General features: G+C 36.7%; 1 protein-coding gene across 3 annotated transcripts; it reads right to left on the bottom strand.

Moving 5' to 3' along the window:
- Window positions 1-26950: 26950 nt before the first annotated feature.
- PKIA (cAMP-dependent protein kinase inhibitor alpha) lies at window positions 26951-119530 on the bottom strand. Of its 3 annotated transcripts, XM_073892912.1 has the most exons (4): window positions 119374-119530; window positions 55113-55238; window positions 33587-33764; window positions 26951-30441 (listed from the first exon to the last, which is right to left on the bottom strand). In XM_073892912.1, the coding sequence occupies exons 3-4, from the start codon at window positions 33735-33737 to the stop codon at window positions 30362-30364; spliced, it is 231 nt and encodes a 76-aa protein (XP_073749013.1). In that variant the 5' UTR covers window positions 33738-33764; window positions 55113-55238; window positions 119374-119530; the 3' UTR covers window positions 26951-30361. The 3 variants fall into 3 exon arrangements, with proteins under 3 accessions (XP_073749013.1, XP_073749014.1, XP_025727254.2); XM_073892913.1 differs by lacking the exon at window positions 55113-55238; XM_025871469.2 differs by lacking the exons at window positions 55113-55238; window positions 119374-119530 and adding an exon at window positions 40820-40954.
- Window positions 119531-133125: the final 13595 nt, after the last annotated feature.

Below are 133125 nucleotides of genomic sequence, written 5' to 3'. Positions count from 1 at the left end.
GAAGGAAGGAAGGAAGGAAGGAAGGAAGGAAGGAAGGAAGGAAGGAAAGAGAAAGAAGGAGTGAGTATCCTAGATACTAGGATAGAGTAGTAGACATATAATCTTTGCCAATATATATAATAAAAGACAGAAGGTAGGGAAATTAAATGGTATAAAATTATTATTCTATTCATTACTCATTAGAGCAAGAAAACTGGAGCATGGAGTTAACAAGAATATAGATAGATCTTAGAAGAATATTTCTGTACTATATTTTTAGTATAGAAATCCACTGGTGGCACAAAAGGTATTTAAGAAATATGTGCCCAGTTCTCATGGTTATGTGATGAGTAATCATAATCCTAGTAACATAGCTATTGACAGAGCTCTAGGCATTCCCATTTCTGATGGCCTATAAAATGTTTTCTCTTGTGTTGGCTAACTGAACATCATAAAAAATAAAAAAATAAGATGTTTTCTCTTGAACATACTGTCATGATCCTAAATAAAATATATAGTATTTAAATCTATCAACATCCCCTAAAAGTCTTTCGTCCTTCAGAGCTTCCCCAGTTTCTGTCAGTGATTAGGGCCATTCTTCAGGGGTAGAGGCCATGATTAACTTCAATCTATTCTTTTTTTTTTCTTGTGGTAAAATTATTTCGAAAATAAAATTTCATATCTGTGAAGGGTTTTGACTATGTATTTTAAAAGCCCCACTTAACACAAACTTGCATCTATAACAAAAAGACCATTTGATTCAGAAAACATATATAGCAGACACTATATCAGATGGGTATTAGGGATAATTCAGGTTTCTAAGTAAATCAGTTTGAAGTACTAAGAAACACTGTAACTAGCACTAAAATTCATACCAGGAAAGGAAAGTTGGCTTCTATACACAGATAGTCAAAAATTGTGTGTTAAAATTTTAAAAAATAAAAATCTAATCATGTTTCCATAATCCCTTTCTCCTAATACATGGAAGAAAACTAGAAGGCAGAATCTTTTAGAATAATATGACAGACTTAGAGCTTTTCCTCCATACTGAAGTTTTCTCCCTTTTAATCATACGTACCATAAGCATAGCTTTGAGGATAGCTTCAGGAACTTTAATTAAAAAACATATCAGAAAAATTGAGTGGATCTGGGACAGTTCAATACTGAAAAGCCTGAGAAAGAGAAAGAAACAGAAAAAGCCAGGGCTGTGTTGCTAAGAGCTCTACAAAGGTAAAAGGGCACACAGCATACCTTATAGGAGATTATGATAAGGAGGATAATGCTAAATTGTATTCAGTTGTGTTTTTAAAAATATTTTGCTTTATCCATAATATTTCTAGATAAAAATGCTTTTTCTTTTCTTTTTTTTTTTTTGTCATTATGTCCAAGATGTGAAGGTATATCTGGTCCCTCTTGCTCTATCTTGGTCAAAAGTGAAGTCTATATTAACAATTTGATTTTTAAAATATGTAACAAATTTTATGAACCAATGTGATAGAGATTTATTTATCTAAATTTAGAATAATAGGTAGTGAAGAGGCCCTTATTATTTGTTTAATATACAGTCAGTGCACATGAATATTCTTTGAAGTATCCAGACCCGATCTCTTCCTGTTCATGTTACAGAACCATCTTGTCATGTTTTTATTTCACATTTATTGTGAAATGTGCCGTTCTTTGTTAATGTCATGTCTCCCATCGCAATAATTGTTATGACAATGCCTTGGCTGTTTGAAAATTGTATTGAAAATATAACAGATCTTCTTGCCTATATTTCCCAAATATAATTTTAAAACCATTACATCATTACTCATGATGCTGTATCACTCATCTTGCTACGTGTGAATGAATATTTGCTATTATATCTCTCAAAGTTTGTTGCTATGCTTCATTGATAATGCTACAAATTCAAGGCTTAATCAGAATATGCAGGAAAATGTAAGCCATATTCATTTTTTGTTCATGTTAAATTTAACATGTTTTTAATTTTATAATATATACTAAGCACCATGTCTTCCGACCTTGTCTTCTCTTAAACTCTTTGCACTGAAATCAGTGCATTCCTAAAATATGATCTCTTTCAACGTTGACTATACTTCTGCCTTCTACACATCATCACCAGTGGTGAATATGTTCAGATTTAGAAGAGCATTTTCATTTGCACAAAATAAAGGTTCATTCTTTCTCTGTCAGTATGATGTCACACATTAGTCAGAGACAAGAGAGGACTTCAAATTAGTAGACAGTTTTCAGGTCATATGTTATAGTCAACAAAGTATGTATAAAGCTGAATATCAAAACTTTTGAAGAAATAAAAATTGAAATACTAAACCCTACTAGCTTTTGAAGAGAGCTACTCCTATCGTCTTACTGAATAAAATTAGATCAGTAAATATTTGAAGTGTCATGTGTGCAGGGCACCTGGCTGATTCAGTCAGTAGAGCATGTGACTTTTGATCTAAGGGTTGTTAAGTTCGAGCCCCATGTTAGGTGTAGAGATTACTTAAAAGTAAATTTTTTTTTAAAGTGTCATGTGTGCTCTGTGTGTGTGTGTGTGTGTGTGTGTGTGTGTGTGCAGCCATAGCAAGCAATATGTTAAGACATTTTTTTCCAGGAGAAATTAGATATTACAGTTGCTCTCCTCAAAGAAGTTTACAAGTTAGAAGATACATATGTGTATACAAATACACAAAACATGTGTTTACATGCTAACAGTGGGAAGAGGAGGGTTTGAGTAGGCTGTCTTCCTAAGATGCTTTAGACTGTCAAAGCAAGATATACTTACTACAAAAATATGAATTGTTCATGAGTAAGTAATAGATCATAAACTAGATATCATGTTAGTTTCCTATTACCAAAATTACTGCTGTTCTATGGCATGTTTAAGTGTTCTCCCTGCATTTCTTGTTATAGGGCCTATAATGGAAACTCAGTGGGGGAACTGAGTTGAAGAAACAATTGGTAACAGTTGCTGCTAAATATAAACCTGATGCTCATGCAGCCATCATACTAAGGATAGGGGTAGCAGTTTAATTCCTTTCTGTGGAGTGTGTACAAAAATATTTCTAACAGAATGGGGCACCTGGATGTCTCAGTCAGTTAAGGTTAAGCTTCTAACTCTTGATTTCAGCTCAGGTCATGATCTCAGGATCCTGGGACCAAGCCCTGCATTGGGCTGCTTGCTCACTGCAAAGTCTGCTTGAGATTCTCTCTCCCTCTTCCCCTCCCCCATGCTTGCTCACTCTAAATAAATAAATAAATCTTAATATATATATATTTATATATATTTCTAACAGAATGACCTGAATATGAACATGCAATAGACCATTCATAATTGATAGCTTTGGAAAAAGAGATAATTCTATGCATCTTAATCCCCTCCTAGATGAAAGGGGTAAAGAGCCTTCAACATTCAAGGACCAGGTGCAGAGACCTTTAATCCATATCGGTCCCTCCCCGCTTCCTGACTCTAAATTATCCATTTGTAACACACTTATTCTCTTCAAGTTGTCCTTGATATTTCATTTTACTGTAATTCTATCTGTATAAACTTCAGGGGCTGGAGAGTATACCCCATAATTTGCCTAGTGACACTCACTGGATGGCTTTTTTTATTCTCAAATTTTGTAGTCCACAAAACTTGCAAAATATTTAATCTGTGACAATTCCAGAGCAATGTGACAGGGTATGTTAAACCACAATTGAAATCAAAATAATTGCCTCAAACTGTTAATATTATTTTATCCCATATCCTTAGGATAGTAAATCTTTTGAGGCAACTGTAGATAGGAGTTTATTTCCTGGGGAAAGTATTCTTTGTGGATTTGTAACAGAAGCTTTGTTACTAAACTCTGATGTTGTTCTCAATCATATTTTTTGTTATTTTTTTATAAAATAAATGTGTTCTCTCTCAACCAAGGTTAGGAAAGAATAATAATTCTGTTATTCTTTAAATTAAACTGCTTTCTAAACAAATAGCCTATCCTAAGGGGCAAACTGGGAAATAAAGAGGCCATTTGGTGGTTTGCTTAACAGACAAAGGCAACTGCAGGACACCCAGAAGACACATTTAAATTCTGTTAAGAATAGCAGCAAGTATTTTGGTTCTCAGCAGTATAGCACCACTTGTGGTTTCCTTAAGCACATGAAATAAGTCAGCGCAAGCTTGTGAATTTTTTGGGTGAATGGAAACAACTCCCCTCTGTCCTTGTTCCTTACTGGAATGTTGATATGTGCAGTGCTTGAAAATTCAGATCATTGATGGGAATGAGCCAGAGTTTACCCTGGCACTTGAAAAGGAGAAACGATTTCAATAGTACAGCAGTGTCAATTTTTTCGTTAGCAGAACATGTATATAATAATATTCAGAAAGGCAGGATTTGCTGGTTATGTTGCCTTTGGGGTAATACAAATACAGTACGGTAGGTGAAGAGATGAGTAATCTTGGTTAGCTGTTAACATTTCTTAGACTTGGTGGAAGTAGTAGACAAGAACAATCATTGAAATACCACCCCTTTTACTAAAATTCTAGAATGTAAAAAACTTACGAATCTTAGATTAAAATTTTTCATAAATTTTACTAGTACTCCGCAAATTTAAACCTTTCCAAGTCACTATGTATGTGGTTTGGTTTTTCAAGTGCTTATGGGTTCTATTTGTGTTGGCTGCCATGAGCACAAATGCTACCCAATAAAAAAATCAAGTGGAAAATGGAGGTATAACTGGCAGTTACAATAAGAATAAAAATTTATTGAGAACTGGGGAGTGGGTTTATGTTCAGTCAAGTTAGTGTTAGGGTTAGTGATGGTAATTAAGAATTGTATATCCTATAATCAGAGTCACTCCCAAAGACAGCCCAAAGAAAGAACCAACAAACTGCATGTCCCAGGCAATCAAAGAGCCAAACTCAGTTATGCGAATGAGAAAAGCAAGAAGACAATAGATACCTTTGGGCAAGAAAAGATCACTGGATTTGGAAAGGAAGGGACAACATGAAATTTTGTTTTCCTCTTTCAACTGGCCACTGCAGACAGATTTGGCAGAGCTGATTCTGCAGAGCTGATTCTGGGAAGAGTTTTCACCCTCTGCTGGTTTTGGTATCTACCCGAATTTTCCCTTGGCTCTATAAGGGAATAACAGCAGTTTACCAGAAAATCCCTCATTTTGATAACTTTGAAAGGGGCCCATATGGAGGCCCTCCTTTGAAGGTAGATATGGGGGTGTCTCTAAGGCCATTAACTTGACAGACTTTTGTTTATGGTTGTAGTCTTTTTAGAATGGAAAGAGATGAGTACTTAATGGAGGAAAAAGGGAAGAGGTAGGAGTTAAATCAATTTTACAGTCTTGTTTTAGGTACCTCTTACATTTCTAATTTCTCATTAACCTTTTGTAATGACTCTTTTAATGAGAACTATTTTGGAATTTTAAAAACCTTTTGGAGATTTTTGCTTGCCCATTAAAACAGGTATCACATTCTGTTTAGTTTGGCAACTCCTGGTGTTTTTTGTTTGTTCCTTTGTTTTGTTTTGTTTTTAGAGGGGGCAGGCAGAGGGAGAGGAAGAGAGAGAATCCCAGGCAGGCCCTTCTCCCAGTGTGGAGCCCGACATGGTGCTGAATCTCACAACCCCAAGATCATGACCTGAGCTGAAATCAAGAATTGGATACTCAACCGACTGAGCCACCCAGACGCCCCAGGGAATTCCTGTTTTTAAATGTACTTCTTAAATTTTATCAAATTGGAACATTTTCCATAATGGTCATTATATTTCTAGGCTGTAATTCCCCTGACGGCTGACAACAGTTTGGTAGGACCCTGGCTACAAATGGAGTTAACCCACATTTTTGTCCAGCCATATCTAGCCACAAATGGAGTACAACTCACATTTCTGTGTGGCCTTATTTTGGGACCCCTGACCTGATAGTTACCAAGCCAAGAACCTCAAAACACAAAACAAGCTTAAGATTTTGCTGTTTTTGATAGATATCTGCAGCTTCCTGGACATAAAATAAGCTGGTATGCTGAAGGTGGTATATGTGACTCTTTAGAATTTAAGGATCCCATTAGCTAAGGCTTTGGGTTTTTCAGAGCCAAAATAATAGCTAAAAGGGACATGCTGCTGGGTTGGGCATTGTGTGTGTTTTACAGTGTACCTCAACTTCATGGAAGTTGTCTTGAGTTTGGTGGGTAACCTAGTGTCAATCTAACCTGTTCCAAGACTAACATCCTATCATGGGAGTCCTCTGGAGGTGGTGAGTGCTCTAACAGCCTTTAAATGCTCTACCCATGCCTACCAATTTTTGAGGCTTTTTGGCCTCCAAGATCCCCCTGCCGCAGCAGTAGCCTTTATTTACATAAAACAAAACAAAGAAACATGCAACTCAGTGTATCAGCAGTAACCAAGAGATGTTACTGAGTCCTGGCCATGAGAAGGCCTTGTGTGCACCATCACCAATTCTGCGGAAACTTGCTGAGGTTTTCTACCCAGGAAATTGTGGTCTGAAAGGCTAGGAACTTGGCTCTGGGCATATCCTTCTGTCAGCTCAGTCGGACTCCAGGCAAAACTACCAGCTCAGTTTGCTCTGGGCAGAACCACCTGCCAACTCAAGCTGACCTGTGTGTAAAGGAAAGCCAATTAGATAGGGAACTCAAATGCACAAAGAGTGGAACTCAGAACCCAGAGGAGTTTACCCACAGCCCTCAGAAATGGCATGAAAGACCATGAAGTCAGGGTTCCAGGGTACCATGTCTGTGTTTCTCGTTGTCCCCAAATGCTACTGGACATTCACTTCAGATCCCATCACTGCCACCAAATCTGTTAAATAACAAAAAATCCAACTGAGTAAATTTTAAAGATCTAATTGGTTTTATTAATGAATTCATGAACCATCAGCACCTTCTCTAGCAAATAGGAGCTCCAAAGGACTACAGAAAAGGAAAGGTTTTTAAAGGTAGAGAAGGAAGAGAAAAGAAATTATTAGCAAAGACTCCATTGTTTTAGGCAAAGTTACCCTTCTAAGGGGAATGGAGAGGGTCTATCAGTAAATTTCTTGGTGCTGACCAGAAAATTCTCATGTTCACTGGTTAAAGTTCACATTTGTGGGGGATTGAAACTACCTTCAGTTTAGGTATTAAGTCTTGGTTTACTGACTTGGGGTCTTAACCTAAGAGATGCCATTTTGGACCTGTAGTTTTCTTTTTAACAAGCTAAAACTATCTTTGCAGGTTATACCATCATATCATTAAAAACCAAGAAGTATCATGGAAAAAGTACAGCAATTAATTCAATATATAATAATCAGTGGCCTTCATACATATAAACAAAATTTAATGAAGAAAAGATCCTATACACTATAGTAAAAACAAAAATCAACCAACCACTCCCCACCAAAAAAATCTCAAAACTTGGCATGAACCCAAAAAGAAATGCCCAAACCTATCTAGCAAAAGCTATAAACTACTCTTTGAAGACACAAAAGTAGGATTAAGTGAATGGAAAACAAATCATGTTCTTGAAGAGAAAAACTGAGTATCAAAATGATGTCAACAAGTTCATGTATTAATTTTACATGATTCCAATGAAAATACCATCAGAATTTTTTTCTGGAGTTTAAATTTTGATTGTAAAGTTAACTTAGAAAAACAAATAAGCAACAAGTAGTCACGAATAAAATTGGGTGAACAGGTGCAATGGTGTATATGATAGACTCCTGGCCTTAGCAGATGTTAAAGCATATTATAAGATCACTATAATTAAAAGGGTATAGGATGTGAATATAAGATGTGGTATATGTAGACACAATGGAATACTACTCAGCTATCCCAAAGAAAGAAAAATGAAATCTTGCCATTTGCTATGATGTAGATGGAACTAGAGGGTATTATGCTAAGTGAAATAAGTCAATCAGAGAAAGACAATTATCATATGTTCTCACTCATATGTGGAATTTAAGAAACAAAACAGAGGATTATAGGGGAAGAGAGGAAAAAATAAAACAAGATGAAATCAGAGAGGGAGACAAACCATAAGAGACTCTTAATCAAGGGAAACAAACTGAAAGTTGCTGGAGGGGAGGGGGTTGGGGGGAATGGGGTAACTGGGTGATGGGCATTAAGGAGGGCACATGATGTAATGAGCACTGTGTATAATATAAGACTGATGAATCACTGACCTCCACCTCTGAAAACAATAATACATTATGTGTTAATTAATTGAATTTAAATTAAAAAATAGGTAAAAAAATAAAAAATAAAGTTTGCATAAAACAAGTAAAAAAAATAAAAGGGTACAGGATTCTTCCTTGTATAGACATACTAAAAGTAGAAGACAATATAAATTCCAGAAATAGACTCAATTGTATATGAATATTTAATATATGGTAATGGTGGGCATTCCAAATGTATGAAGTATTATCTTCAAAAAGATAGACTTTTTAATAAGTAGTGTTGGATACCTGGGAAGCTACATGAAAGAAGATAAAATTTGATTTGTTCTATCATGATACATTCCAAATGTGCTAGATATTTAAATATTTAAAAAATGAAATCACAAAATAACCATAAAAAGCATTAATTCATCTACAAATTGGGAATGGGAAAAACTCTCCTGTGACTCAACATTCAGAAGTAATAGTGAAAAGGATTGATACATTTTACTACATAAAGTAGAGAATATTTTTGTGTGGTAAAAACACCAAAATAAAAATGTTTTAAATGACATTGGGAAAAATATTATACATTAAATATGTTTAACTTAGATCATAAACAAAATATTAACACGTCTAATATATAAAAAGATTCTCAAAGAATAAAGTAAAGTATTTATTCATGAGAAACAGAGAGAGAGATGCAGAGGGAGAAGCAGGCTTCCCGCTGAGCGGGGAGCCCGATGCAGGACTGATCCCAGGACCCTGAGATCATGACCTGAGCTGAAGGCAGACGCTTAACCAACTGAGCCACCCAGGTGCCCGGAATCTATATACTTATAAGAAGAGAAAGTGCAAGTGGCATATATCACTTAATGAAACACAAATTAAAGCTGTACTGGGATACCATTTCTCATCTAAAATACTCTGCAGTCTGAGGGAAAATAGGCACTCAAACATTGCTGGTGGAAATGCAAAATATTTCACTCCTATTGAGGTGAATTTGTCATTATCAGGCAACATTACATATGCATTTACATTCAGATCCAGAAATCCTGTTTATAGGAATCTATCTCTAAGATGCATTGGAAAAAAATATAAAAACATGTATCCACAGTGATATTTATTGCTGTACTATTTGTAAGAGCAAAATATAGGAAACAATGCAGATGTCCATCAGTGGAGGGCTGGTTCATAAATTGAATGATTTATCCAAAAAAAGGAACTCTGCAAATATGAAAAAGAAGGAAAAATATTTTTATATGCTGCTATGAAGTGATCTCCAACAAGTACTGTCAAGTGGAAAAAGCAAGGTGGAAAAAAAAGGTGTTTAAGTGTCCAAATAAAAATATGCATTAGGGGCGCCTGAGTGGCGCAGTTGGTTAGGCGTCTGCCTTCGGCTCAGGTCATGAACACAGGGCCCTGGGATCAAGTCCCACATCAGGCTTCTTGCCAGCGGAGAGCCTGCTTCTCCCTCTGCCTCTGCCACTCTGCCTATTTGTGCTCTCTATCTCTCTGTCAAATAAATAAAATCTTTAAAAAATATACGCATCAGGCTCCCTGCTCGGCGGGAAGCCTGCTTCTCCCTCTCCCACTCCCCCTGCTTGTGTTCCCTCTCTCGCTGTGTCTCTCTCTGTCAAATAAATAAATAAAATCTTTAAAAAAGTGCATTTATTTAGAGTAAAATTTTAAAAATACTAAAAAAAAATCTATCATCTATCATCTATCTATCTATTTATCTATCTATCTATCTATCTTATAGGTTACCTAAGGGAAAGAGAGAAAATTATATGAAGAGCACAAAGTTAGAGTCTTGATTTCTTTAAATGTACTTTGTTTTAGAAACATGTAAACAAAATGAAATCATTATTAAAAATAAAGCAACATAAATAAATGAACCTAATTGTGTATGTAGTTGATGACATAATTACACAGAGAAGAAATAATTTCAAGTTATTTTATAAGACATTAACAGTACATTCATAGTAAGCAATACGCAAAGGATAAAAAGACTTGTACAATCCTACGTTTTTGATAATCATATTGTGTCTGTATGATTTTGTGTGTATACATACACCTGTATATATTCTAAATATATGAAAAATTATTTGTTTTGATATGTTATATATAAAATATCATTAAGAAAGAAAAATTTGGGGGTGCCTGGGTGGCTCAGTAGGTTAGGCATCTGCCTTCAGCTCAGGTCATGATCCCAGGGTGCTCTCCACTCAGCATTAAGTCCGCTTCTCCCTCTCTCTGTGTGATCTCTCTCACTTTTGCTCTCTCTCAAATAAATAAATAAAATCTTTAAAGAAAGAAAAATTTAATATAAAAATACAAATATCAAAGAGATTAAGTAAACACTATAATTCTAAATTTGAAATGTGAATACCAATATGAATTTATGATATACTATCTTTGTTTAGTTATTTCTTGCCTCTTTTCACTGAGACCCCTATGAAATTATGCCTAACCCAGTAGCAGTGAGCATCCCTAGCCATTTAGCACTCAGATTGTGGTCTTTAAATAGAGAAATGGCTAATTCAAGATCTATAGCACAGAAGGGGAAGCCTGCAACATCTTGTCAATGGAAAACAAAAATTTAACAAAGATGTTGGAGTCTTGGTAAAAAGAACTCTGAAGCCACTAAGGAAGAATAAATGCACTGTCTGAAGACATATTCCAATACTTATATATTTATAATGTCATTTAAATATAAAATGATATAGAAAAGAAAAATTTCCTGGTCACTTGTACATGGGAGACCAGCCGACATAGTTTGTTTGAAATACTCTCAGTTCAATCTGATGTCCCATTGTAAAAATGAGGCAGAATTGTCCAGAATGTTGTCTATCTTGGTCAAAGATCATGTGATTTTGAGAAGAATATGTATTTTGTTGTTGGATGAAGTAGTCTATAGATGTCAATTACATCCAGTTGTTTGATGATGTTGTTGAGTTCCAATATGTCCTTACTGATTTTTTGACTACTGGATCTGTTCATTTCTGATAGAGGGGAGAAGTCTCAAACAATGATAGTGGATTCATCTATTTCTCCTTTCAGTTCTGTTAGTTTTTGCCTTTCATAGTTTGATGACCTGTTGTTAGGATCATACATATTAAGAATTTTAGGTCTTCTTGGAAAATTGATCTCATTATGATTATGTAATGCCCTTCTTTATCCCTGATAACTTTCTTTGATTTGAAATCTGCTCTGTCCAAAATTAATACAAATACAGTTGACCCTTGAACAACACAGGTTTGAACTGTGCAGGTCCACTTTTATACAGATTTTTTTACAATACAGTATTGTAAATGTATTTTCTCTTTATAGTTTTCTAATAACATTTTCTTTAGCTTACTTTATTGTAAGAATAAAATATATGTGTATCTGTAAATATATATTTTATATCTATTATATATTATATTATATTAATTATATGTTAATATATGTGATATGTTATATATAAGTATATGTGTGTATATAATACATATAATATATACATGTAATGTATATGTATATAATACACATAGCATACTGAATATGTTTTAATTGACTGTTTATGTTATTGGTAAGGCTTCCAATCAACACTAGGCTATTAGTTGTTAAGTTTTGGGGGAGTTAAAAGTTATGTGTGGATTTTTGACTGTGTGGGCAGTTGGTGCCCTTAACCTCCACATTGTTCAAGGGTCAACTGTATTTCTGCTTTCTTTTGATTAGTGTTAGTATGGTATATTTTTCTCCATTCATTTACTTTTAAGCTATATATGTCTTTATACGTAATGTGGGTTTCTTATAAACAACATATATTTGGGTCTTGATTCTTGATTTACTCTGAAAATCTCTATTATTTGGTCCATTTAGAGCATTAACATACAAAGTGATAATTGATTTAATTGAATTAATAACTATTATTACTGCTTTCTATTTCTTGCCCTTATTCTCTTTCTATTTTGTCTCCCACACTTTTTCTGCCTTTTGTGGTTTTTAATTGACCTATTCATCTGATTCCATTTACTCCTTTCTTGGCATATCAGTTTCTTCTTCATTTTTTTTTCTCTTTTTACCTTTTTTAGTGGTTGGCCTAGAGTTTGCAATATACATTTACAACTAATCCAAGTCCGCTTTAAAATAACACTATGTCACTTCCTGGGTAGTGTGAATATATTATAGAACAAATAATTCTAATTCCTCTTTCTTGTCCCTTGTATCATTGTTGCCAAATCAAATATATTGTTGCTATTTTTTTTATTTTAAACAAGATGTTAGATTGATTAAAAATAAGAAAAATAGGGGCCCTGAGGTGGTTCAGTCCCTGGGATGGAGCTCTGCCTCAGGCTCCACGCTTGGCAGGAATCTGCTTGAGGATTCTCTCTCTCCTTCTGCCCCTCCTCCCGCTTAGGTGCTCACTCTCTCTCTCTTTCCCTCTCTCTCTCAAATAAATAAGTTTAAAAAAAAAGAAGAAAATAAAGTTTTTATTTTACCTTCACTGATTCCTTCTTTGATGCTCTTTCTTTCTTTGTGTAGATCCCAGTTTCTGATCTTCATCATTTTCCTTCTCTCTAAAGAACTTTTAACATTTCTTGCAAGACATGTCTACTGGCAACAAATTACCCCATTTTTATTTATGTGAGAAAGTCTTTATTTCCCTTTCCTCTTTGAAGGATAATTTTAGTTATTTTTGTCAGGTTTCTCCTTGGTAAAGTTATTCTTTTGCTTTCTCCTTTCCATGGCATGAATAAATGAATGTTTGTCCTTGGTAGTCAAATATATTATTTCTTTTAATAAATTCATTATTTCTTAAATTATTTAAGAGGGCATTTTTCTATGATAATACAGCTCTTATATTCTCAACAATAGTAAAAATAGTTCAGTGATTTTGGTTCAGTTAACTTTATTATGTTTATTAGTTGCATTAAAATAATATATATTCAATCTTTTCCTTTCTGCAGAACAACACCAATCAAAGGAACATTGTGAGATATGTGGAATAACTCATAAATATTTTCTGTATCACTTTCCCACCTAAATCCTCATATTACAATCAAAAGTCTTCTAAGTACTTAGTCTTGAGTTAATTCATCAACAATCTCAAAATTACAGATTTTATCAAATTAATCTTAGTCACTAAGATTGTCTGTTGAAACATGGGACTTCTCTTCAAAAACTATTCTGTATCATAAGCTTGTAAGTGCTTAAGTATTTATTAGTGACATGACATATAACATATATTACTATTATTTCTACTAAGTTAACCTTATGGAAACTGACTCAGGTTTTGATAAATCATAGTTTTTTAAAATTGCCTTAATAAATTATTTTGACAAAACCTCCTGCATTTCTGATATATGGTTTTAGTAAGCAATTCTATGTTCCTGTCAAAGCATGTTTGATACTTCCCAAAAGGTTTTATTCTATTGCCAAGTAAAGGTACCTAAACAAAGAAGCATACATTTCTATGGCCATATCAGATTGACACAAGTGACCTTACATCAGGAGGTGTGTCAGGAGGTAATAAATATTATGAAGAATATTCTGTTTGGAATAGAGAGCCCAGAAATGCACCCTCAACTCTATGGTCAACTAATCTTCGACAAAGCAGGAAAGAATGTCCAATGGAAAAAAGACAGTCTCTTCAACAAATGGTGTTGGGAAAATTGAACAGCCACATGCAGAAGAATGAAACTGGACCATTTCCTTACACCACACACAAAAATAGACTCAAAATGGATGAAAGACCTAAATGTGGGACAGGAGTCCATCAAAATCCTAGAGGAGAAATTGGCAGCAAACTTTTCGACCTCAGCCACAGCAACTTCTTTCTAGAAACATCGCCAAAAACAAGGGAAGCAAGGGCAAAAATGAACTATTGGAACTTCATCAAGATAAAGAGCTTTTGCACAGCAGAGGAAACAGTCAACAAAATCAAAAGACAACCGACAGAATGGGAGAAGATATTTGCAAATGGCATATCAAATAAAGGGCTAGTATCCAAAATCTATAAAGAACTTACCAAACTCAACACCCAAAGAACAATGATCCACTCAAGAAATGGGCAGAAGACATGAACAGACATTTTTCCAAAGAAGACATTCAAATGGCCAGCAGACACATGACAAAGTGCTCATCCTCGCTCGGCATCAGGGAAATCCAAATCAAAACTTCAGTGAGATACCACCTCACACCAGTAAGAATGGCTAAAATGAACAAATCAGGAAATGACAGATGTTGGCGAGGATGCGGAGAAAGGGGAACCATCCTACACTGTTGGTGGGAATGCAAACTGGTGCAGCCACTCTGGAAGACAGTATGGAAGTTCCTCAAAAAGTTGAAAATAGAGCTACTATATGACCCAGCAATTGCACTACTGGGTATTTACCCCAAAGATATAAATATAGTGATAGAAAGGGGCATGTGCACCCCAATGTTTATAGCAGCAATGTCCACAATAGCCAAACTATGGAAAGAGCCAAGATGTCCATCAACAGATGAATGGATAAAGAAGACGTAATACACACACACACACACACACACACACACACACACACACACACACACTGGAATATTATGCAGCCATCAAAAAAACCAAAATCTTGCCATTTGCAATGAATGGGTTGGAATTAGAGGGTATTATGCTAAGTGAAATAAGTCAGTCAGAGAAAGACATGTATAATTATGATCTCACTGATGTGAGGAATTCTTAATCTCAGGAAACAAACTGAGGGTTGCTGGAGTGGTGGGGGGTGGGAGGGATGGGGTGGCTGGGTGACAGACATTGGGGAGGGTATGTGCTATGGTGAGCGCTGTGAATTGTGTAAGACTTATGAATCACAGACGTGTACCTCTGAAACAAATAATACATTATATGTTTAAAAAAAAGAAGAAGAAGAAGAAGATAGCAGGAAGGGAAAAATGAGGGGGGGGGAGTCGGGGGGGGAGAGATGAACCATGAGAGACTATGGACACTGAGAAACAAACTGAGGGTTCTAGAGGGGAGGGGGTTGGGGGGATGGGCTAGCCTGGTGATGGGTATTAAGGAGGGCATGTACTGCATGGAGCACTGGGTGTTATATGAAAACAGTGAATCGTGGATCACTACATCAAAAACTAATGATGTAATGTATGGTGATTAACATAACATAATAAAATAAAATAAAATAAAATAATATTCTGTTTGGCTAAAGGTAATAAAGGCATGTTGCACTGTAACCTTAGGACCTTGAGGCTAAGGGAAGATATTTGTAATAAACATATTACAATTACCAGCTAAACTTTTTAATTTTATCACAACTGGTTTTAATGAGGACTCTTTGGAGTTTATGTGCATATATTTATGGCTTCCAAGCCAATGGAGTCTAAAAGGGAACTGTTGGGTTCCACAGTGTCCTTGGAAAGCACTCATGTTGGCTGCTGTTTCTGCTTTTCCCCTTCTTGGTACCAAGCTGACCCACCATTGCTTTCCAGAGTGAACAGCTTTCTAAAAAAAAATTCCAAAATAAAATCGGTGTTTTAAGAGAGGGTATTTTTGCTTTTAGGACTGCATATGACCACAAGGAGGCAGATATCTATTACTTATTATTTATCAATATTTACAGAAATACAAAGTAGAAAATAGAAGTATAGAAAAATGTAGAAACATAAAAAAGTATAAAGGTATATTTTTATTTTTCACTTGAGATATGTACAAGAAAAGACTGGTTTAACTATTGCTAAATAACTTGGTTTTCCTATCTGATAGAGAAATGTGCCTTAACACAAAAATATTTATTCAAGGACCATTATAGTAAATATTTGATTAACCAGAATATATATTATATAGAATTTGCTTAGTATTAAGAGGAAAATCCTTTTTATTTTAAAATTATTATTTGTAGCAATAAAATTTTAAAAGTCTGCTTTTCTGATTAAGTAAATAGACTGATAAACTTCATAACCCCTATATATGCTGGTTGAGATTGTGAGGGCTTTGGGACCTTTTTTTCTTTATTGGTCAACAAGAAAATACTTTAGTATGTATGAATAATGTGTGAGTGTTAAATCAATCGTGTAATTATAACTATATGGTGGATATAGATACTTAAAAATAATTTTCATGACCTATCTAACTAGTAGAAGAGGAATCTCTTAGTATAGGAAGTGGGATAGGAGAAAGTGTCTATAGATGAAAAAGAAGAATTTTCTGGACAGTGTCTCATTACCCTTTAAAGGATCTCATGAATAATGGGAAGACCTTGAGATATCCTGGACTAAAGTTAACTAGATTAAAAATGAGAAACCTTCCTTCAGTAAGCCAATCAATCTATACTCTCTGTTTTTCCTCTCTTTGGTCTCTTTGGTGTTTACCAGACTGCCTAATCTCAATTTTATCAAGGGGAACCAAGAGAATGGGCTTTTGTCTGTCCTTGAATCAGAAGCCTAAAAAAAGAAAACAGCTCTCAGAGGTGCTAGAAAGAGATAACAGAGGAAATCAGTATCATCAAATGACTAAGCCTGTCCAGTGGTTTCCGCGCCGCCCCCCCCCCCGCCCCGTCCTGGTGCCAATCCCTCATGGCTTTGCATTTTATTTTGTTATGAGAACTTATGTCTCCTTCTACTATTTATTGACATTGTGAAACTGCAAAGGTAACAGTTGTAAGAAAAAATCAGAGATGAACTTGAATTGACCCCAAGACAGTCCTGAAATGGTTTCCCTGTCTCTTTCCTCTTGATGGGAATTTTGCTCTTCACAATTTGGCTTTCCTACAATAGACTAGAGGAAATGCTCTAAGTATTTCATTTGCTAGGATCCAACTAAGCTAGGCTTTACCAGTCTGTGAGCTTTACATGGCTGGAGATCATTCCTATGGTTAAATCATTGTTTAGTTATCATCCTGTAAGTACCTGCCACATAGAAGGAAATCATTCATATTTGTTCAATAAATGAATAAGTTAAACCTTTGTGCCATTAGGTGGCACTACTCATTTAGAGGTTAAAGGGGGTGCCTGGGTGGCTCAGTTGGTTAAGCATCCCACTCTTGATTTTGGCTCAGGTCATGATCTCAGGGTCGAGATGGAGTCCCGCATCAGGCTCCGTGCTCAGTGCAGTCTGCTTGTTCCTCTCCCACCCCAGCTTGAGTGTGCTCTCGCTCCCTCTTTCTCTATAAGTAAATAAGTAAAATCTTTAAAAAAAAAAATAGGTAAAAGCCATTTGACTATGCTCTCTAAGTAATCTAAGACTGTATATCTCATATAACAACACAACAACAATAACATTAATAGCTAACATCTATACTAAGTGCCCAGCACTGTTCTCAGTACTTTATACGTATTAACTAATCTCAACCTTTTTTTTTTTAAGATTTTATTTATTTATTTATTTGACAGAGAGAGAGACAGCAAGAAGGGGAACACAAGCAGGGGCAGTGGGAGAGGGAGAAGCAGGCTTCCCGCTGAGCAGGGAGCCCGATGCGGGGCTCAATACCAGGACCCTGGGATCATGACCTAAGCTGAAGGCAGATGCTTAACTGACTGAGCCACCCAGGCGCCCCTCACCTAAACCTGTTAACATTCTTCTTAATATTATTCACAGTTCCTAAGAGATGCTATTATTATTTCCTTTTACAGACAAGAAACTGATACCCAGAGTAGTTGAGTAAATTGGGAACAATGATACATTGAATTAGTAAGGAATCTTGATTTGGAGACAATTTTATTAAATTCAGTCTCTCCTAAATATATTTTCCATGTGTTTCCTAAAATTATCAATCATTTGGAGTTTCAGTGAATGGACAGATGAAAAATTAAGGTGTCTCTCTGATATTTGGCAAATTTGTGCAAAACTTGTAGTGGTGGCAGTTAGTGGCACTGGGTATCCTCTACCCCCTCTCCTAGAGTTGATAAATGGCTTAGTGGAAATCTATTGTAACAGAGGTGAAAATTGCCCTTGCCGCCAGTGTTATGCCTTTTTCCCCTTCATTTTTTCTTATGCTTCTCTTCCTCCCCAATACCTAGGGTTTATTTCCATATTTCCAGCACACTTCAGATTGATTTTAGAAGCCTCAATATGGAACTTCTTTCCTTTTTCTCTTTTTCCCACATAAGTTAGGTAGGGCTGAGTAGAGTGCAGAAAGTGTGAGGCAGAGGGCTTAAGGGAGAAAGCTGGATTTGGGAAGATGGAGACTGGAAAGCAATTGAGTATTCTTGAGGGCTGTAAGAATTATGAAGCAATAAAATGGAGGAAAGTAGTGGTATGTGAGCAGGAGGAGAGGAAGATGGAAACAGTGAAAGTGAAGAAGTTCAAATGGGAAACTCTTGGAATGAGGCAAGTGGGCCGAGAAGAATGGAGTCAAGGAGGAAGACAACTGTGTTAGGATGTTGTCAGATTGAACCATGAAGGGAGAGAACAGATGGTCATGTTTTGCTATTTTCAGCTGCAAATGCTGTCTTTGCAAGTCAGACTCATTCAAAATATTCTTGTATGGGCTGGAAGTACAGCAAGGCAGTGTTCTGAGAGCAGGGGAAAAAAAAAAAAACAATACTGTGAAGCAATTGTAATTCTGACAAATGGCAGGCTGAATATTGCTGGATATTTAATGCTTTAAGAAGTTCTTTACTTAGGACTTACTGTAGCATGGAACTCACAGATTCAATCCACTTTTATATTTGCTCAGGTTGGCTTGAGCTAGGAAATGTCTTAATTGTGTGCGTGTGTGTGTGTGTGTGTGTGTGTGTGTGTGTGTTTCTGATGAAGCCCATGAGGGAACACCTGTTGCAGACATAGTTTAACTCTTCTTAGAAATGCACTTTAAATCACTTAGATCTGGGGCAGGCAAAAGACCAGCGGAGAGAAAAAAATTCTGTTTCCAAAGAATTGAATTTATAAGACCAGAGGCTCTGTGTGGTAATGAGAAGGCCTGGAGCAGAAGGTTGGGCAATTAAGTACAAAGGAAAAGGGCATTAACTTGGGACTTAATATTAAAGCCTGTTCAGCAGGAAATTGAAATCTCTATTATTGGCTTCACAAAACTGTTGTCCATGTGATCTGTTGCTAATGAGGGAGGTAAAACTCGGGTGAGAAAATAGGTGGATTGTGCAGGAAGGAGGGAAGAAGTCCAAATCTTTGGGATCATGCAACTAAGAAGGGCTGAATGAAGACAGAGCCAGTGGTTCAAGACTGAGTGGAGATTGGACCTGCGTGGACCAGGGGATATAGTAGTTTGAAGGACCTGTGTTTCCTTGGGTAGAGATCCTCTAGAAGATAGATGAGTTGGCATAGAGTTTATTATTTCTGGAGCTACAAACTGACCTGAGAAACCTGAGCATAGGACCCTGCAGAAGAGCAACCTGCAGGAGCATTAATGTATTAGGTGACAGTTTTGGGCTGAACTCCAGGGCCTGCTCTGTGAGAACAGATGGAGATTCACCATTTTATCAGTCTCAGGGGATGTAGCCCTTTGCAGGGGTGGTGACTAGAAGAGAACCTGACGAGGACTTCTAGGGTATTGGAATACCTTGATCTTTGATCTGGATGATGGTTACCTGCGTGTGTTCATTTTATGGAAATACATAAAACCACACATTTATGAGCACTTTTTAATATTTATTATACTTCAACAAAGTTAAAAAATAGTTGATGCCTTACCCTGCAATAAAACCAAAATCCATAGAAATGAGGCCAAGTTCTTAATATGATTAAAATTTCCTGGTGATTCTGACAGGAAGCCAAAGTTGAGAATCATTGAGAAAGAAGTAAACCCAAACATGCACACTCTACACCCCCTTGCCCCAAAAGTGAATCCCTTCTCTGCTAAATTCTTGGAAAACAGAATAAGGCATATAGTTTGTGGCCTATGATATGTGCCCTTTGGTATGGATGTGCCAAATGGTAGCCAGACCATTTGAAATGTAGGTAGCCTGAATTAAGATATCAGTATAAAACAGACACTGGATTTTGAAGAATTGGTACCAAAAAAAGAGAATATGTATTAATTTTTATTGATTGTATATTAATGTCAATCTTTTCAATATATTGGGTTATTTACTGCTTTCTTATTTTGACGTGGCTACTAGAAAATGTAAAAATGCATGTTTGGCATGTAAAGTTGTTCTATTGGACAGCTCTGGTGTAGTTGATGGAGCATGGGAAATTGTCATCAGAGAAACTGAATATAGGTTTCCGTCCTGGCTTTGCAACACAAAAACTGCATGACCTTGGACAAGCCACTTAACTTCTCTGCACCTTAGGTTGGTCATTTATAAGGAGAGAAGTATATTCATATTTTAGAGTAATTGTGAGAAATAGAGGCAGTTTAATCAAGTGTCCAATGCATATTCAGAACCTGATAGCTATTATGTCCCTGAGAAAAGGTCACCTATTGGGGCGCCTGGGTGGCTCAGTTGTTAGGCGTCTGCCTTCGGCTCAAGTCATGGTCCCAGGGTCCTGGGATAGAGCCCCGCATCGGGCTCCCTGCTCGCCGGGAAGCCTGCTTCTCCCTCTTCCACTCGCCCTGCTTGTGTTCCTTCTCTCACTGTGTCTCTCTCTCTGTCAAATAAATAAATAAAATCTTAAAAAAAGAAAAAGAAAAGAGAAAGAAAAGGTCACCTACCTATGGTGCTATATAAAAAGACCTCTTCCTTTTGTACTTACACCACATGTCAGCAGAGAAGTATGGTGCCTTTAATAAAACTGAGGAGTGTATCAGGGCACGAGTGGAAAGCATGGACAAAGGACAGCAGCAGCTGCTCTGCCAGGCAGGATCCTGTCTGTGCCTCTTGTGTGCATCTCGGCAACTTCTCGCTTTTCCTCTGACATTTGGTTTTTTCAGCCACTGGATTCTTAACCTTGGAATACATCCTACTTTCATCTCCAAGCCCTTAGCCTATCTTCAAAAACTTAACTCCCACTTTCAGAATTCTTTCGATTCTATGTTGGGCTCCTTGACATGGATGCCCTCTGTATTTCAGATCTGTGTGCCGGAGACATGCTCTAATGCCCACACTCTTGCCTCTGCATGACCTCATGGAGCTGGTTTGTCAGCCACACCTCAGTGTCTCACCTCAGACTTAAACACATATACTGTGCTCTAGCAAACTGGGATTATTTAAAAAATATATGACCCCATGTTTTCCTACCTGTGTACCTCAGTTTGTATCATTTTTTCCTATGTAGAATGTCTAATCTCTTTTTCTTCAATGAAATAAATATTTCAGGGAATCATTCTATCACATCCTTCTCCGTGATCTTTCCTGTTGAGAGACATTTCTCCCCCAGCATATGCATGGGATATTCCATGTTCATCTGTTATTGCTCATCATATGCAGACATTTATTATAAATATATATGTACTTGTCTTGCCATTACTATTAAATGAGTATACTTTAATAAACCTTAGGGTCTCATGTGGCCCTGTCTTTGCATGGAGTCACATTAAAAAAAAGTCTCACCCAAAAACCAGAGATAATTGAAAAGTATTCTCAATCTTTACATATATCTCTTAGAAAGTCTAGTTCACAGCCTATAGAAATGCTTTTTATTCTAATTTTCTTTGACTGTTTCTTCATTGAAACCTCTTGTCAACCCTCCGGAACTTTCTTTTAGAAACCCCAGTTTCATTGCTTTTCTAATTGTCTCCCTAATTCTTAGCTTTTTATTATGCAAATTGACTTAAATGAGTTAGCTTAAATTTTTTTTGTCTACTTCAACAATTACTTGATTTATTTTCAGCAAAGAACAACCTTTGTATTAATTCTTCATGAAAAAAATCTTTTTCCTCTTACTGCTCTAAGCTGTGTCTAGAGCGCATTGGACTTCTAGATCTGTTCTTCCAATTCTGTGTTACAAAGTCCTGGGAATCAGCTGAGCAAAAAGGAAATTCTCATTACACGGTGGGATTGAACGAAAATTCCTTATAATGAAGGATTGGAGTGGCATTGGGAAAAGGCTGGGAATACTGACAGAAGAGCCTTAGGCTCACTATCACATATTCCAGTTTCTATTAGTCAAAGATTTTTGTGGTATTTTTTTTTTTTAATTTTACTCCTCACTGCACCTAACGCAGCAACTTAAAATCACTAAATGCCCAACAAATATTTCCTAAATAAAATTGATGATTTACTAGATTTTGCTTAAGACCATCCAGGAAGGCAGGTTCTGTTTGTTGTCACTCCCTAGCTATAGCTATTTTTACATAATTTTTGCCCTTAAAATTCACGGTTACATATTGTTTTATGGATTTTAAAGAACATGTGGGATAAAAGAAAACTTAAAAATTCAACAAGCGAGTCATAATAGTCACACCATCCTACTCAAGGGAAATGTGTAAAATTAATCATGGTAGCCAAAGTGCAAACATGTGTTCTGTTAGGAGTAACCTACATCATTTCCTTGGCCACTCTTATTTCTTAGTTTCAGAGTCAAAAAGTACACAATGCTTCTTTAGTAGTCCTGCCAGATTTCCAGTGTTAATTTGATTACTACTATTTTTCTGTGTTTTCGAAAAGATACAATATTCAGGAAAAAGACCTTAAGGTTTTGTACATCTGTATCAGTGTCCTTTCCTTCTTGAGTGTATAGACATGTCTCTTGGTCCCTTTGTATTATTTTCTCCTTTTTTTCTGTGAATTCCTGCCATTTTGAAGTTCATCATATTCTATCAAAACTCTCATTTCTTTAGCCTATTAGAGTACATTAGATTTTATTTCTGTGAAGCATATTCTTAGAAACTTCAGTGTCCCCTTGTTTAAGGACCAAGTCTGCTTAGAGATCTTGCTCTCTGAATAATGTGTTGTTTAGGCTAGGAGACTATGATATAATCTCTCTCTCTCTTTTTTTTCTTTTTGGTCTATTCTCAATTCTGGCAAATTGAAGGGGATTTGTACTACAGAATGCCAAATACCTTTACCAGGTTTAGCTGGATGGCTTACTCTAATTTGCTCATTTATTTATACGTTATCCTATTGGATATTTCATCTCTGTATGTCATATCAAATCTCTCTGTGTGTGTGTGTGTGTGTAAATGTGCAGCATACAGTTTGAGAATCAAATTTAAAAATAGTTACATTAATAGGGCACCTGGGTTGCTCAGTCGGTTAAACATCTGACTCTTGATTTTGGCTCAGGTCATGATCTCAGGGTCCTGAGATGGAGCCAGCTCAGGCTCCCTGCTGGGCGTGGAACCTGCTTAAGATTCTCTCTCTCCTTCTGCCCCTCCCCATTCCCTCTTTTAAAAAAATAAAATTAAATTAAAAAATAAATAAAAGTAGTTACACTATTTCATAAACTGGAAAAAAATTAAGCTTTTACCTTCTGTAAGGTGATATTATACAGGCTTTACTATTTTCAACTATCAACTTTATCTCTGTATTGCATTTTTCCCTAATCAATCTGTGTGTAAATTTTGTTTGTTAACTACCTTGTGAGCTTCAGCAGGTCAGACATTCATTTACAAATTTATTGAATTTTAATAGACAACGAGGAGACAGAGATGAACAAAACAGGGCTTTTTCCCTAAAAGAGCTCATATTCTAGTTGGAGAGATACACATGTAAACAAATAGCTATGATCTAACAAGATACATTTGCAAATCAAGTGTTAGGGGATCAAGGAGTATAGAATAGCTAATTACCTAGGGTGGGGCTTGGGAATGAGGATGCAAGTCAAAAAGGCTCTAAAGGGTTAAATGGGACACAATCTGAAAGGACCAATGAGAACTTGCTGTCAAGCATGAAGAAGAACATCTCAGGAACAGGAAAACAGCTAACACAGAACAAGGCGTTATATAAAAACAAAATGTGGCACTTATACCAAAAAGTTTTTTGTCTGGCTAAATTTAAGGATTTTTTTAAATTAGGGGAGTGAAGCAATCAGACTTATGTATTAGAAAGAGACATCTGGTTGAGAGAATGCCAGATAAGGCAGGTCCTGATGAGCAGATTATTGCATTATATTAGATAAGTGATGATTTAAAGTGTTGTAATTCAGACAAAAAGAAGTGGGAAGTTTCAAGAAATAAGTAATAATTAGAATTGATGGACTGAAAAACAAATTGGAGGAACAAGAGTTAAGAGAACTGTAAGAATTTTGATTTAAGTTTGCTGAGAAACCAGTGCTTCCATTATATGAGATCTGCAGCATATGAAGAAAAGCAGTTTTGGGAATGGATTTAGTGTTGGAACGTTGAATTTTAAGATGTTTTTGGGAAATCCATATGGAGCTGTCCAATAAGTCCGGTGGTCAGGAATGACCTCTGGGATTCATCAGAGTAAAAGTGATTGATGACGTTGGCCTAGAAGAGGTCGTGTGAACACTGGGATTGCAGAAGAGTGAAGACAGAATCCCAGGGAACCACAGTACTTAGTGGGGTGGTAGAGAAGGAGGGATTTGTCAAGAAAAGTGAGGAGTTGCCAGAAAAAAGGAACAAAGGATTGAATACATACATATATACACCTGGGGGTGAGGGATAGGGTAGGAAAGTAAAGGAAGCATCTCAAAAGATTCCATGGTGAACGGGATTAAATGCCATAAGATAGGCTTGTAAAACATACATAAACTATCCATTATATTTGACCACTGGAATTGATATACTCACTTAGGTCTAATTCAGAGAACTAGAATGGGACTGGGTACAAAGAAGTTGAGTGGTTTTGCTTGTACACGGCTGCTTTGAGAGAAACTAGTGATACTGCTGGTAGTCATCCTGGAGTGGAATGGAATACAGAACTCTACAACATCACAAGCTAATCTTGCCCATCTCTGGATGTCCAGGCTTCAGGTTAGTGCCTACATATGTGCAACCATCCCTATAAAGAAATGAGTACTGTAGGACCTGGGGATGTAGCAAACATTATGGGGAGAATGTGGTGGAAGATGTGAACCTGGAGAATCTATGGGATACAGAGATTCCATCCTTAATTATGTAGCTACACCCTGGCAAACTATCAATTAGAATTACAGAACCATTAAATTTTATTTTAAGAGAAGCTTGAGTCCTCTGGAATATCATCATTTTTTAATTTCCACATTGACTGGGATTTTAGTGACAATACTAGGAGTCCAGAAACTACTGAAGATGTTGTTGGTAATAAGAAAAATTTAATTGGAAGTCAAACTGCAAAAGGATAAGAAATGAGGAGAAACATGAAAACAAGAGCAAAGATTACTATTTTGAGAAACACAAGTAGTGAAGTTAAGAGTGGAACTGAGAACTTGAATACATTTGTAGGAAAGGGTAAAGTCAGTAAAGAAAAAAGGATAATTAACAGAGCTCCTGAAAGAAAATGGTTTAAAAATGTCAAAGATGACTTGGGAGACCTGGGTGGCTCAGTCGGTTAGGCGTCTGCCTTCAGTTCAGGTCATGATCCCAGGGTCCTGGGATGGAACCTTGTGTCGGGTGCCTGTTTCTACCTCTCCCTCTGCCCGTCTCCCCTGCTCATGCACTATCTCTCTCTCTCTCAAATAAATAAATAAAATCTTTTAAAAAATAAAAATAAAAAATGTCAGATAAAAACCTACATCTTAGACAGTATTTCCCACTACTGTCTTAACTTCTTCTATCCTTCAGGATATGATGCAAAAATCTGTACAGTACTCATGTCTAAAATGCAGTTGCAGACAATGAATAAGCATTGTTAGAAACTTTTTACAGTCATTGTGAAGAACTAGAGTGAAATCAGATGGTTTGATGGGTTTTCATTGGGCAGAGATGGCAGAAAGACAAGAAAGTGAGAAATCAGGAGCACTGAGGAGGTTAACAGTGGATTCAGACTGGGAGGAGAGTTGCTACAGAAACATCCATCTTGATATAAACAGAAAGTAGATGTGGTGCAAACTAGAAAGTTAAACCAGTTATAGTCAGAAAGTTTTGTTGATTTTGACTTTATAGTGAGAGATGGCCAGGATCCCAAATCCCCACATTCTGGCCTACATAGAGGCAACAAATATACAAAAAGAAGAAACACCAGAGACAATACAAACTTGTTTTGCACTGGCTAGCATTTTGTTCCAAATCCCTGTGTAGTGTTTCATCCATGTGACCAAAAAACATGAACTTAAAGATCTACATCCTCTTTTACCCTGTCTGCTTAAGACCTTGCCTGAACTCAGGGTGTTATTCGATGCTTACTTTCTCCTGGGTCCCACCTTGGATTCTGCTTGGTCTTTCCTGCCTTTATCTGATAAAAATAATATAATGAAAAGAGAGCAACACCAAAATAAAAGAAGTTAAACTCTCTGCTTTTTTCTATCCCAAGATGTTATTCCTTAATATAGTAAAACCATGGGTGTTTGTGAACACTCCACTTTGTTATTCACTCATTTTAAAGCTTTTTAGTGGCATAAACAGAGCTGGTGCACCTGGAAACTTTGCATTTTTTCTAAATCGGTTCTCAGGTTGTGAGTATGAAGGTGGGAGCAGGAAAGATGCCAAAGTTGCACAGGGAGTGTTTTCAAGGAGCAAGTGTGTTTGTGTATGTGTGTGTGAGAGCAAGAGAGAGAATGTATATGGGTGGAGGAAGGAGTGTTGTAAAATTTTCAGGGGATTCTGATAAACGTTGGTCTTTCTTCTGATTGAAAATCACTGCCCTGCAGATGAGCAAGTAAGAACCATAAGAGCATAGTGTTTGTGGGGCTTACAATTAATTTAAGAGTTGACTCTGGTAGATGATGAAGTCAAGGAAGTGGGCTATGGAATGGTGGTGAAAATTACTGGAGTAAAGGCCCCGAAAAAGTGAGGCCAGAATGCCGGTATGTCCACCACAGGATGGCTGAGGCTTTGAATTTCTCCTTTCTCACTTGAAGCACTTTCTCAAGCACCAAATACATAGTGTAATAAATACTCTTAATAGACTGTGCACATTTCAGAAAAAATGTATTACTTTTAATACCAATTATGTGAGCATGCAACATTACTAAATACAAAAGTCATACAAGCTCACAAATGACTTCAGAGACTGCCACTCTTTAATTAAAGAACAATCTGGGGCCTATTAAGACATCATAAGTCCTAGATGCTTTCCTCTGTTTACTTGATAACTATACATTGTCTTCCTATTGCTACAAGCTTTACTCAGAAGCTAGGTTACCTGGCAGTTACATTCTTTACCCGTTATTGCTTCTCTGAAGAGAAAGAGCAACATCATTCATCTTATAAAATGGTGCATCTTCACTGTGTCTGAGTAAAACTCAAGTGTAGGGCATTTACAATGGGCAGTTCTTGGGATGTTGCCTAAAAATTGAAGACTGCCTGTTATATATTGGAAAAACATTTCTATGAATTATGAGAACAATATATTGGCATAGGATGTTTACAATTGATAAAAGGTAAATTTGACAAGTTCATACTTATTGCAAATGAGTAAAACTGAAATTTTCATATTTCTAGTTAATTAAATAAAACGAGTAGCATGGAACATAAAAAAAAATCTGAACCATGCCAAATTTATAGACTTCATGACAGAAAAATATTTGGGGGAACATATAACACAAAAAAATAAATTCTAATTGAATTTCTTTTTTTTTTTTTCCAAAGTGTACTTTCTATGATCTAGTCACATCTGTGTCATTACTTATCTAGGTAACGTTGAGAAAGACAATTCCCTGTTCTGAGACTCAGTTTCCCTCTATAAAATATGGAGGTTGAACCAGTTCATGTCTAAATGTTCCCTTACAGATAAAGATGCTCTATAATTGGCTTTAATTTTATGGTCATGTGCAGTAGAAAGCTCCTTGGAAAAAGACAAAGATAGGTTCAAATCTTAATTTCAACATTTATTAGCTTTTTAAACTTGGAAAAGTTATACCTTATTGAGCCTTAATTTCTTAATCTGTGAAATGGGATAACACTACCTCTTTAATCAAATTCTCTGAGGAGGAACTATTAAATGGGAGAAAATGTGCTGGGAAGTGATTAGCATAAGTTATTGGTTAGTGGGCATTCAATGCACAGTCTCAAACCTAACGCCTTAGTTTTCTACCTTTTCCTTTTGTCCTTAAAAATTCAATTCCATGTACATTATTGACTTGCAAGTAAAAGATATGACAATACAATTTGGAAGACACTGTGAACTTTTGCTGAGCAACATTGTAGGATGTCGACATTTTGGAAAGTAGATTTTTATCTTCTAGCTTGGGAATGCCTCTGGGTTTGAATATAGCAGACAAAGTAGCAGTAAGAGGTCAAAATAATTCAAAAGCTCCATATGACTTTGCAATTTAGCACTATTATATATTCAAAGACAAGCATGACACCACATGCATTAATAATAATATATCACATAGGAATATAAACTCTCCACATACACTCAGCACTAGTCCTAAACTTTACAAAATCACGTAACCAGTTTGGAATTCCACAACTTTAAGGATGGAGAGAACTTTACCTAGATTCACAAGAAAGCTATGAGGATAGCAAATGAGGATACTGAAAAAGTGATTTTATGGGTTAGATATTTTAAATGGACTACCAGAGATTGTCTAAAAAAGCCTCAGGAACCTCTCTTCCCACTTGTGAGTCTATTAATAGGTGGGTTTCTTTGAATTTTAATAGGGCATTTGGGACCCTAACTGGTTAGAATGAAGTACTCTAATATTTACTATTTTCTGAGAGACTTACATTATTAACATTTTTTCTAGTAACGTATGATTGAGGACTGAATGATACCCTTGCCCTTATCCTACTCATTTGGAAAGTATTGTAAGGGGGGATGAGGGAAGATTGACCTTTCTTAGGGCTGAGTTCCCCATATATCCATGGAGATTATCTGTGGAAATGCTGCTTAACCTACCTCAAATGGGACTGTATCTAAGACCTTGAGGATAATTTAAGTGGGTCCTTTATTGTAAAGGGTCTTCCTGTTATCTGCTATTTGTCCAGTAACCCATGAGCCATTGGCATATTACCGGTTCCTTATTTATTACTACTGATAAATGATTTTATAATACTGACCAGTGGGATTACACAGCTCACAGAAACTTTCCATATAAGAATCATGAGATGTCAAAACACAGCAGAGGCTATCAACAGTATTAATGAGGATTTTGTTAGCTTCTAATGATAATTATTATTGTATCAGAATGCAATTCACACTAATTATTAGTAAAAGTTTACAAACATTAAAAAGTGCATAATAACATTTGTATCTGATAGGGCTGAAAAAAGACATGAAAAAACACAATGCAAGGGCTTTACTTTTGTGATTGGTGTCCACATGATTGCAAGATAATTTTTTCCATCTGTTACAGCTCCATCCAGATAAGCTGTCCTCTAAATTTAAATAGTAGCATACAGCACTGAGTAATTTGATTCCATAAGAACAAAATGTTTCCTGTTCTTAATGTTATCTTATCTTTCCCACCATCCTGATTCTCCAAAATCCTCATAATTAAAAATTTTAAAAAATATATTAATTGGGGAAAGTTCTCCAATTGAAAATAAAACAAAATTTGCATATTGAATTCTGGTCTGTGCAGACACCAAACAGACTGAATTTCAAGTAAAATTCACATTAGCGGATATTTTCAAGTGCCTCTATAATAAAGCAAAAAAGTCTTGATGAATTAGTTAGACTTAATTCATCAACAGTGAATCAAGGGGAAAGGTTAAGTTAAAAAAAAGTGTGATCTATCCTGTGTACACCACACCACACTGTGGAGAAGGAAAAAGGCAGCCCTTTTAAAAATGAGTGGTATAAAAATTCACAGTCACATACATTATTTTTGTTTCTCATAAGCGATCAAAGAAGGGGGCAGTGCTGAGCGTCTATTTTGTACAATACAAAACAGTGTAAATAACACAGCAGGAACACACAGATACATAATGCTAAAAACAGTGCTTTCTGGATGGTTCTTTTACTGGGTGAATACTTAGACCAGAGATATTTAAACTCTGGGGTTCAACCAACCCTTTGCAATTAGACACAATTAAATCCTCTGACATTGTGAGGGGCCAGATGCTACAGGAAGAATCATCTAGGTCAGTGCTACTCTCTACAAGCATTTTATCATATGGTCAAGTGAAAGGATCCATATAAAAATGACATCCAAACACAAGTCACATGATTTCAACCATTGCTAATGACAGAGGTAGAGAAAAGTCTGTCTGCAGCCACAGCCTCTGCCCCCATTTTTAACATGATAATGAGCAGATTCCTACAATGCAGGACAGCTATTTTTCCCACCCCCTTTTCACTCTTGGAAACAAATTCATTCCAGCCAGGCCTGGAGATTTGAGACATTGTCAGATGTTGCTGAAGTTATCAAAGTGGGGTGTTAGCTTTCAGATTTTGCTGCTTCCCCCTGGGCTTCCCCACTTTGTTCTGTAGAAGTTCGTTGTGCATCTTCTTCACCTTCTGTAAGAGACAATAAAAAAAGGATAAAGGCAAAATAAAAAACTATTGCCTATATTAACTGACTCTTAACATATCATATTGGAAATTTCAGAAATACTCAAAAAGTCTGAAATTCTCATAGAGACAAGTGTATTTTTTTAGTAATCAATTCCTCAATTAGTGTTTCAAGGGCTGGCTAATTCTGGTTCTATGAACTTGGGACAGCATGGCTCAAAAACAAAATAATAACAATTTTACAATGGTTAGTGATAATTTATGCTAGGAAATCTCAAGGCCAGGTCATGGCACTTATAGTTTCACAGGTTGCAGAAATCAGAAGTGATTTTAGGCAGAAATAAAAAATGGGAAGCAAGTTTACCGTTTTACTCCTGTCTTATTTTAAGAAATATTTAAAAACTGCATTTTATATTATTTATAGTACTTGTTGATAATCCACCTGATTTTTTAGAGGTTTAGTTAATTTAAATTAAAAGCAACAGTGGAAGATGAAAGGACATTATGTTAGCTCATTGGTCCCTTGCCAGATAGTTATGATGGCCTCTGGTCTGCCCTTAAAGAACATATGCACAATGCTAATAAAACCACTCTCATAATTGCGTACTCAGCAGCATTCTCAGCTTGTGACATAGCAAACACTGAAATTAAACAACGCCTTCTTCCCATATTAGGTCACTTTATCTACAGTTCAATACTTGCAAGCTGTAGGCCAATCCTTGATTCAAAGATTCATATATCTGCATGTATTAGTTCATTATTAAGCAACCGATATAGCTTAGTGGACAAAATATTTTTGGATGTTCAATAACGTAAACTATATCAATGTTTGCTGATTGTTTGTTACCAAAATTCAAATGGATAGAGGTGAGTGGGCTGTTCCATTCTTTAAATGAAAATGTTGAAAGGCAATTTCTCCTTTACTCTTAACAAGTATACACAAAACATTTCACCAGATACCATACTTTAGGGAAATTAAAAGCAGTTCTACATAAATATATATATATTCTGCTCCTAAAGGAGTTCTCAGGGTATGACTATATATATATATATGTATATATATATATATATATATATGACTATACATATATATATACACCCATACACACACACACACACACACACACACACATATAATGCTCATAAACTATTTTTGTTATTACTGCAATGAACAACCTCCCAAGATGTGTAGATGGCCTGAATCTGAGGTGTAGAGATTCGCATGCAACAAAAACGTGATAAATAAGAAAAGCTCTTGATAAAAGAATGAAGTCAAATTAGGGCAGATATAAGACAGCAGAATATTTAAGGATGAAACTGACTGCTTAAATATAAGATGAGGAATTTGACTCCCATGAGGCTTGGGACTTTCTAGGTGTCTGGTAACACTTCTCAGGGCTTAGCATAATGCTGCAATTGCAGACCCGTTGCTAGAGATGCTTGTTAACAAGTCAAGGTAAACATGGGACAGCAATATTGAGTATAAACTAAAAAGAAGTTGAAACACTCATGAGTTACAGAGGAAGTCCTTCACAATACTCAGCTATTGATATTTCATTTGTCATTATATGTTTGTCAGTATTGCAGTTACTATTTTTAGTTCTTTATACTTAGAATAATAAAAAAGTTACTATTATTTATATTTTGGCTGGCTCTGGACTTTAGGTTTTGAAGACAAAAATTTTCAGGGGCCTGGAGAATGGCAATTAAAATGTAGAAATGTTTAGAAAAGAAGGCATTTGGTGGCATAAAGGTATCTTAATTATTTTAAATTGTTTAATAATACCATTTGTATAAAATATAAAATTATTTTCTTATATTTATTAATATAAAATATCAATTTCAATTGTTATATAATAATTTAATATATTATCTTGTGTAAGATAGGTCTTGATCCTGATGAGTCTTAATTTCGGTGAAAACAAAAAAAGAAGAAATGGAACTGCTCTATTAATAATATTAGGGGTGTCTAAAATTAATGCAGATTATTTAAAATAGAATATTAACATATAAATAAAAATACAAATCTTATAAAAGAAATTAGCAAACTCTCAAAGACTACAGAAGAACTTTACTTACCTCATGCCACCAAATTGCAGTAATTCCCTAAGTCCCTTCTGAGAGCTGCTTTGATAAGTAACTTCTGGTAATTAATAATAGGGAAACAACAAAAGCTAAAATATATGTTAAGTCTGTATATTTCAAGGTGGTGATGTTAAAGTTTTATTTTCAATTTGAATTTGAAAAGACCAATCTATGACCTGCTGACCTTTAGCCACTGAATAAAGTACTATCCCTAGTACTTAGGGTAATATTGTTAAGCTGTTTCATTAACCTATACTCTGACTCAGTTTTCCAATAACTGGAAAGCTTTGTCATAAAAACTCTAATAGCAAAGAAGTACTGAGCAGTTACCATGAGCCAGAAACTGGTAAGTGCTTTTCATGTACACAACACTGTGGTTCCTTAATCATGAACTCCTTTTTTTCACTTTTAAAGGTTATTTTTATACAAGATTTGTTAGGGAAATACATCCAGTTTTAAATCTTGCAAAAGTATGGATGAAAGAACTATTGGGATTCATTTAAATACTCAGAAGTACTTTGATATTACAAACTTGTTTTACTTTTCCATTGGTACTTGGGTAAGAAGAGTACAAAGCCCAATAATAAGACAAATTTTCCAAAAACCCATTCTATCATGAAAAGAAAACTGAAAGACCTTTTACCTAAGACATTGATGTAACAAATTGTTTTACTTCCATTTTCAATAGTGACCTAGAGACCCTTTTCCTTCAAAATAGTTATTGAAATGTTATAGGTGGCCAATGTGTTACTGAAGGTAGGAGCTCCAACTTTGTTAAATATTCTCTGTAGAAATTTCAGAGCTTTTATGGAGATTAGAATTTTTTTAAAACCCATGTGCTTTATTGATTGCATTAGTAAAATAAAATTAAGAATTCTGCATTTGAGTGGGAAACCCTATAAAGAGAAGACACTGAAAATGGCGTAGTCCTTGGCTTTCATCTTGCCTTAGACTGTTCTAACTCTACCAAATTACTTTCAAAGGTGGTTTTCATGTTTTAATCCTCCTCAGTGAAATGCTACAAATAATCCCATGTTCACAGAGAGATGTGTGTCAAACAACTCACCTGTCTTGTTGATATCAAGACCTGCTAATTTCAAGGCTAATTCATTGCTGTTGCCACTTGCAGAGGAAACCAGGATATCATGTATTGCATTTCTTCTACCTGTTCTTCCTGAAGCAATGAAATCTGCATATGTAGTTTCCACATCAGTCATTGCTAACAAATATCCACATAGCAGGGACTACAAAACAAAGAAAAACTAATAGGTAAATATAATGTTGGTCAATGGTAACATTTAACAAAGACACTTGTTCAATTACTGGCCTAATATATGAATGTGAAATAATTGTCTTGCTGACGTGTTTGCAAAGCAAGTAATGCTTTAATCGTTGATCAAAGGTCAGCGAATTTTTTCTGTAAAGGCCTGGTAGTAAATAAATTAGGCTTTGAGGGCTATATGGTCTCTATTCCAATTACTCAATTTTGTGGTTGTAGTGCAAAAGTAGTCCAAGTAAAATATGTTAAATAAATGTAATAAACTGTATTTGGAAAAATAGTAATAGGACCAGATTTGACCTGAATACTATAATTTGTGGAAACCTGATTAGGTCATAAAATTCTCCTTTTCTAATATCATTTTAGTCAGTCTTCAACCGCAGAGATAAGAACTTGAGAGCAGTAGCATACCAAGGTTGGGGTTGGAATGGAAGTGGTCCATCCTAGAGATAAGCAGAATGCAAGTACATTGTCTGCAGAGTCTAAGAACAATAATGAAATTGGACCAAAATTCAGTTTGCTTTTTATTATCACCATGTACCAGCAATTCTTTTTTTAATTTAATTTAATTTATTTATTTGAGAGAGAGAGGGAGTGCACGAGCATGAGTTGGAGGCAGAGGCAGAGGGAGAGGGAGAAGCAGACTCCCTGCTGGCAGGGACCCTGATGCAGGGGCTGATCCCAGGACCCCGAGATCATGACCTGAGCCAAAGGCAGATACTTAACTGACTGAGTCACCCAGGTGCCCCCCAGCAATTCTAAGCAATGTCAGTGACCAAATAACTGCTCCCAGTCCAGGAGGATGGTTCCCTGTGGCCCCTTTGTTAAGTCATTGCTTGAGAGGAATAACAATCCTTCTTGACTGAATCTTTGAAATAAAATGTTCAGGTTTAAAAAGGAGTCAATTAGGAGTGCCTGGGTAGCTCAGTTGGTTAAGTCAGACTCTTGATTTCAGCTTAAGTCATGATCTCAGGGTTGTAAGATCAAGCCCTTTGTTGGGCTCCATGCTGGGCATGGAGCTTGCTTTAGGGTGTCTCTCTTCTCTCCCTCTGCCCACCCCCAAAAAGGAGCCAATGAAAGTGAGTTTTCTAAAAAAAATATTTTCAAGGTAAAATATGATATATGTATTAACAAAAGACCACCAAATACAAATCTTTGGTTTTTTCTATGTTTAAATTTATGTCCTTCCTGGGGCACCTGGGTGGTTCAGTTGTTAATGTCTGCCTTCGGCTCAGGTCATGATCCCAGTGTTCTGGGATTGAGCCCTGCATCGGGCTCCCTGCTCAGCAGGAAGCCTGCTTCTCCCTCTCCCACTCCCCCTGGCTTGTGTTCCTTCTCTCGCTTTGTCTCTCCCTGTCAAATAAATAAATAAAATCTTAAAAAAAAATAAAATCAATTTATGTCCTTCCCTAAAAGTCAAAAGAAGGATGGTAAGATAAGAAACAATAAATTTCTGTTGCATTAATTTGTTTAAACAGAACTTTAAAATAATTTCCCTCCTATTCCTAAATATTCCAATTACATTTTATTATAGTTTAAGATTAAAAACATATCAATAATCAAGAGAAAGGAATCTTTTCAAAGTATAAGAAATATGGGGGAAGCAAAAATGGTGGAACCTATACATCATCATGGGCATGCACACTTGCACAATGAAATAACTTGATGCCATCTACACTGCAATTTAGGATGGCAGTCAGTTGCACATCCTTTTAGGCTGAGTTGCCCCAATGCATATTGATGAGGGAGCTATTAATTCAATCTGGAGAAAACTTTTATATTTTCTCTTCTTTAAGAGGAAGCTGAAACAGGAATGAGGGAGGAATAGCATAATACACTTTTGAAATAGGAAATATATGTATGTACATGCTTACTGTGACTATATTATGAGTAACTTGGTTTCCATTCACTCAACTATATCTACCATTATTTTTTAAGGGAATATGATTTAATGGCTATTATTTTATTTAAAATTTTAAAATGCTCTTCAGAAGATCCTGGGTTTAGTCATGGAGTGACTTTTGGAAAATCACTTGACCTCCTGTTCTTCCATTTTCTAATACGTAAGGGGAAAGCTGAAAGGCATGATGATTAATCGCACTTCAAGTGAAGATGTAAAAACAATGATCACTTAAAACGATCTCATTTCTAAAATTCTGAATTTGGAGATTCCTTTCATGGCCATAACCACCTATTCTTTTTTTCCCCTCTTCCTCTTAATGAATCTGTTCTTCGCACTGGTTATATTTTTAATTCCTTTAACCCTTTCTTAGCTTCCTCCAGGTTCAGTCTGGATCAATCGCCAACCAATTTCATGTAACTTCTTTTTGGCATCAAGAAGGCCCTTTGACCTACTGTCACCTTGATCTTCCTAAGCCTCACCTAGGAAAACAGCATGGTGCACTTTCTCTGATCTCATTAACTGGGTAGCTTAGTGTTACCAGAAAAAGTCACAAAATTGTGCCAATTGGCTCAACTAGAAATTTTTTACTCTATTATTAGTATACACTCTGAGTTGTTCAGAAATTCTTTTGTTCACCTCTAGTTGACTCTTCCTTATGCTTTTCTCTGTGGGAAGGATTCCAAATGCTTTACAGGCCACACAACCAGATACCACCTGCCTTAAGATATGACTTTGCATCTTCCTTCTCTGAGAAGATATAGGACATCTGCTTCAAATTCTCTTAAATTTCTTCCTCTCTCAAACATATTTCTCTGTAAAACACTATTCTTTCTTTCCTAGATGAACTGGTTTCTTTCTTTCTAAGGCATGCTATTGATTCTATTTCCTGTCGCCTCCTATAGGACCTTGCTCCATTCATTATTTGTTTTCCTCAATAATTTGAGTCTTCTTTCTCCTCTGCATTTCTCCCATAAGTCTGTAAGCATGTTCAAGTCCTCTTACTAAAAAAAAAAAAAAACAAAAAAACAAAACCAGAAAACAACAACAAAAAACCCAATCATTTAACCAAATATTCTTCCTCAACCTTCATACATCTTTACACAACCATCTCTTTCCTTTTTTAAATTTCTCAGAAAGGGTCAGCTACTTTTATTTTCTCACTTTCCTTGAACAAATCTTTAAAATGTCTGTATTCCATTGGCTTTTATGTAGTATGTTTTATGGAGATTACATTCTTATGGATCACTAAAATGATTTGTATTAACATTAAGTTACTGCTTAATTATTACATTTCTTGTGAATGCCCATCCTGGTTTGATCTCTCTACAATACATGACATTGACAATTACATTCTCCTTGAAACTCTCCCCCAGCACATACTGCAAGCTACAGAGGCAAGATTATTACAGGTAGTATTATAGATATTATAGCTATCTGTATTTGAACCTAGACTTTCCATTAAGTTGTTATGCTATATCTAATATTTCTGTACTCATTGTTTCATCTATAAATTGTCATAAATATACTTAGTTCTCAAGGCAGCTATGAGAATTCATTTGGATTACATATCCAAAGAGCCTAATACAATGTTAAGCACATGGTAGGTGCTGATAAAAAAACAAAAACAAAACAAAACAAAACACCACAGCTAGGGCACGTTCTGCATGGAGCACTGGGTGTTATGAACAAACAATGAATCATGGAACACTGCACCAAAAACTAATGATGTAATATATGGTGATTAACATAACAATAAAAAATTAAAAAAAAAAACACCACAGCTATCACCTTACCATTCTGGTTCCATCCTATTTGACTTTTGTATTCTTCACAGATTTCTCTTCCTAGGGAACATTTTGTAGGAATTTAAGGTCAGTCCTTGACCTTTTTTTCTTCTTTCCTGTCTAACTTGAAAAACTCATCTAATCCATGGCTTCTAATTCCTCACAATGGATAATGCAAAAGTATGCATCTCCTGTTTAGACTGTTTTAACAGGCACCTCACACACAAGGGCAACTGCTTGCTACATAGATATTTTCACCTGGTTTTGCATAAGCATTTCAAATTCAGTAAAACAAAATAAGATGACAACAAAACATAGAATAAACTGGCCTTACTAATACACTATGTTGAAGCATACTTTTGCTTATTTCTTTCACTTGATAGCCATGTCTAATCACTTGCCAGGTCATGTTGATTTTTATTTGATGTCACTCATATTTGCTCCCTGTAAAACACAGGGCAAGCTCTGCCCAGGATTATTGCTGAGCTTTTCCACAATCTGGAAAGAATCCACTTTTGTTGCTTTAATTTCAATCCCTAACTCTCATACTTGGTACGTTGCAGAATAATGCAAAATATTTTTCCAGAGCTTCTCTGCTGCTCTATTGCTGAAGTCTGTGATTCTCCCTGGAATGCCTTCCTCTAACAAACTTGCTTGTTGAATTGCTTGTTGAAATGGATTTAGCCCTCAGAATTCAGCCAAATAAATGCCATCTTCTCTTTGTCTTCTTTTCCCTGTCTTTTCAGCTGGCACTCCCACTTGGGCCTTGATTTGTGCATTATAGGGCACTTAAATTCTAACTAGCATTTTAGTACCTCTCCTTCTAGACCGAACATAAGCTCTGACTTATGTTTGGTCAGGAAAATGTAGTTCCTGTCTTAGGAACTACATTTTAATGTTTTAGTTACATACAGTTTCTAGTAGAGTCCTTTGCATACCGTCAGTGCTAAATAAAAGTATGTTGAATAAAACTAAACAATGAAGAAAAAATATATTACATCCTTCATCAGTAGCCACAGAGAACTTCCCTCTTCCCTGTTTATACTAAATTACCAAATCCTAAAAATCCAGAAATTTTTACAGGTGAGGAATCTGAGGACTAGACAATTCTATGATCTGCTCATCTTCACACATTTAATTAAGTGTCTGGAATGAAGGTCTAAAAGTCTTACTTCATTTTTCTACTTTACCAGCTTGCCTGTCTGTGAGTAAGTTGTAAGTTTGAATAAAGGTTTGACCTTGGAGTAATTCAGTGTTATTAGTTATAAAGATATTTTCATTATCTATTCTACCACCATTAACCAACACAGTATCTAATTTCTATGTTACTTTGACGATTTAGAATTGGACATGCATATCAACCTAATAAATATTATCTCATAAAAGTTAAGGAAAGGTGGAGTTACAGGAATAAGTTTGTCTAACAATCACTGTTACTGTCTCTCACTCTCAGTCTCTTTATGGCTTTTTAAAACACAAGCTTTTTTTTTTTTTTTTAAAGCACAACCGCTATCATTTCTCATCTGATAGCAATGCTATGGAGTAGGCTAAAATATCCTTATTTTCAGATGAAGAAAATAAATCTCAGAGATACTAAGTGACTGCTAAATAACACACAGAACTCTGACTTACCCAGGTCTATGGGTTTTGCATAGAAAGCATTGTATTTTGCAATAGAAGTTTTCCCTTTTTTGCCATTATCATTTTTATACATAGACTCATAATAATACATGTGACTGTGGGGGTTTAATATCTAATTCACTTTGCTTTTAATAGTTTTAAGGAGATTTTAATAGTTTAAGGAGATTTGAAACAGATAAAAGTGGTGACATTTTCCATGACAAGATATGAATTAAAAGAATATGTGCTGTGTTATGATTTGTATATCTGGGAATGTTAAAAGATCCTGGCAGTAATTCTGCTTATAAAGAGGGGAGCCAACAACTTAATTTGAATTTTCGCTTAGTGTTCTCTTAAGTAACAAGAACATGGAATAAGAAAGAAGGTTTTGACAGATGTAAGTGTATATTGTGTTCACCTTTAAAATGTGTATATATGGTTTTCAATTGGCTTGAAAGACACTAATGGCATTTGTGAGAAGAGCTCATTCCTATAAACTTCTCTCCTTAAATACTTACAAAACATAGTTGCTAGATTGCTGTGCTGAGTACTGGGCATTCAATTATGGTCCATTATAATTATTATTATAATAATAGTTATCATAAAAGTAGTATTTCATTTTTATTACATTTTTTTCTCTGAACAATAGACTTATTTTTCACTAAAAAGAAAAATAGCTGACAAATAGCGCACATGTAAACACATGAATGAGGAAGAATACAATTACATTTTTAGACAAAATATATAGATGCTATGAACTCTTTTTTTTTTTTCCCTCTCTTTCCATGATTATAGTTCTTTTAGTGAATTCCCATTAGGTGCTGAAAAAAGAGTTATTTTTACATGCATGGCAGCTATGTTATTTTTTCTTTCAGTTAAACAGACACAGCTCTTCAGTTTAGTGATATGACTACCAGAGACCGGAAATATCTTTGACACCAAATACACCACTGTATAATGACTTTGTAATTTTGCTTAGATATTCTGGGACGCTATTGCCAAATGATTATGTCTAATAGATACTCACCAAAAAATGATAAAAGTTAAAAAAAAATCTAATGTCAGCATTAGATTATTAAACCTGGTAGAGGTTTAATAGAGTAGCAATTAGCACACATTCTGGCCTTATAAAAATAATTAGAATAAAACCTGCAAAATTTACCAAAAGTGGGCTCCACTAAAGTTTCCTGTTTATGTTGCTATAATTAGAATTTTGTAGATAAAGCAAAATGGTAGTACTAGATATAAACAAGATAAAATGGTTATTTTTTATTTTTTGTATCCAGTTAGAGAAAAAAAGCAAATTATACTAATAGTCTGATTAGAGAGAAAGAAACACATTTCATTATTTAAGTACTGTACCATTTAAAGTTAGGTTAAATTTTAAACCATAAATCTCCAAATATTGATATCTAAAAAGCCAATCAAAATTCAGGACTAAGGAACAAGCTTGCTCTTTCTTTTCCCCCTTTTTAAAAAAATCTCACTTTCTCACTCTAACAAAAGAAACAGTATATTGGTATTCTAAAAATTCTTCATTTGTATAATGGATTTCTAAACTGAGATTCATGTTGGTCTTTCCCTTGTTTATGTCATTATCTTTTTAAATATCATATATACAAATTATTTGAGAGACTAAACCAAAAGATTTTACCCTTGTAGATTTCACAGATTTGAATAGATTGCAAGAGGCTAGGAAAAGTATGTACTTACGTCTCCTATATTAAATAAGTTGAAGCATTCCACATAGATGTGTATCTTAAAAGAAGTTGGGCGTATGAAGCTGCTAAAATGATTTTTATAGTGACATTGAGTCATGAGCCAAATGGTGACTAGATAACATGCTAATTTTACTCCTGTAAATGGGGACACATGAAATGAGACTCACAGACTTGGAAGAAAGAATGAAGAGAATGCCACCAGCAGGCACTGAAGTCTTCTCTCTAGTATGAATGGTATGATTTCTTTTAAGTTTAAAAGAGAAGGAAAATTCTTCCTGTCCTATATTACAAATGCAATTATATAACTTCTCAAAAGTGTGTTAAAAGCTTCTGAGTAGTTTACTATGTGCTTAGGGCTTGGTCTACATTAGTGTTTCTGGAGCATTTTGGTCTCAGATATCCATTACATTCTCAAAAATTATTGAAAACACTAGTGAGCTTTTGTTTATGTAGTTATAGCTGCTAATATTTATCATATGAGAAATTAAAACCGAAATATTTTAAAATATTTATTAATCCACTTAAAAGTGTAAATAATAATCCTATTACATGTTTCCATAAATAATATATTTTTAATGAAATGAAATATATTTCCAAAGCAAAAAAAAAAAAAAGTGACAAGAATGACATTGTTTTACATTTTGCAATTCTCTGGCTTAATTTTGTAAATGTCTGGCTTTATAAAAGACATCTGGTTTCTCATATCTGCTTCTGCATTCAATCTGTCTCAATATGCTGTTTTAGTTGAAGTATATGAGGAAAATCTGGACTCACACAGATTTTTTAGTTGGAAATGTTAGGAGAGTTTAAATAGCCTTTTCAGATGATTGTGGATTTTTTTTTTTTTTTGCAATGTGGAATCTACAACCATATCAATATGCTTTCCATACTCTGTTTTATTAAAATCTATTGTCTGTCTTGTACTTTAAATGGACCTTTTGCTTATGCATATATATATACATATGCATACATATGTGTGTGTGTGTGTGTGTGTGCGCGCACGCATTTAGTATCAAGCATTGGTCATTTGGAAGATACTGCTCACTGGGTTATGCAAAAATTCCAAATGGTACTGTATTATACAATATCACATATGTTAGTTACACCACCTATCTCATCAGAAAAGTCTTTAAGGATTAGGAAACTGACAAGTTCACAGGGGCAGATAGTAAGTTTTCCAAAATTGTAACTTTTGTTTGAAAGCTCAGATTTAATCATTGCCAATAGATACAGTTGGGTTTTGCTTCCCTTGAAGTGACAAGCTCATTTTGTTCATTTTTAAGAAAATCTCTGCCAAATATCCAAGTTTGAAAAAAACCACAGTTTGCCTGTCAGTTGTTCTTTCAAGTAAAAATGGTGACTTATGAAAAAGTGGCTAGTTCAGCTCTCAACCCCAGTAGTCACCCAAGTAGTTTACTGGAGACAACTATTCACTTTGGTACCTGGCAGAAGTGCTTCATGTGACTTCCTAGTTCATCACAAAGAGGTTAAACAGATCTGTCCTCAGGGGACAAGATTTGATACAATATTTGTTACTGCTTCATCAAGTATATCTGTAGGCAAATCTAGCATTTTAAAAATATTAACTGTGAGTGTGTGATGGTGAAGAATACCAGGGTTACAGGAGAGTTTGGTGTTGCGACTTGATAAGTGCTGAGGTGCTAGCAGTTTTTCCCACCAGGCTTCTGCACCATTAGTGCAAATGACAGCCAAGTAAAAAAGGCAAGTATCATCAGTATTATTATGAAAATTATTTTGAACTTATGAACGCAGTGAAAGTATCTCAGAGACTGACTGAAAGAGTTTGGGGGACCTGAATTGTTGATATCATAGTAACAGGAAGCTGATAAATGCTACAGATTGTAGAAGGAAACTCTTTGGTAAATAATTTAAGCAAATTTTTGATTCCTAAAATATTCTGGAAATATCAGCTGCTCTATTTCCAGGCGAAGGACTATCCATCTTTTTCTCCTCTTTTCCTGTTATAATTTCTTCTTGTTTATGTAATTCAAGCTTAAGAATCTAGTAGCTTATTTTAAAAAAAGCCCTTAATCTCACAAATCAGAGGGCTTCACACTAAGTGTGAAGCTCAGAGCAAAGTTCTAGAACTCGAAGCTACCTCAATTCCCTTTTTCCTTGAATTGAGCTATATTCTAGTCGCACTTTGGAGTTAGTGACAGCAAAGAAGAAATAAAAACCACAACCCTATTAATAGCCACAACTTAAAAAATTCTACAAAAGTTTCTTCTGTTAAGGTATAATTATAATTCCTGCACCAGGTGATGACATTGCATGCTCTAGAGTATTATTTAGTATAAAAAGAACAGGTATTACACTTCTGAAGAGTTTGGATAGTGTCCCATCAAAAGCATTCTTTCAAAAAGCAATCTCATATACTGAGTTATACACACAGAGAGATGGCAATTTTTATTAACTAGGTGAAGTCAAATCTTTTTTTATTCTGAATCCAGGGCATTGACCTTTCTATCACAAAAACATTGCTAGAATCAATTCTGCCGAATATGAGAAAAAAAGTAGAATGTCTTTTTGATGGTTCTTTTTTTTTAAAGATTTTATTTATTTATTTGACAGACAGAGACACAATGAGAGAGGGAACACAAGCAGGGGGAGTGGGAGAGGGAGAAGCAGGCTTCCCGCCAAGCAGGGAGCCCAATGCGGGGCCTGATCCCAGGACCCTGGGATCATGACCTAAGCCGAAGGCAGATGCTTAATGACTGAGCCACCCAGGCGCCCCTGATGGTTTTTACAATAAGATTTTGACTAATACTATTAAACATGGTATCCCATCTGGCTTGGTTGAAGGAAGTACTTCACTTTCTCCCTGATTTTCAGTGTATATAAAAAATTCTCAGGTTCAAAAAAGTTTCAATGTTTGATACTAATGATTATTCTTCTCAATCTTTTCTCTTTTTCTCTATTCATCAATTCATCTCTGATCCCAGTGATGTGATAACTGTGACCCTTATGTCTTCATTCAAGGTTTTATATATAGATATCTACCTAGATATATATCTCTATCAATCTATCATCTATCTATCTATCTATCTATCTATCTATCATCTATCTATCTGCATATATATTTCCTTTTTTTGACACGGGCCCATTTTCACACTGGTTTTTATAAACTCATAATCTAGTCATTTGTATCATTACGTAAATTCTCTGAAACTTCCTTTAGCTCAGATTCAAATCTTTTTTTCCTTTCCACAATGCTTAACAAATCAAAACTTTGTAATGAGAAATTCAAGCCTAAAAATGTTATAAAGCCAGAAGTACAGGCTATATTCTGTTAGGAAATAATTTCACTGTTGATAATCTCTTCTACCCCATAGTTTTAACTGCCACCTGTATATAGAGGACTATCAAATTAATAATTTGGGGGCCTGATATTTTTCTGAAGTATAGGCTGAGAAGTTTTTTTTTAAGATTTTATTTATTTATTTTTTTGCACACACAGGAGTGAGCAGGGAGAGGGACGGGGGGAGAAAATCTGAAGCAGACTCCTTGTTGAGCCTGGAGCCCAATGTAGGGTTGGATCTCACCACCGGGAGATCATGACCTGAGTCAGACACTTAACCCACTGAGCCACCCAGGTGCCCCTAGCTCAGAATTTTTATTGCCTACTAAATATTCCACCATTGATTGTCCTCAAAAACTCAAATTTGGTAAGTTCAAAACGGAATCTCTTTGCTGTATCTCCACCTCCACCCACAAACTATTCATTATTCTCATTATTTTAATGTATATTACTACTATTTTCTCAGGTACCTATTATAGAAATCTTAGAATTGTCTTCAATTACTCCATTCCCATAATTATTCACATTTCATCTTTACATCTAATCATTTCCCAAACCTCATTGTTTTATTTCTATCTATTCAATGTCCATTTTATATTCTTCATTTCCATTTTTCCTCTGGTCACTGGTTTCATCATCTTTCTTGACTACTGCAATTATATGCTAACTACTTACTTAACTAAATGTATTGTTCTCCAACTTACCCTTTACACTATCACCAGAATTAACTTTATAAAACGTAAAGTACTTAAAAATCTTCAGTGGCTCCTGGAAACCCACCAAACATAGTTCAATTTTTTTTGCATGGCCTTCTAGAAATTGAAACCAACTTACTTTACTAGTATCTTTCCCTAAACTATCCCTCTCATGCATACTAAGGATCATTCATAGCTAACACTTGCAATATATGTTGTATTCAACTGGTTTTCTAATGCTGTTTTCTCAACCTAGAATGCCCTTCTCTCCCAATGACAACAAAATCCTACTCATCTCTCAAGCCGAATTTATAAACCACACCCTCTTCCCATCTCCAGATATAATGAATAACTTTAAGAGTGTTCATTTAATTTGGCACTGTGCAAGAACTATTTTCCTGTTGTTCTCTTACATTTTCCTTGAGATTTGGGTCTTTAATTTTTTAGTCCTTTACAGAGGTTGGCACAGGATTTTTATGTTGTTTGTACATCTATAAAAAGCATTTTATAGATTTGTTTTCAATTATCTTACTCAAACTCCTTATTGGTTAAGTAAATTTGTCAGGGTTATACCATTGTTAATAGTAAAGGTAGTCTGAGAAAGTGTGTTTCCTTATTTTTATTCAGTTCTTTTCCTTCCTTGAAGAATTTTCATCAATTTAGGGAGGTAACCTATAATCATTTCCTCTAATATACTTTTTGTTCTATATATTCGTAATTATAAGAGGATTTTTTAAAAAAATAACAGCAACAAAAAGCACTCTACAATTCCTAGTAATCTATCCTATTTTCACTGTACTGAGGGCTACCTCTTTCTAGGGTGTTTTTTGTTTTTTTTTTAATAAACTATATATGATTAAGTAGCAAATTAATTCATGGAATGATTTGTTCTGTCCTTCTCTTGTTAGAGCTTTTTACATCACTTATTTAATATTTCAAGGGGTTTATAAATCATTTATCAGCTAATCTTTGCAACATCCCTGCTGAGACAATTAGCTGAAGAAGTACTGCTAGTTGGCAAGTGGTAACTAATATTACTTGCACTTTACAGATGAAGAAACTAAAGCAGAGAGAGGTTAATTGACTTGACCATGTCTTAACACAGTCTGTGGTAGTACTGATGTTAGAATGGGAGCCTGGGGTTATTCACATCAAAATTACAAAAGCATTAAAAGCCTGGGGCTGGTGCTGTTCTTTGTTATATAATACTTTCTAAATCCTTTGTCTTATCTTCTTTTCTGGGTCTGTATGAGTCTAAGGAGGAGAGATACTTTTAAAATCTATACCTTCTCATTGAACTAAGATTATTTTTTTCTATATCAAGTAAATAATTTAGGTTTTGAAAGGATGTTAGAACACTGACACATTTCAAAATAATTCATTATTAACTTTTCCATCTTTAAAATAACAATGAGGGCGCCTGGGTGGCTCAGTTGGTTAAGCGACTGCCTTCGGCTCAGGTCATGATCCTGGAGTCCCGGGATCGAGTCCCACATCGGACTCCCTGCTCAGCAGGGTGTCTGCTTCTCCCTCTGACCCTCTTCCCTCTCGTGCTCTCTATCTCTCATTCTCTCTCTCTCTCTCTCTCAAATAAATAAATAAAATTAAAAAAAAATAATAAAATAAAATAACAATGAATGGTCAAATCAAGCTCAGTAGTATTGTCTGGTCTGCTCCAAGTTGTAACAATAACCATAAGAATAATGAAACAGTTATTGTTTACTAGTGCTTTATCAATAATAACAAAATATTGCCTATATGCCAGATTCCACACTAAACAGTTTATGAGAATTATGTAATTTAAATTTAACAATACTATCAAATAAGTATTCTCATTATCTCACTTTTAAAGATGAAATAATAAGGATTTGGAAACATTAAGTCATGAAACTAGTAGGTGATTTAACCACTTATAAAACCAGCTGCCATTTTCCAACATTTGTTTTGGAGCATACTAAACTTCATTTTCTTTTGATTGTTTGTCAGCAATATTTCTTTTTAAGTATGTACGAAGTTCACATACTGTTTTAAGACATTATTCGATGATATTTTATTGACATCCCTACAGTACCTAGCTTTTTAATATTATCATCTGATATACAACATAATTGACACCACCATCTCTTTCTTGATTTCTGTATTTGTTCTAGAAACATGTTGCATTCCAACTCTCACAGATCTGGTCTACTCATCCAGGTGATGGTCCCCATCTTTAGATGCCTCAGTCAGGGCTGTTCAGCCTCTGACAGTAAAAGCACACTCACCAGGGACTAGGAATTTGAGAAGGACTTACTAAATTGACATCTAAAAAAAAATGGTTTCAAATATGAAAAAAAAATCTGCAAAACTGAGATAAAAACTTGTTTAAGTAATTTTTTCAAACACTAATAGTTGTATAACTCATCAGCTGCTACGTTGCTCAATTCTCATAGAGTTATCTATAAATTACATTGACTGTGTGATATGGATACATTTTTAATACATCTGATAAGATGTCATGTAAAGCTTCCGAAAGTACAGTTGCCTAGGACTGAGGAAGGTTTAAAAATGATCCTGCTCACAGTGAACTAGAAGCAACTTCAGTAGGAGACTGAGGCAGAGATGTTGGGCCTACAGAGTGAAAGTGCAGGCATACATTGGAGAGAGCTGTCTGGTATAGGAGGGCCAGGAATTTGTGACCTATGGAGTGGGGAACATGAAGGTAGAAGGCCCTTCAGTGAGAATCCTGGGATTGCTTCTACATCTCTAACTTGGATGAATGATAAGATGGCATTTTTTGGTGAATGCTAAAGGAAAAGCAGCAGCAGAAAAAAGTCTAATAAAAGGCACTTTAACATTTCACAATGTCACATTTAAGGTAAATCTGGCATTCTTTTCTTAGTGAACGAAAATGCATTAATTGAAAACACACATTCACACACATGCTAATATCTGCTCTTCTGCAATCAAGTATTTTCTGCATAATGTCTAAATATCTATTCCAGTTGAAATAGTGCTTAAGCACTCCAATATGCCTCTTTTCAGCCAAAAAGAAAAACAGTTGCTATGATTATGTCTTCACATATTTTAATATATGTATTATCATTGCCAATTATCTGCTTTGCAGACACGAGTTTTCTATGTAATATTTAATATCCCCCTTTACTGAAAATGAGGGGCACCTCAGTGGTTCGGTTGGTTAAGTATCTGCCTCTGGCTCAGGTTCTGATCCTGGGGTCCTGGGATTGAGCCTCCTGTCAGGCTCCCTGACAGCAGGGAATCAGCTTCTCCCTTTCCCTCTGCCCCTGCCCCCCACTTGTGCTCTCTCTCTGTCTCAAATAAATAAAATATTTTTTAAAAAAATGAAAAAAAGAAAATGGCATTGTTCAGTATTATAATGTTTTTCATGTTTATTGTAGGTCTGAATGTTAGAATTACTGATTAGTCTCTTTATTCAATGTTTCTTCAGCACAATGCTTAATACTCTCTTTCTCCACCATCATTATATTTTAAGATTTTCCAACCATCACTTTATATGGGATTTTCAGATTTCTCAGGCTTTTTGAAGTCAGTAGGATAGGCTCCAGAGAGAAAAAAGAATGCTGAAGAATGGCAACATAAATTAAATAAATACTTTAAGAAATTAAGAATGTATTATTCTAGCCATTGAGAAATATATATGAATATTTACATAAAATATAGTAGCTATATAATAAGTTTTAAAATGAGATAATCACAAAGCAACTATATTAAAATATGAATTTTAAAATGTGGTAAAATCACTATGAATAAGAAGTTTTTTATAAGGTGAGAAGACAAATAAGTGCCTTTTTGTCTAGGAGATAAGTTGTTATTCTGAAAAACCTCAGGACATTTTATAGATTGTCAAAATCACTTTGCTATCAATATCGACCATCTCTATTATTAACTCTATTATCAGTATTGAAAATTATCATTATGACACAATTTCATTACTAGGAACATTTAAGAAACAGTTAAAGTGGTAAACAATGATTTTAATAAATAGAAAAACAACTTATATGATGAAGTTCCAGTAAACTGAGGAATTAAAAGATCTCAAAATAGAGATATTTCATTGACCAAAGTATAAACTACTTGAGGGTGGAGCGTTTGTATTTTTCTTGTTTGTCCTCCAAATTTCAGAAAAGAGTTATAAGTACAGTGCAGGGTACTAAATATATATTTAACAAATAACATTTTTTGAGTTCATAACCTTTGGTGGTACAAATCAGGATTTCTTTTGTACTGACATAACCAGAAGATTTTTATTTCAGCACTATGAGTTATTAATGTCTTTATTTAATTTCCATAATGTCTGTGTCAACCAAACTTATTTGAGTGATAATTAGAAGACCGCATGCTTATCCTATCTTCTAGGCTTTCATTTTTGCATATCACTTCATTAATTCACACCGACTTTTGGGAGTTTTATAGCATAACTAAAGAGTATAAAAACACATAGAAGCATTTGCCAAAGAACTCTAAATAAAACAGATCTCAGATATGAAATTAGAGCCATGCTTGCTTATACTCCCATCTAAGTGCTTCAGCTGAAGCAAGACTTGCAATCTCGCTGCACGTATAAATCACCTAGGATGGCTTTAAACTTACCAATGCCTGGCCCCACTATCATATCTAGATGACAATAATAATTTTTTGACTGAAAACTTTATTTCATTGTTTGCAAAGTCAGCAGAGCAGTTGATAGGAAATGTGTTTATATCTGTTTATGCACATACATACAATCCCTATTGCTTTTAAAATTATGGGACAGGGTTAATCATAAATATTCAGCTAAATTCCATTTATCAGCTTATTAAAGTGCAAGGAAGCAGGGAAATGATTCAAAGACAAGTCTTTTGGTTTTTATTTAAAAAAAAAGTCTTGTAGAAATCTTTAAGAAATTAATACAAAATGGTGGAACACAAAATATCTTGTTTTGTTTACTCCCTAGTCTACAGCAATGCAAACAAGAGAAGTTAATCTGGAATTTAAATTAAGTCAGGCTATATTGTATTAAGTATAGACAATAGCCAAACATGAACTTGCCATTAATTTTCTCCAAACAACTCACATTTTTGTTCTCTTCCTTCTCTCTCCATCTCCCTTTAAGTCATGTCAACTGTACTCTTCACCATGTTGCCCTAACACTTATCTCCTCTACTAGAATGTGTTTCTGTACTTATTACTATTCAATAATTCAACAGTAAAAAATCATAAATGCAGGCAGAGGCATTTCAAGAAGGAAAGAAAATGTCCTCACATATTTTTAACAGAAAAATAGCAGTTCAAAGTAAGTTATAAAACAGCAAAAATTTTAAAATTTAGTAATAGCTAAATTTTGCAGTTAGTTATCATCCCTCTTAAAGAAGCAAGAAGGGTAAGGCATAGAAGGAATGTGCTAGGGGCACCTGGGTGGCTCAGTTGGTTGGGCGACTGCCTTCGGCTCAGGTCATGATCCTGGAGTCCCTGGATCGAGTCCCGCATCGGGCTCCCTGCTCAGCGAGGAGCCTGCTTCTCCCTCTAACCCTCCCCCCTCTCATGTACTCTCTTTCTCTCTCTCTCATTCTCGCTCTCTCAAATAAATAAATAAATCTTAAAAAAAAAAAAAGAAGGAATGTGTTGTTGAGGGCAATGAAAATAAGCAGGTATTACAAGCTACTCCATGCCATCCATGTTCAATGGATTTAGAAGACAGAGGTTTGAGTGCCATCATTATTACTTGTTTTACCATTTGGTGCTGAGCAAAATATTGAGTTTCTTGGGCCTCAGTTTTCATGCCTTCAAAATGTGGGTTCCCAAACTAAGAAAATACTTCAGAGCTTTTTTAGGCCTAAAAGTCATTGATCTGAGTGTCCATGTGCCCTTTACAAAGGCCAAGTTTTCACAAAAGATAGCACATTTCTAAAAGCTTTTAGAGAAAGAAAAAGCTATATTTAGAGTCTGTTCAGTGTCCACAGGTGTTCTTAAGTCTTACTACTATTTTTAGCCAGGTGTAGAACAGTAGGACAACACATTTGCTTTAACTAATAACTGCCCAGATTTCTTGGAGTTAAAGATAAGTTTTTCATTATTCCCAATGTTGACTTAGGAAATTGTTGAAAATAAGAACTGTTTTAATTTATTTACTGAATTGCCTCACTGTTATATGGCCTGACCCGAAATGTGATTTTCAAGGTTGCATTTTGGTTTGGACATGCAGTCTTTATCCTTCTCTTTCATTATAGACCTCTTACAGGATAAACATGTGCAACCATTTTGAGTTCCTGAGTATGAGTGTTCCTTACAGTTTTTTGTTTTGTTGTTTTGTTTATGAATTTCAGGCTGATTTACTCCAATTTGAATGCAGGTAGGAGGTTATAAATTTCTCAAGAACCTAATTTCATTCTTATGAATCCTGTTGATTTTATTTTAATACAAATAAGACTTTACCAGATTCAAAGACATTTGATAGAGTTAAAAAAAAAAAAAGAACAGTAACAGCATTAGGAAAAAACCCAAAAACCTCAAATGGAAAATGATACAACTGGCAGAAGTTTATGATGTTAGTAAGAGATACCAGCACAAATAGACTGAGAAGCAGACTACCATTATAAACTTTTAACTATGCTAGTCTAGGAGGAGGATTAACTATGCTAATCCAGGAGGATTACCTGAATTCAGTAGTTCTGCTTTTTGTTATTTATGGTTAAAACACATCTTGCACATGTGTACCAGGAAACATTAAAATAAGTGTTCATGTAAGTGCTGTTCAAAATATGTCCACAACAACCCAAATATCAACAGAGTAATAAACACATTTTCTTATATTTACAGTGAAATATTATATAGTAGTAAAAATTAATGAACACTAACACAACATGGATGAACCTTAGAAACATAAATGCTGAGTGAAAAAAAGCAAGCACAGAAGACTACATAAAATATGAAATCAGGGGCGCCTAGGTGGCTCAGTCATTAAGCGCCTGCCTTCGGCTCAGGTCATGATCCCAAGGTCTTGGGATCGAGCCCTGCATCGGGCTCCCTGCTCGGCAGGAAGCCTGCTTCTCCCTCTCCCACTCCCCCTGCTTGTGTTCCCTCTCTCACTGTGTTTCTCTGTCAAATAAATAAGTAAAATCTTTAAAAAATATATGAAATCAATTTTATAAGTCAATAATAAGCAAAATCACATATATAGTTTAAAAAATACATAAAAATTAAGTGAATGTTGAACATAAAATCAAGGTTAGTTATTTCTTTGATGAAAGCAGGAAGGTATGATCAGAGTAGAGCAGAACGATTCAGCAGTTTAGATTCTAGTTCTTAGTTTTAGTGGTGTATTTATATTTATTTTATTATTATATCTCATAACCTAATGTATTTGAATATATTCTTTTGTGTGTATTAAGTATATATAATAGTATTTTTAAAGTTAAAATCCCCTACATACCAAAGATAACCCCTAGTCATTAATTATAGAGAAGGAAGTCGGCTTTGACACACATATATATTTACTCTTTAATCTTTTAAAGTTGAAATCATTCAACTATGAAAGTTTTCCCTCTTCATATGAAGACGTTATTTTCCATAAAGAGACCTCCTACTTTGGGACAATTTGCTGTCTTTATTTAAGTGACAACTAGTCCTGTGGCTGCTTAGGAAATTTAAAAACAACTGATAACTACAATCTCCTACCCCAAGAGAATTCAGAAAAAGGATGGAGTGGTGGAGGTAATTCCATACATTATTGATAAATACAAAGACAAAAATGTTACGAAGCTATTTCCCCATCTAGCAACTTAGTTTTTATTAATAAGTATATTAGAATATCAGACATTAATAAAAGAACAAAATAATCAAATATGGATGGATTTCCTCTTATTTTTTGCAGTGAGATCCAGGGTGCTATTTTAGATTGTTACTTCATCTTCATATCTGAGAGAGAAACAGAGAAACAGAGAGACACAGAGTTGTATGTGTGTGTGCTTGGTTTTATGGACGCTGCATTATGCAAAAACTTACATTTCTTTCTTTAATTAAACTGCTTTGGTTGTCCCTTGGGAAAGCAAAAGAAGGCAACAGCAGATTACAGAGAAATAGCTGATGCAGTACTATGGCTATACCTATGGAAAAGTATAAATAACTTTAGAATTTAATGATTCTGAAATTGCCCTTACCTTGTCATTATAAAAATGCTCCAAAAATCATGTTTTGCAAACAATATGGCACAGAAGTTTATCGGGATTTTCTATCCATATGTGAGTCACTTAATAGTATGGCTAATGTAGGTACTATGCCTAAATGTAAGGGGATGATATGTAAATGATTAAAACTAGATAGATTCTCTACAAAGCTGTAGTAATCAAAACAGTATGGTACTAGCACAAAAACAGACATATAGATCAGTGGAACAGAACAGAGAGCCCAGAAATAAACCCACACTTATTTGGTCAATTAATCTTTGACAAAGAAAGCAAGAATATGCAATGGGAAAAAGACTGTCTCTTCAATAAATGGTGCTGGGAATTGGACAGCTACACGTAAAAGAATGAAACTGGACCACTGTCTTATACCATATACAAATATAAACTCAAAATGGATTGTAGACCTAAATGTGAGACCTGAAACCCTAAGAATCCTAGAAGAGAACACAAGCAGTAATTTCTCTGACAGCTGCAGCAACAGTTTTCTAGATATGTCTCCTAAGGCAAGGGAACAAAAGCAAAAATAAACTATTGGAACTACATCAAAATAAAAAGCTTTTGCACAGCAAAGGAAACCATCACCAAAATAAACAGGCAACCTACTGAATGGGAGAAGATATTTGCAAATGATATATCCAACAAAGGGTTAATATCCAAATTGTATAAAGAACTTATACAACTCAATACCAAAAAAACAACAATCCAATCAAAAAATGGGCAGAGGACTAAATAGACATTTTTTCAAAGAAGACATACAGATAGCCAACTAACACATGAAAAGATGTTCAACAATCATAATCATCAGGGAAGTGTAAATCAAAACCACAATGAGCTATCCCCTTACACCTGTCAGAATAGCTAAAATCAAAGACAAGAAATCCCAAGTGTCTGTGAGGATGTGGAGAAAAATGAACGCTTGTGCACTGTTGGTGGAAATGTAAATTGGTACAGCTACTGTGGAAAACAGTATGGAGGTTCCTCAAAAAATTAAAAATACAAATACCATATGATCCAATAATTCCACTACTGGGTATTTACCTAAAGAAAACAAAAACACTAATTTGAAAAGATGTGCATCCTATGTTTACTGCATCGTTTTTTCCAAAACCAATTATGGAAGCAATCTAAGTCATTCCCCAGGGGTCTTACATTGAGTACTGAGTAGGGATCAAGTGGTGTGCTAAATACTGAGTATATAAGTGCAAATGAAATGGATAGGCCCTGATTTTGATGTCTCTACTGCCTTTTGTCTTACCATATAATGAGACATCTTTATTCTTTTTGCCTTAAGTTTTTATTGCAAATTTTGCTAGTGAAAAATAAAATTGTTAGTGGGATTTTGACATGCATAGGTAAATAAGGTCCCCTTTTCCATGCCCCATTTTCCTCCCTTTTAACTCTCTGTGTGTACTCACTTTTTGCCAAGACCAAAAATAGATGTGCCCCAACAAGAACCAACTGATTTCTTCACAACACTGACTGGAGCTACTCCTCACTTAAAAGACTACTTGAGGGCGCCTGGGTGGCTCAGTCATTAAGCATCTGCCTTGGGCTCAGGTCATGTCCCAGGGTCCTGGGATCAAGCCCTGCATCGGGCTCCCCGCTCAGCGGGAAGCCTGCTTCTCCATCTCCCACTCCCCCTGCTTGTGTTCCCTCTCTCACTGTGTCTCTCTCTGTCAAATAAATAAATAAAATCTTAAAAAAAAAAAGACTACTTGATGTCATCATGGCTATTAATTTTAATAAGCAACTAGAAGATCATGAAGATAACCTAGAAAATGATTTGTGTTAGGAGAAAGTAACAAAAAGATTAATCTGCTGCTCCACATGTCTAACCTCCTAGGATTAAGCCAGTCACCAAGATCACTACATGTACTAGGCAACAAAGAGCTAAAAATGGAAAAAAAAATCATACTGTTATTGTATTCATTTTCCTCCAAGGTACTCGCTGATAAACACCACAACCGCCAAGGGAATTGCAAACAGCATCCTTGTAGGTTATATATCTATCTTTTTCCAAGTAGTTATATCCAGCCATCAGCACACTTTATTTAAGGTGGTTGAATGTGTGAGATTAAGTGTTCCTACCTGATTGGAAACCTTCTTGTCCTTAATTCATTGGCTATACTTGATTTTTTTTTCGTGATCACACTTTCGGACTTCTACCAGAAACTGCTCTTTTGGGAAAACCAGGCCTTCCAGAAAGTCAAGAAACTGAAATGGAGACAGCAAGAGAGAGGGACATTATCTATATTTATAAATCTCAATTTTAAAATTTTAAGTAAATGTCCAAACCTAGATCTCCTAAACAGTATAATAACTTAAAGGAAATCCACAGTTTATAAATTTGAATACTCACAAGTGAACATATTATGACAAGAGTACAGGTTGCATTTTGGGCCTTGAAGCCAAGCCAAGCCAAGCCAAGCCAAAAAAAAAAAAGCCATTATCCTTTGTCCATTACAACACAAAGGGTAAAAAAAAATAAGTTTTCTATCTTTTTGTTTAAAATTTACTTCCTTTCTTCAGTCTTCATCTAGATCTTCAGTAAATTATTAATTTGACTAAACTAAATTTTTCATAAAATAAACATAGAAACTTAACAGAAATATATTTCACAGAGACCCTTAATATGTAATATCCATTGCACACATGCACCATGAGCTCGTCTTTTCAAGCACTGATGCATACAAAAGTGTCTGTGTCTCAGGGGAAGCACACACATGTGTCTCTTTGTGATGGGGTGGTAGGGAGAGAATAAATCTGTTGACTGCTGGTCAATGATTTAGAAAAACAGATATTAAGGTAAAAGGAAAGACTGCAAGTAAAGAAATAAAGTCCTGAAGCTGCGCTTCCAAAATAACAGCAGTTTTCTGAGTAGCTGAGGAAGCAGTCTCCTCAAATTATAGTCACACCTGTTATAGACCATCTGCCCATAAATTCCACAGCATCATTAATGGAAAACAAATGGCACTATATTACCTTCCCTTTATCCATTGGCCATTCTCATATGAATTATTTTTCTCTTCAAAGTCATGTTCTTTCCTATATGTTTACATTAGGATCTAGGAAGAGTGACACATAATGGGCCATGCCTTGGTACTTTTACAGTGATGGCTCTGCAAGGAGCACTGGATTATTAATAGGCTATATACATTGTTGAAATTGTTTCAAGTTGAGTTCCCTTAGAATCAGAACCTGAGAAGAGAATTTGAATGCAAACTGTTTCTCTGGGCGGTAGTCCCAGGAAACTCAAAAGTGGAGTGGAAACTGAGAATAGAGGCATGGAAGGAGGCCACTAGTGGTGCATTACTATACAGATTACTCTGGGGGGACTACTGTCAGTCCTTCAGGGGAGTTTCATGAGACTACAGAGTATGACTCAGAGTTATCCCAAAAATGGGTGAGAAACTTGAAGTACTTATCTTCCAAACCCCATCTGTCATAGTTGAAAGCCACACCCAGATACATTAACTCTTAGACACTCCTGGCCTGCCCTAAGGTAGATAATTACAGGTGACAGCATGATTCTATCAGTCTATACATAATGATGAGTGCTGAGGGAGATATGACAGGAGCACCGACAGCATCTGATACTGCAGACAGATGGAATAGAAATTCAGCTCTCCTCTTGCCTTGCTGATACCTGCCCCCAAAAGTGGGACCATTCATATCATCTTGTTGCCTATAAGTGGGACTGGAGGTTCAGCTCCCCAGCAGGTTCCCTGACGTTAGGGGAGGTGGAAGTGAAGTGTTAATTTTCCTTCTTCACACCATCTCATTCCATTTCGTTGATGCTGGTTGTGGGTAGAGGCTCAGCTCTCTGCTGACACCAGGGTGGGAAGAAGAGAACTGCGCACTAGCCCTGCTTTGTGCTACCTCATTCTATCTTATTGCTTCAGGATAGATACAGGTATTCAGCACCCTACTGGGTCTCACTGACACCAGGTATCAGGGAAAAGCAGAGTGCCTACTAGTTCCAATTTGCAATGTTCTGTTATTGATTTCAAGTAGAAGTGGAGGCTATGCTCCCAAACTGGACCCTAAGACTGTGTGAGGGCAGTTGAGTGTTTATTAGCCCCATCTTACGTCTCTTTGCTGATGGATAGCTGTGGAGCCTCAGCTCACTGATGGACTACACTGAAATAACCCTGGTAGGAGAATCAGAGTGCTGCCTGCTTTTGGAGGGCAGGAGTGGGATGGTGTGGAAGATCAGTTCTTCACTTGGTCCCACTGAAACCAGGGGGTATAAGTGGTAGGTGCAATTTTTCCATTGGATTTTGGCTTGGGCACAATATGTATTGCCAAAATGGTTTTCTGTTGTTAGCAACACTTTTCCTCATACTTTGGCTGGGGAGACCAGATTTTCCTTTAAGCTTTTTTTGTCTCTTGTTCTGTTAGTGGTTATGGATTGGAGGCTCCTGCAGTGCATTCTGCAGGATAAATGAGAAGCAGTAGGAAATAGGAAGTCATCACCATATCATTCAAGTCCCAAGGTTCTTAGTAAATCTGCCTTCTTATTTCCATCATTCAGTGTCTTCCTATTCTTGTTTGTTATGTTATGTTCAGGGTTTTAGTTTTAAGTGTGAGGACCTGGGAGAAATGAGCTACTCTATCTTGTTGGAAGCAGATGTCTGGAAGTCTATTGGTTTTGGAAGTGCAAATTTTCACACTTTTAGGGAGCCTGGGTGGCTCAATTGGTTAAGTGTCCAACTCTTGATTTTGACTCAGGTCTTGATCTCAGGATTGAGCTCTGCGTCAGGCTCCATGCTCAGCAGGGAGTCTCCTTAGGATTCTCTTTCCCTCTCCCTCTGCACCCCCACCCCACTCTATTTCTAAAAATAGATAAATCTTTTTTTTAGAAGTACTGATTTTTACACTTTTAAAAGTCAAGTGTTTTGTTGGATTTGAAATTTAAAAATAAGCAAGGAATGAGGCAAGAATGACTTATATGGTAATAGATCAGAGTTGGAAACTTCAGTATACATTCATAATTAGATTAATATTGACACACATGGTTATATACAGAAATGTTTACGGATATGTGTATATACATGGTTAGTACCACACATATGTCTCTTTGTTCAGTCAGCTAAAAAGATCTAAAAACAATGACATCCCAGCAGCAATGAGCATACCTTCCACCCAGATCTTAGTATCTAATACCATTCTCCAATAAAAGGATCTAGGAAAAATGACTGATGCTAGGGCTGGGACTGTAAATATACAAGATGAGCCTAGACTATCTTTCAGAAAAAAAAAGAAATATTAAAAAATACAGACCTATATGGATCAGGACATATCAAAGTAGAAGAACCAATTGAAAGAGTTCAGATTGGTCACAATTAGAACAATTTGAGCAACAAAGTAAATAAAGTAGTATTACATTATAACCCAAAGTATAAAATAAAAGTCTGTGAGTTCTTGCTGATAAAATAATTGAATACACAATTAAGTGGGGATGAACAGACAAATCTCCAATGCAGAATTCCAAATAGCTTATACAGATACTCTACCTTAAGCATAACTCCCCATTCCTTAGTTGTGGGCCAAGCATAATGACTTTCCCCCAAAGTGTACAGTATGGAATTGGGAAAAAGAGTAACTTTATAATAGTAACTGAAAAACCCTACCTCAGCCAGGTGACCAAGGTCACCCTCAGCAGTCATAAATCAAGTTGATAGCATGTACACTTGATGTGATCTGACAAAATGGCCCTTCTACTCTGCGGTCTTTCCCCACAAACACATAATCCCAATCTTATCATGAGAAATGCATCAAACAAATTCCACTAGTGGTATTGTACAAAAATCTGATTTATACCACTTAAAATTGTCAAGGTCATCAAAACCAGGAAAGTCTGAGAAACTATCAAAATCAAGAGGAGCCTAAGGAGATATGGCAACTAAATGTAGTGTATTATCCTGGATAGAATCCTGGAACAGAAAAAGGCCATTAGGTAAAAACTAAAGAAATCACGGGTGCCTGGGTGGCTCAGTCGTTAAGCATCTGCCTTCGGCTCAGGTCATGATCCCAGGGTCCTGGGATCAGGCCCCGCATTGGGCTCCCTGCTCAGCCAGAAGCCTGCTTCTCCCTCTCCCTCTCCCCCTGCTTGTGTCCCTCTCTCGCTGTGTCTCTCTCTGTCAAATAAATAAAAATAAAATCTTTAAAAAAAAAACTAAAGAAATCAGACTGAAGTACGGACTTTAGTAAATGATAATGTATTAATATTTGCTAATTAATTGTAACAAATGTAACATACTAATATAAGTTGTTAGTAGTAGAGGAGAATGGGTATAGTGTAGTGTATATGGAAACACTATACTATCTTCTCAAATTTTCTATAAAATTAAAACTGTTGTAAAAAATAAAGTCTATGAAAAAAGTTGTTTTCTTATTTTATAATTGTGTGCCTGTATTTCTTAATAAATATGTAAATTTGTTTTGCTTTCATTGATATTGGGATTAAAGAAAAAAACTATCTCTGAAAGGATCTAAATTCCAATTCAATAAGCAATGATTCTTGGTATCATTTTCTGGAAGAAGCACGGCATAAATCAAAGCAAATTCTCTTTAAATGCTGAATTCTTTTCAGTGCTTCACCTTTTATATGACTAATGTGTACCATGGGCATGATTCCACTTCAGAGGGCAGCGGAATTGCCTCTGAAGTTACAATCATAAACACTGATTGTAGGCAAAGTCTAAAGTACAGTGAAATATTAATGGAAGATATAACAACTTTGGTTAATGTATTTTATGTTTTCAAAATGATGTATTATTATTTCAGTGTATAAAGCCTTCGCTGTTATATATTTCCTACCCACCTTTTCCCAAAAAACATAAGAAAATGATACTATCATTTGATTGTATGTTCATCAATTTAAATTGAAGTTTGTTGGCACTTGTAGCTGCCAGTGGTACTGGCATGTGTGGTACTTTTGTAAATCCATTCTGTGGCAAAATATGACCTTCACAAGGGAAATCTTTGACACAGTAGGTACCTGAAAGTCATATGACATATAGCTTTGTAGCGAGATTACCAAACGTTTTACTTAGAGGCAAAATAGAATGTAGAAAAGGCCATCAGAAACGCTCCATAAATTTAGAGTACATAATGTCATTTAATGTGATTGTACCTCAGCATTCTATCTCTAATATGGCTAATCCCACATTATTTTTATTGGTGCCAAATACAAAAATCATCAGGGAATTTTATGCTTAACTTTTAAAAATAAATTATTTAACACGTTCTCTTTTGTGTGTGTGTGTATTTAAGATTTATTTATTTTAGAGAGAGAGAGTGAGCACAAGCAGGGGGGAGTGGCAGAGGGAGAGGGAGAGAGAATCCTCAAGCAGACTCCCTGCTGAGTATAGAGCCCAATGCAGGACTCGATCCCAGGACCCCGAGATCATTACCTGAGCTGAAATCAAGAGTTGGATACTCTGGGCGCCTGGGTGGCTCGGTTGGTTAAGCAACTGCCTTCAGCTCAGGTCATGATCCTGGAGTCCCGGGATCGAGTCCCACATCGGAATCCCTGCTCAGCGGGGAGTCTGCTTCTCCCTCAGACCCTCTTCTCTCTCGTGCTCTCTATCTCTCATTCTCTCTCTCAAATAAATAAATAAAATCTTTAAAAAAAAAAAAAAAGAGTTGGATACTCAACCAAGCCACCCAGGCACCCTTCTCTTTTGCATTTTTCAAAACAGAGTTCTTTTTAGTCTGACCCTGGACACAAAAGTGAGTTGGCCATGTTTTTTCCCATGGATCATTTTCTCACCTGTTCCACTGTGTCATGTGTTCTACCTTCTCAAGAAATAGCATTTAATCATTCATCCATGCACTCATCTAGTCATTCAATTATTTATTAAATGAATCTTTATTGAACACCTACATAAAGCAAAAAAAAAAAAAAAAGGAAGAAAACTAATCTGGGTTGCATTGAAAAGTAATGAACTCAGTTAAAATCTTTGCTGATAACAAGAGTTACTCAATTTACTGGAAACTGCATTTCATTATGGAGACTGAGAGACTCAGGGGAAAGCAAGACCTACATAATAAAAAAGGTAATAAAAATCAGCCATATATGGAGTGCCTGCTTTGTATCTGACTCTGTAAAAGAAACTCTAAAATGATTAGGGATGAAAAAAAAATGATTAGGGATGTTTTGAAGATTGTCTGTTATAACTGGAATCTCCATTTTACAGATGAAAATAAAAAGGCTCACAGAGTAGGTTATTCACCTAAAATGAAATGGCCCAATAACAGCAGAATTGGAATTATAACTTTAGACTTTATAATGCCAGAGCCTGTGCTCCTAAGTATAATACGTGTGTGTGTGTGTGAGAGAGAGAGGCAGAGAGACAGAGAGGAGACCGAGAAAGAGTTTAATAGGGAACTTCTGAGAAATGACAAGAGTACTGCCAGATATCCGTCAACCAATAATTTAGGAACTCCTAACTATGCAAATAATTGTTAATCATAAGGCTGAATTAAGGATCTCTCACTTTTGAACTAAGAAATTAAAAGACTTCCAGAAGTTGAGTCCAAATTTACATTACATAAGATACTTATTACAGAGAGTCAAAGTATAATTCAGTAACTGAAGAGCTCTGAAAATACTGGAAGCATTCATATCAGTGTGGTTTCATAATGTGGATAATAGAGGATTTAAGAAATTGGCAGATGTACCTGTAGACTCATCTGTTATTTCTGTGAATATAAGTGAATAAAAATGAGAAAAGTGGAAATGAGTGGCTAGCAATTTTAAGTAGTCTTCTTAATATTCACACTAGGAAAGACTAAGCACCAAAAAAAAAAAAAAAAAAGGATCTTGAAATATTTTTAAAGCACTTACAAGTGCATCAGGTCTTTTTATATCAAATAACTTGGAAATATGAACTATAAAATAAATCTAGTTTTTGATGATAGAATTGTTGACTTTTTTGAAGCTATGTAATATAACATGATGTGATAACTAGAAAGTCTTAAGAAAAAGGTAGAAAACCACTACTCCTCTTAAAAAGGAAAATTATAAAAAGAACCATGTTAAAAAATATTTTGAAACAAATAGAAAATTCCCATACTGTTACAGAGCTTATAAATTTTTATTTTGGTTTAATTTATAATAAATATTCATATGTTTACATAGTTGTCACAAGGTAGACACAATTTTGAAATCAGTTTTCTTCATTCTTTCATCATTAAACGTCCTAGTTTGCTGCACTGTCTTGTAATTATAATAACTATAATTTTATACAAAGGAGATATAATTAACTAAAACATTCCCCTATTGTTGATTATTAAAGATGTTTCAAATTTTGTTATTAGAAATGACATGACATGGGGCGCCTGGGTGGCTCAGTCATTGGGCGCCTGGGTGGATCAGTTGTTGGGCGTCTGCCTTCAGCTCAGGTCATGATCCTGGGGTCCTGGGATCGAGCCCCGCATCAGGCTCCCTGCTTAGGGGAAGCCTGCTTCTCCCTCTCCCACTCCCCCTGCTTGTGTTCCCTCTCTCGCTGCCTCTCTGTCAAATAAATAAAATCTTTAAAAAAAAAAAAGAAATGACATGACAATGAACACCTTTATTTATATAATAATTTTCTAAATACGAATTATTTTTTAGAGTATTTCCAGAATTAGAATTAATGTGTAAAACCTATAACATTTTACCTTGCTAGACATTACCAAATTACTTTTCACCTTTATTTATATAATAATTTTCTAAATACAAATTATTTTTAGAGTATTTCCAGAATTAGAATTAATGTGTAAAACCTGTAACATTTTTACCTTGCTAGACATTACCAAATTACTTTTCAAGATCAAATCAAATTATATTGCCAAGAACTTTGCCAACATAAGATATTATGTAAAATTTTTGATTTTGCTAAATTAATAAACCAAATCCTCATGTTCCATTTCTTTGACTTTTTTGATAACTACCAAGGTTGAACATCACATATGTATTTAAAATACTAATTGTGGGCACCTGAGTGGCTCAGTCGGTAAAGTGTCTGCCTTCAGCTCAGGTCATGATCCCAGGGCTCTGCTGAGCAGGGAGCCTGTTTCTCCCTCTCCTTCTTCCTGCCACACCCCTGCTTGTGCTCTATCTCTGTCAAACAAATAAATAAAATCTTTAAAAAAATACCAATTATATTTTTTCTTGACTGTCATCTCTAACATTGTTGTCTCTTCATAACTTATAAACAGGTAGCTAGAGAAAAAAAATCACATGGCAGGGTAAATTGGTATTACAATAAGCTAGATTACTAATTTCAGAAAAAAATTTTTTTTAAGATTTTATTTATTTATTTGACAGAGAGAGACAGCGAGAGAGGGAACACAAGCAGGGGGAGTGGGAGAGGGAGAAGCAGGCTTCCCACTGAGCAGGAAGCCCAATGTGGGGCTCGATCCCAGGACCCAGGGATCATGACCTGAGCCAAAGGCAGATGCTTAACTGACTGAGCCACCCAGGCGCCCCTCAAATGCATTTTTCAAGACTGGAAATATGACTCTGACTTAACAGTAAGTTTTTTCTAGTTCTTAAAGGTCTTTTTTTTTTTTTTTACAAATCTTCTCCAGTCTCCTCAAATGTCCCTCTATCCTCTCTACCTCCCTTGTTCTCAGCAGATGAGTTACCTCCTATCTCATTAAGCAAATAGAAGTCAGGAAATAACTTACTGTCAAATCCATTAATTCATTAGCCTTTGCACTGATCCTTGCACTCCTTTTTGTTTTAAGAGTTAAAGTTAAAAAGCCATTCACAGTACACATGGCGGGTATTCCATTTTCTCTCTTCTCAAGTACTTCACAGCACTGCATTTTCTACAACTCAAATACTCCTTATGAATTATTCCCATCAAAATTCAACTTATTCTAGACTAGAAACTCCTACTTAAAATGTTAAAAAGTATACATGCAACATCGTCCCTTGATCCCTGCCTACCTTCTTTATCCAATTCACGGCTCAGCTTTTCAAAATTATCTTCATTTATTGTTTCCATTTTCTCACATCCCATTTACTCTATAATTTAGCTCCATCTGGCTTCTCTCACCCCAACCTCTTTGCCCACTGCCTTGAAATTTTACTTATGAAGGTCACCAGCTGTCTCCAAGTCAGCATAGCCAATGGATAGTTTTTGTTCTCATATTTCTAGGTTCTTTCCTTCTTTAAAAAAGAAAACAAAAACAAAAAACTTTTTTTCTTTTACAGCCTCATAATCTTCTATTTCAGTATATTTTAGTGGCTCCCCTTCTTTAATCTGATTTCTAAATATTCTATTAGTCTTATTTATCTTCAGTGGAATATACAACTATATGAAGGATTATGCTCAACATTTAGTTCTCACAGTAATACTAATGGCAGCAATCAGTACTTCTATAATGCTTCCATGTGCCAGGAACTATTCCAAGACACTATAATATATATATATAATATATATTATATATAAATATATACACACACCTATGAGTTTATATATAACCTATGAGTTATATATATACCTTATATATATAAATGAGTTTATCCTCCCCATAAATCTGAGATAAACCTTGTTATTATTCCCATATTACAAATAAGGAAACAGGCCTGAGAGGTTAAGTATAATTTACCCAGTGTCACGATCAGTAATTGGTGATGTCCTGGGCTGAGTTAATGCTGGGTAAGTTAAAGAGTATAGAGTAGACAAGTTAAATGATGTCTCATGGATTGGCCTTAAAGTGTGCAAAATTTAATTAATAACTTGTAAAGAACCAGAAAGCAATGGAGTATTTTTTACTGAATGCAATCTTCTAAGTCATATATCGGTAACTAAGTATGATTGATTCTTACTGAATGAAATTATTTCTCATTTCTCTGTTCTTTTGAAAGAGAAATATTCTTTTTCCAGTGTTTCACATTTTTTTCATTCATTCACATATTTACTTATTTATTAAGCATACATTTCCTCAGCACTTTCCATGCCCCAGTCTGCTGAAAGCCTCAGAGGATTCAGTGGTTAAGGACAAAACACAAAGTCCTTGCTCTTAAGCAAATGCCCCAGAGATGGGGGAAGCAGAGTAAACATGTAAACCAATTTCATATAGGGACAGAAATCTAACTGGATAATGGGATAGAGAGGCACAGAGGAGGCATGTCTCTGGCCAAAACAATAGTGGCAACATTTGAATTGAGACATTAATGATCAGAGGGAAAATGGTCTAGGTAAAAGGATCAGCCAGTGCAGAGCTGTGAGGTAAATGTGCCTGGAACCAGGTGAAGGTTGGGGAAAGATGTAGCAAGTGGCCAGAGCATATGGTGACCATAAGCCTCACTCAATCTTTTATATTTTAGTCTCTTCACAGTAGATAGTCTTTAGAGGTGAGACACAGGCCAACGATATCATCTGGTTTGTGTTTTTTAAAAGATTACCTTGACTTTGAGTCTCCTACAAAAAGCCAAATTACTGTGCCTCTATGAAGTGTGGATAATAAATTTTAAAAAGGCCCAATGACCTCATAAATGGTTCATTAATTATCATCATTAGTCTCAACTAGATTGCATTAATATAAGCTTGGTGACCCAACAGTCCTGGGGCATGTTAGATTAGGGAAACCCAACTATTTTCAAATGGTGTGATTTGAAAAATTCTCAAACTTGCTGGGGTTCAGGAATATTATTTTATTGATGGGGGCTGGATGAGAGGTTTAGAATAAGAAAAGAGCACACGATAGTTGGCTTCTTCTGTCTATTCTACCTTTCTGTGGGAGAAGTGATGGGGGGGCTACTACTCTGCATTGATGCATCACTTAAATTTCAGAACTAGTTCAATCTCATAAGTATTTGCTAAAATCTATTCTGTTAGGCACCTAGCTGAGACTGGGAATACAAAGTGAATAATAATAAGAGTAGCTATTACTAATAAGAGCTAGGCACTGTGCTAATCAATGCCTAACATGTACCATCTCATTTTATATTAATTTATGCATTAACTCTATGCAGTAGGTACATTTATTATCCCATCTTCCAGATGAGAAATCTGATGCTTTTAAGGTGCTTCAAGATTAAACAGCTATTCATGGGTGTAGGCACTACTTGGACTCAAAGATCACCAATTCTCTTAACCATGATGCTCTATTGTCTGCAAGGACCTACTAGAAAAGTGCAAAATTAGACATATATGGGTAAAACTAACCCCAACACCTTCTGGCACAAACTAGCTGCTTGACAAGATTTGTGTTTATGTAAGATGCTCTTGGAGAGAAGACTGTGAGAGAGGATCACAAAAACATGCTCTCTCTACCAAGGGGCAATAAAAGTGAGAAAGAATTAGCCTAGGGCACTGGGGTAGGCTAACAGTATGATGTTGAGGACCAAGAGGCAGTGTTTCTCTCTTTTTTTAATGCATAATCATTAAATTATATCTGCTTCACAATATCAGAAAGAAGTCACAGTGTAGTAGACAGTTTGTAGACACATCTTACCTTGAATCCTGACAGATATAGGGTATATAGTACAATACGGGCACCTAAGTATAATTTTTAAAAAAAACTTTCATTTTTCTTTTTTTTCAAAGATTTATTTTATTTAATTTAGAGAGAGAGTGTGAGCACAAGTGGGAGGAGGCAGAGGGAGACAGAGAATTCTCAAGCAGACTCCTGGCTGAGCAGGGAGCTGGAAGCAGTGCTTGATCCCAGGACCCAGGATCGAGGCCTGAGCAGAAATCAAGAGTTGGCTGCTTAACTGACTGAGCCACCCAGACACTCCAAAAAAAAAAAAAACCTTTCATTTTTTTCTTTAGCCTTAAAGCCCAAAATAGTTTTCTGATATGTATAATTTAGGAAAGTCTTCAGAGAAAATATTTAAAGCATACTATCTGAGAGGAAAGTGATTTTCAAAAGATCTATCAGTAGAAGCAACTCCAAACCCACTGATCATTTAGTGGTATATCATCCCTCATGTTGTTTCTTTTTCTTTTTTTTTTTTAGAAACATATCTTTACTTAGTGTCTGTTTCTTCCGTTAGGACTTCATCTTTATTTTTTTTTTAAGATTTTATTTATTTATTTGAGAGAGAGAGAGAGAAAGAGAGCAAGAGAGCACAAGCAGGGGGAGCAGAGAGAGAAGCAGGCCCCCTGCTGAGCAGAGAGCCCATGTGGGAGCTGGATCCCAGGGCCCTGGGAGCATTACCCAAGCTGAAGGCAGAAGGCAGACACTTAACCGACGGAGCCACCCAGGTGCCCCCCTCATGTTGTTTCTTTATGCATTTTTCTGGAAGAAGGCTCATAAGAGTTCATTAATTCTCAGCGATAAAGATCCACACTGACGGCAGAAAAGAGCTTTGCTTTGGAATTAGATCAGTTTAGGTTTTCCTACTTACTAGAATTAGGTAACATTCTTAATCTTTCTGAGCCTGTTTCCGATCTGCAAACAGGGATAACACTATTACAGAGGGATGCGTTTAAATTAAATGATGCACATAACCTTCCAGATTATAAGAACATGCCTAATAAATGTTAAGTGATGTGCAAATATTCTGCTTCCTTGAAATGTATGAAACCTGTTTTCATGCTCTTCACACTATTTCTTAGCTAATGGTCTAAATATCAAGGTAATGTTTAGTTACAAATGATTTTTGTTCTGCCACTGTCCATTTCTATTTCCAACATATTCTCCTTGATGAATTAAATCTCCATATCACATAAGCTATTACTGTTCATATTTTAAGATATTTCAATGTGAGATAAGTTATTACAGAAAGAGATGGCTAAGCTGGCTTTGCCAAGATTTCAATGAGATATTAATGCATCTTATTCAGAACTAACTTTCAAAGAAGAGGAGAGCAATGATTCAAGATGTGAAGTGAAAAAACATTTCTTTCTTTTTTTTTTTTTACAAAATGTTATTTTCTTTTGCTTTGGTGGAGAAAAAAGTTTATAGGTAATTTATAATATAGTTATATTTATAATATAGTTAAATATAATATAGTCAATTTATAGCTTATAGTCTAGCATTTTGTGGTTGGCTTAAAAGAAAGTGTCAAATTTACAATAATAAATCAGTCTTCTTTAATCAGTAATGCAGATTTACAAATATTCTTTTCTGAGAATAACAAAAGGAAGCACTGTTTTTCCTTCAAGTCCACAGACTCTGTTAGTTGTAAACACTAGTAACTCTCAAATGCAAACACAATCAGTATTCCACATGTGGCAATCAGGAAACAACTTGTGTACCAGCTATCTTAACAAAAGGCATACAAACACACTAAATGAGTAGTGAAAGTCAAAATGATGCCAAACGTGTGTGAAAACAGAGCATACAGAATTGTAAATTATTTGGGGAGATTATAATATTCCTTCAGAATGATTTGTGTGAGCAATTATTTAAACACAGAACATAGGGGCGGGCGCGCCTGGGTGGCTCACTCAGTTAAGCAATGGGCTCTTGATTTCGGCTCAGGACATGATCTCAGGATCGTGGGACCGAGCCCCACGTCAGGCTCAGCACTAGACATGGAGCCTGCTTAAGATTCTCTCTCTCTCCCTCTGGCTCTCCCTATTCCCTCTCTAGTAAACAAACAAACAAACAAATAAATAAATGGAGATCACAGATGATCTAGGTTATCAAGCTGATACTATAATACCACCAAAAATTTACATGTGATAATATGTTATAGGAATAAATAAAATTTTATAGGAAGAACTAATTAAATGAATTAGAAATTTCATTTTATACTCTGGCATAAATATATATATATCAAGTTGGGTTTTCTTGACTAGATGAACAATAACTACAGATAAAAGGAAATTGTGTTTGTTGTTGCTGTTCTTTTTCCAGAGTGTAAAACACTTTCTTTCCTTCCTTTCCTTCTTTCCTTCCTTTCTTTCTTTAAATTCAATTAACATATAATGTATTATTAGTTTCAGAGGTAAAGTTCAGTGATTCATCAGTCTTATATAATATCCAGTGCTCATTACATCCCGTGCCTCCTTAATGTCCATCATCCAGTTACCCTATTCCCCGACCCCCTCCCCTTCAGCAACCCTCTGTTTGTTTCTGATGGTTAAGAGTCTCTTATTGTTTGTCTCCCTCTCTGAGTTAGTCTTGTTTTATTTTTCCCTCTCTCCCCCTATAACCCTCTGTTTTGTTTCTTAAATTCCACATATGAGTGAGATTATATGTTAATTCTTCCTCTGATTGACTTATTTTGTTTAGCATAATACCCTCTAGTTCCATCCACATTGTTCAAATGGCAAGATTTCATTTTTTTTTTTTGGATGGCTGAGTAGTATACCATTGTACATATACACCACATCTTCTTCTTTTTTTTAAGATATTATTTATTTATTTGACAGAGAGAGAGAGCACTCACAAGCAGGAGGAGTGGGAGAGGGTAAAGCAGGGTCTCTGCTGAGCAGAGAGCCCAATGCAGGGCTCGATCTCAGGACCCTAGGATCATGATCTGAGATCATGCTTAAACGACTGAGCTACCCAGGCACCCCTATATACCACATCTTCTTTATCCATTCACCTGTCAATGGACATCTGGGCTCTTTCCATAGTTTGGCTATTGTGGACATTGCTGCTATAAACATTGGGGTGCAGGTGTCCCTTCAGATCACTACATTTGCATCTTTGGGGTAAATACCTAGTAGTGCAATTGCTGGGTCGTAGGGTGGCTCTATTTTCACGGAGTGTAAAACACTTTAAAAAGGAGGGTGGGGATATGGAGATGTATTTATGGACTTGGGAAGATAGCTCCATGGACTCTACCTCTGTAATATAAACATTTATTCTAGAACTGAAAGAGAATTTGGATCAGTTATTTCAACACATCCACAAAACAGTCATGTTCAAACACAAAGACATCAAGAGATACCAGTTTACATTTTTTTCAAATTGCAAGAAGAAACCTCCTTTCAGTTTTCACCAGAACCCCAGTTTTCCCATTACTAGGGTCCACAGTTCTTAAGCAAAAACAGTACAGCACTTACGTTAGTGCTTTCTCCTGCTATGAACAGCTTTCCAGTCTTCTCACCAGTGCTCATCCCTTCTCTTAATACGTTGGTCAAAATTCAAGCATCAACCCAGGAAATTTGTTCCCAGTTTCACTGCTGGTACCTGATCATGTTATTTCAATCACTTTAGCATGTTTATACTACCTACTTCAGAGGGTAGGTAATATATATGATATGTGAGATTTAAATAAAAGAATGCCCATAAAGTACTTAATGCTCAGCTTCAAGCACAATATGAATATTCAGTAGCTACTGGCTAGCATTATTATTATACATTTACATTAAAACTAATCTGTACTAGTTGCTTTTTGATCCCCCAAATGGGGTAAAGGAAATAAATGGACATGTATTGATTATCTACAGTGAGAGGCAGTGCAGGGTATATAGAATTAGTGGTTCTCAAGTTGAAATTGACCTGCATTTCAATTCCATCTCTGTCACTTATTTAGACTTCTCTATGCCTCAGTTAAATGGAGATAATAGATATTTCAGGGACATTGTAAGAATTAAAAATAATTGTAGGGCTCAGTCAGTAGAGCATGTGACTCTTGATCTCAGGGTTCTGAGTTCAAGCCCCACGCTGGGTGTAGAGATTACTTAAAAATAAAATCTTAAAATAATAATAATTATTATAATAGTGTTTGGATCCAGAAGTATTCATTACCTCATTTAATGTAAATTATTAGATAATATTTGACTGAGTTTTGAGAATCTGATAACAGCTCTGTATCCCTTCCCTTAAATATAAACAAATAAATAATTCTTCACATAATTTTGCATGTAATTCCAAGGCTTTGTTAATATAAAAACCAATCAAAACTTTTAGTTGGCACACACAACTCAGAAAAATTGTTACGGGGAAAGAACTATAGTTGTTCTTAAAACAGAGACTATCATCCTGGAGAAAGACAAGCAACATTTAAATCTCAAAATTTGGGTCAAAACTCTGAGCTTGCAGAATGGTATCTCCACCAGGTCATGATTTGACCAGGATTGAAATTCCTGCCCTGACTGTCCTCAACCCAGGCTTAAAAACCTGGTAGATAATCAAGTGCAACCTGTAACTGAACAGCCTCAGTCGCTTGTCTATAAAATGGATACATTAATACTATTCTGACAATAGCATTATGAAGATTAAGTAAGAAAGCACAAGTAAGCTCTCCTAGCACCTGTGGGCCAAGAAATAAACGTTTCAGCTTTCATTTTTCTTTTTCCTTCTTGCTTTACTCATTTCCTTCCTTGACCTGAGTTCTCATTTTGTTTCATGTTCCACAATGGTGAAGTCATTATAACGCTTTTACTCCAATAATGTCATATAATTTCTAGCATAATAAACAGAGAAAGTATAAGAAACGTGATTGAGGTAAATAGTACCATTATTACTTCATTTTATTAACCTCATTTGTCTAGGAATACTAGTTTTTCATCATCCATGGACACAAACTGGATGTGTATCAAAAATAATAAAGCTCTGGAAAATCATCTCTGGTGCCATTTGGGGTTCCATTTATATACTATATAGCTTTCCTAAAACTAAACTATCATTTCTAATCCTCTTGTTTTTATACCCTAAAACATGGCTTCTAATTAATGGTTATATTGGCATTACATTCATTCCTCTTAGCTTTTTCTCTGATTATAACAGGTACTACTGGACAAGTTAATGACATGGGGTTTCTGAATACAAGGAAGGTCAAAGAGGAGAACAGAATGAGTAAAGTAAGATATTCACATATAGAACTAGTGGAGCTTTAGCAAAAACAAAACCAGTGAAATTATAGATAATTAATCAGGAGTCAGGAAAATTTTGTGATGTGTTGCCATTAATTGGACAACCAGAGTAAACAGTCTCAAACAATAAAGAGTAAAGAGTGGAAAATCTATCTTTCCTGTCAGCTTCTTTTGCTTGTTATCAGAGCAATTATCTCCTAGTTTGTGAAACAATAACAATTTATGTTCGAGGGGCGCCTGGGTAGCTCAGTCGTTAAGCGTCTTGCCTTCAGCTCAGGTCACGATCCCAGGGTCCTGGGATTGAGCCCTGCATCTGGCTCCCTGCTCCGCGGGAAGCCTGCTTCTCCCTCTCCCACTCCTCCTGCTTGTGTTCCCTCTCTCGCTGTGTCTCTCTCTGTCAAATAAATATAAAAAAAATTAAAAAATAACAACAAAAAAACAATTTATCGTTCGATTTAAATGTTATCAGTGTAAGATATGGAGATAGATGAAACCTCTAATACTTTATTCATAAATTTAGTATTACAGCATCATATATTCCACAGTAAAAATGATTTAGAAGAAATGTGGAATTCATGCAAAGTACAATAATTTTTAAACTTAAGAAAAATTTTAAAAAGATTGCTATGTCTTGGCATACTTTCCTTTGCAAAATATGTTAGAGCCAGCACTTTTTTTTTTATTAAGAGCTACTGTACTATAGAGAAAACCTCTATTCATATTCATAATCATCAGGCAAATCAAGGAGCTGACTTGCTTAGAGTTAGTAACTCCTTTTTTCTTCACTTCGTTTACTTTTTTTAAAAGATTTTATTTATTTATTTGTTTGACAGAGAGGGAGAGAGAGACAGTGAGAGAAGGAACACAAGCAGGGGGAGTGGGAGAGGGATTTGCAGGCTTCCTTCCTGCTGAGCAGGGAGACCAATGTGGGGCTCGATCCCAGGACCCTGGGATCACGACCAAAGGTGAAGGCAGATGCTTAACAACTGAGCCACCCAGGCTCTTAACGAAGAAAGGAACATCTGACAAGAAAAAAGAAAATCCTTCTTTTGTTAAAAAAATAGTAAATGATAAATGTTAGAAAATTAATTTAATTTTCACAAAAAATGACCACTACTAAATATTGACCCATGTATATTAAACAGTCTTTTCTTTTGCTATCTGATTCTAAATATGAAATGCATCCATGTTCAGGAATCATTTCAAAGCAAATGTGTTTTGGGGCTTTTTTTTTTTTTTTTTTTTGGTGACTGAATAACCATAACGAGTCCTAAGATCAATCTGTTTTAATTTACATAACTGCTAAATATAAAATAAAATTTAGAGGTCTTTTCACTTTTTCATTTTAACATTGTAAGGAGACAAAGAAAACTGTGCTTTCTATCATATTATAGTTTTTGCTCAACTCCTGATGCCAAAATCCTTGACAGGTAGTATTATTTATCTGTGTCCTTTCAGAACAACCTCCTTACATACCAGTCCCATTTAAAAAAAAAAAAAATCAATAGCCTTAGGAGACCTTTTAAGGAAGTCATTGCTATTGATTCATTTCTCAAATATGACCCAATTTAGCAATAAAATGTGTTGAACTTTATAGCTTCTTCTCAGTGCATTAACTTGGGATGTCTTTTCCTAGATGACAGAGATAGCTTCTATACAAACACATATGGATAGGGGCCCCTGGGTGGCTCAGTCATTAAGCATCTGCCTTCGGCTCAGGTCATGATCCCAGGGTCCTGGGATTGAGCCCCACATCAGGCTCCCTGCTCAGCAGGAAGCCTGCTTCTCCCTCTCCCCCTCTGCTTGTGTTCCCTCTCTCTCTGTGTCTCTCTCTGTCAAATAAATAAATAAAATCTTTAAAAAAAACACACACACATGGATACACATACACATATCATTTGACCTACTTTCCATCTGTATTTCCACACTGAATTTTCCTTGCCATTCACCAACACCAAGGCCAGTTTATCAAATTCCTTTTCCCTGCTAGCTAGTTTGTGTTCAGGAAACAGGGAGCAATTTTTGTGTACTCTTTAATAATCTATATCTTATTTATGAACTACGAAGAAATTATTTTTATTTACTGGCATTTTGATCCTTTCATACAATTACTTCTCTCTAATTACATATGGCTTGCAGGACTAGCTTTTTGATTGGAGATATACAAGAAAGATCTAAGCCTAAAAATGCTTAACAGATGCTTGACAGTCAATGTGCACCCCTTTACCTCCACACTTCATCCCTTTAGCTTAAATCTTCCTTCCCCATTGAAATTCAAATACCCATTGTACCTTAAGATCTTAGTCATTTTTTCCTTAGCCAGAATGATCCCAAAGCAAATTCTGATGATGTGTAGGAGGGAAGAGAACTCGAGGGCATAAGGTTTCTGCAGAGGGTATTAGGTAACAGAGGGGATAGAATGGTAGACTCACAGGGGAAAGACGCAGAAAGTGGAGCTTGATGAAACAAGCAAACATTGTAGTTTTGCCTCAGGTCTATTCTCATTAGTTAGACAAGGAAGTTTTGAAGGTGACTACTATTCCTGCATAAGAGTTTGCCTGAAAAGCATTACTTATAAAATACTGTGTGCCCCTGTATATTACAGAATGTATAATATAATTCAAACTGCAAGAAACAGGCACATTCCCAAATGGCCTTGGCCATGCACCATCTTGTAGCCTGCCCACTTTGAGCATCAGAAAGTGCCTTGTAGAAATCTGGTTGATCTTAAACTTCTCACTTCCCAAATTGAAACAATTTTTATTTAAAAATGAGGTTCTTTAAAAGAGCACAAAAAGACTGTAAAATTATTCATTGACAAGAACCAAATGTTTACTACTATAATATATTGTGTACAATTTATTGACTGTTTCTCCTACATATATATTTAGGTAGTTCATAATCTAAAATTTTCAATAGGTATAACTACAATATGATTCTGGTGTCAACCATAACATCCTCTCTTACAAAGCTGGTGAAATCCTTTGCTACAAAAAATATGTCTCTATCTTATATTATTGTTTCTGTATTGGTGGTATCCATATTTCCCAGCAGGTTACTTTTCAACCTAGTAAACTTCTTCCAAGTCACTTCCTTGAATCATGGATGGAATACAAATTGCAGAGAATTCTCCATTTTTGTTTATAATTTTACAAATTTCAACTGAAGGTGCAAAGTCTTCATTGATGATTTCTGTAGCTTTCTCTCCTCCTAAACTTGTCAATATTAAGTTTCCGGATTTAAATATGTGATGCTTTTCTAATGTGTTCTCTGTTATAAGCTCTCTATTCCTTTACAACTAATAGTAGAAGTGGTATTTTCATGGGAAGAAAAGAGTAGCATCTCTACTACTTTGCTTTCAATACTCTGGGACTACATCCTTAGTTGCATAATAGAAAACCTGGCCTCACATCAACTGGTGGGATTAAAAACCACTGTTTCACTTCCTTGCAATTAAAATATTTACATCAACTTCTCTTTGTTTTGAAAATGGCACATAGGACCCAGTGTGGGTGTGGCCCATGAATCTTCTCCTGTGACTCATATCTTAGACTTGTTGCTTCCAACTTCTTTATAAATAAATTTACCAATTACTGGGGGCCAGGTTTGGTTACTGCTGTTGGTTCTCAACAGTTTAATATTATGAGGCATCTCTTGAAATTATTTCTTTGCTATGTCTGTAAAGGAATTCTCCCATATCCACCACCCCCCCAAATCTTGTATTCTGCTGCCTATTTAAACTTAGTATCTGTATGTAGTCTACCGCGTTTGTTTTGTTGATGCACTGGCTATTTTCCAAGGTTTTGTTGTTGACCTTGTCTGACTGTTTAAGGATGACCTTTTGGTGATGTTATAAAACTTCTTAAGAAAAGTAAACACTGGGATCGAGTCCCGCATTGGGCTCCCGGCTCCTTGGGAGCCTGCTTCTCCCTCTGCTTCTCTCTCTCTCTCTCCCTCTCTCTCTCCTTCTGTCTCTCATGAAGAAATAAATAAAATCTTAAAAAAAAAAAGAAAAGTAAACATATATGCTCATCTAGCCCTCTTCTAAAAACTGAAAAAAAGCCAGTTGTTTTAAAACAGAATGGCTTGGCATAGAAGGCTGTGGCATATTTCATCTGCACCTGCATGTTTTAAGCTTCCAGAACTAAAAATTAGCTCTGCAACATATAATCACACACAAAGGAAAAGCAAAAAGGAAATCAGTAATGATATTTTTCTGCTAGATACGTGAACAGTATTGATGGATAGGCTTGCTACTTTTAATATTCTCAGAAAGACCAATTAACCAAATTGGTTATTTGGTAGCCAAATAACCAATTCAATAAAACAACCACTTCTTCTATGAGAAGAATTAATGGACATGGACATCAGGCGCATTAGACCTGGCAAGAATTTTGGAGGTCTCCTTTTATAGAGGAGGAAGATGAGGTCTAGAATGGTTAAGTGACTTGTTGAAAGCAGGGAGAGGACGAGGATCAGAGTTGGGATTTTCTGCCTCCCCATTCAGGAGACCTGAGCTTATTCTTTGACTGAATTTGCTGAGTGTTTATGCACTTACATCAAGAGAGCCCACGTATACCAGATTTGTTTTCATTGTTATTAGCAGAAGCAAGTCAGTAATTTTACAGGTATTATAGTATAAAATTAGCCCAGTCAAACTAGTCAAAAATTAGTCAATTTAATATTCCCAAAGAGACAGTGCTTTGTAGGTTCTTTTTTAAAAAACTGGAAATGAGAATTAGATAATGTATGTTTGCATATGTGTGTATGTTCAAATTTAAAAGATAAGAATGTAATTTTTGAGTTTTTTATTGTCTAGTTATATATGATGACAAAAAATAGAACACTTGTAGTTTAATCAAATATACTTGGGAGTGTTTACTTATTTTTGAAGCACCTTTATATATCTCTATAGTTTTAATGATAATTAATGGGACAGCATTAAAATATTATGTATTTTCAAGCTAACCCTGATAAAAAAATATTTTTTAAGTATCCTAAATTATGTGAAGACTGGAAGTACTATTGCTGTATCTACTCTACAGAAAGTAGTTGATGGTTAGCCTTGAAATAATGTTGCACCAGTATCAGGAAACAATTCTTAGATTAAAAAACTCATTCTCCTCATGACGTATTATCTTTTCACAAAAATTTAGTTCAAAGAATTTGCCTTTTTAAGGTTTCAATCACTTTTCAGCATTGTTTCCATGCATTTTCTTGTTAAGGTTGCCTGATCCTGTTGCTAAGCAACCTCGTATTCTTATTGGGGCATGATGATGTAATAACAATTATTTTAAATATACCCATTTGTATATAGTTTATTTAAGAATATCCTGATACTTTTGTCTAAGAGGCTTTTGTGTAAGAGGCTGTGTAAGAGGATTCTTCATTGCAATTCAAAGTTCTATAGGAATATAAGTGATAGAATAGCGTTTTCCAGAAGACTTGGAAGAATGACAACAGTACACTGGAAAAACACTAGATCTTACTTCCTACCAGTATGCTTTTTTCTAGAAAAGGGTAAAATCAGTGAGATGACAAGTTAAGGGATTCACCAAAGGATTTCAAAGAAACATAAAGAAGATGTTCCTTTTACTGACTAGCTTATTGTTTTCCTTCTTACCCCAAATTCTGAATAAAAATTGTAAATCCATATTATTTTGAAAAATAAGTTCCATATAAGCCTGACATGGGTAACTGAATTTGATCAGACTTTCAGATCAAACTGAATGGTTCATTAAATTCCCTTCGCCCGTTTGCTTTTGTCCCAGACCTCCCTCTTCAGTTCGGTAATATCCAGATGGGCCTGGCATCAGTAGCCTTACTATTTCCTGCCTGATATGTAGGGAGATATAAGGGAACTACCAGCACATCTCTGGCATATGGTGAGAGTTAATATATAGCATTCCCAATGTGTATCTGAAAAAAACAAAAAAGGTTGTTCCTTTAAACAATCTTTTTCAGTGATAATAGAATCAAAGAAACAAAGGTATTTTGTTACTGAAGAATCATGGAGAATGTCCTCAGTACAAGAGAAGAACTCCACTAATGCCAACCCAATAATGCAGAGCTGACGGTGCTGCCAAGAGACAGTCTCCTGTGGTGAAACCACCTTTGGAAGTTCGGAAGGTACCCCAAACATCATCTGTTTTCTTTATTACCTTCCTGTCTCTAGCATTTAATGATACATCTAATATGTATTAATTCTATTTCTATTTTGGGGGTGATCCCTTCTTAGGGGTATGATCTAATATACAAAGTTTAGAGTGTTGATTATTTGCCCCTTCTTCTAAAACTTTAAACTATTACAATTTAAGTTTATAATTATATGGCCACTCTAGATGTCAGTCTCCTTACTTATAAAGTGGGGCTTGCAATGCTTTCCTTTCCTTTCAGAGGATTAAATCTGATATGCTAGGGGCGCCTGGGTGGATCAGTCGTTAAGCGTCTGCCTTCTGCTCGGTCATAATCCCGGAGTCCTGGGATCGAGCCCCGCATCGGGCTCCCTGCTCGGCGGGAAGCCTGCTCTCCTTCTCCCACTCCCCCTGCTTGTGTTCCCTCTCGCTGTCTCTGTCAGGTGAATGTATAACATCTTTAAAAAAAAAAAATCTGATATGCTAGCATGGTATCTACCATATAGAGAACATTCAACGTGAGCTCCCTTTCCTATTATTAGCTTCGCTGTGTGTGGCCCACTTCTAGGTTTCTAAGATTTATTGGAAGAGTTCATACCTTCTAGGAATACATGGTCTCTGATCATATTCCCTTACCAAACTAAAGGCTCTTAATTCTTTTGTAATTCCCACATTCTTATTTCCCAGCTCAGCTACCTTTTTCTGAAATTTTCAGAATTCAGTTTATTTTAGCAGGCGTCAATTGAAGTACTGTAAGGTGGGGGGCATTACAGTAGGTCCTGAGATTACAAATGTAAACAGGATCCCTGTCCTCATGAAGTTTGTAGTCTAGTGTCAACAGTACTAAAGAGATAAAAAATTGCAATTAGACCTGATAAATTCCAATATTGGCCAGACTGTGCCCCTGTGAGAACACATAAGTGAAACATCTAAATCAGATTAGGGAGAATGGGGGATTAGGAGAGCTTCCTCTTCTTACAGGCTTTTCTCTAGAGCTGGCAAATAGATCTGTATCTGCGTTCCAGGTTTAGGATGACCAACCAACCAGCCTTATGTTCCTCTCAGCGTGACTAACTTTAGACAGTTTTCTTCCCGACTACAGGCCCCTACTTCTCCTTACTTCAAGCATTTGCATTAGAAAACTTGCAACTGGAAATTCTTTCTCTGTCCCTTTGAGATGTAAATCTCTTCCAATCTCTTGGTAGTTTTACAACCAAGGAATATCTTTCTCAGTGACCTGGGAGCCAAGTGTTTGAAACATAAACAAGAAAGATAGCACCCCCATCCTCTGTGGGATGGTAAGAGTTTACTTCAATAAATGCCAGTTAGAAAACACAGATGGCGTATTTGCCACTGACCAACCTCCCCGCTTGGTGTCCTCCAGTACTAGTCCGCTAGTTCGCCCCAGCACTGAAAAAAACTCTCTTGCCTTTTGTTTCAGCAGCGTTGAGTCCAATCTCTCCCCTACTGCAGCAGTCTTGAATAAATTTTCCCTTGCGTGTTTAATTCTGCCCTTTGATACAAGGATGCATCTAGGTTTCGTACAAGGAGGAAAAGCTGATTTTTACCCAGTAATCTACTTACTGATGTCTAGCACTTAGTCAGTCTTTTTAATTGCTGGTTAAAATAAGCCCATCATGTCAATCAATGTCTAGAGGGCTCTAAACTCTGACCAGCAATAAATGCAGCCCCAGAGGTCACTACCTTCTAACTGTAACTAGAATTATTTTCCCAAAAATATATTTCTTTACACCCACGCACAAGATATGCCTTTGCTTCAAAGAGACTGTGAGTAAGCTAAAATATTCACTCTTCCTAGTAGCTGTATACTCATTCTTTTGGTATTTCAATGATTCAAAGGATTGGAATCATGAGCAAACTTGGGAGCAATTCATCCTTCACCATCAATAAATTACGCAGCAAGGACTCTACCTGCTGTACTCTCCATGAAACTCCCTATAGGATCAACTGAGGCACTGACCTCTCATACACTGAGAGAGTTTCAGATAATTGATGGTTTTAGCCAAAGTTTTGAATTTTAAAATGGACGGAAATTTCTAAATCAATCATAATAAATTATAAATCATCTTCAACAAAGATTGCATAATTAAATTTTCTAACAACTGCTAGAGAAATTAAGCTTAAATTTAAATTTAATTTTAAAGTAAATAAAAATATTTACTGTATTTTGATACTTTATCATTATAAAATTTATAAAAACCAAAATTTTATTCCTAATGTGCACATTTGCTATACCAGCTTTTTCTCTTTCCAAAAAAAGTGTTACAAATTTAGTTTAAGGGCATACCATACAACATATGGTACCTTAGAATTAAAGAAATACGGGAGAATGATTCTGATTACCTCCCATGCTATGTGAAAATTCATTACTCCAAACTTTCTTGGACAGTTTTTTTTTTTTAAGATTTATTTATTTATTTGAGACGGAGAGAGTGTGTGTGTGAGCAGGGAGAGGGGCAGAGGAAGAGGGAGAGATAGTCCCAAGTGGACTCTGCACTAAGCACAGAGCCTGACACGGGGCTCAGTCTCATGACTCTGAGATCACAACCTGAGCTGAAACCAAGAGTCAGTCACTTAACTGAGTGAACCAGCCAGGGGCCCCTCTTGGACAGTTTTTTTTTTTTTTTAAGATTTTATTTATTTATTTGACAGAGAGAGAGATAGCAAGAGCTCACACACAAGTAGGAGTGGGAGTGGGAGAAGCAGGCTTCCCGCGGAGCAGGGAGCCCGTTGCAGGGCTCGATCCCAGGACCCTGGGATCAAGCCACAAATTGGGCTCTCTGCCCCACAGGAAGCCTGCTTCTACTTCTCCCTCTCCTCCTGCTTGTGTTCCCTCTCTCGTTGTGTCTCTCTCTGTCAAATAAACAAATAAAATCTTAAAAAAAAAAGATGCCAGTCATCTAACTTACACAAACACCCCTAAACATGTATCTTACTTGTTGGGGAAAAGGCTTGGTGTAAATAAGTGGTAATTAAAGTTAGTGTGTTAATTTATGTAGTTATAATTTACAATACAGTAGAAATGTAGTTTTAATATAAAGATGTATATCTTTTTCAAATATATGGGACTTTTACTACTTTAATGAGTTGAGTGTATCTTATAATCACACCTTTGCTTTTATAATATGTTGTGATGCAGAGTCTTCGGTGGGAAACATATCCCATGAATTATAATAATACCATTAGTGGAAAATGCAATATTATTTTAATATATAACAGCATGAAACTAGGACAGATTTTCAGCAAAAGAAGGGAGTTGCATATATTTGGCCTTTATTGTCAGGCCTATTTCTCCTTGGTAATTGCCCAGTCTTTATGTACACGTTACAGTGCAGTTCTCTTATGGAAACCCAGCATTCTTTGCTCTGTAATCTTTTCTTCCTACAAAATACTTGGCAAACATAGCTATTAGCTCAATGTGAAGGGCTTGTATATATCAAAATTTCTTCACAAGCTCACTTAACCAAGGTACCAAATAATTTATCCAGAATCCAAAACAAATCAGTTGAAGAGCTAAGTGTACAAAAAAAATCCTGTAACACCCTAGATTCCAATGAGGTGCACTTTTTATTAATTTTATATCACTTAGCAAGCTCAGGTTGTGTCTTTATTTTTTTTTAATTTTTAATTTATTTATTTGAGATAGAGAGAAAGAGATAGCATGAGCTAGAGGGAGAGAGGGAGGGAGGGAGAATCTCAAGCAGACTCCACGCTGAGGGCAGAGCTCAACATGGGGCTCAATCCCACAACTGGGAGATCATCACTTGAGCCGAAACCGAGAGTTGGCCATTTAACCACTGAGCCACCCAGGTGCCTCCAGATTGGGTCTTTATGTTGAGTTTCTTTAACTAACAAATGCTTAAGAACATACTTTAAATGCCATTACACCATGAGACCAGGATAGGAAATGCATTAGGAATATAGCCAAAGGGGAAAAAAAAAACTCACATATGCCCTGTTTTCTGCTGAATGGAGAATCTCAGCTCCATAACAAGGTTATTAACATGTTACATATTTCTGTTAGAAAGTTCTTATCTTTTGAGAAAGAGCATTAAACATATTTATACAGTTCAATTTTTATAATTTTTGTTATAATCTTTGTTATAATTGTTTGAGAAACTTCAGCTATTTCATAGCTATTGCTCTCAGTATTCAGGTAAGATACTTATGAAAACATTTTATTAATAATTTTATGAAGATATTTAACAACAATTTAGTATTAGAATTTTAGAAAAGAAAATAGGCCAATAAAGGTGGTTTTACTGTAGAAATGAAAATTCTGAAGTTAAGTAAATTGGACAAAGTATGTTGCTCTTTAGTAAGTTAAAGAAACTAAATTAAGATGTCCCCTGTTCTTTTATCACATTTTATAAATCCATTCAGATTAATCTGGAAAACTTCCTCAGGAGGTTTACTAATATTTGAAGGTGGAACATTTTTTTTATTGTCTGGCTGATTTTTAAAAGAGTGACTAGGGCAAGATTATATAAATCAAATTGGTGCAAACAACATCCTGGCTAGTCCACATCAGTCACTTTCCTCAATCTCAAGGTTACTAATTACTCAACTTTTCTTATGACTTTAATTTTAGAAAGCCTCAAATTAGCAGCAAGTTTTTATCTGAGTCAAAGCAGTAGGGGTTCTACAGAATGATTTATTAGGTTAATTTCTCCTCAATCGAAATGTAGATGATTAAGATACATATTAATTTACTACAGAGAAGTCACATATTTTTCAGTGAATAAAGTCTTCCCTTCTCTGCTCCCGATGGCCATTTGTGTGCAAAACTTAACAATATTGGTTCAGCTCCCTTTTTTTTTTTTTTCTGACTATAAACATCAGTATGAGTGGTGATTAGCTGCATGACTAACTGGACAGGAAGCTCCTCAAACATTTTTTAACTCACTAGCAATCTTTTATATCAAGCAGTAGCTCACTAAGTAAGTGTTGAATGAATGAGTGGACAGATCCCATTCATACACTATTATAATAACTAGCCACTTCTTTAAAAATCTGAGGTTTAATTTTGTGGTCAAGTACTGAAAAATGGAAATAGAAGTCAGTACTTCCATTTATTTATAACATGACCTCTCTCCTCAGTAGATGGTTAAAAAGGTTAGTTTTACTGGTGGCTTCAGAAAACATACTAAATGGGTTAGAAGAACCAAGATATTTATGATATATGTTTTATTGGTTTGGGAACTGAGTGAACAGGTATTAGTTCTAAAGACAATCTGGTGCCGGTTTCAGTGATGCAGCCTAAACTGCACAGGTTTCAAACTCAGCCCCACACCTTGTTAATTTTGGCTCACTTAATAATGCTTCCTGATGCTGCCACACAGGCCCTTATTTTTAAATAATAGGTGATTTAACTATGTATATGTGGGGGTTTTTTTAATGTTACATAGAAAGCTATACTCAACATTTTATATGTGGTATGAGAAATATGATACTTGGGGTATACTGTTATTTATGACAAACCCAGATTTACATAAGTTTACATCAACTGAAAAAATGCTAATTAATATTATACTCTTTAATGTAATTACTGACAATCTCTTCCTCCTTAACTATATGGCCCTATATCCAGGGTACTTATTTGTGCAAGATGCCAAAGTTATCACCACTGGAGTATGCCATGAGAAAGACAGATGTTCCAAGTGAAGTCAAGTAACCTCATGGTTTTAGCATGATCAAAAAATTAGCAGTTTTAGTACATTAGTTGCTATACAAAGCCATGGATTTCATTAGCTATTCAGGAATCCTTCAAAACACCACATGGCCAGTAGGCTGGGCCAAGCTTTTGCAAACTACAGCAAACCAGTCTTCATAAAATAATCTAAGGGGCATTCTTGATCTAAACTCAAACAGAATGGGATTAAATATATAAATCCTTTTGGGAAGCTTGGACGTGGAAAAGATCTGTCACTTAGGATGGCCAATTCAGCTGAACAAGTGAGGCAATGAGACTGATAGAATACACCCTTTCCAAGGAAAAAGTTATAACAATTTCTATTGATGGTGACAGTATTTCCATAGGCCTCTGTTTCCAGGAGGTTATATACAGTATCACAGAAGAACACTGAAAACACATAATTGAGTCTTTATAAAGAACCAGAAAAATACATCAAATCTCTCTTGACAAGAAGAACGAAGCTTTTTAGTTAAGAATAACCATTATTATCATTACAGAATTATATTAGTATTAATATTTTATCATAAAATAAATTATATTCAGGGAAGACAGATTGGCATCACATCAGCATTACATCACTAAAACGTAATCAGTACACAAAATGTGCTAAGCCTAAACTAAGGATTCTCACTTTGGATCTTAAGATTATGGCAGTTTGGGGCACTGGGGTGGCTCAGTCATTAAGCGTCTGCCTTCAGCTCAGGTCATGATCCCAGGGTCCTGGGATTGAGCCCCGCAGCGGGATACCTGCTCCTCGGGAAGCCTGCTTCTCCCTCTCCCACTCTCCCTGCTTGTGTTCCCGCTCTCGCTGTCTCTCTCTCTCTCTGTCAAATAAATAAATAAAATTTAAAAAAAAAAGGTTATGGCAGTTTATCACAATTTTTCAGTAAAACTGATTCTCATATTTATTGTATCTCACTCTATCAGAACTATTTCAAAAGGGATCTTGTTAGTCATCTCCATAAAGAAAAAAATCCAGTCATGCCTTTTCTATGAGATCTCTGGAAGTTGCTATGACAATGGTATTTTAGCTTACCTCACAATTCATGTTCTTTAGTTCTTACCCAAAGTAAGCTGGTTCTGCTTGCTAGGTATCATCTTCTAAAATTCCAAAAGATAGTCCCAAAAGTTTGCTTCAGAGATTGGGATTGGGAAACAATAGAATTATTAAATGCTGAACTTTAGGGGCACCTGGGTGGCTCAGTTGGTTAAGCATCTGCCTTCGGCTCAGGTCATGATCCCAGGGTCCTGGGATCAAGTCCCACATTGGGCTCCCTGCTCAGCAGGATGCTTGCTTCTCCCTCTCTGTCTGCCCCCTGCTTGTGCTCGCTCTCTCTCTCATTGTGAAATAAATAAATTAAAATCTTTAAAAAAAAATAAAAAATTAAAAAAAAATGCTGAACTTCAAAAAAATCATTTCTACATATAAACTACCAAAACTGAAACAGGAAGAAATAGAAGACCTGAAGAGACTGATAACCAGCAAAGAAACTGAATCAGTAATCAAAAATCTCCCAAGAAACAAGAACCCAGGGCTAGATGGCTTCTCAAGGGAATTCTACCAAACATCTAAAGAAGAATTAATACCTATTCTTCTGAAACTGTTCCAAAAGATAGAAATGGGAGGAAAACTTCCAAACTCATTCTATGAGGCCAGCATTACCTTGTCCCAAAACCAGACAAAGACCCCACTAAAAAGAATTACAGACCAATATCCCTGGTGAACATGCATGCAAAAATTCTCACCAAAATATTAGCTAATAGGATCCAACTATACATTAAAAGGATTATTCACCATGACCAAGTGGGATTTATTCCTGGGTTGCAGGGGTGGTTCAACATCTGCAAATCAATCAACGTCATGCACCACATTAATAAAGAAAGGATAAGAACCATGATTCTCTCAACAGATGGAGAAAAAGCATCTGGACAAAATACAGCATCCTTTACTGATTAAAAAAAACAAACAAAAAACCCCCAAAACCTTGGGGTGCCTGGGTGTCTCAGTCCGTTGGGCAGCTGCCTTTGGCTCAGGTCGTGTTCCTGGGGTCCTGGGATCGAGCCCTGCGTCCAGCTCCCTGCTCGGCAGAGAGCCTGCTTCTCCCTCTCCCTCTGCCTGCCACTCTGCCTACTTGTGCTCTCTCTCTGTGTCAAATAAATAAATAAATAAATAAATAAATAAATAAATAAATAAATATCTTAAAAAAAAAAACCCTCCACAATATAGGGATAGAGGGAATGTTGAGGTATCTCAACGTCAGAAAAGCCATATATGAAAGACCCACAACAAATATCTTCAAAGGGGAAAAGCTCTCAGCTTTCTCAGCTCTTAGCTGAGACCTTTTCCCCTATGGTCAGGAACACGACAGTCCATTCTCATCACTGTTGTTCAACATAGTACTGGAAGTCCTAGCCTTAGCAATCAGACAACAAAAAGAATTAAAAGGCATCCAAATCAGCAAAGAAGCCAAACTTTCACTCTTCGCAGACGACATGATACTCTATGTAAAAACCCATAAGACTCCACCAAAAAATTGCTAGAACTGATAAAGTAACTCAGCAAAGTTGAAGGATATAAAAACCAATGTACAGAAACTTGTTGCATTTCTATACAGTAACAACGAAGCTGCATAAAGAGAAATCAAAGAATTGATCCCATTTACAGTTGCCCCCAAAACCATAAGATACCTATGAATAAATCTAACCGAAAAGGCAAAGAATCTGTACTCAGAAAACTACAGAATACTCAGGAAAGAAACTGAGTAAGACATAAAGAAATGGAAAAACATTCCATGCTCATAGACTGGAAGAACAAATACTGTTAAAATGTGTATGCTACCCAAAGCAATCGACACATTCAATGCAATCTCTATCAAAATACCAACAGCATTTTTCAAAGCTAGAACAAACAATTCTAAAGTTTGTATGGAACCAGAAAAGCCCCTGAAGAGCCAAAGTAATGTTGAAAGAGAAAACAAAGGGGCGCCTTGGTGGCTTAGTCAGTTAAGCGCCTGCCTTTGGCTCAGGTCCTGATCTCAGGGTCCTGGGTTCAAGCCCCGCTTGGGGCTCCCTGCTCAGCTGGGAGTCTGCTTCTCCCTCTCCCTCTGCCCCTCCCCACCCCCGCTCATGTGCTGGTGTCCCCCCCCCCAAATAAAGAAATAAAATCTTAAAAAATAAAAAAAGTAAAAAGAAAACCAAAGCTGGAAGCATCAAAATTTCAGATTTCAAGCTATATTACAAGGCTGTAATCATCAAGAAAGTATGGTACTGGCACAAAAACAGACACATAGGGCACCTGGGTGGCTCAGTTGGTTGGGTGACTGCCTTCGGCTCAGGTCATGATCCTGGAGTCCCAGGTTCGAGTTCTATGTCGGGCTCCATGCATGGAGTCTGCTTCTCCTTCTAACCCTACCCCCTCTTGTGCTCTCTCTCTCAAATAAATAAATAAAATCTAAAAAAAAAAATACAGATGAATGGAACAGAATAGAGAACACAGAAATGGACCCTCAACTCTATGGTCAACTTATCTCCAACAAAACAGGAAAGAATATTCAATGGAAAAAAGACAGTCTCTTCAACAAATGGTGTTGGGAAAACTGGACAGCCACATGCAGAAGAATGAAACTGGACCACTTTCTTACACCATACACAAAGATAAACTCAAAATGGATGAAAGACCTAAATGTGAGGCAGGTATCCATCAAAATCCTAGAGGAGAACATAGGCAGCAACCTCTTTGACCTTGGCCTCAGCATTTCTTGCTTAGTCATATCTTCAGAGGCAAGGGAAACAAAAACAAAAATGAACTATTGGGACTTCATCAGGATAAAAAGCTTTTGCACAGCAACGGAAATAATCAACAAAACTAAAAGGCAACCTATGGAATGGGAGAAGATACTCACAAATGATATATCAGATAAAAGGCTAGTATCCAAAATCTATAAAGAACTTATCAAACTCAACACCCAAAAAACAAAGAATCCAGTCAAGAAATGGGCAGAAGATATGAACAGACATTTCTCCAGACATCCAAATGGCTATCAGACACCTGAAAAAATGCTCAATATCACTCAGCATCGGGGAAATACAAATCAAAACCACAAAGAGATACCACCTCACCCCAGGAAGAATGACCAAAATTAACAACTAATGAAACAACAGATGTTGGCGAGGATGTGGAGAAAGGAGAACCATCTTACACTGTTGGTGGGGAACGCAAACTGGTGCAACCACTCTGGAAAACAGTATGGAGGTTCCTTAAAAAGTTAAAAATAGAACTACCCTACAACCCAGCAATTGCACTACTAGGGATTTATTCAAAGGATACAAACATAGTGATTCGAACAGGCACATGCACCCCAATATTTATAGCAGCAATGTCCACAAGAGCCAAACTATGGAAAAAGCCCAGATGTCCATTGACAGATTAAGGGATAGAGAAGATGTGGTTTACACACACACACACACACACACACACACACACACACACACACACACAAAATGGACTATTACTCAGGCATCAAAAAGAATGAAATCTTGCCATTTGCAATGACGTAGATGGAACTAGAGTGTATTATGCTAGGTGAAATAAGTCAGTAAGAGAAAGACAAATACCATATGACTTCATTCATATGTGGAATTTAAGAAACAAAACAGATAAACATATGGGGAAGGGAAGGAAAAATAAAATAAGATAAAAACAGAGAGGGGAGGCAAACCATGAGTTTGTTCTTAACTAAGAGAAGTTCTTAACTACAGAAAACAAACTGAGGGTTGCTGGTGCGGAGGAGGGTGGGGGGATGAGGTAACTGAGTGATGGGCACTAAAAGAAGGCATTTGATGTAAGAGCAGTGGGTGTTATATACAACTAATGAATCAATAAATTCTACCCCTGAAACTAATAAGATATGCTAACTAAATTAAATTTAAATGAAAAATTTTAAAAAATCATTTCTATTTTGGGCACCCTAGTTTAGCTATCTTTGTTTTGCATAGTCCTTTTTTTTTAAACAGGGATACACATTTTTACATGGTCACAATTATAGCAAACATACAGTCTTTCTTTATCCCTTCCACTATTTTCAATAGTGAAAGCATTTTCCATATATATGGCTTGGGGATTATTTTAATTTTAAAGAATATATGACATTTAGTGGCTATAATCCACATTTAATTTAATAAGTTCCCTATTAGTAGCTATTTAATTTGTGATCACCCACCCTTTTCACAGATAAATTCCCAAGTAATATTATTATGAATATGCATTTTTCTCCTAAGGAATTATTTCTTTAGTATAATTTAATAAGAGTGAGACAAGGGTTATGATTTGTTTGGCTTGCATTTACAGTATTTATAAAAATGTAAAACTGAATGTGTTTAGGTGAGGCATTTACAGTATTTATAAAAATGTAAAACTGAATGTGTTTAGGTGAGGCATATATGGTATCCTGTTTCCACTGCCTTCCCTCAGGCCACACTGCACATATACAGTACTTGTGTGACCCTTGAAAGCATTCAAATTTTTGACTCCTGGAGTAGGGGGTCAAAGATATAAGTATTTTTATAACTTTCAATAACTATGATCATTTCACTCCCCAAAGCCAATTATACCTATATTTTTGTTTTATTTTTTTAAGTAAACTGTATGCTGAATGTGGGGCTTGAACTCAACCCTGAGATCAAGAGTTGCATGCTCTACCAACTGAGCCAGACAAGTACCCCCAATTATACCTATATTTCAATATCGCCAACTTTCATCCATTTGAATGCTTTCTACATGCTAGATGCTGTGTAGGCACTGGGTACACAATGATGAAATAAGACAATGAACAGGGAGTTACAATAAGGTGTGATATAATAGATGTTGGAATAGGGTGCTAGAGGAACTCATGAGAAGGGTAGAAACCAGCCTTCCCCAAATAGTCATTGTTGGGAAAGGGATAGCAGGCAGATGAAATATAGAGGAAGGAGAATTCCATGCAAAGAGAGTACTACATACAATGGCCTAGCAAATATAAAGCAAAGCATATCTTAAGTATGATGAGAATGTAGAAAGTGAGGTTAGTGTTGAAAGACATGAATATATATATACTATATATTGAATGAATATATAAATATAGATACACACATATATATATTTACCAGTTTTATATTAACATTGCCATCTTTAGGTGTCATTTAATATTTTTTGTCTAATGTATTAACACATTATAATGATGTTTTTAATATGCACTGCATCTGAGAACATCAAATTCCTGGCATAATGAAAAGTGGCACAAAGATTAGGAAACTCACCAGCACTTGAAAGAAGACAGGCTTGTGTGGTTTGACAGCAGCATGGGCCTAGTGTAGAAGAGGTGTTGATGGAACTGTAGCAATAGGTGGGAACAGTTGAAGTATCTGAAGTGCCAGGCTAAGCAGTGTATTTTGGATTTTTCAACGGTCAATGAAATGACAGAGAATGTCAGAGGAAACAAAATCATAATGAAAGTTAACACTGGCTCTCTTATTTAAAGCTAAATTCAGAATATTCTGGTTTTAGCACTTGAAAACAATGTCCAGTTAATTGAAGGAGGAAAACTACATCCATTAAGAGATTCTCTCATTCTGATTATCCCTGGCATCCCCCATGCCAGCCTCTAGGCCTAAACTGTAACACTTCTGTGAAGGTATAGACAAAATAAAAACATCTTGTTTTGTTTCACTTTAGTGCAAACGATATAGAAGAAACACCAAAAGAATTTATGAAATGATAAGAGAAAATAACTGGGAAACAGGGAGTGTGAGAAATATATAAAGAGTCTGGTTTACAAAGAACTAGTTTATTCTTTATAAATAATTGATAGCCTAGAGTCCATGGAACTTTACACTGGACTCCAAGCATCTGTTAACCTATGAAATAATATGTAAGACATTGTGTGCATTTGTATAGTCTATGTATAAAGGATGGAAAAGGACCTTTACAAACAGAAAAGAAATTCTTGCTGTTGTGTATTATGCAAGCCAAAAGCAGATGGGGCAGTTTGGCAGAAAATAATACTATAAGGGATATAAACAATTTGGTCCAAGTACACAGCTCTCAGGTTTGTGTTGAAAGAGTTGTGCTACATTATTTAAAAGTAAATTTTAGAATGTCTGGAACAAGAGTTCTTTCCCCAGTGTTCAAGACACAGAGGGTTTCTGACAATCTCTTTGAAATCACACTGAAAATTCTGTGCACATGTATATGTGTATATATATTTTCTGAAAAGTCATTAAAAGGTTCAAAAGCCCTACGATGGCACTTTCTCATTCCATTTCTGTGCTGGGTCTCCCATTTCTTTCTTTTTTTTTTTTTAAATGTTTTATTTATTTATTCATGAGAGTCAGAGAGAGAGAGAGAGAGAGAGAGCGAGAGAGAGGCAGAGGCAGAGGGAGAAGCAGGCTCCCCACCTAGCAGGGAGCCTGATGCGGGACTCGATCCCAGAACCCTAGGATCATGACCTGAGCCAAAGGCAGATGCTTAACCATCTCAGCCACCCAGGCGCCCCTAGGTCTCCCATTTCTGAAGGTAGAAATTCCAGCTTCTGAGACCTAAATCAGCAGGTGGTGGGAGACCCCTCTCCAACATTCTGCATCTTTGAAGTGTCCTTAAGCGTAGCAAGCAGCCATCTAATTATGCACATCATTACTGTATTTTAGAAGATTAACAGATGGGGAAGAAATGGTAAGTAGACAAGTGACTATTATAAGGGCCAAGGTGAAATGTAACAGAATTTAAATGATGATGGTATGAATGGGGATACAAAAGTAAGGATGGGAAGGGGAGACAACTTGGTATTTGCTCCTGTTAAAAAAGAACATACCCAAAATTGAGTCACTTGGGCTAAGCCCTATGTCAGTAAACCAAGACTTAATATCTACCTAACCTGGGGCGCCTGGGTGGCTCAGTTGGTTAAGCGACTGCCTTCGGCTCAGGTCATGATCCTGGAGTCCCGGGATCGAGTCCCACATCAGGCTCCCTGCTCAGCAGGGAGTCTGCTTCTCCCTCTGACCCTCTTCCCTCTCATGTGCTCTCTCTCATTCTCTCTCTCTCAAATAAATAAATAAAATCTTTAAAAAAAAAAAAAAATATCTACCTAACCTAACTGCAGTTTCAACCTCTCCTAGGAATATAATCTTAACCAGACAGCCTGAAATTTCCTGGTCAACACTAGTGAGGTAATCCACCCTGCCTTCCCCCAAAGGAATGTGACCTTGCCTGAAATAATCCTTTCTTTTATGATTTCCCTGTTCTACCCCTTTCTGCCTTTAAAAATCTTTCCTTTCCAGCAACTCTTGGAGTTCCCTTCTATTTGCTACTTGGGATGCTTCCTGATTCATGGCTTGCTGAATAAAGCCAATTAGATCTTCAAATTTCCTCAACTGTATTTTTTTTTAACAGCACATACCACAACATTTTTTATTTATTATTTATTTTTTTAAAAGGTTTATTTATTTATTTTGAGAGACTGAGAATGAGAGAGAGAGAAAGAGTACATGAGAGGGGGGAGGGTTAGAGGGAGAAGCAGGCTCCTTGCCGAGCAGGGAGCCCAATGCGGGACTCGATCCCAGGACTCCAGGATCATGACCTGAGCTGAAGGCAGTCGCTTAACCAACTGAGCCACCCAGGCGCCCCGACATACCACAACATTTTTTAAACCTAGGTTGTCATTCAGTGTTTGGAAAACAAATTGTTGTTTTAAAATTGTCACTAACTGGGAAAAGAATGAAACAAGAGACTCAGTACGTCGTGTATAATAGGAAGATAATATATTTTGGAAAAAGGCATAGCTACAAATTTTAGTATTAGCCATATATTAATTGCAGAACAGACAGGAGTTGGACTTTTATATTACTAATGTTTACAATATTTGAACTTCCAGTTATCTCAAGTTCATTAGACCCCTGATTATTGTTGCACTGGAGTCCTAGAAGTTTGAATTTTGAGATACAGATGAAAAATGAGGTCATGGCATAGATAAAGAGAGATGATGAAACTATAAAAATGATAAGGAGCTTGGTGAACCATAGTTGACCTCATTCAGGAAGGTGTAAGTGGGCACTGTTTCTGGAGGATACAACAGTGACTTGAAGAGAGAGGGCCAACATTACTTCCTAATATTAAATTCAAATTAGGGGAGGACAGAGAAGGTAAAATAATAATCAGAAAGTGAAATAAATGTAAGGAGCAGATTGGCTTTCTTGTGCTAGAGAAAGAGAAAGCTAAATTTCTGTTGGAAATGGTAGGGGAATCATTTGAAAAACCCAAATTTTGGGATGCCTGGGTGGCTCAGTTGTTAAGTATCTGCCTTCGACTCAGGTCATGATCCCAGGGTCCTGGGATGGAGCCCCGCATCGGGCTCCCTGCTCCGTGGGAAGCCTGCTTCTTCCCTCTCCCACTCCCCCTGCTGTGTTCCCTCTCTTGCTGTGTCTCTCTCTATCAAATAAATAAATAAAGTCTTAAAAAAAAGGGAAAAAAAAGAAAAATCCAAATTTCAATTGAACTGAGGAGGTCAGAAAATATTAAGAATAAAGAAAACTTAGTCTATTCGTGAGGAACATGGAAGTTAGAGTTAGTAAAAACCAGTGTTAAAACATGTCTTTGCCACTCATCATTTGAATAATTCTGGACTAACCAGGAAAAAATATGAACTATATTTCACATTAAGTTAATGTTGAGGAAAGTAATATATATTTATGTAAAGTATAATACAGATGGTAATTTGCAGTACCAACTTTTGTTCAATAATGGGAACAAAAAGTTCACATTAAAATATATAGAGAAAATTACAAAATCATCTACCCATTTAAAGGAAAGCAGCATTAGCCTTTTCTTAAAAAGTCCTGAAAGTTAAAGACAAAAAGCATGAAATGTAAATTATTCACTGAGGTTTCTGAAGTAGTTAGAAAGTCTGAAACAAAAGATTACGTTTGGGGTGCCTGGCTGGCTCAGTAGGTAGAGCATGTGGCTCTTGATCTTGAGGTCATGGGTTCAAGCCCCACGTTGGGCACAGGGCTTACTTAAAAAAAAAAAGAGCGATTATGTTTAACAAGGATGTGTTACTGTTCAATGCAATGGTTAAAGAAATAGAAAAGTTCAGTGGAAATACTCTTCCATTGAACTTTCCCAGGCAGGCAGCTGTAGTACCAAGGAAGCCAGTATCTGCCCCTCATTTCCCTTGAATAGGGGTTAACTTCTTCTAGGAGGCTTACACTTCATGGTTAAGAGCCTGGGGTTGAACCCTTTGTGCCTGGAATCCTAGACCTGCCCACTTGCTAACTATACTTTTGACAAAGTACTTACCTTCTCTAGGTCTCTTTATTTTTATTTGTAAAATGTGGGCAATACTTATGAATTGAATACTGAAAAAATTAATTAGTACGTATTTAAGTTCTCAATAAATGGTGACTAAAAGGGGCGCCTGGGTGGCTCAGTGGCTAAGAGTCTGCCTTCAGCTCAGATCATGATCTTGGCCCGGGATCGAGCTGTGCATCAGGCTCCCTGCTCAGTGGGAAGCCTGCTTCTCCCTCTCCCTCTGCTGCTCCCCCTGCTTGTGTTGTTACCTCTGCCGCTGTCTCTCTCTGTCAAATAAATAAATAAATAAATAAATAAATAAATAAATAAATAAATCTTTTTAAAAAATGGTGACTATTTGTCATCGTAGGAATTTGGAAAGCTAGATGGAGATAGTAGATGGATTCATCAGGGAAATGCAAGAATGTTAAGGTTAGGCTGAATTGGGTTAGAACGAACCCTTTCAATAGGGCGCCTGGGTGGCTCAGTCATTAAGCGTCTGCCTTCGGCTCAGGTCATGATCCCAGAGTCCTGGGATCGAGCCCCACATTGGGGCTCCCTGCTCCGCGGGAAGCCTGCTTCTCCCTCTCCCACTCCCCCTGCTTGTGTTCCCTCTCTCACTGTGTCTCTCTCTGTCAAATAAATAAATAAAATCTTAAAAAAAAAAAAAAAAGGAATGAACGCTTTCAAGAAAGGTAACAACTGAAAGGTGTCCTCCTTCCCCTTCAGTTGCCAGAAAAAAGAGGTGAGGTTAATAGGAGAGAACAGGTTGAAAACTTCTATTTCTTTTCTTTAAATTGAATGTAATTTTAATTCTTTTTTAAAAAATTTTATTTATTTATTCATGAGAGACAGAGAGAGGGAGGGAGAGAGAGAGAGACAGAGGCAGAGGGAGAAGCAGGCTCCCAAAGAGCAGGGAGCCCGATGCGGGACTTGATCCCAGGACTCCGGGATCATGCATGACCTGAGCTGAAGGCAGACGCTTAACCATCTGAGCCACCCAGGCACCCTGTAATTTTAATTCTTTTAGGAAGGGCACAGCTTCTCCAACTTGCCACAGGCCTCTTCTCTCTTACCTGTGCCCTGGCCTAATTTGCTTGGCCCTATGGGCATCTGAGTAAAGGAAGCATGTTTGAAATGTTTCACACACAAAAACAGAAGAAGCTATTAAATACTACCATCCAAAAGAGATGCAGATATATATTTATGTGTGTCTGTGGGTCTATTTGTTCAATACCTCTCTTAACAAGAGCTTTGAAGAGAGACTTCTCATCCTCTCTGACACTTGTTTGAGCCAGGGACAGCAGCAGGGGTAGCAGAGAAATCTCAGACTGAAAGACAACCCACCAATACTCACAGGGACCTACATTCCTATTTCTTACTTTTTCCTACCATTAGAGCTCTCAAAGAAGTGATTTATACCCTTTCATTGCCTTTTTCATTCATTCCTTCCATGTATCTCCCACAATCAGGTTTACATATTTTACTTCATTTTCTTCTGTGGTGTCATAATTGCAAAAATGAAGTGAACTTGGTTCATTCTTCCCTCTTCTTGACCCCAGTGAACTATGAAACCAGTAAATATTTTTCCTCTTTCTCTCTCTTTTTTTTAAAGATTTTATTTATTTATTTGACAGAGAGAGACACAGCGAGAGGGAACAGAAGCAGCGGGAGTGGGAGAGGGAGAAGCAGGCTTCCCGCGGAGCAGGGAGCCCGATGCGGGCCTCCATCCCAGGACCCTGGGATCATGACCTGAGCTGAAGGCAGGCGCTTAATGACTGAGCCACCCAGACACCCCTTTTCCTCTTTCTCTTATCCAGCAATCCACCCTGTAGGATATGAAATCCTACAATGTGTAAGACAAAATTTTTCTCTTACAATATATTGAATTGTGTATATACAAATCTTCACATTCATTATAGATATATAATATTTATTATTCATTATCTATTTATTATATTCATTTACATATATAAAGTGAATGTGGATATTAATTTTATCCCTAAAAACTTAAACCTTCCAGGTAATAAATATTTTTGTCTTTGTGAGCTATCTAGGTCTCTATCGAATACTCTGCTTTTTTTTTTTTCTTTTTTTTTTCTAACGACGGTCTAAAAAAGTAATAACCATTCTTAGCTCAAGCATGGAATTGGCCTGGAGGCCATAGTTTATTTACTGCTGCTTTAAAATAACTAGTTCAAGGAATACACAACAAAACTAAGTAGTCAGTTACTCATGTTCTATATTGCACATTTTTAATGCAGGTGAGAGACAAGTACTACAGTGAGAATATACTTATACCAGTTCCCAAGAAATACAAGAACCTAGGTAAATTGAGTCTAATTATTTATGAATAAACCAGGCAAGTTCTTATCTCCTGGTTCATGTCTCTGAGTCTCCCTTTTCTTGCTTTATACAAACTGTCATTCCCGACAGTGATTCCTTGCTTACACTGAGGTAGAATTCTCATTTTTACGTTAGCTCTAGCCTTCTGAGAAAGGGATTGTTGTACTTTATTTTCTCAATCTCTTATCATATACAGCCTTTCTTCTTTGATATAACAAAAATGTTACTGTTGAGAAAGCTATTTGCTTTGCCTGGTAGTTGATCTCACCAACCTTTTCCTGTGCATTTTCTATACTATGTTTAATCAACTTAAATTACTCACAGTTGATTTCCAGGCCTAACCAATAGACCACTTCTGCCTTTCAATACTCACTCACCTTATTTCCCTGCACTTTTTCTTTTGGTCTATCATACAGATTTCCTGTATTTAAGTGTCTTGTTAATATTATGCATAAGACACTCATAGATACAGGAGAAACAGATGTAATGCCTTTTTGCCAAAGCAAACACTCTCATTCACAAAGCACAGTTGTTTCTTCTCAATTGTGTGCATGATCTGTCTGCTGGGATGGGTGATTACTATCTTCAAACATGTAAGACTAAGTTACATACCAGCTGAACATCTCCAAATTCTGCCTATCTCCCAGGCTATAAACTTTAGAACAAGCTTTGATCTTTAAGCATCTATTACGGTCTGAATGTCTGTGTATCCACCAAATTTGTATGTTGAAATCCTAAAGTCCAATGTGATAGCATTAGTAGATGGGGCCTTTGGAAGTTGCCGAAGTCATGAGGGTGGAACCATCATGAATGGGATTAGTGCCTTATAAGAGAGGCTCCAAAGAGATCATTTGCCCCTTCTACCATAGGAGGACATAGGGAGAAGGTGCCAGCTTACGAACTCCAAAGAAGACCCTTAACAGAAGGTGACCATGCTGGCACCTTGATCCTGGACTTCCCAACCTCCAGAACTGAGAGCAATAAATTTCTGGTGTTTAGACCCAGTTGGTGGTATTTTGTTGAAGCAGCAAAATCGGACTGAGACAGAATCTTTCTCTCCCCTAGGGGAATAGTTTCTAATAGTAAAATTAATGTATTACCTCAGCACATACCAAGTGATGCCCTGATGAGGTAACATCCAGAAACAGGTTTTCTAAAGAGTTTTATCATGATCTACTACCACATACCTGAGAGATACACTTTCATTAGTATTAGAAGCTTCATATGGCTGTGGTTTTCTTCATGGCAGTGTGGACACCAGCACCTTACTACCTCAATCTAAGTGAGCTTAGATGCCTCTCTCCTTGTCCTTGTTTGGGAATTACTCTAGTTTTGAGACTTGGACTTAGTTGATCTTCAGACTGGTTATGGTCATAAGTATCTATTCTCTTGACTTTCAGGAACATTACTTATCACTCTCATATCCCAGGGCAATTTTACAAGGTGTAAGGCAAGAAAGAGTATCTTAACATGATGAGAGGGAAAAAAAAAAGGAGGATTGTTGTTCATTTATTCAACATTTATGAGTAGTTGACATGTGCCAGGCATTCAGGCATTATGCTAGAAATAGTGAACAGACCCTGTTTTCAAGTGGTTCATAGTAAAGTTGGCATGACTTTCAACTAGACAGACAATATAATGAGTAGGTTAAGTGCCAGGATAAGGGTTAGGGTCAGAAGGGGGACACAGAGAAAGAACAAGTTTATCATGAAATACTTTTGGAGAACAGGACATCTGACTCGTTTTTTAAAGAAAACATAGGAGTGTGAAAAACAACAAAAATGTTCAGAAATGAACGTTCAAGGCAGAGGCAATAGCATGCATAATGAGCAACCATGCTTCTAAAGAACAGCCAATGGTTAAGTAAAACTGAAGTATAAGAGCCATTTGAGTAAGTAGCACAAGAGATGCCAAAATCTGCAGTGAAAAATCTACTATAAGAATATATTACCCTTCAGGGCACCCGGCTGGCTTAGTCAGTAGAGCATTTGACTCTTGATCTCAGGATTGTGAGTTTGAGCCCTACACTGGGTGTAGAGATTACTCAAATAAATAAAACTTAAAAAAAAAAAAAGGATATATCACCTTTTTTTCTTTCATTCTAGAAATATTTACCGAGTGGCTCTTATATGCAAGTGATTGTTATAGGTTCTGCAATAAAAAACCAAGACCTTATCATCATGGAATTTGCATTCTAACTGTGAAAGAGACAATTTAAATAAACCAGTACTAAAATATATTGTCTGTCAGATGGAAACAATGTAAGGAGAAAAATATGTCAGGGATGGGATAAGATCATGTGTGTGTTAATGTGTGCAAGGGTAAATGTTGCACTTGCATGTTCATGTGCAAAAGTTATTTTTTATAGGATGATCAAGCCCTCACTAATGAGGTGGCATTTGAGCAGACTTGAGGGTATTTTTATCCTATTGTTATACCCTCTATTATAAAATTCTAGTTGTACGCATATGAATTTTCTAGAACATTCCCAGCAGATAAAATTGTAAATGCAGGGGATGGGCGAATGCTGTGTTTTGAAAGCACAGCAAGGAGGTTAGTGTTCCTGGTGTGGAAACCTTAAAAAGAATAGTGGATAAAGTGGAGAGCCCGTGGCAGTAGAGGGGGTACAGATTAGATGGGGCTTTTTAGAGAGTCTCTTTAAGTACTTGTACCCTTGTAGCTCTCCCCTCTTAGGGAGAGAAAAGGAAATGTCTAGCTCCAGGCAGTAAAGAACAGGTATTTGGTATTTTTAACTAAATACTCAAAGCTTAAAAGCCTAAAATCTTCATGGAGAGAGAGATTTTGCTAAATTTTTATAGCTTTTTTTTAAACTACATCAGAGTAATAGATGAATAAATCCAAAGAATTGTCAATGTAGGTAAAGTACCATCAGGATTTGTGTGTTTTGTTTTGCTTTGTTTCTTTTTTTTAATAACAGAGAAGAGAAATAACCATCATTACTTTGAATCTGAAAAAAACTGGAGCAAAGAGAGGCTAAATGGCTTATAAAACTGTAAACCTTGGCCTAAGACTGGAAGAGTAGGAGTGCTGTACAGGCTGCCCTAGGCCAATCACCCACTCAGAGGAGGGCCATTTACTTTCAATTGGCTCCCCAGGGCAGGAGCAATTATCTTCCCAACAACTTGGACAGCTCTGTCAAGACAGAGGCTGGTTTCAGAGGTCTCATTCCTCTTCCCGAATCTCCAAACCCTTTTATTTATTTATTTTTTAAAGATTTATTTATTTATTTTGAGAGAGTGAGAATGAGAGAGAGAGAGTACATGAGAGCGGGGAGGGTCAGAGGGAGAAGCAGACTCCCTGCCGAGCAGGGAGCCCGATGTAGGACCCGATCCCGGGACTCCAGGATCATGACCTGAGCCGAAGGCAGTCGCTTAACCAACTGAGCCACCCAGGCGCCCTCCAAACCCTTTTAACTTGAGCAGTGGTTCATCAAATGTATACCAGTGAAAAGTTATTTCCTGGGAACTTGTTAGAAATGCAAATTACCAGGTGGAGGCCCCCAAATCATTGTTTTGACAAGCCTGAGAGAGACAGAGAGCCAGAAAGAAAAGGTGGGGGAGGGAGGGCAAGGAGGAGGAGGTGGGAATGCCCAGGAAATTGTGCTGGAAAGTGAATCCAAATAGCTTTTTATTTTGGGTTTTTACCATGGTAATTTACAAATGATTGTAAACAACCACAAATTGAAACATGTAGTTACTTTAAGGTCTCTTTAGCAGAAATCAATCTTATATTGTGGCAGTTCTCCTATACTCTGGTCTATTACTTGATAGGTCATTTCCTCACAGGGATGACTAACAGCAATTCAACAGAAAATGCTCTTTATATTTAAACAGCACTTTCTATTCCAAGATGTCAAAATGATTGACGAGTAGTGAAATGTAGCTCACTAATTTTCTCAACCCCATGGCAGTAAATAGTCAACATCTACCACCACCACTGTTTACTGGTGATTTCTTGGCAAGGAAGGTTAAAATACCTTGGCTGTCTGTTGGAAGTCAGTGGCTGGAGAAAATATCGTTCATTTTGGATACCATAGGGCAATAGTTGATGGAATACTCACTGAGTTCTATTATTACATCCCAAGGATAGATAACTACTCATCAAGGAGAAAGCCCAAAGAACATTCTTATACTTTAATTAAAACTGTTTTTTGAAAAATCACATAATGATGGTAAGAATGCTACTCAAATCCCTGTTACTTTTGGTTGCCTAGAATTAATGCCACTTGAAGAATAAGAAGCAAAGGCTCATTACATTGGGGAATTCTTGAGAACCACAACTGCTTTAGTCATCCTTGAGTCCCCAGTTCCCAGTACAGTATTTGGAATAGTATATGTGATCAGTAACTATTTTTTTTGAATGTACGGTGCATAAATAAGTCAAGATACTTTGAGAGTCGGAAACCACCTGTCAGGAGAAAAAGTAGTTTAAAAACTACTAAATTCTCAAAACCTAGTGTGGGATGAACGCTGATAAAAACTTGACCATGCCCTGTCACTGCATATGATTCTGTGACACCAACAGCTACTAACTGATGTGGGAAACAAAGGCAGAAGAAAAATTTATAAATTTCCTTACTACCTACAGCCCATTGATAAGTCCTTGAAACAGGCAGAATGACATTCCTCTAGGAACTCAGCAGTCTCGATGTTGACACTTTGCTAAGGGCTAAAGGCAATCCCAGCCGGATGCCTCCCCCCAAGATCCTGTAAGCCTACTTCAACATATAAAAATTCTTTTGGAAACTTCCCTTATCTCTATGCCCCAAGATGCATGTTGGCAATCGTCCCCCAAGCATATGACCCACCGATATACATCTAAAGAGTCATGTGACTGAGTTTTTACTAAACAGTCATAAATGACCTTTCCTATCAATAGCTATTCCCCTCAGGACCCTGGAAACCTTGTTTCCAATATAGCCAAGAGACTTAACACTATCCCTAACCCCTCCCAACGTGAAAATATATAATGGGGCCACTCCTCATGACCCCAGAGCAGCTCTTTCTATCCACGGGTCCTGTCCCCATGCTTTAATAAAACCACCTTTTGCACCACAGACTTCTCAAGAATTCTTTCTTGGCCATTGGCTTAGAACCCTAATGTCTTTTCCTACATCACCAACCAATCAAAAAAAGCTTCAGAATTCAAATTTGGGTATGTTTTCAAGATGAAGATTCCCCTTACCTACCATTTCTTATGATAAAACTTGGAAGCCTAGAATCAACAGACAATACACTGGTTTGTGACTTAAAATTGGAAAGTTTTATCCCATTTTGGAGGTGTGAAATAAAACTGATGCACAAATATTAGAACTTTCATTAATGAAAAAACCTAATTTCCAAAGTACTGAAGGTTGGTTTCTCAAAATATTAAAATGACCACAGGTCATAAGCCAAGGCACCCTATATTTTTTAAAAAATAAGGGACCAGAGGGACACCTGGCTGGCTCCATTGGTGGAGCATGTGACTCTTGATCTCCAGATCGTGGTTCAGGCCCCACGTTGGGTGTAGAGATTGCTTAAAAATAAAATGAAAAAAAAAAAAAAGAGAGAGACTGGAAAGTTGCACAATTACTGTTAATGATTTGTTGACTTTGAAAAAAATTGTTTGTTTTAAATAACACAAAGTTCAACTAGACTGACTATATATCACTAATCTTAAACTTCCTGTGTTAGATTTGTTCTATCCCCAAAATGCCAACCATGCATATTAAAGCTGAGATTTGTTTTTTTGTGTATGATTTCTGTATCCCTTTCCTGTTTGAATTTTATCTTTTTTTTTTTTTTTAAGATTTCATTTATTTATTTGACAGAGAGAGAGAGACAGCGAGCGAGGGAACACCAGCAGGGAGAGTGGGAGAGAGAGAAGCAAGCTTCCCCTAAGCAGGGAGCCCGATGCCGGGCTCGATCCCAGGACCCCGGGATCATAACCTAAGCCCAAGGCAGATGCTTAAGGACTGAGCCACCCAGGTGCCCCTGAATTTTACCCTTTCTTAACAATCTTGCTGAAAATCAGTGTGATTTATAACCAACCACTCTGTTTAGCACTCTATCACCAGTACCTAGGATAGTGGCTAGTACATAACAAATAATGCAGTTTCTAAATCACTTTGATGAAAATATACTTACCTGGCTTTAAGTACTTGAAGACAGAAATAGTTTCTAACTGCAAAACAACATATGAATAATCCAGAGTAAATGTTAACTATAAATACAAATTATCTATTAAGATACAGAACACACCTGGGGCGCCGGGGTGGCTTAGTCCCTAGGCGTCTGCCTTCGGCTCAGGTCACGGTCCCAGGGCCCTGGGATCGAGCCCCGCATCGGGCTCCCTGCTCCGCAGGAAGCCTGCTTCTCCCTCTCCCACTCCCCCTGCCTGTGTTCCCTCTTGCTAAGTCTCTCTCTGTCAAATAAATAAAATCTTAAAAAAAAAAAAAAAGATACAGAACACATTTGGAATTACTTCCTGATAATCCTGAATTCAGAGCTATGGTAAAGACTTCCTTGAGGCATGTTACCATTTTCTGAGTACATACTGAAGGAAGAAGCTGACAAGAGAATATCTAAGATTTTCCAGGCTCCAACAGAGCTTGACTCAATTGCATGGATAGAGCCTATAAAAGACAGAAGGGTCATTGTCTGCTGGATTAAGAACCCGTGGCTGCAAAGCATGCAAGAGGGAGGAGATTGAGATCTAGGTTTCAAGGACCCTTACCCTACTTATCTGGTCATAGGATCAAATTATAGGCAAGTAAGAATGTGAGAACCACTGCTGTGTGCCTTTAAACATAGAGTAACAGTAACATGTGGCTCAATGAACAGCCCATTCAATCTGACCAATCAGAATAATTCCTCCTTTCTGGATAGAATAATTCTGGTGGAAATGAACAGAGGTAGGCACGGGATGGGAAGGGGGTGCTTTCCTTCTGTCACAGATTCTAAACTTTCTTTAATTTTCCTATGGTTTAAGCTCAACTTAAAATCTTACTAAAATTTATGGGCTTTTTTAAAATTAAAATGAAATAAGCTGAGTGCTGAGGGTGAAAAAACCCGGATAATAATTTTAAGATAGATTTATTGCTGTGGAAATTACCAGAATTGTTTTTGTTCCAAATATGAGACTGCCATAACATTTCAATTATGATTATTAGTAAATAGAAATTCACCGGCTGTGTCCATCTGATAATATCAGAGACTTCACCTGAGAAAATTTAAAGTTATTTATTGTATTGAAAATGCTACAAGATCCTAACTGAACTTCATTATGTAGCACACAGTTAACAAACCGGCAGAATTTTGACATCTCTCCTGCCTTCAGCTCTTCCTCCTTTACCTCCTCCCCTCCCTTTCTTTCCACAAGTAAGTAAATGGGCATATAACAAACAGTAGGGATCAAAACCCTTATATTCATTACAGGGGTTGGGAATGTGGACTCTCTCAATAACAGGTTTTAGATACTTTAAACTGGTTTTAAATACTTTATCTGTACCTTACTAGTTCTGTGACCATGGATAACTTAATCACTTTGTGTTTCTGTTTGCCTGTCTGTAAAATAGGTAGCAATAGTGTCTACCTCTTAGGATTATTGTGAGGGAGAAGAGTTAGCACAGAGTAAGCAAAATAAGTATCATTTTTTACTTCTCTGAATATGTAAAACATTTAGTATTTGGATCCATAGTCTCAAAATCTATTATTCATTGATGTGAATGGCTGATTAGTTAAATGGAGGGGGAAAAATGCTATAGTAACTATTCCTTTAGTTTCTCAATTTTATTTTTTTTAACTGAAAACCAGAATCACTATTTCCTGGTATCATCTGTTATTGATAAACAGTTCAAAACCATAATGTTGTTTCTGAGAAGACAATGAATATTTGAAATGAAGGGAACTAAGAAATAGTAGAAAATAAACTTTTTGATTTTACTAACCCCCCAAATGAAATTAATGGTGATATACATGAAAACTACAGAAAAGTCATACAAAAAGAACCTCAGAATAGTTGGAATTCAAATGACAGCAAATGACTAATTCTTAAATCAAGAACCCTTCACTAAAATTGAAAACATAAATGCTTTCTTTTTCTTGCTTTCTTGTAGGAGGTGAAAGAGTACTCGGTAGGTGTCAGACTATTTTAAAAAGCAGATTATAGTGGTGATATTTCAGAAGCACAAAAGTCCTGAGGCAGATCTTATAAATGACTTGTTTAAAATACTTTTATACTTAATAGAAACCTAGTAGAAATAAAATAAAAGTGTCCAATGTAGTTACAGAAGAGAATTTTCTGTGAATTTTAGTTATTAACTTTTAAAATGATAGATTATATGGCCAAGTGCTCCAATTAGGTTGCAAATTATACAAATAATGTTCTAGTTTGAAGCAAAATTACTACTTAACTTTCACCTAGTGTGTGTGTAAATAAAATGATACAATCTCATGAATGTTAGCATTGTGTCAATGAAACTAGATTTGTGTATTATTTAACCCAAATAAGCCATCAGCATCATCCATGTTTATTAAGCAATGCAAACCTTTAAGTAGAAGGCATGGTTCTCTAGAAAAGAAGTTGATAATGGCAAAACATAAACTGGAATCTGGTGAAAATAGACAATAGAGTTTGTTGGTTTGTTTGTTTTTAAATTAAACCTAGGAGCTTATTTAACCTGACCACCTCTTTGAGTTGATGAAAGTAATCCATGTAGATTTTCCTGGTTCAGGCTCCAGTGAAGTCTACAGGCAAATTTATAAGTAGGAACAGATCTAAGCCTATTTCCATTTTCCTGCTTACCCTTATACATGTCTAGTTCTTGTGGCATCTAGGAAAGCACTAGATTGACCATGGCATGAAGCAAATCTGAATTCTGGCCCTGCTACTTAATAACTCTGTGTACTGCTTAAGTGGGCAAACTGCTAAACTTCATGAACTTCTGTTTTTCCCCTTTGCAAAAGGAAGATAATCGTTGCTCTACCAACTTTGGAGAGTTAGGATAATCCAATGAGAGAATGGATATAAAAATGCATTGAAAGTATACAGTACTTTTAAAAAAATTTATCACTGTTATTTCAGGATGAGGGAAAACTTCCCTTCTAATGTGAACTTTCAGAAATCTATATAAAAATTGAACATTTCAGCAACACTCGGCAATGTTTAGATGTTACAAAACACATCCAAACCAGCATATTTCTTCTTAAACAGTTAAGTAATACATACACATTGTAATGAGTTTGGAAATACCAAATGAGATTGGTATTGAGAGGAAGTAAAGGTCACCCTTTCTATTAAGTTAATTATTGATAATTGATTTTTTTAACTTTCTTTGGGTCTTTTTCCTCTATGTATGTGATATTCAAAACCAATATGCTTTATTATCTAACATTCTTCTCACTTAACATTTATCAAAAAGGAAATTTTAATTAGTTTCTATACTGTTTCCTACTTTAAGGATCTTAAAATAATTAACAGTGAAGGTTATGTGTGAGCTGTTATGTGGATGAATGAAATAAAGTTCAGCATAGATAACCTAAATAAATACATTAGAAATTCATGTTTGCAAGTATATCCCTGTTTTTGTGTTTGAATATTTCAAATGTTTCATATTTTCTAATATTTATACTTAATTAGACCATGTAAATTTTTATTTAGTATTTTTAAATGATAAATGTTAAACAGACTGCTCCACTTGAAGCTGACAAAAAAGCACTAGAAAGCTTCCTTCACCTTAAGTGAGGTGGTAGATATAAAAGCACTATAAAAATAGAGATTACAGGGCGCCTGGGTGGCTCAGTTGGTTAAGTGCCTGCCTGTAGCTCCTGTTATGATACCAGGGTCCTGGGGTCTAGTCCCGATTCAGGCTCCCTGCTCAGCAGGAACCTGCTTCTCTGCCCCTTCCCCAGCTCATGCTTGCTCTCTCTCTTTCTCTCTGTCGCTCACTCTCTCTCTAATAAATAGATAAAATCTTAGTTTAAAAAAAAAAGGAAATACAGATTACACTTGAGTTTAAATAAAAATCTGAATAAATACTATAGAACTGTTGCTTACTCAATATTCTCTTAATGACTTGTAAAAGGTATATGGAGAATCATTAACCATTAATAGTCACCTGCCATTTATTAAGATCACATTTGTGTGATATAAGGAATCTGCAAACTTGGAATATCAGTTATATTTTATTATTGAAGGTTGCCTGCCAAGTGGCAAGTCATTTCATAGGCTATGCTCTAAAATATATCATTTTACTGATATCCAAGAGACATCCCAGTATGTGATTAATAAGGCAGAAACTTTAAGCCAGGGATATTTTTGTCTTGGTAATGCATTTATTTGAGACAGCAGTTGTTAGAAACCAGAAAAATAACACCAACAACCTTCAAACTAATTTTGACTCTAAAGTTACAGAAATTTCAACGGAAGTTAGCATATTTATATACTGAATTAAAATTCCTGAACTTGTGGGGTGCCTGGGTGACTCAGTTGGTTAAGCATCAGACTCTTGCTTTCAGCTCAGGTCATGATCTTGGTCGGGGCATGAGATCAAGCCCTGTGTCAGGCTCCATGCTTAGCGGGGAGTCGGCTTGAGGATTCTCTCTTACTCCCTCTATCCCTAACCAACCCCCTCGCCCCCACATGCATGCACTCTCTGTCTCTCAAATAAATAAATTTTTTAAAATGTAAAATTATGTGCTTTTTAAGCCCCCAAATTCATCATACTAAAGCATGTGTGTGTATTAACAACGCAGTTTTTACAGGTGGTGTTTTCACTCAAGTTTTCACATTAATTGAGGCTTGATGTTTTTATTTCAGTTTAAAGGTGTTGGTATTGATCAAATCTAATCAGTAGCACCTAGTAATGAACAAGACCCTGAATATTAAAATGCTTATATGTTCTCTCTAAATTCTTTGGGCTTCAGTAAAATAGAAAGATATCATATACCAAGAAGAGTCCTTGGCAAATGACATACAGTGGAGTTACAAGTTAATTTTCCTTTTGGACAATTTAATAATATGAACAATGAGAAACTTCTTCAGTTGTTATACATAAAAATATATATTTGTATTTGGGTGGAAGGCAGATAATTAGCTGGCTCTTCAAAGCCTTTTGTTAGTGGAAGTGAATGTTAACAATTCTTTATAAATTGAAGTTGTTCTCACCCAGGAACTTCCACACTGTATTACCAAAAAAAAAAAAAAAAAAAGTCAACTCTTGCTTTTAAGTAAGGGAGCCTCTCCATCTTATCTGTCACTTGCTTCTGACATCAACACCCTATTCACAACCTTAGTATCATTTCTGATAATGGGTAAGTGACAAGAGTGATTAGACATATGATAAAATTCAGAAAAAAATAAGATGCAGAATTAATAGCCAACTGAGTTTTCCTAGGCCATCCAATCAACTACTTGCAGAGTTAAAAATAGAAGCTAAGTCTAATTCCCACAGCTACTGCCAGATCAGAGCCCGACAACTCTGTGTTGGCTTCAACCTCTCCCACCAGTGGTGTTACCTGCACAGAGACATCTTCCCATGAGGCTCAGGGTCATTTCAAGGCTTAGTTTAACTAACATGGGGGGGGTAGGAAAAGAGTTCATAAACATTTGGGAAAAGTTGTGGTGATGAGGTCTGGTTGTAAACTGTGCATGAGAATAAAAAGGACAAAAATTGGAAACATTTATTAACCTTTACAATGTTTCACATACTGCACTAGGTTCTCTTTTATGTTCTCTTCTTTAATCTTCATAACAACTCTATTTTCCTGTTTTAAATACCAAGAAACTACTCACAGAGCTTAAGTAACTGACCCTAAGTCACATAGCTAGTAAATCGTACAGGTGGGATTCAAACTAGTTGGGATTCAAAGCTCAAATTCACTTCTTAAAATATATGATTAAAAATATTAATAAAATATATGATTTAGACAGAAGTGGTAACCCAAACACCCCAAATAAGCAAACAAACAAAGGGAGGGAAAGTTCTAGTGATCAGCATACTTGGAAGATGATGTTTAGAGCTTTCTTTTTTTTTTTTTTTTTAAGATTTCTATTTATTAATCTGAGAGAGAGCATGAGCATGAGCAGGGGTAGGGGCAGAGGCAGAGGGAGAAGCAGGCTCCCCGCTGAGCAGCGAGCCCAACACGGTACTCCATCCCAGGACCCTGCGACCATGACCCGAGCCGAAGGCAGACGCTTAACCAAATGAGCCACCCAGGTGCCTCATGTTTAGAGCTTTTTGATTCGTTCTGAAAGTGATCAAAAGCTGCCTGAGAGCTCTGAGTAAAATTAACAAATTGTACAAAAAACTAATTTTATATTCAAACATTTTGAGATCAACTCAATTCCTTTGCTTTCATAACACTGTACTGCCATGTTATTTCATTTTCCTTTTTCTTTATTAAGGGGAAATTCAAACATTTAAGTTTTTGGCCTGAACAAGTTAGTGTTTTTTTAAAAAAATGATAACCGAGATGCCAACCTTCCACCACTTATTCAATGAACTGTTTAGTGTCAGATTTAATGATTGTGGTGAAATAGCGTCTTCACAAAGCCCCAGTGAAGATGTTACAGGACCACTATCTCAAACCTGCATACAGGTGGAGAATGCTTCCAATCAACTGAAATTTTGCTTTCTCCATGACAGTGTTCTTTACGATAAATGAGATTGAAGAAGGCATGGAGATAAGAGAACCACTGACTAACAGTTTATTATTAAAATCTGTATCTTACACTATGAAGTTTCTGAAAGTCCAAATCCACTGTAGTTGAAGAAAGAAGGGTAATATCACATTCTTCTGTCCTGGGTAAATGGTCTGTGCTTGGCTGAGTATCTTAAACTGCTTACTAGATATATCTCAAGCTTTAATATGCATCATTTCTGGAGCACCTGGGTGGCTCAGTCCTTAAGCGTCTGCCTTTCAGCTCAGGTCATGATCCCAGGGTGCTGGGATCGAGCCCCGCATCGGGCTCCCTGCTCAGCGGGAAGCCTGCTTCTCCCTCTCCCACTCCCCCCGCTTGTGTTCCCTCTCTCACTGTCTCTCTCTGTCAAATGGATCTTAAAAAAAAAAAAAATGCATCATTTCTAATTCCCACCTTACCCAAACCTCAGAGGGAAGAGAGTATGGTTTAGCAAAAAGCAGGGGAGGGTAATTCCATCCATAACTCATCCCCACCACACCTACAAAAATAATCACAATGAACATGTGTAGAATGCCAATTATTTTGTGTTGGGGGGCAGCTTTCAAAACTAAATGGTATCGATTTATTTTGTTGTTCAGCAAATATTTTATAAATGCCTATAAAGCCAAATATGAAACTAATCATTTGACTTGCAGAAATTTTTATGCTCTTGATATTTAGTTTTAAAGTAACTGTGTACATTTACTAAGTGTTTACCATAGTATGTGAAACTAATAAGCTCTCTAGAAACCTGAACACTTACAAAATATACCAAATACTACTGTTTCATGCTTTGCTTTGCAATCCTAGGCTGTTCTCTAAGATGGAGAAGATGTAACAAATGAAATTTAGATTTGTCTTCTACAAGAGCACCACCCATGTCTTGACTAACTTTTATCAGTGAAGATTCTCAGGTTATTAAAAGACTCTAACCAGTAGACAATCCTAATAAATACGGATGTGTCACAATAGTTAAGAATGTCAGCCCTGTTGCATTTTGGCTTGATCCACTGCAGGAAAGCACAAATTACTTGAAGGCAGTTTCCCCGAAAATAAGTCACTTCCTTAAGATGAGAGATTAATTTGGATGAACAATGATTCGTCACACTTTATTTTGGAGGGTAGTAGTTAAAAAAATACGAATGCAGTCTTTTCAGAATGAAGCCTAAAAGTGCATTGTTCTCCAGTTTTTTTCTTTAAATTTTTTATTGTTATGTTAATCACCATACATTACATCATTAGTTTTTGATGTAGTGTTCCATGAGTCATTGTTTCTGCATAACACCCAGTGCTCCACACAGAACGTGCCCTCTTTAATACCCATCACCAGGCTAACCCATCCCCCCAGGCCACTACCCTCTAGAACCCTCAGTTTGTTTTTCAAAGTCCATCGTCTCTCATGGTTCGTCTCCCCCTCCGATTTACTCCCCTCATTCTTCCCCTCCTGCTATCTTCTTCTTCCTTTTCTTTTTCTTAACACTGGGTATTTACCACAAAGATACAAATGTAGGGATCCGAAGGGGTATGTGCACCCCGATGTTTATAGCAGCAATGTCCACAATAGCCAAACTGTGGAAAGAGCCAAGATGTCCATTGACAGATGAATGGATAAAGAAGATGTGGTATATATACAAATGGAATATTATGCATCCATCAAAAGGAATGAGATCTTGCCATTTGCAACGACGTGGATGGAACTGGAGGGTGTTATGCTGAGTGAAATAAGTCAATCAGAGAAAGACATGTATCACATGACCTCACTGATATGAGGAATTCTTAATCTCAGGAAACAAACTGAGGGTTGCTGGAGTGGTGGGGGTGGGAGGGATGGGGTGGCTGGGTGATAGACATTGGGGAGGGTATGTGCTATGGTGAGCGCTGTGAATTGTGCAAGACTGTTGAATCACAGATCTGTACCTCTGAAACAAATAATGTCCAGTGAGCTCATCTTATAAATAAACCCCATATGTGTAATTATGCTTTTCTAAAATTTTCATGTTACTGTACAGAACAAATTTTAAAATCTTTAAAATCTTTTAAAGTTTTTACAATATTTAAAATATGACAGTCTTTGGGGTGCCTGGGTGGCTCAGTTGGTTAAGTATCTGCCTTTGGCTCAGGTCATGATCCCAGGGTCCTAGACGAGCCCCACATCGGACTCCCTGCTCAACAGGGAGTCTGTTGCTCTCTCTCTCTCTCTCTCTCTCTGCCTCTCCTGCTGCCTCTCCCCCGGCTCATGCTTTCCTCCGCCTTTGTCAAATAAATTAATAAAGTTTTAAAAAAATTTTGACCATCTTTAAATTTGTACTCGGACTTGGTGAGTCTGACAGATTATTCTCAGTGATTCCATTGGGTATCCACAAATTCATATTCAACATTATTTTTTGCAAGTCCTAGCAGGATTAAGTTTTGTGAATGGATAGAAGTGTCTTAACACCCTGGTTGTTTTTCACTACATTTCAATTATCAGAGAACCTGAGTGTGAAAAAGCACGGAGAGGAGTGTTAGAAATGGCATTAAAGATTACTGACTTCTCGGTTTATGCAGTCAGATTCTGCAGTATACAACAGAAGGAACAAAGTAGGTTGTACTGCTGCTATGATTGCAATGACCAAAAATTCCAGTATTTCTACCCTCAGTCTCATCAACATGGCAGTGCATTGATTAAGATGTGGGTCTCTTGTTGCTTATTTGGGCAAAGGTCAGAATGCTTATTGTTTCATGCCTGCTTTTAAAAGAAGATTTGATCAGACAGCAATAAAGACAAAAGTAAATAATAGAGAAATGCTTATTAAAAGGTTCTCCATCCCATCAACCAAAGAAAAGGCATACCTTAAAATACTATTGTGAAACATCTAGGGTATGTCTATCTATGTTCTTGCAGTTTTAAGTAGCTTTTCAAAAATATGTTATAAACATGTTGTTTCATCCTTGACATTGTAGCATGTTAATGTCTAATTCGGGTAAAACATGACGCAATCCCCAGCAAGCTCTTTGTTTCCCCCTCTTGGACAATGGAAATCAAGACAATCTTCTGAGAAGGGTAGTGAAAAGTTCTGCCAATTCTGTTTTACTTCATGTGTACCAATATTTTGTAGTTTAGCTTAAATACAACACTCCTATCAGGATAAATTAAAAAGGATACACTAAAGAGAAACTAAAGAAAAAACCCCTCGAGATAAAAGATTTACTATAATACAGGTACATAAATTTGAACTAAAAAAGAGACCAAATTTTAGATTAGGTTGGATTCAAATGACCCATTGCTGGAGCTTAAAACACACACACACACACACACACACACACACACACACTGTAGCTGTAAATGTTTCTAGTTTTCTACACTGTTGTTATAAGACTTGAATGACATCTGTGATGTACTCTGTAATATCTTTGAAATGATAGAATGTGTTGAGAGACTTGAAATCTGTCAAGACTTGTGTATAATATTTTTCCTCCATGAACTAGAAATGAAAAAAGTGAGAATATTTCCTTGCTCAAATCATGATAAATGGATTCCCTTATATTACTTGCATTCATTTTTTTTTACTTGCATTCATTTTTAAGATAGCTTGAAATGGCTACAGAAAATACATAAATACTCTCTGTTGAAGTTTATGATTTTTATAGTCAACGTACTTTTTCAAACTATAAACATTCATGCGTTGTCTCTGACCCAACAATGCCACTCCAAGAATTTTTCCATCGAAAGTTAAAGCACCAGTCCTGGGTCTCGGCACCATCAACAACAACAAAACAAACAAGAGTAAAAGCACCAACATATGAAGATGTGTAACTTTGTGTCCATTACCATATACCTCCAAATCATAAAACAATTTGGAACTTAATATTTATCAATGGGTTTTCATTTAATAAAATTATGGCACATTCTTTGTACATACTAGGCATCTACTAAAGGTGATATGGTAGTGTTTTGTGCTAGATATCATTAATATAATAGGCAATGCACTGAAAATGGTCTGCAACTAAAAAACACCGTAGGGGTGTGTGTGGGTGTGTGTGTGTGTGTGTGTGTGTGTGTGTGTACACACACATATATATTATTCAGCCTTAAAAAGTAATGCAATTTTGACACATGCTGCAACATGGATAAACTTTGAAAACATTATGCTAAGCAACAGAAACCAGACATGAAAGGATAAATACTGTATGATTCCACTATATGAGGTGGCTAGAATAGGCAAATCCACAGACACAGAAGTAAATAGAGTTTACCAGAGGCTGAGAGGAGGGGAGATGAGGGGTAACTGTTTAATGGGTAAAAAGTTTCTGTTTGGGAGGATGAGAAAGTTCTGAAAATGGAGAGTGGTGATAGCTGCTCGACACTGTGAATGTACAATCAATGAATTGCATACTTAAAAAATGCTTAAAACAGTTAATTTTGTTATTGCTATTTACCACAATAAAAAACAAAAATCCACTATAAAATAAAGTATAAATTTGCCTTGCATTAGGAACATTATAAAGTTTCCATAAAATTGCCCTTCTCTAGGGCACCTGGGTGGCTCAGTTGGTTAAGCATCTGCCTTCAATGCAGGTCATGATCCCAGGGTCCTGGGATCCAGCTCCCACATCGGGCTCACTGCTGAGTGAGAAGCCTGCTTCTCCCTCTTCCTCTGCTGCTTCCCCCAACTTGTGCTCTCTCTCTCTATGAAATAAATAAAATTTTAAAAATTGCCCTTATTTTAGGAGCTTATACAGGTATTATCATATTTTGGGAAGTATAAGGAAAGCAAAAGCTTAAGTTGGCCTCTTGAGTTTTCTTTCTCTCCGTCTGTTTTTTTCTAGATCAATGTAGTCACACTTCTTTTTGAATACTAGCATCACCAACCCATGCTAGCTAGTACTGGTCTCTTCAGGTATCAGTTAAGAAATTTTAATGCACTTTTATGCTGGCAATTGTTTTATAACCTAGGAGGGATGAACGTAACTTGTCGCTCCTCCCTTAACTTGGCAAAAGCAAATACATTACTGCAGACAGCATTCCCAGAAACAGTAACTTTGAGGCCGACATCCATCCATCCTAAGAAAACTGAGTATGTTTCAAAGTAGCCTACACTGCTCAACGGCTGGCAATGTTCTTCTACATATCTCGCACTACAGTACTCTAAGTCTAGAACTGTTTCTTTTTTTGTAAAAAGTGGTTTTGATTGGAAAACCCTAAATAAGTCATTTGGAATGTGTAACATTCAGAACTCCCCCTGGGATTCCTTTACCATGAATCAGGGTTCTTTGAATCACTTTTCTCACTGGCACCTGTTTCTGAATCATCTCAGCTGTCTTTGTGCCAGTGATAATGAAGAGCTCTCATTTTACGTTCTAAAGCAGGGAGAACAATAGAAGGAGAATGTCATTTCAAGTACCAAAAATGTCTGGGCTAATAAAGGACACATATACTGTCAAAGTGAGCACAGAGTAGATGTTCTGAAACCATTTGCGAAGGAGTGCTTTAGTGGGTCCTTAAACACCTGCAATTGTATGCAAAATGCTATGTGTATTTGTGTGTGTTTGTGTGTATACTTGGGGAGCAGATGCACAGCCTTTGTTGAATTATCAAAGGGGACGTTAAGACCCAAAAGTTCGAGAAACAGTAGAAACATTAATTACAAAACAATTTTTAAACTACTCTGATAGGTCTGACCTTGCATTTTTATAATGCTTCTCTTCACTCTTAACACTCCAAAGGGCGGCATGGTAACATGGAAAGAATATCTGCTAAACATTTAGGTGACATCTTTGAGTCTGTTTCCTCAAAGTAAAATTAGCGTAGAGTAGAAAGCTGAAATTTGATACCACAGAGGAAAGTACCTGGCAGAGTGCCTTGAAACTGGACAAGTACTTATATATGTAAGGCACCTTCTCCTGCTTATTCTTTTTCAGTAGAAGGCAAGCATGTTGAAAGAAGATACAATATCTTCTTTAAAGTTTTGTTTTGGGGGCGCCTGGGTGGCTCAGTCGTTAAGCATCTGCCTTCCGCTCAGGTCATGATCCCAGTGTCCTGGGATGGAGTCCTGCATCGGGCTCCCTGCTGGGCGGGAAGCCTGCTTCTCCCTCTCCCACTCCCCCTGCTGTGTGTGCTCTTGCCTGTTCTCTCTCTGTGTCAAATAAATAAATAAAATCTTAAGAAAAAAAGTTTTGTTTTGTTAAGCTTAGCATACTTTTAATATGTATGAGCTAATATACATTTAATGACATGTAAGCCATCAGTAACTTTTGTTGAATTATTTGAATGGGCTTTCACTGTATTTATTATTATATAAATATTTTTAAAAAACTAAACAGTACTTGCACACATTTTGGGAGCTAAACTTGATGAATGGTGAAGAGTAGATAGAGATATACCCCTGAAATAATAACCAGTTTCTTCACTAAAATCAAATTGCTGAATTGTCTACTATGCATATACAAAAGGTTCCTGACTTATGATGGTTCAATGTATGATTTCTCAACTTCATGATCGTGCAAAAGAGATACGCATTCAGTAGAAACCACAATTCAATTTTTGAATTTGGATTTTTTCCCAGGCTAGCAAGCAGTACAATAATCTCTCATGATGCTGGGCAGTGGCCGTGAGCCACAGGTTCCAGTTAGCGACGTGGTCATGAGGGTAAACAACCGATACACTTAACAACCACTCTGTACCTACATAATGATTCTGTTTTTTCACCTTCAGTATAGTATTCTATAAATTACATGAGATGTTCAACACTTATTATAAAATAGGCTATGTGTTAGATGATCTTGCCCATCTGCCAGCCAATATAAGAGTTCTGAGCTCGTTTAGGGTAGGCTAGGCTAAGCTATGGTATTTGGTGGGTTAGGTTTATTAAATGCATTTGACTTATGGTATTTTCAACTTATGATGGGTTTATTGGGATGTAAGCCCACTGTAAGTCAAGGAAGAATTGTATGTAGCTAGGCACTATACTATGAGTTGCATAGTATCTAACCTAATAAAAGGTTATCAGTCACAAACTGTGCTCTCCAGAGCTATTTTAGGAGAACAAGGCATTGGTTCACACTAAGGAATAGACCAAGACAGAAAGTGCAATAGGAATTTAGACAAGGGAAAAAATTCATCTGATACAAGGATGGTGGGTATGGGGAAAGCTTCATGGAAGAGGCAGTGTCTGATGTGAGCAAGGTTTCAACACATACAGGGTGAGGGAAAGGAACAGATGAGGACATATAGGCATGACATCATGGGGCACAAAGTAGAAATAAAAACCACTTGGTTTAGGCTGATCATAGAGTAGCTTAAGGGGATTGGTGAGAAACTAGATAAAGAGATATCTCAGCGACTGATGCATATTACTTATTAATAATACTTTTAAACATGAATATTTAATTTAAAAAGAACATGGATGAGAACTTAAAAATAAAGACATAATGAAAAAGGTGAAATATTACATAAATTTGGCAGTTAGGAGGGCACTGACAACTTTGAAAATAGCACTTTTTCTACTTATTCTCAGTGGAGACACTGGGTGAATAGAAATACACTTCTTTAGCTTTATTATTTCTACTTTTTTTTTCTTTTCCATGTTTCAAAATCTCAAAATAAGTCTATTTCAGTTGTAGCTAATGGCAGTAAGACAGCACCAGAAAATGCCTTTTGTTATGAGAGGTCAACTTTGACGCCTAAATTTGTACTAAGTTACTGATAACACTGACCACCCACCATACTAAATGGTTTTTTTTTTATGTGATTAGAAAGCAATAGATTGACTTCATTCTATCTTGTCAAATCTACAAAAATGCCTGCAGTTCATTCAGCATCTAATAGTGCACATCCCCTTTTTTAATTCCTCCTCTATCTCTTGAACACCAGGCAATTAATTTTTCCTTTCCCTGGGAAACATTTAAAGAAAAGGAAATAAAGTCATAAATCAATTTCAGTCATGAAATCTTGAAGTCATACACATATTTCTTCTTAGGGCTCTGAATTTTGACACTTTTCTCAGAAAAGTTGTTTTATTTAAACACAACAAAGTCCAAATTCAGAAATCCTTTACATTTATTTATCTTCCTCAGTTGCACTGAAATGAAAAATTAAATTTTCTAACTTATTTTCTCTCTTCCCAAAAAGGCTTCTCCGATGCAGGTCCATACCTTAGTGAATTCATCTCCCCTATAAAATCACTGGCAGGTATGACGCCAGCTTAGGCAGTACTAGTCCCCTAATTCTGACCCATTTCTTTTCAAAGAATTCAGTTTCTTCAAGAAACCAAGTAACAGACACTTTCAATTTCTAACTATTATTAGGATATTCTCATGCACTAATAGTCAACACAAAGAAAACTCAAATTACAGAAATTATTATTGTACCTAAGATCAATTATACTAATCTGTACTTCATAATTTCTTAAAAATGAATGATTATATTAACATTTATTACCACTTATTATTCAGAATAATTATTTATATAGTTAAATATTTTAAGACTAGTAAAGGTGGTAGAATGAAGGGTTTTGTTGTTCTTGCTCTTTGTTCCCTTTTCTATTTGGTGTGCCTGATTCAAAATTATAGAATCTTGACATTTTAATATTTCAAACCCAAACCACACTCAACACATAATAACAAGAACATGCCAAAAAAAAAAAAAAAAAATCAGTGCTGAGGTTTTCATGATCCAGGGGAAGAGTTCCTGGAGTGGGCCACTTGGAGTGGGATTTGCCCACCCCCTCCACTCCCTCTGCCACATATACTAAAGGTAGAGACAAAGAAACCAACTCAAATCCTTCTAAAGTGTATTTTATAAAAAGAATTTGTATTCAGAAAAGCAATAATGGCATTTAATAGAATTAACATGATTTTTCAAAACTAATAGCTTTGTCTAAAAGCAATATTTTAAAAGGAAGGTAACCAGAGATACATTTTTAACTATAAACCTTGCCTCTCTTTTTCATTGATCTTTCAATTTGCTAAAACAAAATTACATGGCTATGGGTCAGACTGTCTCATTTCAAATGTAAAAATAACAGATCCCCCCATTAAATAGAGTATTGGCACAGAGATACTTAGACACTGGCTTATTGCAAATGTTCTCTGTTGGTGAAGTGGCACATTTACAATCCCCATCACAGCCATCTTACCCATTTCAAAGCATATTATTCAAAAGTACATCATCCCTAGGTGGCAACAGGAAAAAGGCACTTGAGCTCAGTAGCAAGAGGTTTGTGGGGGAGATCTTAGAACAAGTGGTCAGAACCCCTAAATGGCAAGATTGACTTGAGGATGCTCAAATAACCTGAGGCTTAGATTGGCCAGATCAAGTGGCTTTCTGATGCCTGTGGGGAAAGCCTCTCTGGAAACTCTTCTGAGGTTACTGGGGAATCCTAGGACAAACACACTGCTTGCTTTTTGGGGAGGACCTACCCCAAATCCTATTAAGGTGGTGTCTCACAACCCAGCGGGACTAAAAAAAAGCTTCAAGAAAAACTGGATAGACACATTCACATTTGTACTTCCATCTATGCCTATGCACAGGCTGCAAAATATAAGTATGGTCCTCTTTCCGACACCCCAACAGATTTCGCTGTCCTCGAAATCCTCTTCTAGCCGCAGTGACTACGGCGAAGGGAGTTATCGGGAACCATGTTGGTCCGAGGCTAAAAGAAGGAATTTTCGTGCCATGTATTTGGGGGAAGGACACAGGTAACGGTAGACAGAGAGAATACTAAAACTGGTGTAGGGCAATGCCCTTTGTAGGTCCTTGACAAAAATCAGTCATGGAGCAGAGGTTGTGAATACAAGCTGACAAGAGCTGGCCTGTGAATGGACCCGGCATCCCCGGGAAATCAATGAAGTAACTGACAAGAGAAGATGGTAAACGAAGGGAGAAGGTGGAAACAAGTGCTGCTCAACCCAAGCTGAACTCCAGGAGATAAGAGAAGTTTCTTCTCTAATCTGAGACTCTTTCTAAAGGTTCAGTATTGAAGTAGGTGTTTGACATTGAAATGGGCACAGACCCATTCTGATACCTAGGAAGGGAGAGGACAGAGGAAGGTAGGAAAGATTGCTGATTACTTCCCCAAGCTGCCTCCAAGGACCTGCTGCTCCAAAACCACAAAATAAGCAAGTGAAGCTTGAAGCAGAAAGATAAAAGTGCAACTCCAGTTATTTCACATTTTGAATCTTCTTCAATGTCTAAGCGAGTCTGCCATTGAAACGGTCGACTATCTTTAAGAGTATAGAGGCTGACCGCCTTCTTTGTTTGCCCAGTAACACCGCTCCTCCAATCTCAAGCACTTGGCTGATTAACATTTCAATTCCAGTTGTTGCTCCTTTTCCCATTACAGAAGGCAGCAAGGATATTTCCCTTCTCTGTGGATTGCAAACCCCATTGTCACCCGAGCGGAAAGAACTGAGCGGCGTGGCGGAGGCTAATAATAGCCGAGCTGCTTACCTTGTCCGGATGGAGTCAGCGCAAGTCCCAGCGCCCGCTGCCCCGGGGCCGCAGTGCCACCGCGCCGGGCCGAGTGCGTGGTCAGCTCCGCCGGCCCCCACCCCACCTGCCGGCTGCAGCAGCTGCTCCCGCCGCCGCGCTCCGGCTGCATGAAGTCATCCCCCGCCCCGGGCCGGATCACCACATTCCGTGCCAGTCGCGGGGGGAGAGGGACCTCTCCCGGCAGCGGGTAAGGGCTCCTGGAAACTGTGCCCGACGACCGCTACCCGTCCGGGTTTTAGGTTTCTTTTCTATTAATGCTTTTACGCAGGAAGCGCTGCCGGGTTGTGAACCGAGAGAGAAGGGCCAAGGAAACTTTCTCTGCATAGCGCCTTTCCTCCGAGAGCTCCCCTGTCACGCCCGCTGCATGGACAGCTCCATTCGGCTGTGTGGGTTTCCCACCCTCTTCATTTGCCTTATCAGTATTGTTCATTTCGCTGAATTTGAGACCGGGATTGTCTTTTTAAGATAAACATTCAAACACTCCGGAAATGTTTTAAATCGGCAGTCGATCTTTGGAAGCCCCTTGTAGCACGCCTCACTTTCCCCCAACGCACACACACAAGTACGCACAGGCACACACACAGTCAAACCACTCAAAAGCATGAAAGCTGGGACCTCTCACCCTCTTGCCTACGTAATAGAACAGGAAACTCCCAAAGGAGTGGAGAAATAGGACCGACCAAAGAAAGCACTCGAGGAAACAGAGAGGGCTGGCCCCAGGATTTTGTTGCTGTTTAGTGGTGCATTTAGTGGACAGATGTTGCCTCTAACACCTTCCCCCCACCCCCACCCCTCGACTGGGCGGGCTGCTCTGGTGATAGCTGTAACATTTGGAAGCCAAGAAGCAGAATCCACATTAACAGATGGCCGTATCTTTTTTTTTTCCGCCCCGAAGGATTTATCAGAATTGGCCTTTGGAATAATGTAAGCAAATACACATATAAGCCCCTTCTTAACCTCTTTAAATTGGCGCCAGCTATTAACCTCTCTCTCTCTCTCCTTCTTTCTCTCTTTCTCTCCCTCCCTTCCTTTCTTTCTGCCAACCAGCTCAGCAGTTTGGGGAGTTAAGGGAAGAAAGGGCCAAGGATTTGCTCTCTTTTATGGTGGAGCCAGCGATTCTTTCTCCCATTGTTAAGCCATTTTCAAGTAGAGACGTTCTTTGACAGAGTTCAGTGTAAGTGGAGTTTCCTCATTTAACTTACTTTTGGAATTCCCCTCACTAGGTCCAAGCCAGCTTTATCTTGTGGATTTGGACAGCAGCATAAGCAGTGCATTGCACAAGGCCAGGGAGTCACATCTGATCCATGAAGAGTTCCCATCTCTCAGTTTAGCAGTTCCAAAATTGGGAGGTAGTGTATGTAGCAACAGAATTCCAACAAAAATCATTAAGAATTCTTGGCCCTAGAATGAACGCTTTTTGGAAGCTGCAGCAAACTTTCATGCCTCTGAGCCTCAATTTCATAAAATTAAGCCGTTAATATCACCATAGTTCTTAATCTGTATCAAAGGGTATGTAGAATCTGGATGGGAGTATTCCATCTTTAGTTTTACTAACCTATAACTGAAATTTAGCATTTACTAACCTATAACCTTTAAATATAAATGCAGACAATGAACCACAATAATATTAGGAGTACCTGTGCCTTTGTCACCAACAGAAGTACAGATAATTTCCTATTTCAGTTTTTGTAGATATCTCAAAATCACTACTCTGATGTAACAATAAAATCATCATCACCTTTTTTTGGTTTTATTTAATAGATTATATATTCTTAGAATGGTTTTAGATATACAAAAAAATTAAGGAGATAGTATAGGGTTCCTATATATTCCACTCCCAGTGTCCTCTGTTATTAACATCTTACATTAGGGACGCCTGGGTGGCTCAGATGGTTAAGCGTCTGCCTTAGGCTCAGGTCATGATCCCAGGGTCCTGGGATTGAGCTCCGCATTGGACTCTCCACTCTGCGGGAAGCCTGCTTCTCCCTCTCGCACTCCCCCTGCTTGTGTTTCCTCTCTAGCTGTGTCCCTCTGTCAAATAAATAAATAAAATCTTTAAAAAAATCTTACATTAGTATAGTACCTTTGTTACAATTAATGAACCAATAATGCTACGTTAATATTAACCAAAGTCTGTACAATTTCCTTGGGTTTTACCTAATGTCTTCAATTCTTTTCCCGGCTCCCATCCAGGACACCACATTACCTATGGTTATCATGTCCCCTTAGGCTCCTCTGAGCTGTGATAGTTTCCCAGATTTTTCTTGTTTTTGTTGACCTTGACAGTTTTGAGGAGTACGGGTCAAGTATTTGGTTTTTTTTTATATTTTATTTATTTATTTGACAGGGAGAGACACAGCAAGAGAGGGAACACAAGCAGGGGGAGTGGGAGAGGGAGAAGCAGGCTTCCCGCAGAGCGGGGAGCCTGATGCGGGGCTCGATTCCAGGACCCTGGGATCATGACCTGAGCTGAAGGCAGATGCTTAACGACTGAGCCACCCAGGGTCAAGTATTTTGTAGCATGCCTCACTATTGCAATCTGTCTGATGCTTCTCTCATGATAAGACTGGGGTTATGGTTTATTGGGAGGACAACTGCAAGATAAAGTGCCATTTTCATAACATCTCATCAGGAGTATATACTATCAATATGATTTTCAACCGTTGATGTTGACCTTGATCACCTGACTGGGGAAGTATCTCAGATTTCTCCAATGTAAAGTTACTCCTCCATCCTTTCCATACTGTACTTGTTGGAAGGAAGTCACTATGTGAAGCTCACACCTAAGGAGTGGAGAGTTATGCTCCACCTTCTTGAGGGCAGAGTATGCACATAAAGTATTTGGAATCCTTCTGCACAGGAGATTGTCTTTTCTCCCCTAAATATTAATTTATGCAATTATTTATTTATAGCAGTATAGACTCATCCATATTTACTTTATACTTTGAGTTATAATCCAATACCACTTTATTTTGTTGTTCAAGTTGTTCCAGCTTTAGCCATTCCGAGTTCCTTGTGTTGGCTCTTATGCAGCTTTGACATACTCCCTTTGATGTGTGTGGTGTGTGTTATTACTTTGTTACTTTCTGGCATTACAAGGTGCTCCAGGCCCATCTTGTATTTTCCTACCCCGGTCCTAGAATCAGCCATTTCTCCAAGAAGCCCTGATTCCTTTTATTGGAGGATGATTAATACCAAGATCTGGGCTTTAGGTGTGGTGGTTGCTAAGGGAGGTACCATTTGTTTAGGCTCTCTGAGACAGCAAAGAAATATATATTTTTACTAACCCATGCATGTGTATATATCCATAAATATTTCTATATGTAACTATCAGTACTTATATTGAGCTAAATATGAGTTCATACTAATGTCTTCAAGTCTAATCCATTAACACATAGATCATTTTAGCTTCCTCCCCTGGCTTATCCATGAATTCCTACAATAATAGTAAGAAATGTGGCTCCAACAATCTTTCATCCATTTACTTAATTGTTCCATTCCAGTGCACATGTATAGCAATATAATAATTAACCCATTAGCTCAATATCACTATTTTTTAAGTAAGTAGTTAATAGAATAACTGTTACATCTTGTTATTTAGTGGATTTAAATGCCTGTACATTTCTATATCACAAGTTTTATTTCTTAAATATTTTAATAACTGCATTTAAGAATTGGCAATTAGTGTCCTTTGAAATTATGTATATTTTATGAATTTAAAAGTTATTTTTTCCTTTCTCTTTTTTTTTAATTTATTCATTTTAGAGGAAGAGAGAGAGCGAGCAGGGGGAGGGGCAAAAGGAGAGGGAGAGAATCCCAAGCAGACTCCCCACTGAGCACAGAGCCCACCTCGGGGCTCCATCCCAGGACCCTGAGATCAGTGGAACTGAAATCAAGAGTCGGAGGCTCAACCAACAAGCCACCCAAGCTCCCCAAAAGTGTTATTTTAAGAAAAGTTAAAGAAACTGCTCCATATTGTTAAAGGGAACCGTGGTAAGAAGGTTAGGATCCCAACCACAGAAGATTTTTTTTTTAGGATACTCTGAAATGACATGAATTGCCCAGTGCAGGCATTAGAGGGAGTCCATGCTTGCTAAGTGCTACCCTTGGCCACTTGGGCAGGCTCCCATCTTCTTTGAAAGTTCTAAATACCTTGGAAGAGAGAATATGCTGAATCTTGTGGTTAGTAATTATAATTTAGGGGCCTGGGTGGCTCAGTCAGTTAAGTGTCTGACTTCGGCTCAGGTCCTGGGATCTAGCCCCGTGTGGGGCTCCTTACTCCGCACAGAGTCTGCTTGTCCCTCTGCCCCTCCCCCCACTTGTGCACACACGTTCTCTCTCTCTCTCTCTCAAATAAATAAAAATCTTTAAAAAAATAATTTATAACTTAGTTGCAGGATTTGCTAGGTATCCGGTGCTGGAGGTAAAAGTCTGTGCAATGTTAAGGAGAAGGGGGATGGGAAGATGAAGGGAACCAGAAAACTGAGAGGACTCTGAATTTCAGGGGTTTTGTAGTTGAACAGATCTGGGCTTGGATCCTTTCATTCACAGTCTGACTTTGTCTTATTTTTGAAATAAGAAGAGCAATGGCTATTACATAGCCTTGTCCTTAAATGTTTGGTCTTTTCCTTCAATTTGTCTGAAACAATTGAGATTAAATGTGGTGACTTAGGACAGTCCTAGAACATAGTCTGTTGTCCTTCCCAGTCTAGTTTCCATTCTATAAAGCAAGACTAACTGGAGATATAGACAGTGTCTCATGATAATTTAGGCTCCTCCATCCATCGAAGTACTCTTGTCAGGTGCTTTTTACTCATGGTAGAGAATCAGTATTGATGGTGCTAGGGAAAAGACAAAAATTAAAGATGTAAAATGGCAGAAATTAACTGTTCGGATACTATACCAAAGCAAGAGGCATGACGGAACTAGAAAGAAAAAGAATAATAAATGAGAAATATTTTATGTCAACACATAGAGCTTGAATCTGTCTTCTTGGAACTTGGCATACACCAATATGCCAGATAACTTCATTAGTGGAGGCTAGAGTAAGGTGAAAGATCTTTTTTTTTTTTTTTTTTTTTTTTACCCCATGGACTTTTCATTGCATGGTCTTTTATTTTTTTTTTAAGATTTTATTTACTTATTTATTTGAGAGAGCGAGAATGAGAGAGAGAGAGAGAGAGAGAGAGAGAGCACATGAGAGGGGGGAGGGTCAGAGGGAGAAGCAGACTCCCCGCCAAGCAGTGAGCCCGATGCGGGACTTGACCCCGGAACTCCAGGATCATGACCTGAGCTGAAGGCAGTCGCTTAACCAACTGAGCCACCCAGGCGCCCCTCATTGTATGGTCTTTTAAAAAAATAATCTTCTGCTCATGACTCTGAGGTCTGCAATTCTTCCTTTCTGTTATTCTGGAGTTAGAGATCAAATGGCCTAAGGATATCATGAGTCTCAGCAAGAGACAATGTGAAACCAGAGCCAGAGGCCCTGTGTGCCTGAAGCTGTCAGCAGTGGAACCAGTCCTTTGGGTTAGGGAGTCCTTCCAGAAGGGGCTCATTTAAATGCAAATACACTGTCAAGGAGTGGTAACCAAGTATAGAGTATCTCATTAGCAGCCATTAACAATTTAGCAGAGATTAGCTTCTCAGATTTATTATGGAGAGGAGTTGTCAGGGTGATTTGGCTCCAGCGTCTGTCACCCACTGACTTGCCAGGTCTCCTGCTCTCATCACTCCACTGGAGTCTGCTTAAAGCTGGGAATTTGGTTTACTAGGAAAGAATTGGGCACTTAGTACATGACAGTCAATATTGTCTTACATAATTTTGATTTATAAGAAAGGGTAGGAGGAGAATTTTTGTAACAATAGTACCTGTGTGTGCGTGTGCATGTGCGTATGTTTGGTGGCTGCTCCACTTGGGTTGACTAATTATGCTCCACAGATCTCTTAAAATTTTATGCCAAATATCTCTTTCAATGAGGTCAGAAAATATATAAAACGTACAAATGCAATTCAGGGGTAGCAAGGTTATAGTTATAGTAAAAGTTGCATTCAAATAATTATAGATAGTGTAAGATTTCCTGCATTAATATGAAAACACTGATGCAAGACTACTAGATAACAATCATTCATATGAAGATTGGTATTAAATAATGAATAGTATCAGCAGATACAAGTGAAGGAAGGGAAGTGACTTCAAACAGAACAGAAATTGTTTCTTTAGACATTGCTACGAATTCACCTTGTTTTTACTGGTAAGGAATCGACATATAATACTGGATCAATATAATACAGGAAGTATTCTGTAATATTTAATTGTGAAATGTATATTAGCTTACATGAAAGGCTTAGTAAACAGCATATGATACATTCAACAGCATGGTGTAGGTAATTCTCAAATAAACCTTTTTTTTAAATCATTATGAAGTCATGAAGTATAAAACAATCTACTTAGGTAGTACTCTTTAAATTCTTTTCTAACTTCAGGTCTTTTAAAGAATCTCACCAAACCAATAAATCCCTGCTGAACAAATGAAATGAAATGAAATGAAAGAAGAAATGAAAACTTTTCTGTTGTAATGAATGGATTATTAAATAGTATTTATAAAGAATTATGTTTCTATAATTCTTCATTTTTTTCATGAAAAAGGAATATTCAACTCCTCAAATCCAATTTAGGCTAATAAAAAAAGGAAATTTGGATTTGATTTAAACATAAGTTTCAGTGAATGTTTGGTCAGCAGGAAGTTGCGGTTTATTCAGCAAATATTGATGGAGTGTCCAATATGAGCTGCTGTTCTAAGAACTGGAGTTACAGAAGTGAACAAATGGATCTCTTCCTTATGGGTCTTACGTTCCAGTGGAAGAAGACCATAAGCAGATGAATATAGCTCTTTAGTTTTGGGAAGAGCCATGAAGGAGCCGTGTAATGATACAAGTGTGGGGGCAATTATATAGGGTGGTCCATTGACATTTGAGCAGAGATTTGGAAGAAGTGTGGGATATTCATATATCAAGTCATATGAATACAGTTGATCCTTGAACAACATGGGTTTGAGCTGCATGGGTTCACTTATAGGTGTATGTTTTATAGTACAGTTCTGTAAGTGTATTTTCTCATGATTTTCTTAATTTTCTTAACATTTTTCTCTAGCTTACTTTGTAAGAATAAACTATATAATATGTATAACATACAAAATATGTGTTAATCAATTGTTTATGTTATCAATAAAGCTTCCAGTCAGCAGTAAGCTCTTAGTAGTTAAGAGTTGGGGGAGCCAAAAGTTACACATGGATTTTTGAATGCACAGGGTGTTGGCATCCCTAACTCCCACATTGTTCAAGGGTCAACTGTACTTTGAAAACGAGGTTTGGCATATGTAGGTAGATGGGCTTATACTTTATGTGTTCCAGGCTAGAAGCCTAGTTTGTTTGTAGGGAATTGCTCAACGGGGAGAATTGTTAGAAGATGAGGTTAGAAAGGTAGGTAAGTGAAAAATCATTTAGAAACTTTTGAGCAGTGATCAAGAGAGAGCTTTAAGGGTTTAGAAGTTTGTTTGGGGACCTGCTAAATTTGTGATGCCTATCAGATCTTAGTGGCGATGTGAAGTAGACAATGGATATACGCGTCTGAAACTCAGGGAGAGAGATGACATGGCTGTAGCAGAAAATTTGTGAATCATCATAGTATTTGAAGTCCTTAGACTAGATGAAATTACTTTGCAAATAAGTGTAGGCAGAGAATACTTGATGTTGAATGACTGAGCAATGGGACACTCCAGTATCTAGAAGATCTAGTAAAGGGTAAAAGACTTCAGCAGAGATAAGACTTGTTCCAGAAGTTCAGCAGAAGGGTATTAGAAGGAAGAGGGAGTGATTATTAGTCATCTTGCTGCTAGTAGATTAAGATGAGAACTGATAATTTAGTATAGTATTTGGCAACATAGAGCTAACTAATAACCTTGATAAGAATAGTTCTTGTATAATGGAGAGAACAAAAATCAGCAAATGGGAGAAAAGTAGTGGAAAAATTAAGTAGAGCTATCTTTTTTGACTAGTTTGCTATAAAGAGAAGCAGAGCCATGGGGCAGTAATTAGGGTGTGATACGGGAGCAAATACAGTATTTTTTTTTCCCTTTACGATGGGAGGTATTACATCTTTGTATGCTGATGGGAACATCTAGTAGAGAGAGGATAATTGATGATATGGGAGAGAGGAGACACAGTAGAAGAGAAATCCTTAATTAGGTAAGAGGAGAGGAATCCAGTATAGAATGGAGGGTTTGACCTGAGATCAGTGGACAAATATTTCTTCCACCAAAGGAGGGAAGGCAGAGTGTGTGGTTTCTGATAGCCCCAAGTAGGTTGGTAGATTGGATATTTGGAGGTTATGGAGATTCTATTCAGATTCCACTTGTATTCTTAGTGAAATAAAAAACATCTGAGAATTTAGAAAGAGAAATAGGTGTTGGAGATGTAAGAAGAGAGAAGTTCTGAAACTGTCACCTAGGAAAGAGGGAAAGAAAATTGATTAGTCAGTTTTCTGTAAGTACTGAGTTCACATAGGGTTAGTGATTATGAATTAAATGAGACCAATTAGCAATTGTCATTTTTCTCCAGCCATATTTACCTGCTTGGCATAGGTGCTGAACTGGCATAAGTTTCTATTTTGCAAGGGTTGACATTTTGGACAGCTAATACAACAGAGAGTGAGGGCCAAGGGACTTGAGAAGCTACTGGAAGGAGTGATTCTAGTGACGGACCATAGACTCTAACTGGGTTAAGTAGGGAACTGAGGAATTAGACCTTGAACACTACCCTTGATTTTAACTGTATATTGGATTGCAAGAGCTGAAAATTCTGACTGATAGTGGTATGTTAAGAGCAAACACAGCTAGAGCTCCCATGGTTCACTGTCACACAAGAATACACAGTGTGTGAGTCAGCTTCATTCCTGACTGTAATTTCTTGACTCTTAAATCAATGAGATCATCTAAGTGAGGTATGGGGGCGCCTGGGTGGCTCAATCGTTAAGTGTCTGCCTTCAGCTCGGGTCATGATCCTGGGGTCCTGGGATCGAGCCCCACATCAGGCTCCCTGCTCCATGGGAAGCCTGCTTCTCCCTCTCCCACACCCCCGTCTTGTGTTCCTTCTCTCGCTCTCTCTGTCAAACAAATAAATAAAATCTTTAAGAAAAAATAAAGTGAGGTATGCATTTTTCATAAGGCCTTCAGAAATGTATTTTACAAAACTTTTTAAATTAAAAAAATTTTTTTTAAGATTTTATTTATTTGACAGAGAGAGACACAGCTAAAGAGGGAACACAACGAGGGGGCGTGGGAGGGGGAATAGCAGGCCTCCAGCGGAGCAGGGAGCCCCACGTGGGGCTCGATCCCAGGACCCTGGGATCATGACCTGAGCCGAAGGCAGATGCTTAACGACTGAGCCACCCAGAAGCCCCAAATTTTAAAATTGTTATATAGAAATTGAGCCGAAGGCAGACGCTTAACAACTGAGCCACCCAGGTGCCCCAAATTTTAAATTTGTTATATAGGAATAAGTATAGCAGAGCTTGCAGTGTTTTCAAGTGCTCCTGGCTCTTTCGGATGTACTTCCTCTAGCATCAGAAATAAAAATAAAAAGTAGAGATTAAACAAACATTTTATTTTCAAAGAGATATGTAGCCCTGGTTTTTTGGGTTTTTTTGTGTCCTAATCTGGGCCAAGCTCATTACTGACTTCACTTCCATTTATTTTTCCTCCAATGTAAGCAGTTTATTACTGCTAATTTTCCCCTCCCCGTGTATATGAGGCATGTTTGCCCCCTCGTGGATGATTCTGTAACTGTCACCAGGAATTTTTCTTGTTTTTAGTGGGGGAAAAAAAGACCAAAAGTGCAAATATTGTGGTCGATGGGAATTATTTTTAAAGAAATGTCAAGAGATTGACCAAAGAGATTGAAATCACTAGATATTTAATCCTCTTTTATTAGTTTCAAAACTTGGGATTATGTAAAGGACCACACTTCGGGTGCCTGGATGGCTGTCAGTTAAGGGGCTGACTCTTGGTTTCGGCTCAGGTCATGATCTCAGGGTCGTGGGATGGAGCCCTGAGTGGAGCCCCCAGAGAGCTCTGAGCTCAGTGGGGAGTCTACTGGAGATTCTTTCTCACCCTCTCCTCTTCCTCTTCCTCTGTCTCTCCCCCTTGCTCACCCATGCTCTCTCTCATATAAATAAACCTTTAAATTAAAAAAAAAAGGACTACACTTAACTGAATCTGTAAGATGATAGTCAAAGAAGTTAAAATTTTGACATTCTTTTTAAATATGAGAAAGAATTATTGACAAAAGCTAGTCTCACCCTTATTTAAATATTAAAATCCTTAATGTTTGTAACTTAACTGAGAAGGATGAGATGGCTTTTCTTAAAGATTATGTAAATATAAGTAGAGGAAAGCCTGCCATTGATTAATCTTCACTTACTACATATGAAAGTATACGAGGTATGAGAAAGTCCATTCTTAAGACTGTGTGCACATCAGTGAGTCTAACTTTTCCTTAAGAGTTCTCAGGAACATACTAGAAAAAGTAACTTTAATGTACTTAACTAAGAATTTATAATATAACTCCTAGAGAGCAAAGAGTATCTTTTAACAAACGTTTCTTCTTTTATTCATGATTTCATTCATAAAACAAACATAAACACACAAGAAGAAAACTATTGAAATGTAACTATGTGCTTGGCACTGTTTTAGGTTCTGGGGATAAGACTTAGTTTCTCTCCTTAAAAGAGTTGCAATCTGATGTAGAGACAAAAATTGCAACAAAGTTATATATTTCACTGCAGAAGTTTTGTGCATGGTATAAATGCAAGCAACATACTTTAAGTTCATTCTAAAGGAGTAGTTCACAGAAGTTTCATAGAAGAGAGGGCCTGAGCTGTCTTGGGAAGTTTTTAAACAGATGAAGAGTGGGAGCTGGGGCCTAGGGGGCAAAGGCAGTCTAGTCTTAGTGAATGTATATGGACATGATCTTGTGGCTTATTTTCCCATGCTTACAGGCCTAATAAGGACACCTGCAAGTAGCTCCATCTTCCTCCTCCTCCTCCTCCTCATCATGTTAATAGTTAATGAATATTTATTGTCAGGTAGTCAAATAAACTTTATATGTAGCACCTACATATATAGCTGGTTTTTCTACCATCCACTTATGTGTTCAATATTGTTATTATCGTTTTACACAAATAAACATGAAGGCTTAGAGAAGTAATTTGCTCAAATCTAAGTGTGTGCACTTTCAACTGCATTCACTGAACCTCTGTGCTTAACTGGCTAAGCATGATTTGCTTATACTTAAAATCTCAAGTATTGGTTGGTAAGTATAATAATCTCATAAAAGGGGCACCTGGGTGGCTCAGTCAGTTAAGCGTCTGCCTTTGGCTCAGGTCATGATCTCAGGATCCTAGGATCGAGCCCTGCATCAGGCTCCCTGCTCAGCGAGGAGTCTGCTTCTCCCTCTGCCCCTCCCCCTGCTTGTGCACACACTCTTTCTCTGTGTCTCAAATAAATAAATAAAATATTTAAAAAATTATCTTATTTTAAAAGGTAAAGTGAAGTAATATATTTTAGTGTTTATGATGCAGTTTGGTGAATGCACATAAGTGCCAAAAATGAATAATGAAAATGAGAAGTACACAAAAAATAGATCATAAAAATTCATATATGTATGTTTAACTTCATACATAACAGGATTCCACATTCATGTCATTGTTAAGCAGCATCAGATGCAGCATTCAGAGGTGCATTGATGCATGGAAAGATAATTCACATTGCCGGCACATTATAGATAAGTACCTATTACAATGGGTCTCTAAAAATTAAATAATTCAGAATCTCTCATTGTACTTATCAATTGTTATATATGAATCATGTTAGGCAAATAATTGTTGATTGGAAATTTTATGTTTGAATTTTTTACAGGTAACAGTAAACACTTTCAGCCTTGAAATACCACTTCAACAAATGGGTTATTATGCTGGAGAAAGTCATCAATGCAGTCAAGTGTCTGGAACCCACTGTGAGAAGTAATTCAAGGACTAGGAATATGAGATGAGACAAGACCAGGAGGCAAAGGTGATGGCTCTAATCTACTATTGGAGTTTGTCCTGTGAAAAGGATTAGGCTTTTCCACCCTGAAGATCCATTAGCCAGGTTTAGGTTGATTAAAGGAAGAACTATTTAACAAGTAGAACTTTTCAACATTAAAAGAGACTGCATTTTAAAATAATGAACTTCCTGTCACTGAAGTATTTTCACAGAGATTGAAGCCAAGAAGCTGGAAAAGGAAGAGTTTTTATAATGAGAAAATTCTTTGATTCTATGGTTCACCAACTCCTCAAACATCCCACTCATTGTGACACTTAAGTGTATGATGTTGTGTATGATGTTTTAAGTGGCCATTCAAAGTTGATGGTTTCCTGTGCCACACCTTATGAAAGTTAGCCTTGGTTCTGTGTAAATTTTATCTTCCTCACTGAATTAGCATTATCCCTAAACAAGGAGATATCTTTCATAAGGAAATGTAAAAGAAGAAATGTCCAAACTAAGTTTTTACAAAATTCTGTTATCAAATTTAGTTTACCAAAAAACTTCAAACATAGCAGCATGAGTTCCCATGTGCCTTTTACCCAGCATCCCTAAATGTTTATCCCAAAGTTTATATTATCATAGCACAATTATTGAAACCAGAAAGTTTACATTGACACAATACTATCAACTAATTTTTAGACTACTATTCAAATATTGTCTATTGTCCTGTGGTCATGTTCAAATCCAGGATTCCTTATTGCATTTATTTGCCATATCTTCTCATTCTTCTTCAATCTAAGATAGTTCCTGTGTTTCTTTATCTTTATGACTTTGAACTAATGGAGAATCCTAGCCAGTTATTTTGTAGAATGTTTCTCAATTTGGATTTGTTTGATAATTTCTCATGGTTAGATTGACATTATGCATTTCCTGACAAGAACACCACAGGATGATATTATGTCCTATGTCCACCATAGGAAGAAGTTCAAGAAATCATATGTCTCACTGCTGGTAATGCTAACTTTGATGGCTTGGTTATGATAGCTGCAAAGTTGCTATTTTTCCCTTTGTAATTATTTGAGATTGCTCAAATATTCTGCTTCTTGTTTTATTGCCCCACACTAATTTTGACATCCATCAATAATCCCTGGCTCCAACAATTACTGTGATGTTTGACAAATTATCATTTTCTGTTCCCATCATTTCTTCTACATTTATTAACTATAATTGGACTGAAAGGAAGAGCTGTTCCTTCTCCTTCATTTATGTATTTATTCAGTTATTTATTTATATATGTCAGTATGAACTTGTGGATATTTATTTTATTCTGTGGGTTAAAATCCATTGCTACCATTCATTATTTTGTTTCTCAAATTGTTGCAGATTTGATGATTGGTACTCCCATCACGCTGTCTCCCATGTTTTTTCCACACAACTATATGAGTTGTAGCTTACTTTCTGGCATACAAAATACTTCAGACCTTTCTTTTACTTTTCCCTGTCCCAGCCTTGAATCAGTCATCTCTCCATAGAGTTCTTTTTTCTTTTTTTTAAAGATTTTATTTTATTTGACAGAGAGAACACACACACACACACACACACACACACACACACACACACACACACACAC

This window comes from Callorhinus ursinus, unplaced genomic scaffold, assembly GCF_003265705.2.
Source record: "Callorhinus ursinus isolate GAN/ISIS: 27379988/994484 unplaced genomic scaffold, GSC_fseal_2.0 scaffold5, whole genome shotgun sequence".
Classification (NCBI taxonomy): Eukaryota; Metazoa; Chordata; class Mammalia; order Carnivora; family Otariidae; genus Callorhinus; species Callorhinus ursinus.
This window is presented reverse-complemented; position numbering and strand designations above follow the sequence as displayed.

Bases quoted from the DNA above. Each gene is read 5' to 3' on its own strand.
- PKIA (XM_025871469.2), bottom strand. From the start codon at position 40,924: ATGACTCAATGTCACTATAAAAATCATTTTAGCAGCTTCATACGCCCA. The intron at 33,765-40,819 runs GTAAGTACATAC...TTTGTTTTGTAG, and splicing joins ACTTATTTAATATAGGAGAC to TCCCTGCTATGTGGATATTT. The intron at 30,442-33,586 runs GTGAGTTGTTTG...TGTCTCTTACAG, and splicing joins TCTTGATATCAACAAGACAG to AAGGTGAAGAAGATGCACAA.